General features: G+C 41.4%; 4 protein-coding genes across 4 annotated transcripts; all 4 read right to left on the bottom strand.

Moving 5' to 3' along the window:
• Positions 1-50,703: 50,703 nt before the first annotated feature.
• Positions 50,704-52,245, bottom strand: TTC32 (tetratricopeptide repeat domain 32; the record flags this gene model as incomplete). Its single annotated transcript, XM_081998001.1, has 2 exons — positions 50,704-50,934; positions 51,855-52,245. The coding sequence occupies 2 exons, from the start codon at positions 52,243-52,245 to the stop codon at positions 50,807-50,809; spliced, it is 519 nt and encodes a 172-aa protein (XP_081854127.1). The 3' UTR covers positions 50,704-50,806.
• A 1,327-nt stretch (positions 52,246-53,572) lies between these two features.
• Positions 53,573-99,477, bottom strand: WDR35 (WD repeat domain 35; the record flags this gene model as incomplete). The annotated part of the gene is made up of 28 exons (XM_081998660.1): positions 53,573-53,720; positions 54,797-55,037; positions 55,690-55,846; positions 56,670-56,810; positions 57,804-57,968; positions 59,076-59,186; positions 60,142-60,274; positions 61,478-61,624; positions 63,519-63,722; positions 66,348-66,484; positions 66,625-66,705; positions 67,292-67,502; positions 69,077-69,186; positions 70,010-70,063; positions 70,812-70,881; positions 72,129-72,273; positions 81,450-81,510; positions 83,649-83,681; positions 84,271-84,456; positions 87,682-87,807; positions 89,867-90,012; positions 90,129-90,294; positions 91,701-91,834; positions 92,050-92,178; positions 94,778-94,870; positions 97,873-97,944; positions 98,709-98,826; positions 99,454-99,477. 28 exons carry the CDS (start codon positions 99,475-99,477, stop codon positions 53,573-53,575), a joined length of 3,543 nt encoding a protein of 1,180 aa, XP_081854786.1.
• Positions 99,478-104,405: 4,928 nt separating this feature from the next.
• On the bottom strand, positions 104,406-121,933 carry MATN3 (matrilin 3; the record flags this gene model as incomplete). The annotated part of the gene is made up of 8 exons (XM_081997405.1): positions 104,406-104,458; positions 106,307-106,417; positions 110,910-111,032; positions 113,275-113,397; positions 114,612-114,734; positions 115,153-115,275; positions 118,892-119,461; positions 121,789-121,933. 8 exons carry the CDS (start codon positions 121,931-121,933, stop codon positions 104,406-104,408), a joined length of 1,371 nt encoding a protein of 456 aa, XP_081853531.1.
• A 2,803-nt stretch (positions 121,934-124,736) lies between these two features.
• On the bottom strand, positions 124,737-137,596 carry LAPTM4A (lysosomal protein transmembrane 4 alpha; the record flags this gene model as incomplete). The annotated part of the gene is made up of 7 exons (XM_081997445.1): positions 124,737-124,811; positions 125,324-125,422; positions 126,780-126,875; positions 128,035-128,157; positions 128,266-128,342; positions 130,411-130,531; positions 137,498-137,596. 7 exons carry the CDS (start codon positions 137,594-137,596, stop codon positions 124,737-124,739), a joined length of 690 nt encoding a protein of 229 aa, XP_081853571.1.
• Positions 137,597-144,179: the final 6,583 nt, after the last annotated feature.

The following is a 144,179-nucleotide window of genomic DNA, read 5'->3' as shown; positions in this document are numbered from 1 at the left end:
CAAACCACCAGAGACATATTATCAAACAAACCCTTAGACAGCATGGAGACTACCATGGCAGGATCAGATAGGAAAGACAGATCAGTGTATTATGTTTTTGTGTAACCAAAGAGTAGTACGAAGTAGCAGCAAATCATCTGTGTTATTCCTCCACCCTCCTCAGGGAATGCATGGTCTGATGAATCCAAATCCACTTCTCCTGCAGATCTTTCAAACAGTCAGAGAAAAACCTGCTTCTCTCTTGCTCTGTCGCCAGTGACATAACCTGACACCAAAGCACCCACTCCCCCAGCATCCTGCGGTCACGGCAGTAGATAAGAAACAGGAACAGGATGCAGGTATCTGTCATATTAAGCTTGTCCTATACCAATACTGCTTGATAACCTATGTGATGTGCCTGTGAAGTGTATACAGATCCTAGTGTCGACAAAAAATCAGTACTGTGTTTACAACTTCTGCTGTCACTGTCAAACAAATGACATGGGACCAAAGACCAAACCGCAGTAGCCACCATTAAAAATCCATTATATTTTTTCATTAAATGCTCTCTTACAACTGAGAACAGACAGAAGAGTAGATAATGAGCCGCAGTCCCTTACGCTAAATAACATTATACTGGCAAACACAGGAAAATACTGGCATGGAAAGAAGCTCATGCTACCACTGCTCCTTTATTGCACTTGTTCTGTGTGTTTTTTAGAGCTTATGGCACACAGGATGCTTGTTCTAGCATACCTCACTAGCATAAGTTCACGCAAAAGAACACTATCAGTTACAGTCATACCAGAAGACAAACGAGCAAATTAATTGCGTAATAAGGAAGCTTGTTATGAAAGGACTGAAGACGATGCTCTAGAACTTCTCAAGGGCATGCGATTTGTAGCAATGAGCTGAAACAGCCCCAGAAAATTCTGTTGTTTGGAAATGTGGGTAGAGCTCCTTGTTTGTCTCCCACTTTACTGAATCCCTCCATTTACTCACTCTCTCTGCTTTCGGTCCCACGTGTAGCCGCTGAGTTCTGGCACTCTGTCCAAGTCTCCCCATCCTGGGAATACCAACCCAATTGGTTCTGGAATCAGAATGACCACACGGCACTTATAACATTTCCAGACAGACATAAATACACAGATTAGTCTTTTCTGCATTTTTCCTCATAAAAACAACAGCAGCTTCGAAGTGCATTGGCACAAGCACTGAGATTAAGTATTGCAACCTGCTATTGTTGGCAGGGTTGCTCTGGCTTCTTCTGCTTTCCCCACCTCCTTGTAATCCTCTCTTCTCTTGGAGAGTGGTTAAATGCTATGTCCATTCATGTCACCACGGAGTAGTCTTGGCAGATGCATGCCCCAAGGCTGGGATGTTTTTACGAGAACCGTTTTCATATTTCACTGTTTGCCTGGCTGATCCTTTATCTGTTCTAGCAGTTATACAACTAAACATACTGAACCCTCTGTCAGATGATTACATATTCCATGCTGAATTGCAGGATATGGAAATACTGCCAAACGCAGTCCTGGTCTAACTCTGTCAACTTCAGTGCAGAGCTCAGAATTAATTCAGCCCTTAAACTCCTTCACATTGGTCTTTGAGAATAAATAGAAGCAAATCATCAGTAGTATGTCTTGCATTTGGTGCATCCATGCCTTTCTAGACCCCAAGGCTCCTGTGGATACCCTCGAGGTCTGAGGGACAGGCTTGTATATACTACCCCTCTGCATTTTTAGGATGTTAGAATCCCCCAATTTAAAGCTGAAAGCGTTTGAACCTAGAAGCAATGGTTGTCAGGCTCCTGATGAAAAAGGAAAGGTGACAGTGGATGGAGACCTTCCCTTCGCTCTCCACTGTTGACTGGGCAGAGCCAGGAGGGAGGTGGAGGTGAGGGAGCAGAAGCAGAGAGGAGCTCCTTTCCCTTCTCCACTTGACAGCAGCCTCCCTGCTCCCAGCTACACAGTGAGCCCTCCGTCCCGGCGGCAGCTGCCTGCAAACAGTCATCTGCTTTTTGTAGAAAAATGCAGGGGATTTTTCAGGTTGCTTTTAAACATCCCCAAGCCCAAGGAAAACATGGGGTGGTGATTTCTGCAGTTTTCATTACTTTTTAAACTCATGATTCCCTAGAGAACTGTTTCAGGAGAAAAATATTAGTCTGATCTATTCCCGTATCATTCAGCTATTGCTACTGTACCAAACCATTAATACAGCTTGAGGGTCTGGTTTGCAGATGATCAGAAGTGAATCAGAAGACAGATGATTACAGCAAGAGTTCAGGAAGGGATTTTCTCCACAGGAGAATCCTAAGAGAGAACGGACATGTGGAAAGAAGGAAAAGCAAAAGTACTGTTCATGTTTCAAAAATAGTTATCAAAATGTTCTGTACCTTGGATTTCAAGATGTTTTCAAAGAGTCTCTGAGTCCTCCTACCAACATTGCTACCTGGACATCTCCCAGCCATTTTAGCCAGTTTTATCGTGTGTTTACCTGCTGTTTTCAGTGCTGTTACTCTGATCGCAGCTGCCACATGCAACAGCATTCTTTTGTATTAAATGCCTGCAAGGTTTAAATAAACCTTTATTCATGTGTTTTGACACAAGTGGCAGACCCATCTCCTACCAGTGAACAAAACAATGTAAAAGAGGCTTAAGCAAGGGAAAACATGATCATAAAAATGTGGGAAGGAAAGTTTTCAGCAGGAGAGCACTTCAAAAGTATCACAGAGAGTGGCTGCATAACTGTCCTTAGCATCCCTGGGTGACTCACAAATTGAACTGCTAAAAAAAAAAAAAAGACAGGTCCTGCTAACATCAGTGTTTCAGTTCCTCAGTCCCCAAAGATGGGGGACCACACAATGGTTCCTCTCCTCAAATAATTTTTCCCCTGCATGACTTCTGTCCAGCCCCTCACTATCCTGGCTTCTCTGGACCCTAACGATAATTTCTGTGCACAGCAGATTTAATGAGGACTGCATGTTGCTGGCTATTTAGTTTGCTGTAGCTATAATTAGACAGCTGACAAAGACTGGCTTGTTGTGTGCTCTTTTTTTCTGTGATTACATATCATATTTGGTCTATGTGCAAGACGAAAGATGATTTTTCTTCTTTGTCACTCTCCAAACTCCTCAAGGGAGTTGATAACTATATTGGCTGCTTTCTGCCACTTACCTCACTACTAGTAATAAGATATTGTCATCATTACTAAGCTGATAAGTGTGTTGAAGTGACATGTCGAGGAATTCAGTCAGCCTCCTACCTATGCCAGTGTTTTTCCCCCTTTTTGCAAAAGTGTTCCCTTTTTGGGGAAAAAAACTGATAAACAAATATTTTAATTTTGGAATGTTACGCTGCTTGTTTCATGGTAATAGCTGGTGGGACTGCATCTCCCAGTGCACCGTGATGTCCTCCCGTGGCAAAGGCAAGCAGTGCGAGGTGGGAACCCTGTGGCTATAGCAAGACGCAGAGATGGGTGTCAGGCCCATATGAGAAATTGAGGACATGAAGATGGCCTGAAATGGTACTTTCTAATGATGTTTTTCACCTACAATATTTCCTGTTTTTACTCAAATCTTTGCATTTTTCATACAGAAGACTCAATCTTCCCATGAAATTAGAGCCTTTTAAGGAAAAAGTCAATGAAAATGTCTTCAAACAGAACACGCTAGCAGAACGTTTGTTAGTTCACTAAAATCGACATATTATCTTCAGTAATCACTGGCAGTAATAGCTTAGACTAAAAAACAACCCAGAGCAGATATTTGGAGTCAGAAAACACCATTTCCAAGACAGTTACTTTTCTAACCATAGTTCAGCACCATACCAACAACAACAGGCTTTGAAAACTATCTGCAGAAGTACATAAAGCCATTCTTCATCTTCAGTTCACTGAGAAGAGCTAACAGAGTATTATTATGAAGATAAATGAGTAAAACAAATTCCTGAAAAATAAAGCTCAATTAAAAAAAAAAAAAAGGGGCAAGAAAAGACTTTTGATCCCTAGTCTGTGAAATCTCCCAGTGAAGGCAATGGAAATTATACTCATATTAGGACAAGGTTTCTATCCTACCAAAAAAGGCCATAAATACAGAGAAAGGTCAGGTGACAGATACTCATGTTCCTCACAACCTGGTGTTGCTGCAGATCACACCACACCTCTCCAGCCAGAACCTGCCCAGAAAAAGGTGGGCTTTTCCTCCCAGGAGAAGCAGAAATCTTCTATAAGCTTCTCACCTAGACATGTGGACTGAAAAGGTAACATCCGTGTGGACACTAGCCAGAAGTGATGTCGTTAACACTAGGCTTTGTTTCATGGCATCAGAAAGGCAGCGCAGGAATGGAAGTGAAGCCTATGAGGAGACACTTTTCAGAGAAGAGGTGCATTGTAATTCCACCATGACCCACCTAACTTCAACTGCTACACATACACTATCAGGCTGCTGCTGGCAAGGCAGCAACAAAAAGTAACTCGTTCATTTTAGCAGCTGCCAACCAGTTTCTACCTTTCTTCCTTTTTCAAGAATGCCCTGGCTATTGCTTAGATAGCACACGAAAAGCTTTCCCACCATCTCTCCTGCTTCCTTACCCTCTTCCATAATTCCGTACAGCCCAAGCACCTTGTAATGCTCAGAAATGATACCCCAGGGTATAATTCATAGCACCTTCCCAGTCCCCCCAACCGGCTGCCCCCACTTGCCTTCTGGGCAGACCTCCTTGCAAGTCAAGCGGGTTGGTAAAAATAGTTCTCCCTGTCTGCCCCACTTCTGATTCATGGTCCACTTAGGTAACGTCTCTTTCAGTTACACGGAATGGCTGGGGCCTCCTGGACCCCAGGGACATTACATCTTCATAAATAAGGAGATTTATTTACAGATATAAATCAAGACACAACGTTTAGAACATGCTACAGGGAAACAGTAAAATGCAAGGAGAAGGAAAAAAGAATAATCAAAAGTCGAGGATTCCGGCCAAATTCTTCTTAAAATAGCTCTTCCAAGACATAGTGAACATTGTATCAAACTCACACAGGGTCTCTAGCCAGCATCTTGGCTTCTTTCATGACTCATTTCACTCAGGCTGGGGAGTAACAATTTCCTCCCTAGCCACCAACTAACATGGCGAAGGCTAGGTAGGTAGAGCTCAACCCGTCGTGATTGATCAGGTCTCTCTCTAGGGGAAACGACGCGTTTCATCAAACGCTACTGTACATCAAAATGTCAGCATCAAGAAAATCATCCTCTTTCACACGCCCACACGCATACGTGCACGCCCAGCCCGGCGGTCAGATCATCACCTGCTAGTGTTAACAGGCACGCAAGCAATTACAGAGCAGACATCTGTACAGGATGTTGCTCATTGGATTAGTATCTTCGCACTGCAATGTCTGCAAGTCTTTGAAGCATTTATATTCTAGCTCTGTGCTGTCTACTGCTGCAGGATGGTTTGTCTGTGAACGTTCCTCGTGCTGGTGCAGCATTCGTTACCATGAATTACTCTGGTTCAGCACTAAAGCAACGGTGCTGATAGGGGAAAGCCAGCCTCGTGCAGACAGACAAGATGAAGTCCACTTCTTTCAGTTATTGATAAGTGGGGAATTAGTCCTACGTGGGTCCCCTGCATGGGAGAAGGTTTTGCAGATTTTCCTATAAACAATAAATAAACAGTGTGTGTATGTACCATGTTCTGTTTGGCAAGATGGTCACCATTTCAGAGAAATCAAATAATGATTTGGAAATTAAAAAAAAAAAACCCACAACTCAGTTGCAGGGTCTCATCTAAATTATACTAAAGTTTAAAAATGTTCCTCAGAATGAATGCCAAAGCAAAGTTTGAGTTTTCACCGTGATTTCTGAATACAGGCTGACGCAACTCCCTCTGAGGGCAACGGTAATATCTTGAGATTGGCCTCGGAGATAATTAAAAATTAAACTGGACAGTGACTGCCAAGAGGTGGTAAATGCCCTGGCCAAGTCCCTGGTCCTCTGTCCCCAACATTGGTAGCACAGGAACAAAGGCCTGGACAGGACACTGCAGAGGTCATGACATCCAGACTCCTGCGACTGCACATGATCACACTCACAAATGCCCATTCTTCCTGTGCCCATCATTTTGAAAAAAAAGAAAAAATACATTTGCAATACATGTAAGCTAGATACCTTATCCCGGACTTCACCATGCCAGATCTCAGGGAGCCATGAATAACCCATGGGCATCCCAGCATCTTCATGTGTTCACCATAATGGCCTCATCTCACATGGGCTGAGAGCCAGGAAGACTTGTGTGATTTTCAGCATTGAATCATAGAATAATTTGGGTTGGAAGGGTCCTTTAAAGGTCATCTAGTCCAACCCCCTCCCAGTGAGCAGGGACATCTTCAATTAGACCAGGTTGCTCAGAGCCCCGTCCAACCTGACCTGGAATGTTTCCAGGGATGGGGCATCTACCACCTCTCTGGGTAACCTGGGCCAGCGTTTCACCACCCTCATTGGGAAAAATGTTTACCTTCTATATAGTCTAAATCTACCATCTTTTTGTTTAAAACCGTTCCCCCTTGTCCTATTGCAACAGGCCCTGCTAAAAAGTCTGTCTCCATCTTTCTTATAAGCCGCCTTTAAGTACAGGAAGGCTGCAATAAGGTCTCCCCGGAGCCTTCTCTTCTCCAGGCTGAACAACACCAACTGTCTCAGCCTGTCCTCAGAGGAGAGGTGTTCCATCCCTCTGATCATTGTTGTGGCCTCCTCTGGCCCTGCTCCAACAGGTCCATGTCTTTCCTGTGCTGAGGGCTCCAGAGCTGGACACAGGACTCCAGGCGGGGTCTCACCAGCATGGAGTAGAGGGGCAGAATCCCCTCCCTCGACCTGCTGGCCACGCTGCTTTGGATGCAGCCCAGGGTATGGTTGACCTTCTGGGCTGTGAGCACACATTGCTGGCTCATGTCCAGCTTTTCATCCACCAGTACCCCCAAGTCCTTCTCAGCAGGGCTGCTCTCAACCCCTTCATCCCCCAGCCTGTACTGATACCGGGGCTTGCCCCGACCCAGGTGCAGGACCCTGCACTTGGCCTTGTTGACTATAGTCTATATATAGTCTACATATAGTCTATGCTACATGCTGAACTTGGACCCCTTCTCCATGCCACTGGCACTGCACTGTCTAGGTACCTTTGGGGATGTCCCCCTGGGTGCACAGAAGATATTGCAAAAAAAGGAGACAGATTGGGGAGAAAAGAAAGAAAAAAGGAAGGAAGGAAGGAAGGAAGGAAGGAAGGAAGGAAGGAAGGAAGGAAGGAAGGAAGGAAGGAAGGAAGGAAGGAAGGAAGGAAGGAAGGAAGGAAGGAAGGAAGGAAGGAAGGAAGGAAGGAAGGAAGGAAGGAAGGAAGGAAGGAAGGAAGGAAGGAGAGAAGGAAGGAAGGAGGGGAGGAAGGAGGGGAGGAAGGAAGGAAGGAAGGAAGGAAGGAAGGAAGGAAGGAAGGAAGGAAGGAAGGAAGGAAGGAAGGAAGGAAGGAAGGAAGGAAGGAAGGAAGGAAGGAAGGAAGGAAGGAAGGAAGGAAGGAAGGAAGGAAGGAAGGAAGGAAGGAAGGAAGGAAGGAAGGAAGGAAGGAAGGAAGGAAGGAAGGAAGGAAGGAAGGAAGGAAGGAAGGAAGGAAGGAAGGAAGGAAGGAAGGCGGCACAGCCGGCAGTGGTTCATGTGCCAGGCAGGGTGGGCACTGCCTCGCCCAGCCGGCTGGCACGGGACCCACAGGAGGACCCACATGTCCCCAGGCAGGGGAAAGGCTGTTTCTTGGAGCCATTGAGCCAACGGCAGAGCTTTTCCCACGCGTGGGAGGCCACACACCGGGGCATGCAATTAGCACCTGCGCTTACTCCACATTGAAATGGAGGCACGGCCTGCAGCCAGTGCGAGGGCAGCCGAACCAGCCGCCGCAGAGCGCCCAGGCGCTCTCTCGCGTTTATTGCCCATGCTGCGTTTTTATCCTGAGCAGATATTTCATGCCTCCCAGCCACAGCCATCGTGCTGTGGTGGCTGCGGTTTGCGGCTCGTGGGGCTGCCGTGGAGCGGGGAGCGCGGCTGGAGGAGGGAGGGATGGCCGACACTTCATTCAGCGATTGCAGGCCTCCTCCAAGGCTCAGACTTTGAAACAAGACATTGGCAGGCCTGTTCAGAAAAATGATTTCATCTATGTATGAATTAAGCCAAAGAACACAGTACTTGTCCCTTTGGTGTTTATTTTAAAATAATTATTACATGTTCCCTTTTCTTTCAGGAACATTAAACACAATGCTGCACATGATTTTGTTCGGGAGGGTTGCAGATGGCTGCGCTGAGGGAAAGTCAGTGGCAAATACTGACATATGCACTATGGCAAGTACTCAAAAATGAACTCCTCATTCCCTTCAGCCCAAGGAATGCTGAAGTCTGATACCATTTGGGGGGAAACTAAGATCAATAACAGCTAGTTGATTTATTTGGTTGTTGATTTTTGTAGTGCTGGGCCACCAGTTCTGTTGTATTTCTACTCTTTAAATCGAGTGCAGACCTTTACAATGAAGTGCCAGCATTTGGTAGCAAGAGAGGCTTCCCTCGAGCAGCTGTCCTCTGAAAAGCATGCAGTGGTTTGAAAATGTGGTTGCAAAATGTGGACAATGTGCACAGGAGTTATTAATGTTCACAAGAAAATGTGCTGCTTCATCTCCATTACAGTCATTAACCACAGCTGTGGTTTTGCAAGCGAGGAAATCTACTCTCATTCTTAGAGCTCAGATTTGGATGTTTGCAAGCAGAGACACAGGTAGTTCCTAGAATTCCCTTCCCAGCTACAAGGAGAACATACACAGACACTGGAAAAAGACTTTCCTTTATCTTAATAGACCCAGCACAGAGACTGCAGAAGGAATTTGAAACAAGGCTTTAATGTCAGATGTTTCATATGGACCACATTTCTCACAGTGAAAAGGGAATAAAATATATATATTTTAAAAAAAATTAAAGACAATATACTGTCCAGGAAAACAAAGCAAGCCAGCCAGCTCTACAACCATTTGACTAGGAGACAGCTCCAGTTGTTCCAGTACTGGCAGTACAGCTAAGCCAGGGTTCTCCTATAAGCCAGATGACACAGTTGGAAAAATATATTCCAGAGCTTGTTATCCCTCCCCTGGACCTGCCAAATTTGCCCATGTGGGACCACAGGTGTTGGCTCAACCCAAGGAGGAAAAGGATGGAAAAAGGCAGCAAGATGAAGAATACCAGGAACTGGAGCAAGTATCAAGCCAGTGCTGAAGTTGCTACAGGTGCCAATTTCTGATGAAAGGACTGTGATCTCCACAAAGTCCAGTCCAGGTGGGAGGGTGCTTACAGATACATGCATGGGTGGATATATACAAACCCAACATTGTAACCTGCAAATGCAGCCCGGGATGCTCCATTTTTGCACATATATGAACACAGCAGTTGTCAAACCTTTGCAGGTACAGAGTGCTAGAAAGCACAGCCTTCAGCTTCAGGCACAACAAGCCTCTGTTTGCCAGGTTACCATGAAGAAGCAATTCCCCGAGCACTTTTAACATACGTCTACTTATAGTGGTGTGGACAGGCCAACGCGCTCTACCCCAAATTCCAAGCTGGCCAGATGCAACCCAGCTTCCGTCTCGAAGTCGTATAGCTGTATTAGCGTAACAGAGTGCCCAAACTACCATGCTGAAAAGCAGGATATATTAACCTGAGCGCATTGCAGTGGTGACACGGCTGTGTAGCTTCTGGAGCTGAGACCAAAGGAGCTGAGGTCTCTCTGAACCACGCAGATGTAACCAGGGAAGAATTTGCTTAGCACCTGCACAGGTCTGATCTTTCTTCCAGGCGAACGAACTAAAGCAGAGTTGTCCTTGACTAAGTAAAACACACCTGGATTTCAGTTCTACAGGCTGGCCCAAGGCTACTGGCGGCAGATGAGACAAATCCCGAGCAGCGCACGGATCAGCACTCTATTTGTCATTGTGAATCAAGCATGGGAATTTTAGCATCAAAAGTACAAAAGTGCAGCTCTTGAACAGGAACAGCATCTCTTACATTGCCAGCTTGAGCCATCCAAAAGTTACAGACAGGTTCCCATACTCATGAACTTGTTTTTAAATAAAAATCACACCACAAAATATGATTTTAATAACACATTTGGGGTTGATCGCATTTACTTTCTAGGGTTTTAACCACTGGGGTCCACTTCCAAACACTTTCACAACAGGAAGGCTCAGAATATGTTATTTTATGTTATTTTTTAAATGAAAGCTGAGGTTCTTATGCATTCAACTTAACTCCAGGAGCTGTGTTTTTTAAGGCACACACCAAATGTCAAGAGACTCACAATAAAATCACAAGAATTGGCAAGACTGCCTTCATTGGCTTTGGGGAATGAGCAGGTTGTTATTGGAGCCACACATTAGAGGGAGACATACTCGCATATTCTTAACCAGTGAATTATGCACAGAGGTATAATGGCAATCTGCCCAGCACTGACATACAGCAACAAGAACAGGATGCACAAAATTCCCAGGCCTCTTAAGCTAATGGAGAAGCTTTGTTAGTTTTCCTATCAAGGGAACCAATGACATAACCTGTCATAAACATGCTGGGACCATTATATACACAGACATGAGATATATTTAAACTATAAAAATGCATTTAATAACCAAAAAGCTGCATAATCTGCACATTACACTCACAAAAAAGGAAATAATAGTAAAATGAACTGGAACATGTGTGTCTGGAGTGAGAGAGGCCTGAAGACCTCTCAGAGAAATTCTAGGACCTGCTTCAGCAGGAAAGGACTCCTATCCTCCATTCTCTATGGTGCTCTGTAGAAGCCATATTTTTACAGCTTTTTCTTTTTTAAATGGATTGGCTTATACACTAACAATGGGACAATTTTCAAGTAAGGGGAGGAAGCTGGGAGCAGGACTTCATCTTTTCCATTGACAGGGAAATCCGACACGTATGCATCTGTGTGTCCAAACTAGCTAAGTACCATCACCTGGTATTGAGACAAAGTCCAATGAAGCCAGTGAACTTGTCCTTATTTTTCCTGCATTGAAGTGCAACCAGTGAAGTGTCGGGCACAATACGGTAGAAAAGAGGGATCTGTTCTCTTCTTCTTCTTCTGTCTCTGCCTTTGGTCTTAAAAGCATTGTAGGTTTATGTGCAACAGGCTCAAACCTATTTATCTAGGGCTATGCTTACAATGTGTTTGGGGAGGGGGTATTATGGGCTATGGAGGTTTTTATAAAGCATATCACTTATGTTTTGCCATCTCTATGGAGGACACATTTAGCTGCATAATAACTCACTGAGGTTTTGTCAGGATCAATTTACATTTGTCAGATGCTCTGCAGTCTTCAAACAAAAGCCATAAATAATGGCACTGCACCAGTATTCCATCTTTTTAGATGTTATGATTTATAGCCCATAGAATGGGAAGAAGAGGCAGTGATGTGCTTCTCTCCCAAATGCAAGTGCTGATCTTCTCAAGAGAGGAACCAATGTACAAAACTCAACAACATCTACCCCTAATACCGAAATAGAGATTGAAAAACCCCTCCGAGGTGCCTAAAAGTCTGTATGTAATTTATGGGTAATTTACAATGGAAATAGACTATATAAAAATGTATACAAATTTGTAGCCTTGCACATCAGGGCAGATAGATAGTTTAACTACAAAATAATGAACATGAAGTGTCTCTTGTGAGCTGCCAGGTAGACATTTTGATTGCCCAGTTTTCATTAAACTCAAACCAGAGAGAGCTTGAAGTCTTCCAAACATTCTTTAACTCTATCTATCAAGTGTGTCGATGCTCTACAGCCGATGACAATATATTTCACCAGAGTTGCCAAAAAATTGTTTAATTTTAAGCGATGCCTGTATTGCATTACTCTTTACAAGTTGAGCCAGCATGTAGGGCATGATCAACTCTGGAGAAGAATGAGCCCATTGCCAGTGTTTTCTTTGCATCCGAAAAACCAATTTCACAGAGTCATTCCTTAAAACAAGAAGACAACAAAAGCAACAATAAAACTCCTGTTGTGTCCTTCTCTCCTCTAGCCCTCAAGCCAGCTTTGCTTCTCCCAGCTTTGCCAATCAGACTCAAGCGAGTGAAGAGTTACAGAGAACGTCTATGCTGCCAAGAGCTATTTCCAGTGGACTTTGATCAAATGATGCTGTAATCCCTAATGGGAAGCATACTTCATTTGTAAGGTATTCTTTGGTGTCATTCCCAAGGAGCAGGCATACGAGTTTTTGAGCAACAAAGCTCTTTCTCTACAGAAAGTGCTACATTTGTGAGATGGTAGCATTACCATGTTCAACGCGGGTGAACAGGCCTGTCTAGAAAAGTGGGCTTTCGGCGTTAGTCATTGCTGCAGTCAGAAAAGGCAGAGGTGGTCAGAGGTTAAGTCTTAGCGCTAAAATTTCTTCAGCCACAGCCCTTTACCCAACAGCAATGACTAACACACAACAGTGCTTTTTGGTTTTATCATTTCCAGCGAGGAACACAACAGCAGGCTGTTCCGACATTTGCACTTTGCTGCAGCTTTGTTGAACTTTATAGACTTGGGTTATTCAGAACAGTATTTTATTTGCCCTGAAGTTTTATTCCAAGACCAAGGACAATTATCTCACATTTTAACAAGGAAGCAATTAAAAAGCATGACGTTCATAAAAATGATTTATTGTGCTATTAAATTAGGATGAAAATCATCAAAGTTCATAATAGCCAAAGAAAAACAAATATAAATTATCCTTATACTCAGTTTGTACCCCGATGCTTATCAGCCTGAAACGCGTGTATTTATTCTCCAGTGCTGCTGTGCAATTTCTGTCATTGTATCTCACTGCTTGGAAAACTCATAATTTTCATTCTGTGCTGAATAGCAACCCTTTAAACTGAAAAGGTTTAAATAGCCCTTATCTGCTCAAAACTTCCTCCAAAAATAGGCTAAGCTTCCAGAGTAAAGGTGTTTTGTGCACCCCCAGGCAAACTTGCTGGAGCCAGGTGTCCCACTGGACACAAGGAGAGCCTCTTGCCCCGCAAAACTCTCTGCGTCTTCCATTTGTCTACTTGTGTACGCATTTATGAAAATGTCTGCTCTCAGAATATTTTCCTTCTGCCTTCACTTATTTCATTAACCTTTCCACTCTTTTTACATGCAAACCAAAAAGATTAAGAAGTTCTTTCTGAAATCACAGTTTCAGACCAACACACTCTGCTCTCATGTTCTTCCTTAGTATATTTTAAAATATAATAAGTATCTATTTATTAGAAGATATAAATATGTTAATAACTCCACCAGAAAAGATGAAGCAATGAGAACATGTCCCAGCGGTAGCACTATAGAACCAGAGACCAGGATTCTTTCTACCACTGGCTGCCTCTGTGATACTAGGAAAAAAAAGGTTTCTGTGCCTTCGTTTTGTTATTGAGGTAACAACACACTAACTCCTTCATAGGACTCTTGTCTGCAAAACATTGGGGCACTTTCTGTAAAGAATTATGTCCTTTTAGTCAGTCAAGGTTTACCAAACAGTCAGGGTTTTCCTTTCGTACCAATATAGAGAAGTCCCTTTTAGCAGCCTTCTGCTCTTCACTAGCATCTTTCATAAAAATTCTTCCTGCATCTCACTGCCAGCCCCTCAGATTTTGACTGCAGAGCAGCCTTCAAAGTCTGGCAAAGCACCCCTGCAAAAGGACCAGTTTTCATGAAGTTTAGGGATCCTGCCATGCTATCAGAGGTTGCAAACCTGCTAGCCCTTCCTGATGTCACAAGGTGATGAGACCATCCACCTGACTGAGAATTGCAAATAAGGCCTCCCGAGCAGTAAAAACATCAGGAAAAATCTATCCCTGAAGTTAATAGGAAAGAGCCAGCTCAGATAACCTGAGCCCCTATCCAGGACCTAAATTTGAAGCATGTGGGAAAGCAGGTCTCTGAAAGCGTGTGTCTTATTTATTAATCGTTGGAAAGATTCCTGGTTAAATGTCTGAGCTTCATTGCAGCAACGGAGCTCATTGTACATTTAATTTAAGTGAATTGTTCATCTACTTAACTACATGTTAAATTGATTTGCTGAATCGGGGTCTGTGTTTTAAAGTCATAATAAAACTCTCATTTTCTGGATACTTTCTCTTACTATAGCTTGGTAAACATATATTTGTTAAAAATTTGAACTTTACAATTTACAAGTATTTTTTTATAGATTCCTTGAAAGGCTCATTCATAACTTGGAAAGCATCATGCATTATCACATCAATGCAAAGAAAGCTAGTAAGACTTTAAGTACATCTGTTTTCTAGAAAATAAAATTATAAAAAAAAAAAGTGTTTCAATTTCCCATTTCCTTAGTAAATGATCCTTACTTATTTGAAAAAGGAAAGCATTAAATGCTCTGCCTCTATGATGAGTTTTAAATAGATATTTTCAATGAATTATCCTGATTGAGCTGCCTGTCAAGATAATGGTATAAATTGCTCCTTCAATCTACATTTACAAACTGATTTGAACAGCTTCAGTAAAGACTCAGACAAAAGTCAAAGGAATTTGATGTAAATCAACAATGAGATTAGTGTTCAGATCTCCTTTAGCTGACAGGCTGTGCCGCAGCTGAACAGACTCATATTTCAGGTTTTTTTCTGTTTTGCTTTAATTTCCCTATTTCAACTCTGTTTAAATTTTAAAAGTATGAGTGACAGTCTAAAAAGAGTGCTCCAAAATAGATAATGAAATATTTCCAGAACCTCAGGTATTGCGTATCAAGAACTTGTATTCACCAAATGAAGAACTGAACTCTACATGCAGAAAATATGATCAAATGTTGAAATGCCCCAAAAAATCAGGATTTAAAAAAATAGGGATTTTAAAATACTTTACATGTGATATGGACTTAAAAGGCAAAAGTATTACTGACCTTATTAACGAATCCAATCTCGTATAGAAGATGTTGTTATTTTTAGCTTTTTACTTCCCTGTAATAAAAAAATATTTTTACTTCCCTTTTATAAAAAATATTTTTCTTGCTGTGTTTAGTTTAGTTTTTAAATCACTTGATTACTAGAATGATCTCCATTTTATTTTGCTTGTAGTTAAGAGGATTTAGGTGTTCTAGTACCTTTTAACAGCATGTTCCAATACTGTTTTACCTTTTCAATTACTTTGCAGCCATTTTTAGAAGACAAAGGAACAATGATAATTGGATATAAATTTGCAGTATTCATGTTCTGAAAAATGATTAGGAGCCTTGAAAAATGTTGACTTACCTCACTATTCTGTTTTGCTCTGTTTTAAATATCGGTGCATTTATTAAAGCTGGCTGGAAAATTTAATCATATATAATATTTTTGTTTTTCATCAGATTTGAATTTGTTCCAGGTTTTTCAGGACTCTCATTTTTCTACACGTCTCAGAAAATCTGTATTAAATGAGGTACAATTTATTCCAAGTTACCCAGTGCATATCTTCAAAGGAGTATGTTATGTATATATCTTTTACAGTAACTTATTATGTAAATAGTTATTAATACAGAATAGCTGGGAAAAGTTTACTTTAAAAATTGTTAATGATGTCTTTTAAAATGCTGCATGAGAGAGATTTCAATGAACGCAGTGTATATCTTGGGTTCTTGCAGTATTTTGTACTCATCAGATTTAACTCTTGAGGTTATTTTCTACTTTTTTGTTTTGGATACATGTTATCTGTTATTTTCCATTGCCAGAAATTAATTCCTGAAGGGCAAGATTTTTGCCTTTTTAACTTGCTGCGTGATACATGATTCTTCACTGAAAATAATCTGGTTCGTACGTGTAGTGCAAAATCATCCGCGTGGAGAATGTGGATGCTCAGACTCTGATCTCACAGCTCTGGGCACAGAGGACAGACGGCTGCAGTCACCCAGAGCCCCGCTCGAGCCCGTGGCTCTAGTTCAGGACCCACGCAAGGAGCTGCAGCAGAAGGAGGACCGGTCCAGCAACCTTGAACAACCAGCTCAGGTTCAGGGGGAGCTGAGGTGCAAGGGCTTTAGTAACAACATTATAGGTGGTTCTTAGACATTAAGAACTGAGGGCACTCCCTTCTGCCCCCAGCTTCAAGCCTTAATCAAGGCTAGTTTGGGAGCCCAGCCACTGTATGTTCCCAGTATGGTCCCAGAAGAAAGACAGGCTTCGTCTCTGCTTGCAGAGCAGAGCTGAGCTAAGATCGGATGCGATGGCTGGAGGAGCTGACCTCTCTCTGTTGACTGCTATGGGTGTGCGACCTGAGGAGGTCCTTACTTAGGCGCTTCAAGAAATTTCCTACAGCTTGGCAGGATGGACCCAGGAATAGAAGTACTGCAAGAAAAGTGGCACAGCTGGGTCATGGATTTTGCCAAAGATGCTTATTATAAGAGTGTTTATATGATTTAAGCTTGGAATTAAATCCTGCTAGACTTATGCTGCTTGTTTTTTTTTAGTACCCTCTGAACAGATTCCCCATCAATCTCTGTAGTGGTAACGCAAGGTAAAGCCCGGCCAAGCACTGCATGTAAACACACGTGAGTTGAAGCACACGAGCAGTCCTTCTGGAGTCCGAGAGTCCTTCTGGAGTCAGTGGGCTTGGCTTGTTAAAGCGGGATTATTTGGCATGCGTGTAATGAGCAGAACTTCAAAATGCCGATGCCCAAGCAAAGGCCAAAAGCTTTGAAGGGACAAAGGCAGGAGGCAGTAGCAGTTCGGTTCCTCTATGTGAGAGGAGTGAGAAATGGTTGTAATTACTGCTTGAAACTGTTCTTTATAACCGTGGCACTGCTAACTACCTGTAATTGCCTGAAGCTGCCCAAATCCCAGAGATATGGGGGGACCATGGTAATTATAGTGATTTCTCCCTTGCCAAGGGAACTGAGCTGCTGCAGCTTCATGTGAGCTCACTCCAGCAGAGAGAATATTCTTAAACTTCTCAAAAAATTGCTCTGAAATGTTTTTTATGCTTGTTTTAGGCAGGGGGGAAAGGGCAAATTGTGCAAGAGCGAAGAAAAACAACCTCAAACAACAAAAGGCCAACTCCAGAGGTGCAAAGAAAGAAACAATGATTATCAAGGTCTCAAAGTCTGGCCAACACAGCTGAAACAGTTTTGATGCAGATCTTGGATTCAGTATGATACTAAGTGCAAGTAAGGGCAACATTGACTGAGCTAGTGTTAATTCCAGCTTTAGGCATGGTTCCTTCCAAACCCATTTTCCCCAGGCTATGCCGCAGCACCAATCTCTAGGATGGGTTATCCCTGAGCATAGACTAAGCTCTCCCTAGTAAAGCTTGCTCCCTTTATTTTCCTGCATTTTACTACTTAGATTACAGTATACTGAATATTCTCCTTGACCTCTACTTATTGGTCTCCTTTCTTCATATATGTCACTTTTGGCCTTTCAGCAGCAGAACTGTCTGGGCCACAACAACAACAGGAAAAACGCTGCTGACAGATCGCTGTTCATCTGTGATTTAACATCAGTCCTGCCCAGGCTCTGAACTGTTCCACATTGCTCAGGAGCCTAAATCAACTCACTAGGCAATCCCGCCTCGCTCAGCAGCAGGCATCCGCCTTGCTTGGGGCAACAGGAGAACGTGCTTAAGCACACTGAGGGGAATAGATTTAAGGACATACTGAAGTGTTTCTCTGATTTGCAGCCCGAGGAAAATAGCTTTACTGTAGCAACACAGATCTGCCTACTACTTTGGTGAGTCTGAATTCAGTGGTGAAAATGAAGGCAAGATGAGGTCAGACACCACAGAAGCCATGAGTGTGTTAAGAGACAAAGCAAGGTCATGACTGAAGAGTACAAGGAAAGCCTATAAGTCAAAGACATGATCTAAGCCACATCCAGGAAAAAGAACGGGGCAAAGTCGGGGATTGGAGGGAAAATGGGATTAACGCAGAATGCACAGGGCAAAGACACGCAGCGGGATGGGATAAGGCGGAGCTGAAACAGGCAGGTGAGAAGGCAGAGGTCAAGGAAGACGTGATCAAAGTTGAGGATGCAGACTAAAACATAGGGACGAGTAGGGCTAGGATCCAAGCACAGAAATGCATTTACACTAGTAAAACTAGAACTTAAGCTCTCTCTGGTGCTCTTAGATGTCACTAAGATCTCTTACCTGCCTGTGCTAACCTTCAGACCGTATCTGGGAAATTTGAAGAGCACAAATTTGTCCATAGCAGAAGTGTGCAAGCTACCTGTGCCCTGGCACAGTTTACAATACCAATACAGATGTGCCCAGAGACTCTTCACCCAAACACCCATTAACTAATCATTTGTTGTATTACTGGATTGATCTAGTGCAGGGTCCATTCCCGTGTACACAGGACCCAATGCCGGTTAAGCATATCCTCATTCATACTAATGAGAGAATAGAGGAGTTGTTACATCATTGTGAGAGTTTCACTTTGTAGCCTTAATTTTCTTCTAATACAAAAGGTTTCATGCCATATAGAAATTACCTTGTCAATACACTTTTCTAGCAGCAGGGAAGATACATTTGTCACTTGTCTGCAGTATCTTGGTACTGGAACATGACTAAGGGCCATGGGCGAGGAAGGCCATCAAGGGACAGACCCCATCTCAAGGCTACCACCACCTTTCTGCAGCAACTACATTTTCCTAAACCCACCTTCCTCAAGCCTGAGGAAGGAAACTCAGCTTGACAAGTATGTTTCTCATCAGGCCATCAGAGTGTTTGTTAAGTGACAAAACCAAACAATCCTTTTTCATGGAGGATTGTGTTGAAAAGTGACTTTCCTTTTATAAACTGGCCCGAGTCTCTCTCAGTCATGTCTGTTTTCTATGTGTGATCATTGCAGGGGAGGGAGGAGAGTCAAAGTGATTCAGCGCTTGGAGCCTCATCCAAGACTCTGCACAGCTTGGATCACTGTCATGTTGAGAAGCGGGAGGATGACAGGATACTCTGCTAGCAGAATGCCTCAGATTGTTTGTCCATGCACTTAATCCACTTTATGCTTCCTCTCATGCCAACACTAGCAGCAACCAGCAGCTTTGAGACACTGGAGTTTTTGTGTAGCTCTTGCACATTATTTTGCTTCAATTTTTCCTCTTAGTGTTGGACTTTTTTTCTCTTTTGTGATATATGTGGTGGTTATGAAAGGTGTGCCTGTGAAAACAATACTGACAAAGGATTCAGTTCAGTTCGCTGGGGAATACAGCAGGAATTATACTGAAGATATCCAGCCATTGTGGAGTCATGGAATAAATTAGGTTGGAAGGGACCTCTGGAAGTCATCTGGTCAAAACTTGTGCTCAGAGCTTCAAAGTTAGATTGGGTTGTTCAGGGCTTTGTTCAGTCATGTTTTGAAAATCTTCAGGGATGGAGTTTGCACAGCCTCTCTGGGCAATTATGCCAGTGGTTAACCACTGATTGTGAATTTTTCTTCTTTATATACAGTCAGGATATTCCTTGCTGTAGATTGTGACTATTGCCTCCTGTTCTTTTGCTATGAACATCTGAGAAGAGTCCAGTTCTATCTTCTCTGCCACCATCCTTTAGGCAGCTGGACACAACAGTGAGATATCCCCTCCACCTCTGTTCCGCAGTCTGAGCAAAGACAGATCTCTCAGCCTCTCCTCCTGCCATGTGTGTTCCAGCCCTCAACCAGCTCAGTGGCCTTGGCTGAACTCATTTGAGTTTGTTTGTGCCATGTAGCAAGGGGCCAGTACTCCAGCAAGTGACAAACAGAAAAGAATAATCATCTCCCTGAACCTGCTGATACACTTTGGCTGATACAATCTAGTGCACAGTAGTCTCACTGCCACAGTGGCACACTGTGGACTTCTGTCCCATTTGGTGTCCATCAGGACCCCTAGGTCCTTTTCTGCAAAGCTGCTTCCTAGCAGTCGGTCCCCAGCCAGTACTAGTGTATGGGGTTACTCCATCCCAGATGCAGGACTTTGCATTCCTTTTTGTTGAGCTTCCTGAGGTTCCCATAGGTCCACTCCTTCAGCCTGTCATGTCCCTCTGAATAGCAGTCAAATCTCCAGCACACTCAATCCTCCCCTCAGCTTGGCATCATCCATTGAGGTGCCTGCCATCCCATCGCCTGGGCACTGATGAAGGTGTCGGACGCTCTCCATCCCAGTACCGACAGCTGAGGAACGACGCTCAGCACTGACCACCAGCCAGACTTCAGCTCATCAACCACCCACCTCCAAACACAGCAGTCCAGCCAGCTTTTCAGTCACCTTGTGTTCCACACCTCCCCAGCCTGGCTACAGCTATGTTATTTCTCTTGCCTGGGGACATTAATGTTTCTCTGTGGTGAGGAAGTAATTGCAAACGTTTGAGCACAGAGATCAGAGGCAGGAGAACTGGGCTGTTTCCCAGTCTCTGCTGTGTGACCTCTGGTAAGCCACTCAAGCCACAGAGACCAGATGCTACATGTTGTTTAAATAAGTCAACCTATCCCAAAGATATGCAGCTGTATCTGGGGCAAAACCTTGCTCATGTGGCAGCTGAACTAACAGCACTGCCAACAACAGGAGCCCATGCCCAGAAGTAATAAATAAATAAAAATAAAAATAAAATTTTATAAATACTTCTGTAAAGATGTCCTACTCCAGCACCTAAATCTTGGGATAGAGTCTTAGGTTCTCCTCTCTACAAAATGGTGACAAGATGCCCTAAATTTGTTTGCTGCAGGAGTGCCAGTGTTGCCTCTTCAGCGCTGCATGTGAATTAAGAATAAAATAATGCAATGAGCTATAAAACTTTTAGTGCCATATAAAGTCCCATGCAAGGTCATTTGCAGATGAGGAGCAAGCCATGGCAGCAACTGGATGACCTCTGTGAATGATGCAGCATGCAGGGTGCTACATTGTTATTGCCTTGACAACCTGCTATATTTTGAGCACCAATTAATATCAAAACCACAGAAACTTGTGTCCAGTGTCAAGATGCACAGAACTTGAATAATTTTAGACAGCTCCATGGGATGTCACAGGGGCTACGCAGGGACCCAAACTGATCAGAGCAGAGGTAGGGTCAGAAATCAGCTGCAGAAGGAGAGGCAAAAGCCTTACAGCCATCCCATTGCTGAAAGGGCCTTTTTCTCCCCACCTAAAGGCCCAGGAATATCATTGCCATCATTTCACATCAGGATTCGGGGAGGGGGGCAGGCACCTTTGTGCATAGCTTGCTATCAAACATCCTTCTTTGCATGTGTTTTTGTCATGCATCTGTAACGCAGGGGAACGTCCTAGGTCCCAAACAGGGATAGTATATAGTGCCTGCGACAAAGCAACAGTCCTTCTCTAAACCCTTCTTCTTCCATGTTACTGGTTTGCGTTCCTGCTACCGGGAAATCTGGGCTTAGCCTGAAACAGCATCGAGGTGGGTTTGACGGAGCTGCAAAGTAAGTTGTATGGATACCCAGCGGTTTCCCACTGCCTGCAAACGCAGCCGCCTCCTCGGGCAGGGATGCTCACTGCACCGAACCACGAAGAGCCCCGGGGACCGCGCTGCAGCAGCCTGGGAGGCGGGAGAAGGGGCACGCTCCATCCGGCACAGCCCGGCGCGCCGCTGGGCACCCCAGCCCCGAGCAGCGCGCGAGGGGCGGTCCCCGCCGGAGCACGCTCGTTCGTAAGGCGGCAAAGGGAGACACCTAATGGGGACAGGCGCGAAAAGCACCCGCGGCGCACGTGCACGGGGGACGGGAAGGCAGGGGCGACAACCCGCAGCCTTGCCTGTGGTGGCCCAGGGAGGGCTGAGGGCGTTTGGGGAGGGGTTGGAGGGCAGCCTCTGACGCCAGCAGCCCCGCGCCCACGCTGGCCCTTGCAGCCGCGCTGGGGGCCGGCCGCGGGCAGCGTGGGTGCCGCTTCTGCGGCGAAGCTGCCCCTCGCCTGCTGCGCTCATGGAGCTCACGCCCGTGTGCGGGCTCTCCCGCGCCCGGCTCCCTGGCGAGCAGCCCAGGGCACGCGGGCAGGGGCTTGCGGGCCCACGCCACGGGCGGCCGCCCCGGCCAGCTGAGGGGCTGCGCTGCTGCTGCGGCACTGCCCCTCACCGCACCGTGGCTGCGCTGCCAAGAGAGCAACGAGGGGCAAAGGACCCTCAGAGCTGCGGGCAGCTATTGCTCCCAACGCTACTCTTTGAAATACGGCCAGCCGAGGCAGCTGGCGTCCTACCCCTGCGCCAAAAATGTCATGGCTGCGGGTGACAGCAGTGCCGCGCGTAAGATCGACCTGGATAACGGGACAATCGCCATCAAAGTTGTTTCTGACAGCAGCCAAACTGGCGAGGGAACAAAAGAAGGGAACAAAAGAGGACACCACAGGCAGCTTCGTGCCTTGCTCTCCCTCTTGCTGTGGACCACAAGGGCCAGGTCCCACTGAGAGGAAGGGAAGTCTGACAGGTCCCATGAAACACAGGCAAAGACCAAATTCCTCTAGTGCAGCACCAATTTATTTCACCAATTTCTGCCCATAGAAAGGCCACACAGGCTGCCAGCAATTCGAGACAGTGAATCCACGGACCATCTTCCCAAACAGACCCCTGCTCAGAGGGAGACCAAGCCTGGTGAATTATAGTCCCTCTTGAGTCACCCTGCAAGCAGTCGCTGCTAATCCCTTGTAACCATCCCGGGGAGGAAGCGCTGGTCCCATTTTACAGACGAAAGAAGTGCAGTTGTCCCTGCGCCTGCCGCCAGCCGAGGGGTGTGGGGGGCTGCGGCTCATCAGGCTGATGGGAACAGCACGTGCCCCCCAACAGTGAAACAACAAGAACAGTTAGCCCGTGAGGCCAAGCGGTAGGTCACCTCTGCAGCCAAATAGGAAAGCGCAGAGATCTCACCAGAGAAGACAGCAGCCGTGCAAACCACCGAGTGAAATTGGGAAGAAACCTCACAGATCACTGTTAATGACAGCTGCTCAGCAAGGAACAAAGTGCTTCACACTGGTCATGGGCCGAAGCCCACGGTTGTCCACGCTGGCCGTCATCTTAGACAGATGTACAGCATTAGCCTGCCAGGGATTTCAAGCTTTTGTAGTCCTAACCCGTGTTGCAGTAACCCGAGATAGGAAATAAAAAGTGACTTCTTGCCAGCATTCCTGGATGCGCTTCAGGGTGAGAGCTGTCTGCTCCTCTCCGGCCAAGCCGTGCCTATAACTGCGCGACTCTCGGGAAGCACATGAGCGTTTTTGTGGTGAAAATGTGACTCAGCAAGTTCTGCACTCAGCTGGATCTTGGAGGCTGCCGTTGGTGTCTGAAACGGAGGCGAAATACCACCAACCGGCTGATGATAGCTGGTCTCCATGGGAGGCAGCCGCCCGCCCGCCCGGTGCAGGTACCTGTTGGGATCAGGATGGGGGGACACCGCGTTACAAAGGAGAGAGCGAGCGGAGATGCTGTGGGAAGAGATGGAGATGAATAATAGGAGTGTTAGGGATAGTCAGGGAAAAGGGTATGGGAAAGCAAGGAGCACAGGACTCCTCTGCAAGAGAGCAGGAGAGGGGAAGGACACGTTAGGATGGGGTATCACAAGAGGGAGCAGGGAAGTTGCGCTGATAATAGGTCAGTATCTGTTGTGGCACTGACTGCAATAAGCTTATCAAGAGAATATCTAATTCTCCAACACAGCCAAGCTTTTTTCCTTGGTTCTTGCCAGTGAAAGGCTGGGCAACCTTGGCAGAGGACACCAGAGGTGACACAAACAGGAGAAGCAGGTCTGGGCTCTGCATGCCCAAGGTCTAGAAAGGGTTTCCTTGTGTTTAAATCTTACTGAAACAAATGAGATTTAAGCAAAGGCTTAACTGCTGCACTCAGTAGAGATGCTTTCTTGAATCTGGCCCTTCATCAAAAGGTGTTAATTAGATGTATTTCCTTCGCAATATGTCTGCCTGTGAGGATAATTTCATCATCTCTGAGGTGCTCAAGTGTGTTAATGAGAAGGCTACATAGCCACCTGGGCCGGGAGAGCGCTGAACCTCTCAGACCCCAGTTCTGCCACCGGTGCTCATGACACATAGTGTGTTTATTTCTCTGAAATAGCCTCCAACTACTTCAGGAAGACTGCTGCTGAATGCAGGACTGCTCCTCACGAGAAAGATGACAGAATCCTGTGTTGGGCTGCCAGCTCCTTCACACCAGGACTTTACAGACAGCTCTGAAGACCACCATCATGCCGGCATCGCAGAAAGGCGCAGTGGATGCCACCTTCTCCACCTGCACGGAGAAAAAAAAGTCACGTGCCTTTGGTGGAAAATAAACCCATGCAGTCAAATACCAGAGCGAGGTGGGGGAAAAGTCAGACAACTTAAATAGATGGATGGGATTCCAGCACGCCCCGAAGGTGTTCTCCATGCAGGAAGGTGGGAGCAGCGTTGCTCCTCCAGGGAGGGTGCCAAGCTACCAGTGTCTTGTCGATTAATCCTGGGGAGCAGGAGGCAGTGGAGAACACCCTGCCAATTGTAAATGTGGTGATGGGGCATTGGGGGCATATATACGCATCATTAGTCATCCGCAAGAATTTTGTTTTTGTAACCTCTGCATTTTTATCTGTCACTTCGAGCAATAAATACGCACTCCCGCCAGTGATTTGACATTACACTTGCTTTGGATGGTTGCCTTTCCCAAATATTAATAGTAACTCATTGTGGACACAGCATTGGTATTTAGTTAGATCAGACCAGCTTCTTTTAAAAAACAACTTTTCGTATAAAGAGAACAGATGTTTTTAATTTACACAAAGAACAAAAACAAAGTTCTATTGTTCAGTTACAGTGAACACAAACATTACAGGCACACAGAAATTAACACCAATAGCACGTTAAAAAAAAATTAAAAGCCCATAATTATACGGGTCTGCTTATTCGCATTTTTTCTACAACTTTAACGATTTAGTGGCATGCAATGACAGCAAGTGTAGCTTTTTTGGAATTCATATGAATTTGAGTGTGGATATTTTAAAGATAAAAATGACATAAACACAAGGACATTTTCTAAACACACATTATACAGATGATGCTGATGCTGATGCTGATGCTGATGCTAATAATAATAATAATAATAATAATAATGGTTTTATAATAACAAACGAGGAATGTAAACCCTCACAGTCCAGGGCATAAGCCAACTACTAGCTCATGGGGATAGGAAGAAATTGCCTCTTTCAGCTGATTATTCTACAGTTGTTCCTTACAGGGCGTATTTTCTTCTGCACAATCTGCACGCAACAGTAAGGCCTCAGCCCTCTGAAACACAATGTGTGTATATGAAAACGGGCAGAGAATTTTAATTGCGTCAGTGAGCTTATCTTGTGGCATGGTATGAACTGACACCAGAACTACCCTTATATGCTATTTTTCCCGGGGCATTTAAAAGCCCATTGAATGCACTGACAAGCTCCTGGCACATGCAGGTGGGAGTGGAGCTCATGCACACGTCCATGCCAAAGTGATCAAGCCCTTTCCAGAACACGAGTGCTACCCTGCAGGTGGAGGTTGCTTGCACCTCTCTGTGTCTCACAGACACACACCCTGAGAAAACATTTCCCAGAGATAAACCTTAGCATCATTCCCATCTCTCACCTGCTGGACCCACAACCCGGATATCTACTTCTCAGCTTACTCCAAGGCATAGCTCTTCCCATGGAGAGGCATCTCCTTGAAGATTTCCTAGTGGCTCTCTCTAGTTTGTTGTCACATCTTAGGTGACCTTCTTGGGCAGCTATTTCTAGGTTTACAAATACTGACATACCAATATTTCTACCTCTATTTCAGATTTGCCAATCCTGCAGCTGCAAAAGGACAAGGAGAGCAGGGATCCCGTACCTTGGCTTCTCCAAACTCTGTATAAGCAAAGATTCTGCTTTTGGTACATTAAAACCAGACTTCATCCCGTTTCCTTTTCCATTGTTCACTAGTTATTTTTTTGTCCAGTAATGGGTGCCATTTTACTCTATCCCACACTCAGATTAAGCGTCAAACTATGAGGCTTACTTAAGATCATCACATGGGACCCAGTGGAAAAAAAACAACAACCCACCTTACTTTTTAACCAGTCAGAAAAATAGTTATAATTAAAAGACCTGGGTCAGAAAAATGAAAAAAGCCTTTTTCTGCAGCATTCAGGTAACCTGGGGATTTCAGTGCCACAGAGCAACAGAAAGACAAACACCATTACTCAAAGGGCTGGAGCCTTCTTCCACCACTAAAAGCAAGCCTTACTGGGAGAGCTGCTATATGCATGTTGCTCCACGTGGCCAGTTTTACAATTTCAGTCATATTGTATAATACAAAACCCAGTTCCAGAACCATGCAGGAAAAAAAGAGAAACCAAAACATTACAATCATACGGTACCTTTCAGCTCGAAAGAACCCAGGCCATGAATCATCTTATCCACCACAGAATGCCATCACCTTAACGTCGAAACACAGCAGCTGTTTATTACCCTACAAGAATATTAAGATGGGTGCTCTTATGCAGCCAAAACAGCAAGGAAAACTGAGTAGGCAAATATAATAACCTGGAATGCAGAAGCTTATCCTCCCTACCTTTATAATGCGTACCAGAGGGGCTTTAGGGACCACAAGCAGCCGATGCTTCCAGCTGCCCAATGCTAACGATGCTTTCCGCAGCACTCAAGCAATCCTTGGAAGCCAAAAGCATTTGACCTGGACTTGCTTTGCTTTGCTTTGCTTGGTTGACAGCAAGGCCAAGAGCTGGCTATTGCACGCTGACCACAACTGCTATGTCACATCCAAAATCATTTCTGCCACATTTAGAACCACGATTAATGCCAGAAACAGAGTAATCGCGATGCTCTGAGTTGTCCAAAGATCTGGAAATTCATCTCCTCACTGCTTGTGCAAAGGCAGCAGCTAATTGCAGTGGTGTACCTGTCCTGATGGTTGGCTGTTCATTAATAAATTGCAATCACGCTCATTCAAATATGGCTCCCCCAGACCTTGACTCTCAGTATCTCGGAGAGATGCTACATGGCTCTTGGAAGTGGCTTATCAAAACTGGAACCGTTTGCTATCCAAATAGACTGAAGTTTTCACTCAAAATTCAAAATCTCATTGTTACACCACACTCATCACTGTGGTATCTGAGTACCGCCATTTCCAGCCGAATTCCAGCCCCAGCTGGATTCAATGAAGAGTCACTCTGAGCCTGGGGACGCAGCGTTAACACAGGCCAGGATCACGCGGCAGGTCCTGCGTGGGCTCATGAGAAGTTTGCTGCAGAAGTGGACTTCGGCTCCCGCTGACTGAGAAAGTGCCTTGCGGCCAAAGGACGTTCATGAGGAGATTGCTAAAGCCCCGGGGCTCGGCTCCAGAGCAAGCGTGCCACCGGCTGCCCGCCGCGCAACCCGCCTGTGTCCGGCAGGGCGGCGGTGCGGGGTCTGCGGCTGCTGCAGGGGTCCTCTGAGAGAGAGGGGGCACGGAGGAGGAAATTACGCTGGTGGCACTCGGCCCGCGAGCGGATGTGCCCGCTGGCTTCTGTTTGCCCCGAAGCAGTGGGAAGTATACTGTAAAAGCAATCTCATTTCTACAGCGCAGCTCTGCTCATGCCTGTGAGCCAAAGTAAGGTAAGAATGGTTGGGTAGTGCCCCAAAATGGGGACCAAAAGGAGGTTGAGCCCTGGGTTTCAACGGCTACAATGTCAGTCTAAATGGCCTGTACTTCTCACCCCACCGTGGCTCATCCACGCCACGCAAGCTGTATTTTTCCCTCACCGAACCTCTCAGCCTTTCTGCTTCCCAGGGCGCTTGCAGTCCCGGAGCCACATCTCCTACCGGGCGCAATGACGTGCTCTTCCCAGGCATTTGGCCATTTACAGATCCCGATCCGATATCTCTGATCCACAGATATCAAAGCACTTCTAAAAACAAGATGTTTTCACCAGAACACTCTCTGATAATCAAACAAATCAAAGGGCGACCTAACTGGATCCACACAAAACGTGTAGCTGCCAAAGCACTGCTGTTATCTCTGGCATGGCTGGGTCACTGGGACATTTCACAGAAACGAAAATGTATTTCCTGTGTAGACCCAATTAAAATACCTCCGGGGAAATGTTTGTTGTGCTCTTAAGACCTGAAGCCAAAGCTACCCAACTGGCTTGTAAGGAATGAGATTACTTCCCGGGGGTTGATAGAAAGCATCAAGCACCCTCTGCTGCACTCATTAAAATCAGGCTCAGCAGCAGCATCTGACCTTGCAAACACCGGGCAGAAGGGTGCTCTGCCCTTCCAGCGAGAGGGAGGCTGCCTCCCACTGCCAGGACTTCAGATAACGTTGGAGGGCACTGCAGGACTCAGCCCAGGCGTCCCTTCTCAGCAGAATCCACCGGCCTCTCCTGATTCTCACACAAGGTTTGGAGAAGACAGCACAACCTCTGTTGTAAAAGGTCAGCTATACCTTTCCTGCTGGGTCTGATCAAGTTCTCTCTCCACACCTGGGTCAGCTTTACTTCAAAGGGAGGAGGACTTTGCTGCCCATGCACAGGTCTCTCGGGACAGATGGAGGCTGTGGGTTACTCGCTGTGCAGGTAATGAGACTATGGTTGCTGCATCATTTTCCATCTTGATTTTTTTTTTCTCTGTTCACCCCGTCATTTGTTCATGTACTTATACTGCAGGACCTGGATGCTTTTCTTGCTGATCTGCCTGGGACAAGGGAGGCAGATGGCTCCCTCAGGTTGGTGAAACATGATAAAAGGATAGTGGGGAGAGGCACGGATGAGAACGCGGTTATTTTCCTTGTAATAAGTTGTGCCTCTTCTCTGCCCTCTAGTCCCACTGGTTCATCTGCTCTATATGTGCTCCCACCAGGTTTTGTACAGAGCAGTTGCCACTCCAGGATTTTCTGGATGAAACTGAATAAATTCTTGCTCCAGGGAAAGTTCTTCCAGCTGGAAATCAATGGTGAGTCACAAGTGGCTGCCCTGAGTACCATGAAGGCTGGGGAATCACCTAAGTGATCACAGTGTCTGTGATCTGCATGCTGCTGAATTCTACATGATAATTGGTAACTGACCCCAAAGAACTTGCAGAACATCCTTGCCATGCTTGCCTCTCGCACCTCAATTTGGCCAACATCCCTACAGATGAGTAAAGCATGTATCTACAGCCACAGTCCCCTTTTGCCCCTTACAACTAACATGCTGGGGGAACGATGGTCTGAGGAGGAAGGACTGACATTTGGCTGTCATTCTTTCCTCTGCTGAGTCCTTACACATGTCTAGCGAGGAAAACAAAGATGACATTGCAGCCTGGATATGTCCTGGACAGTACAAATAACAACAGCAGTGTAGGCTGAGTAACACCCAGAAAACACACTCTCAATGAACACTGAGTGCTGCAGCAATTAAAGGATTTTTTTTTTATTTTCCTTTTTATTTAACACCACAGTGGCAGTTAAATACCCTATTTCAGATTGAACAAAGGGTTTCCATTTTGCTGAGGAAAACAAAAATCTACTTAACCAAAATGAAAACCAGAAAATGTTCACATCACATTGAAAAAAGTATGTGATTTCACCCCAAACCAAATTTCTTTGTGTTGAGATCAGTCCACTTTTTTCTGGGTTTTGGGTTTATTCAATTGATTTGGAGGCAGAACTGAAAAAGTCAAGTACAGCAAGGGTGTGGGGAGAAGTGATAGCATTTATGAGAGCAACTGATATCACTGGAAAAAACAGACCAGCCTTCAGGCAGAAAAAGGTTGTTTGTTTCTTCCAGCTCTATCAGTTGGTCTTATAAAAGCTACTCCCCCTTCTTCCAAAATTCTTCTTACTTATCTCCTTAGTCTATCCTGGCTGCAAGAATACATCTACCGAAACAGCAGTTATTAGTACTGTTTGACATATGAAGATGACAGACAAATCTAGAAATTACAATGGCAGCTAGTTAAACCCTATCTATTTGTACAGATTCTTGTATCTAACCCAAGACTGAAATATTACTTTAATCAGAGGGCAGATAATTAACAAAATATGATGTTATTAACTCTACCAGATCAAGAGCTGAGTGCAGCCAGCTCCCATCGTGGCTGTTACTTGGCTCCCCCATAGGTTTAACAGCACGCAGCACCGTGCCAAGCAGAGATGAGCAGCAAACCTGACCGATTTGTAGAAGGACCCATCCAAAATAGGTCCGTGACTGCATCCTTTGACCAGAGTGAGCAACAGATTATCACGGCTTGAGGATTTCTAGAAATAGATGGGCTTAATAGCCCATAACTCTTTTCTAGATAGTAAAATCGGGGAGGGAGAAATGTATGTGATGCCTCAGAGAACTCTCCATAATAGTGCTTCAAGGTGGCTGTGGCACAAGCTTCTGGACACAAAGAAGTTCATTAAAGCAAAACTAATGTGGGTGAGCTTGAAACACGCCAGACTGTCTCATGCACTCTAACACATACCAGCACAGCTTTGCCAGCTCCTTAGCAGCACACGTCGCTGGAGAGCACCCAACCCAGTTGGACTTCTTCTCAGAGGAGAGCTGCGTGAGGGGGCCTCAGCACCACCCTGTCCCGTGACTTGCTCTGAGCTTGCCATCCCATACGTCATTCCCTTTTTATGTAGATCCCTATGCTGGCCCCGTTCTGCTGGATGAGAAACTAGCATCTCGCTGTGGCTACGTCCTTTCAGAAGATGTGTGGGGCAACCCCATCTTCCGTGCGTCCGTGCTTGGCTGTCATGTGGTCAACGAGGTAAGAACCAGAGACGAGCTTGAAAACAACTAAGACAGTACATCCTTTCCAAAAAGACAAGATTGAGATATTATATGGCATCCTAAAGGCATGTTTTGAGAACTCAAGAAATAGTGAACTCAAGGAGTTCGCGTTGATGGTGTGTAGAAATGAACAGGCAATGGCTCTCCAGTGTGAGGTTTGTTCAGTGTGACTGACATGGGATTTCCTCTCTCCCTGAAATGACACTTAGCCTAACGCTGCTGACTAGCTGCCAGTTCTCAAGCATATCCTTGTAGCTGCTGATTTGCCAGAGAGTTTCTTGAAAGCCTCTCTGGAAAGAAGTAGGCATCTGCTTGAAAAAGCAGCATTTGCAGTGTGATTCTGGCAGATCATTTCCTGGCTTAATTTGTGTGGTAATGTGCCTGTTAACACATGCCTAGGAACGTAGATCACACACATCTATTAGACCCAGATTTGTATCACGTAACTTTAGCCATCTAAAAGATAATGTCTAGTCTAAACTAGTTGTTTACGCTTCCACAATAGTCAATGGAGAGAAACAGGCATCTCCGGAAGGTGATTCACCCCTTCCTAAAATATGTGTAGCCTGGATTTCTAATTTCTAAATGTTAGTTGAGATGAAATGCACTTAGAAACAGAACATATCAGAGTAGAAACTTCATTGCTTGTCCGTGTTTAGTCTGGTTGGTCCTGGAAGTCCCACAGAAAAAATAAGGTAGAACTTTATGGGCAGAGGTTACGCTAACAAGAACAGGGGCTGTACAGTGTGCTCTGCAACGACCAGGATTTCCAGACTGGAAATTTCTCTGGAAAAGTTTTTCCTTTTTCTGTAGAAAAATACACATCCATGTCAGATAGAAGCACAATCCATGGCTTGGTGTGTGGCTTCTGGAGAGCTGAAGGACCAAAAGGAACTCTTATTGAAGCATATCAAGATAGACACTAAACAGCATTTGTAAGACAGGTCTACCTACTAAAAGCTCCAGTACTTTCTCCCCATGAGGAGGCACATAGCAGTCATGAATGGGCGGTACGTGAACCACATGGTGAGGCAGGTCTGGTCTTCCCCTGACTAGCTGCTCCTTAATACCGTGGCAAGAATAGTGCCGAGAGGTGATCTGAGGCAAAGGCTGTAAGTACTGAGGCAATGTCTCTGGCTCAGAAAGCCCCCGCACACAAACCTCTTAAGACAGGGTGGTATGTTGGAGGAACTGTCACTACAGCTTTCAACCTGTTCTCATCATTATAAAACACTCTCCACAACAGGACACTGGGCTGGACGGTCCAATGCAGCTGTTCCTGGGACCTTCCACACTACCTGCTGAATTGCCTGTTTTTCTTCCCAGGCAGATGAGCTGTTTTCACTGACTGTGAACATCAAGGTCTCCTCATTTTCAAGCATGAGGGCAGCTATGACTTACACCTACCCTATGTACTGCTCTTACTCTTCCTGGGCTTCAAGAGAAATTGTGTGTGAAGAAAACTACATGGAGGTAAAAGCTTTCCCACTCAAGGCGAAGCTACATCCAAACTCCCTGCCAGGCACAACCACCTCCACAAATTCCCATCAGAAGTTGATTTTACACTACATACCAGGCGTAATAGCGACCTGCTGATATTCAGCAGAGGGTGTAACTATAGATGCTTATTCGTAACAGATTTACGTGTCACAGGTGTTTTGAATGCAGTGAAATTCAGTTAACTGTACAGATGAGGTAAGTCAAGCCACCACAAGCAAGTCAGCAGCCAGGCAGGCCAACCTGTTGAGCTCATGAGAGCACCTTTACGTTATAAAGCGCGGCAGCATCTGCAAGAATGTCATACTTCTATTTGAAATCATAAAACCTAGAGTCTGCAGAGCTGCACCCCTGCTGCGTCACACAACTCACAGGACATCATTGTGAGACAGGACCTGCCTCCCGCTGGGTGGTACGATTTGGCTGTCCAGCCTGCTACCCGCATCTACGCACCAATGTAGAAACAAGGCGCTGAGCAAAACAAACTTCACTGCCTTTGTTTGCACCGACTGCAGGCAGGACGAAGAAAGCCTATTTCTCCTGTTAGGACTTGAGGCTGTGCAGTCACATCGGGGTGTTGCAGCACACTTAGACCACGGTACAGAAGTCTGGGGCAAACACTGGCTCCAAACAGAACTCACCAGAACTCGCCTCGCTCTGCAGCACAATGCTGGCGAGATTTACACCACAGCATCTACCTTGGGTACTGGGGATCCTGCATTTTCAGGTGTTCAGCCTGCATGAGAAGAGGGAACCAGCCCTGTTAAAGCCAACAGCCTGCTTCCCTACACTTCCAGTGGAGAGACCCAGACACCCCTGAAGTCTCCAGAGTGGGATCTAGTTTGCAACTTACCAGATACGAAACGGGACTTGTGATTTACCTGGTTATACACAAAGTATTCCCTCTGCTGCACATGCACCACCATAACTGCCATGGCTTTAACTTTCATTTTAAGGTCACAGAAATTACAGCTGTCAAGAATCTCTTTGGAAACACTTTAATTACCTCCAGTGAATGTAAATTGCTAAGTCCCAACAGACACTGGAGAAGAAATCTGAAAGCCCTCTCTCTGCTCCCCATGCCTGTAACGATGCTGAAGATTTGTTTGCTCCCAGAGAATCTCCTCTGTGTCCCCAGGTGTCAGTGAAGACCGATGTCCCTGCAGTTTCAAATGACTACACCGTAGCGTGGATGTCAGCATTGCCAGAGGTATGAAGGGAGTCTTTCCTAACAGTTCCTAGCCTGCCTCTTCTCACTAGTCTTATGAGTCATTCTTGGGGCATAGCTCCATCTCTGTCAAAAAAAGGGAGATGGCAAAGATGCCATCAAGTACTGAAAAATCTCTCAAGTTTTCTTAGCACTCTAGACTGCAAAAAGACATTTAGGTAGGAGAACAGAGCCATATGCTTGTTACATTAGTGGAAACTGAGTTCAAGACAAACAAAGGTAGGTGGTTCTTCACACAATGGGTAGTGAATCTGTCAAACTCCTTGCCAGAAGATGTTGTGGCTGCTAAAAGCTTGCTTGATCTCAAGGAGAGTCTGGAAAAGTTGACTGAAGAGAAATCCAATAAGACTTACAAAATACAAAGAAGCTACAGATAGCTCAGGAGTCCCTGAGCTGAAAATTATTTGAGGCTGGAAAGCATTAGGGGGAAATATATAAGCTTGTCCTATTTTTCTCATGTCTTACTTGCTCCTTATGTCCATTTTTCCTTTTGACTACCCTCCCATATGGTTATCATTTCAGGACACTCCATTCTAGACCAGTACAGACATTCTTCTCTTCTTATCTTTGACACAGTATGGCTACGTACTATAAAAAGTAGTCTGTCATTTGGCCTCGGACTGCTCCAGCAATCGACAGGCATGATGGCAATCATTTTATTAACAGCACAGGCATTTTGTCCAAGGGGATTTGTTCAATGCCGCCTTTTCTTCCAGGGCTGCTAGGGACTACCCCTAAAGGTGCCTTGAAGACCTATAGAATTCCTTATCTTTATATGTATCAAGGGTATTTATTGCCTGGGGTGAACTAGTAGTGTGCAGTGTCACTCCAGTTACTCCAGCTTCTAACAGGAAAATAGGTGCTACAATATCATAGTTTTTAAAGAGACTTTGGTAAACTTAGATCTGATGCAGCTCATCTCTCTCTTGCAGACTCAAAATGTTGCATACCAGCTGTGGCAACTGATGTTTGTTTCTCCATCAGGGAGAAAGAGAATAACGGTAAGCGATGCAGCAAAACTGGGCTACAGCTTCAATAACACGCTGTCCCGAGTGTACCTCCGTGCACCCTATCACAGCAACGAGTCTGACGTCAGCATGGTGAGTTGTTGCTCTCAATCAGACACAAAACCGTGCTGTTTCCACTGCCCCTCCAGAACACCAGTGCTCTTTTACTGCCTGCATCCAACAGGTCAGTGGTGTAAATATGAACATGGTCACTTCCACTTCCATGTACAGGCAGCGGTGGCTGCTTTTGCTGATTGACACAACCGTCTCCTGTCCTGTTGGTAAGGATTCTTTTCCTTGTTCACCAAAAATAACCACCTAAGGAGCTAGTAGAAAAAACGGGCTCCCCACTTCCCTGTGACCTACTCTGTAAGAGAAGAGGTTTACAAGCTGCCCTTGGAGCAACATGAGCTAAGAGTCCATGGCTATAGTCCCAGACAAACACGTTCCCTGCTGTGACGCTACATTACTTGTGTTCCCAGTGCACTGTCGTGCCTTGTCTCTGGTTTCTCCTACCCCCACGTTAGATGCAGGGAACTGGAGGCAAGTAAAACTGCTGCAGAGGGCCAGGGAGCCTCCCCTGGACTAATCCCCCAGCCTTGGCTCTTCCCTGTCATATAACTCCATGCAGGGGATGCAGCTCTGCATCCTTGGGACTTACCTAGTTCTTTTCTCTGGAAAGGCAGAAATAGCCTGGCTTTTTGCAGAACAGTGGTGGCTGCATCTTCTGTCTCTCATGGAACAGTACTGACGTGAACAATTGATGAGAAAGCGGGAGGTTTTAAGTTGTCATGGTCTTGAAGCTAATATTTCAAGGACAAGGTCCAAATAGGTGGCTCTGTGCCCCATTCCTTCTTCCAGTAAGGCAAAACTCCTAGGACCGTAAGGACAACAGAGCAGGTAGCTGGGAACATGACTGTCCATTCTTCTGAATAAATTAATTAGTCACCTGAAACTGGTGATTCAAATCCACTTCGAGCGCCAGGGCTTCTGTGACAAAATAACCGTCGGTTGGCTAATATCCTACAAGGTGTTTCATTAGTGAAAGCTGTGAAGGTACCCCGGTGAAAAGGAATGAGGGAAAGACAGCCATTACAGCGTGAAGACTGACTTGGTAACTCCAATTACCCGGTCTTCTGGGACTGTCTATCTAACTCAACAGATGGCATCAGTTTCACTGATACTACGCTAACATGGACTGTGCCAAGTGTTATTCCCACATTAGTGGTTCAAGAATCCACCTTTCTGTCTAAAGACATTTTAATGGGAGTTGATGATCAAGTCATAGTAAACCCAGAGGTGAAGAACTACTTACTGGAGCACAACAAGACACACATCAGAATAACTATCCCTATTGGAGCAGAAGGAGGCAAGTTAAAGGTTAGTACAAACCTGTCACACACTAACACACTTGAGGTCCTGCACCATGGAAGAGGTTTCTAAATCACGATCATTCCAAATCATTCCAAATAGTGATTGATTGCTGCTTAAAATTCTTAGATATAAGAAATATTTGGAAGACCTAGATGCTCCTTCTCTGTGCTTTGAAAGCACTTACTCAGAAACTAAGAAATTATGATTACAAAACATGATAGAAGCAAGAGACTGTGTTTTGTTAATAATCTTTAAGATATGCTAATAAATTAAGAGTGAAGGGATTCTTGGGCACTGCAGTTCAATTGTCTATGTTGTTACATTATGCAACTAGTCCTGGTAAACTTCTGGTCTGGGTCAAGGAGTAATTTCCCAGACAATTTCCATGCAGACAGCACAAGTTAGCACGGGACAGGTTCCCAGCATGTAGTTTGGGTGCAGCCACCTGCTTTGGACATAGTATATTCCTTGTCAATCTATAATTTACAGATACAGAGGCAAAAGAAATGTTCAGTAGAACAGAATAGAATGGCTTGGGTTGGAAGGCATCTTTAAAGCAGCAACATCTTTCAGTAGATCAGATTACTCAAAACTCCATCCAACCTGACCTTGAACACTTAGAAAGGAGCTGGCAATATTCTCACAAGGATCTTTACCAGTTCCATTTGTGAAGACGATATTGGTGTGATTTTGACTTATTCCCTTCAGAAGTTCACTTTTTTGTGTAGCAGTGGACACTTACTTACATCACTATGTGTATTGTAACACCAGACAGGCTTGGTCTGAAGAACTGTTGGAAGCACTGACAAACTTTCAGTGAACTGTGACAGAATGAGAGACGTGACTGGTAATCCAGGGATTGTAAAAAACTAAATGCAAATATGGTTACCTACTAAACTTAATGAGGACGTCCCCCAAACCTGATACTTCCTTATTGAGAATCTCAGCATTACCTGACCCAAACATGGACCAGGCAAATGGGCCAATCAAACAAACAAACAAGCTCCCCTAGCAAAATCCATCCCAAACTTACTAGAATACCATTTTCTCTTTCTAGTGTAAGAATTTTAACCACATTCAGTCATTTCTCTACTGAGCTATTGAGAATTAAGACTTAATCACAAATTTTACCTCCTAGAGCTCCATATCTGGTGGTGTGTATGGAGTCATTTACAGTATTAACTTGTTTTTGGAGCACACGTGGACAGATACAGATTGGCAAACCACGAAGTATACTGTCATCAAATCCATCACCACACCTTTCATGCCACAAATACCAACTGTTATCAACAGTAAGTCATTCCTCTCATTGACTTTTACCAATCTTTTGCTTTTTCTGTGTTACACATTGCTCCGTTTGACCTCTGCCACACATCTACATTCACCAGAATGTTCTCAACTCCCACTTCCAATTTGCTAGCCAAAGTCAAGATTCAAAGTATTATAAAAAAAAGAAAATCTTTAGCCCTAATGGATGTACCACCTATCACCTGTCATTATGGGATGAAATGATAATTATAAGTTGCTGATAAGAATGTAAACATTTCTTTCACAATAGCATCCAGATTTTTCCAGCGCGCACTGGGACCCTAGAATAAAGATGTCACATTGTGCAATTATCACACTGGGGAGAAGAACTGTCTGAGGACAGCATTCGTTGATAGCATTTTCTCCCCCAAACTGCCTGCATTTGTTATCTTGGGAGCATACTGAAATAATTGTGCCACCCGGTGGTGCAGTAATGTTTTTTAAATTATATTTTCCAATGCATTAAGACACTAAACATCTTTGGAGCTGTCTGGGTAACTGATATAGAAAGAGAAAGGAGCCTCTTAGCATACATTATGATAGTTTTTCCATATTTTATGTGACTGAACTAGATTCTAGATTTCTTTATAAGAAAGTCATTGCATATCTTCGTGCACGTCTAGAAAGTCCCTGAACCCACTTTCTAGAAAGTTGTATGTATTTGTTGTTAATCTCCTGCAGCTTGAAGCAATTCTCATGTACTCAGAGTATTTCAGATCTCACTAGAACACAAACACTCATTAATCAGAGCCATTAAAGAGATGGCTGTTGGCTAAATTTCCTGGAACTTGAACGGGAGGCCACCCCCAACCGTCTTCGTTACTTGATCCACATCAGCAGTAATTTGATGTTCTCTCCCTACAGATACTCTGCCAGAGGAAAGGCTATTTAATGTTGCATTTGGACACTTTCTTCCCGATGTCTCTCTGGTGGCAATCACAATAGGAAATGTGCCATTTGCCCTGAGGGAAGCACAGCATCACGGGTTTAAGATTTATGAAACTCCTTTTTCTAATAGAACAAAAGGATTTATCCTGGAAGTCTCTTTTGATGATCCATTTGTTCTAAAGGAGGTAAGATACAGCAGGTCACTTCAGCAGCTGACTGGAGTAGGTAGGGCACTGCCTCTTCAGAGCGTAGTCTGGCTTTTATTAACCAACAACTGTTCCTCGATCATAAAGGTGTCAACGAATCTAAGCTCATCTGAATTAAGATTAGAGGCTTGTATGTCCCCACCTCGCTCTCCCTGGGTCTCTGGGAGACATACAGCATCAAGTGCAATTAGATGGTATGAAACATGACTTCCTTTATGTCTGTCAGCATGGCTAATGTCCACGTGCACGCCCAGCAGAAAGAGGTTTGTCAAACCTCTATTAAACGCTCTCCCTTGAAACAGAAGTGCTTTGGAAAAATAAATCAATTATTGCAATCCTGCAAACACCAGTAATCCTGAACCTGAATTACCAACATCCAGTAATTCCTGAACCTAATGTTTATGCAGAGCCATTTGACCGCTGGCACAGGCCATGCACCATGCGAGCATGTACAGGCAGGCTCAGGGTATTCTAAATGTAATTTTGTTAAGCTTCAGACCATTTGTAATCTAAATATTTGTAAAAAGTATAAACTCACAGAGGGAATTCAGCCTCTCATTTCAGTGGGAGGATGCATAACTGCAAGTCCTCTACTACTGTTTCAACCAAATCACACAGAGCTGCGATGCTATTTTCGGTTTCAAGGAGCAACATTGCGAACACACAGGATCAGGACTTGCACAAATAGTTTTCAGGCTGCAGTCAAACCACAGTTAAATTACATTAAGGATCAAGTCAAGCCAAAAAATTTCAGAAGTATTTCTTTCAGGTTGAACAGCAGGTTTGCTTTGGGAGCACTTTTAGCGAAGTAAATGAGGATATTGAGGGGGATCTCTCATAGCATCTCTTCATACCTTCTGTTTAACCAATTACTTACTCTCCTGGGTTCAGCCCACACTCTGAGTAAAGAAGAATAAGGATTTGGACCCAGATCTCCCTCTATGAGCTCTTTCACCAGTGGGCTACAGAGGAAACACCACTGTGTCCACTTCTGCCTCCATTTTCTGAACAGGCACTACACTCTCCACATTTATGTTTGTCTGAAAGAGCTGTTGAATCCAGCCCAGATTTCTGAATAGTTCTAGGCCAACTGAAGCAATGTTTTTGGAGACTGAGCTATTTGCAGGGGAGAGGAGGGTGTTGGAATAATTACTTAGTGCTGCTCAGGATATACATTCCTGTCTGTGCTGGAAGCCATTGCTACCGCAGTCTTATACTTCTCTCTTTTTCAGTATGTGAATAGAAATGAAACAAAATACACCCTCCTCGTCAACTACACGATAAGCGTGGGTCCAGAGATGACACTCTATCATCATCCTGCAGAGGTGGAGTGTGTGATTGCTGATATCGGTAAGCTTTCCCCTGATATTAACTGCTTTGCATCAACAGCACGGATCGGATTTTCATTGAATTTGGTGAGAACGGCTTTAGGCTGAGGATGAGAGCTTTTGGGAAAACCCCACCCTTCAATAGCTCATTATTGGTAACGTAGCCAACTTGCTGCTTTTCTGATGGCAGCTTTTCTGCATACTGGCAAGACAGTCTGCCCTCGAGACACTGAGAGCAATAAAAACTAGTGTGTAAAAGAAGTTGGCTTGCAAACTCAGCGAACAAGATGCCTCATAACTTGAACATACATCTACTGGCAAAACTTTCAGACATTGCTACGAGTTTCAGTTTGTCCTCAAATGCAATTCTGCCTCTGCGTCCAGGGCAGAACTCAACTGACTCAAATAAATTGCTGTGAACTCCAAAGACAGCATTTCTGTAAGGAGACAGTCATCCACTAAGAGCTGTACTTCACAGGTTATTGAAGCAGTCAGGAGGTCTGATGGGTATTTTCTCAAACTTCTTAGATTTTGGATGCCACAAAGCTGACTCAAAGTCTCCTCATTGTCCTATTTTATCTCTGAAACAGCTCTGGGTTCAACCCAAAGAAGGCTGACCACAAAAATATATTTACCTACATAGCTCAGCTTGCCTTACTAAAACAAGGAGTAGTCCTGGAAGCAAGTTGGCAGGCCACCACTAGAGCATGAGGATTCCTCATCCCACCGATTGCGAGCTGCTACATCCACAACACAGCCAAAGCCCTGCAGACGATGCCAGTATGCACGTAACAGTGCTGCTGCAGTGCCAGTGCCAAATTTAACCATGATTGATTGATAGAAATCCTTGCCTGGGCCAAACATCATCACTCAAACCCTCCTTCATTGCTAAGTCTTCATCCACCCTTCTTCCTATAGCACTACCAGAAGCAGTTGGTTACTGTGATGAAGAAAACCTGTATCTAGCCATCCCTACTTTCGGTTTGCACCAGTACTGGAACCTGTATCTTGGTAACAAGCTCCTGAACCGGCATGTTGCGCTTACCAATGGGTATCTTGCAGCTACCAATTCTACACACCTGACCTTGCAAATACCTCTGTTTGCTGTGGGAGTTATCTATGAGGTACATTAACTGTATAGCGATGCCACCTTTAAAGCATGTAGGACTGTTTGCGCATACAGCCACAGTCCCACAGTCACTGTTTGTAGTGCTGTAGTGTTAAACTACATTTGGAAATTGGAAAACCTCCAGAGGGAAGGACTCTAAGCCAGTGCAAGTAAGACAAGAGGTTTCGGACACGGACCCTTCGGGTAATGCCATGTATTATGTAATCTGCAGTGCTAAGCTGTCTCTAAAAGATATGCACCAAGTCTTCAAAAACAAACTTCTCAGTATTTTTAGTAAGATGAGGCAAAATGTCCCATCTGCATTGAGCCAGAAACAATATTTCAATATAGTTTTTATGAAAGAAGTTCTTTTAAAAGAACATTTTGTAGAAATGTTAAGACATGGCAGGGGAAAACTGATGCTGTCATAAACATCTGAACTATTCTACAATAATCAGTCAAAAATTATCTCTGTGACAGTGACCAATTAATTTATACCAGAAAACTTCTGCCCCCATGTTTCATCAGGCTCATGTCTTCACACTGACTTAACTCTTGTGACTTGTTAGTATTCAAGTGGCACAAGCTAAAGAGCAGAACTTTGCACATACAGATCACATGCCTTAACAGGACACCTCTTCCATCACCTCCTTCACAGGAAGTGTCCTTTCAGAAAATTAAAGCAAGGTTTGATGTTGCCCTACGGAAAGTGAGAACTATGGAGACCTTACAGATGTTCTCCGTTAGCTGCAGTTTTAATTCTTCAGCATTTATAAGTAAGTTATACAACTGATCAATCAATAAAAAGATCTGTGATTCTTTCCTTGAGTTTATAATCCACTCTCTAATTTTCTCAGTATGCCACCCAGATGGTACTATAATGATATCTGCCCAAATGAAGACAGTTCCTGCCATTGATATGAGTAAAACCAAACTGAGGGATAGTTCTTGCAAGCCTAAAGAGTATAATGAAGGACATGCCTTCTTCAAGTTCCATGTCACTACCTGTGGTACTTCAGTAAGGGTAAGTCCATGGCCAAAGCAGATACATCTGCTGGAAGTCTCTGTCTTTCCTGCATTTTCTCTTTTCTTCCCCTGCCCCAGCTCCTGAGAAGATTAAATTTTTAATGAACTTCCCATATGCACAGTTTGAAGGTGATCACATTATTTATGAAAATGAAATCTCTTATGAGAAAGAGACTCTTCCAGGACACAGCATACCGATAATCACAAGAGATCCAGACTACAGGTAGGAGCTACTGCTCACTGACACTGCTCACTTTGGTACAGCTGCTGGAAAGTAAAAGTGAACTCAAAAATTACTTTTTCTCCTATTATAGACTAACAGTCTTGTGCTACTATCGAGCAAAAGAGACCCTAGTGCTAAGTGCCTTTGCTAGTGATTCATCCACATCATCTCCCTTTGGCTCCGGTACAATGGTACCAAGATCAAATATTGCAGGTAGGCAATTCTCTTCCACCATTTTTAAACTTCTGTGACTCTTTCAGTTGTAAGTTCCCTTGTTAAGACATGCCCTGCTTCCTACTAAAGAACCTCCCTAACATTTCCCTTTCTGCAGTGTACAGAAGGATAAGACAAGCCCTCAATGTAGTTTCAAGAGTGTCCAAGGGTAAGTCTCCTCCTAAGAAAAACAGAAAATTTCCAAACATGTTTTAATTTAAATAAAATTAAACAACAAAATCCCCTGATGTTTTCTCGAGATGAATCTTTCATGGAATTCTACGAGACCAACGTGGCAATACTCAAGCGACCTGTGGACCCTGTCTTTGTCGAGGTGGAGCTGAAAGACAAGAGCCCTGACATTGAGCTGTACCTGGAAAACTGCTGGGTAACCAGGTCTTTAGATTTCAACAGCACCCCAAGATGGAATATCACTGTGGATGGGCAAGTAGTTATTGAATGACCGATGCGTTCATCGGAGAAGCCCTGATTTCTTCTAGATCTGTTATCTGTTCTCTCAAATAGGTGCGAGATTAACGGCAGTGAGTATGTTGCAGAGTTCTGTCCAGTAGCTGTTAGCCCCAGGGTGAGACACCCTTCTCATTTTAAAAGGCTAGCAGTAAGGACCCTGACACATCGACTGGAACAGGTAAGATTAAATCAAAGAGTCACCTCCCATTAACGGACCCTACCCTGTGAAATTCTTAACACCACTTAAAAAATAACTAATTTAAACACCTCACAGACTTAAGACCTAGCCAGAATTCAACCCAAGTAGCCTGACTGGTGTGCAGCTTTAATTTGGTTCCCTTCTCAAATCTGCTGTGCAACAGTTTTGAGATTGGACTGGCTGGAGTAAACAAAAGAGTTTGGTATGTATATATGATTTTTATATGCTGTTTCTGACTTTTTATAGGGTCAGATTCATAGCACTTCAGCTCAAAATGTCTTGAACAGAAAAGTCAACTTACACGCCATAACATCCACACAAAGTTCAGCTCTGTTGTCTCCCGTCTCTCCCAGCCAGTCAACCATGTCCTTAGATGCCAGCCCAATGGGCAGGGAAGCAGAGGCATGTGGGTTTCGTCTTACACTTTGGAGGTTCTGTCCTCCTCTAAGTCTAAAAACAGCAAAGAGAACCCAGGACAGTCAGCTGAGAGTGCTTTGCTCCCACTCCACCCAGTTGAGTGGACTCTAGCACATGTACTGATATGAGCCATGGCAGGACCCCTGCCTCGGCAGCTTGAGTAACCACATCATTTTTTGACATGGCTTTTCATACGCAGTTCAACTCATGAACTTGCTAGAAATGAACATGATGCAATTCTGGCTTGTGCTGCTTCCTAAGTGCACAGCTGCATCTAGCACTAGATTGAGTTTCTGTCTAGCTTTGACACATAGCCTCCCTGCAGCTGGTGAGGTTTTAACTTCTCCCGTCTCAGCCTCTCAGTTACCAAACTGCCTGAGGGCTTCTTTGACACCAAATTTGAAATTCAAGGCAGGTTCAGCTAGAAGGTGCCGCATGCAAGTGTTCAGACAAGCCTAAGTCTCATCAGCTGTAACTTCTGTAGAAGGAGGACAAAAGACAATGCTCTGTGAAGAGGGATTTGATGTGGACCAAATGGTACTTTTTCTTCTTGTCAGGTGTATGTGCACTGCTTGGTGGCAGCCTGCTCTCCTGCCGACACACCACTCGGCAGCCCCTGCAGAGGATGGTGCAGCTCAAGCAGGGAGAGCAAGGGTAGGTGTTCAGGAGAAAAAGAGCCATTGCAAAGCACTCCTGACCTGATGTTTTTAAGGGATTCAGGACTTCTGGTTTTGGCATCTGGAATACCTATAACATTACTTTTATCTCATACTTTAATACATTAGCACTTAATGTACAGCATGTATGTATTCCTGAAAAACTACACAAACACACTGTGTATCGTTCTCAGCCTTTCCAGGTCACCATTCAGCCAGTCTCCAGGGCTACATACTCGCTGGACCAGTCTGGATTGTTGATCCAGATCTAAGATGACCAAGTAAACTGAGTTCGGTAAGAATACCAGGCCCTGTGTACTCACCTGTAGAGGTGACCGTGCTCTGCGGCACAAGCAGTGCATAGCCTGTCCTTCAAGACCTTAGAACAGTAAGTTCTGGGACAAGAACTGGGGAACAGGCAGGGTTTGCAGCCTCCTGGTCTAAGCTTGAGCCTGTAAGAGAGGGATGAAGGAAAGCTACCTGCCAAGACAAACACAGGTGGCATGGCTCTGGAGAAGATGCCAGCAGTAGTGCAGGGCATGTTGGAGTTGGGATGTAGCAGGCACTTTTGAAACCAGATGTTATTCCAACAGGTTTTCAACCGGACTGCCCCCAGCAGTCATCATCGTTCAGCTGAAAGAAAATGGATCCAAAATTTTAAAAAACAAACGCTCAGGCACAAATCACTGCCATATTCCAAATGCTTTGTAAGGGTCCAAATCCCCCAAATCGTTAGGGTTTATCCTACAGCTTCATCTGCCTTTAGAGAACCAGAGCTACTCAGCTGTGTGCTCCAGCCTCGCTCCTCACTTCACCGTGCGTGTGTCTCCAACAGCACCTGAAGGCTCTGCTGTGCTGGCTGCTTTCTAAATGGCACAACTAGGCACAGGAGCTACCTTTTTCAGTGACCACCAGAATTACCTTGCCTGAAGCGAAAAGACCAGACTGTGGGACTCAGGACAGCACTACAGCACTGGAAAATGCTCGGGTCTGCTAAGAGGATTAGTAAATGTTGTAACCTCCTGCCTCTCTGAAGTGGCTACAAAAGAAAACTTAACAGAAAATAACCCAAGGCTGCAAAATAAGACTTGTTTCTTCCAGCTGTTGAAATATGGACTTGCAGATCACTAAAATTATTCCAGCCCTGATTATGGCTGCTTCTTGTAATATTCCATAAAGTGACTGCCAATCCTCCCATGTGAATGTAAAGTGCAAATCTGAAAAGTCAAATAAAAATACATTAAAAATAATGTAAGTGCAGATCATCTCCTTGCTAATGTGCAACAGCAACCATCTGGTATACCAACACTGGCTTCAAAGAGCCAAGCAATCTGCTACTTAGGGCCTCTTCCACATGCAAGATAACAGTGCACTTTTTTTTCCCCATCAATGCAGATTTTTGCCTATAACACTACATTGACCTGAGCTTCTTGGAAATCTATTAGCTCCTCACTTTCCTCTCACCTGCCAAGGTATGGAAAAGGCTAATTCTACAAAATGGGAGAAGATGGATGCTCTAACATGAGTAAAAAGGACAACTCACCTGGTATTTTTTTTTCTGTGGCCACATAAAACATTTTTTAAAGAGAATAAAAATTAGAAGGGTTATTCCTACAGATCAAGGGTGAACCAGGCGCATGACCACCTGTAACCACTTGGGATGTGCCTACACTGGAACTGAAGGTGTACCCGCAGCACGAGTGGGTGCTCAACAGCAATGAAGAAGGGGCAGTTGCACCGATGCCGGCTAATAACGCGCCGGAGTGCAGTCTCCGGTGGGTTTGCACAGTTCGTACAGCTTGTGTCTTCACAGGCTGGCTCGGTTACGTACGCTGATTAGTGCATATACGTGGCACGCTTCCCAAAAGCTGCAGTCATGCCTGTGGTGATTGCTGAATAAATGTAGTCTTAAAGCTGCATCTACGGAAGGACTAAGTTTTGTAAAAAGGAACAGGAGGGTACTGGGATCTCAAGACCTCCTTCAGCAGCAGCCTGGGAGATGCCTTCCTCTCCGCCGTATGAGCAGTGCACTCTACTGTCCGGAGCTAACACTGCAGAGTCAAGCGAGCCTACTGCTCCCACACATTTTTCAAGAAAGCCCATTCCCCATTTTTAATATTAACAGTAACAAACTCATCAGTTTAGGTGAACTTTCTGTTAATCGAAAAAGCAGTCGAGGTTAAATCACTAAATGCTAGCTTTTCTTTTCGCAGCGCTCACGGGAACTAGCGCTTAGTTCTACACAGATGAGCATCAGGTCTGGTGTTGCGTCACTAAGGTTCACTCGCTTTGCAGTCTTGCAGAGTAGATTCAGGTACACTTGTCTGCAGCAAGTGGGATATCCCAGGTCTTTCCCTTTTGCCCTGGAAAGCCAGGAAGGGATCCAGCATCCACTCACCACCCGGCAGATGGGGAGACCTTTCTCTTCCAGATACATTGGGAGGGAAAGGGAGAAGGTCAGACAGACCTGCATTCCCATTTCAACAGGCATTTCAGGTTTCCACATCCTCACAGATCAGCGGAATTCCACATCTTTGGTTTCCCCCTCCTACCTTGATTGCTGTTCATGGCAGATGATGTTTTTTACACTGAATCACACAAGCGTGCTAGGGTTAGCATTCATTGTTTAGCTTGGAGGGTGTCTTTGCCAAGCTATGATTCAGCCATGCTATTGCACGGTGTATTGCTCTGCATTTAGGCTCTCCTGGGATTACTCCCTCCTCTCAGGTGTTGCAGATGGAACTTCAGCACTTAACTCATGTCCTAGATTACAGTTTTCAGGCCTCCTTAAATTCTTTCTTGCATTAGGCTTTCAGGAACCACTCTGGTCATACCACTACAGCTGAACAAGCCTTCGTTATTCAGCCAATGTGGAGAAAAGGAAGGTGCGAGAGAGATGTTAAATGCACAGACACAGGCACACAGGAGTCCCCCCATACAAGCCTGCAAAGCACTGAACTTTGGATCAGCCTTTTCCACAGTAATAGGAGTTAGGCTGAAACGTACTGTTGTGATGTCTATGACAGGGTTGGACCAGCTGTTCTTGTTGGGAGATGAAGATATCCTCAGGTCCATTTCACATGCTTATTGTACAATACAGACATGAATGGTGAAAAACCTGATCATCATGGGCTGTAGGAAGCGATGCTGTGGACTGCATCCAATCCCTCCCTGATCACGGACTAAAGGGATCCTAGAAGGAAAACCTTGGAAACAGTTAATCTTCAGAAACAGACTAGAGTCCAACTCAAATGATCACAACATGCTGCAAGGTGAGCCTCCACCTTGACCAGATCTCAAAAAAGAGATTAAAAAAATAAAAAGCAACCAGCCCTTCCATCATGCCTGAAAGCCACAGTCTGAGGTTGAATCTGTTCTACTGATACAGCCTCTGCCTCTATTAAAAGGATCAGGCAGACCAACAATCATCTGCTAACACAAAAAAAATATAGAATATTATCCTTCTACTAGCAATCTTCAGTTTTGAACATTGTTTTTTCCTCTTTCTGAACCCTTCCCTTTCTGATAGTCAGGGGAGAACACGACCTGCATAACTGAGCTTTATTGATACAAAGGCATTCATCTGGCACAAAATTTGAATAGTGCACCTTTCACTACTAATTTACTTTTTACCAGGGTTACCTACCAAACGGGATGGTGCACAGTGCAATCCTCAGTTGTAACAGCCAAAGTTTTTCAGGTTTTTAACACTGACTTACCTCTGCTGTCCACTCGGAGGGAAAGCACGTGGAAGAGGAACATATTCTGGCCACTTGGTGACCTAGCCCGTTCCCCTCCACGTGACGCAGTTTTCCCTTCAGAATGGCTCTCCTTGTTCCCCAGGCTGCATCTCACACTAAATGTATATGAAACACTTCTCATACTGCTCCATGCCCTGCTAACCTGGGATTTTGTCATCTTTTCCTACCTTTCTACAAAAGCAAGGAAGAGGCCTTGCAACACTGCTGAGGGTGTGACAACTCCTCCTCCTGTGGTTCAGTAGAAGGACAAACAGGGTGCTAGGGAAAAGCATCGAGTGATGATGTTATTCTTTGCCTTGTTCTCTGAACAGGTAAGATCTTAGAGACTGTTATTCCAGATACTGAAGAAAAAACCCAACATTCTCTAATGTATTGAGAAAACCACATATTTTTTGTAAGTTTAGAGGTAAATCACCAGGTGAGAACACTGTTACTCATTGCCACATTAATCCCAGCTATGAGGAACCAACTAAATGACAGGGCTGCCAGTGAAGGAAAGAGTCAAGGGCTTTTGGAGAGTAGGTTTATAGGTAGGAAACCTTGGGAAAGCAGCTGTGAATTATTCACGTCTGAAACATTTCTGGCCAGAGTAAAGAACCAGTCGATGTATGCTAGCAGCAACCACCTGTTGGACTCGCCGGTACAGCGCCAGGACTTTGACTAGCCAATGTTTCACGAGGGCGATGGAGCGGGCAGACAGGATTGACCCAGACGCTCTACAGAGGTTTATAACGTTCAAGCAGAGACAACCCCTAAAGCCCGGTGAAGGTGTAAAGCCACACTACCTCTGCACAGCAAAGCATCCAAAGCACACAACCCCTGCTCCTTTTACAAGTTGAGAGGTTGTCTGAATTTCATGTGGAAACACTACATAAAAAGAATTTTACTGCTCTCCATTAGACTTTTAATTCTTACACGCAGGAATACTTGCAGGGCAATAGGAGTTACTAAACACATTCTCCTCTTCAGGTTGTTTTTTTTCATTGATAACGGTGGTTTATACCCTTTTGACAGGCCTGAGTGAAAGAACACCACACAATACTATTATTTCAGACTGAAAACCCCAATTAGTCTTGTGATGCAAAGCCAGAGAACTGACTCGTGCACATAAAGGGGAATATGTGTGCGAGAATCTTACTGGCCAAAATTATTGGCTTGCAATAATTCCAAATTATGCCAAAATGCACCATGGCAGTGCATCTTTTCACAGGAGAGAGAAGGAAATACTGTGGAGAATCGTGCTAAATTTGCTCCCAGTCCAGTGAGATATTTCTGTGCCAACATTGAATGCATTAGAAGTAATTGAGCAACATTCACAAACCAACACAAGCTGGGAGGTAGGAGGGGTATTACTAGCACCTTTATTTTCTAAAATACTAATTTGCTGTTAATCTTTTGATTTTTATCTGCATCCTGTCATTTAAAGTGTTCTGTGCAGAACCACATCTGTGATATCTCCTTTCAAAGCAAAACTTCATAGGTTATATTCAACTGTTCATACAATCTCGTGTAATTTTCTTGGCATGGTAAATCAGGAACAAGCTTAGTTCTAGCCCACCTTCTCACCATCAACCAGGAGTTGGCAAGATTTCTCAATTTTTGAGACTCAGGAAACATGCCAAGTCATTAAATTATCAGGTTTTTTTGGAGATGAACACTAAGATATAAAAATTGAAGCAAAGCATGTGCTTAATACACCCAGGAAAGTCCAAAATTAAACTTTTGGAAAAAAATGGCCATTGTTATGACATCACAGCCTGCTTTCCAAACTGTAAAAGGTTACATCCCGCGATCATGCATCATATTTATGTAACTTCAAACTTGCTGCTGTCAAGTGTCATGGAGCATGACAGGTAAACGCAGAATTTTCTCAGACCCATGCTCCAAATCTGCTCATTGTGGCTGTTGCAGAGTTTCATCCCAAAGCTCAAGGCAATCTCTGTAAGGTTGCTGGGGTAGATGTTCAGAGGCCCAAGTCTCTTCTCATGACTTACCCCAAAGGGTCCCATCATCTTCAGTAAGCCCTGCACTTGTGCAGGCTCCAGGACCACCCATGGAGGAACTCGCCGTAAGAAGCAGAACTGCCATTAGCATAATTTATTAAAAAAGAAAAATCCTCATGCTCACGTGGGCAATGAAAGAATATTTCTTTTACTAGAACTTGTATTGCTAAGAATATGCAAGGGTGTTTCTGTGGATGATTTACAGATTTCAGCAATGGTCCCTCCTATCATGTAAGAAATGAAGTTGCCTGGGTATTCACAGCCAGTTCAGTCAGACAGATTTCAGATCCTATTTTTCAAGCAATTGGCCTTTTCAATAAGAAGGAGAAAGCCACAGTTCCTACTGTGAATAGCCCAACTACATCCGCTACCATAAGCTCTTGACAGACGACGACAAGATAAAAAGTACATGTTCATTTTTATTCATTCAATTATTAATCCGTTCAATACTTACAATGGGATTACAAAAAATAAGTATGCTCTGCTCCTACCTGTTTACATAATGTAAAACTACCTCTGGGAGTGAATGAACTTAAGACGGACCAAATGCTTATACGACATTCCTCCTGCAAGGTACAGATGGTGTTACCTAAAAAGATGTTACTGGTTTTGTTAAGTGCTTCTTAATACAGAAACACTCTGATGTGAAAAGAGAATCAGCTATCACAGCATCTCAAAGATACCACCTTGTAATTAACAACTGCACTTTTAGCTTAAATCAAATTTACATTTAAATGTGGACAAACACTACCATTATTAAATCACTGTACTTCTCATAGGCTTCAATCTTAAATGTTTTATATGGTGTGATTTTTCTTCCCCGTGAAAGATTGTTTAAAACAATCTGTGGAAGAGTACAGACACAGTTTTAAGAAGAGAACTACAGACTTCAGTTGCTATTACTGAGCTTCCAACACCTTTATGAAGTACTTCTGTACAAATCTGTACAAGTATCTCACATAGAACACTCTGCTTTTCCTCAACACTAACAATATACAAAAATAGCTTATTCTTCAATCATGATCCATTTTTAACTTATTTATCCAAGAATAAGGTTTCTTCAGTAGGGCATAACAGATATAAATGATTTTGTGTTTCATCCATCAATGACAAAAATTACACCAGTGTTTACCAAAAACGTTTTCACACCACTAGCTGCGTTTTCAATAACCCCGTTTTCGTTTTTCTTCTTTATCAAGAATAGCCTGTTTTAGACTCAGTGCAGCATCTTCAAACTGGGGGTTTAACTCTAATACTTTCCTGAAATCTTTCATGGCCTCATCAAAGCACCCTGTCCCAAGAAAAAAGAAAGAATGAATTAATTCTCTCTCTGTAACTGCTCAAACTCACAAACCACAACTGAAGAATGACACCTATGCTTTCACTAACAAAAGTAGCAGCTGTGTTTACTGCACCCACTACATTTGGATTCTCCAGGGGTCCAAATGGGAGCCAAAAGTCTTCAGAGCAAGAACCCGAGTGCCTATTTTTGAACCTAAAACGGGCTTAAGGCCCAATTCTGCCAGCTTACTCCAAGAGAAGGAGCCAACAGGCCTTCTCTTGGCTTCAACAGTGCCCAACACTCAAGCACCGAGGTAATAGCCAGGGGTGCCTTAAACCTGGAACGCAGGCATACTGCTTCCCAGCTGATGCCCGTTCTCCCAGTGCTCTCTCTGGTCCCTCAGCTTCTGCGTCTTGACTTTGCAATGGCCAAGCTCCAACGAAAGGAACAGGGGTGTCATTTTCTTACAGCATGTTCAACACTTGGGCCTCAAATTCCCCAGAAGTGGCTGACAGCCCACTGCAAGCTCAGGATGCTGTGCTCACTGTGGCTGCACCTGCTGAAGAGACGCTCTCTCTTAGGTTTAATGGCAATGTTTGGATTCCACTCCATCTCACCCCTAATGCAAATTTTTCCTCAACTGAAACTGCAACTTTCCCCGTTTCTCCCGGAACAGGATCATTTCAAACGACACAGCAGCACATCTGCAAACACGGATCGTCGGGCCGGCTCGTGCCTGCAACGTCCTGCGATTCCTTGAGAAAACCGGGCTCCCCCCGCTGCCGGTCCCTCCGCCTGTCAGACGGCGGCAACTGCCTCGTGAGCGCGCCGCGCCGCGCAGGGCTGCCCCGGGTCGCCCGGGGAAAGGGCTCCGGGCCAGCCGGCGCTGCCGTGACCGGCGAGGCGGCGACACGCGGCGCGGCCCGTACCCAGCCTGTAGAGCACCAGGCCCCGGTTGTAGTAGGGCACCTCGAAGCCGGGCTGGCACTCGATGGCGGCCGTGTAGTCCTCCATGGCGGCGGCGAACTCCACCCGAAGGTACTTGATCTGGCCCCGGTTGTTGAGGGCCGTGGCGAGGTCGCGGCCGGCGCTGCGCGGGGACAGAGCGAGAGCAACCGTTACAGCGGGCCCCGCGCCTCCCCCTCCCCCCTGCCCACCTCCCGGCACGTACCCTGCGGGGGCGGGGCCTGCGGCGGGCCCCGCGCACCGGGCGATGAAGCGGCTGTAGAGCTCCTCCGCCGCCTCCAGCCGCCGCGCCGCCAGCTGCGCCTGCGCGGCCGCCAGCAGCGGCGCCCCGCCGCCCGCCGCCTCCCGCTCCATGGCAGCGCCGCCGCGGAGTGACGCCACGCGGGGCGGGCGCGGCCGTACGTCACCGGGAAGGCAGCGGCCGGAAGGGAATCCGAGGGCCTGCGGGAGCCGTGGACCGGGCTGACAAAGGGCTCTGCCCCTTGTACCCGCCCCTTCCGCCCCCCGCCGCGGATGCTGCTGGTGGAGCGCGGAATGACATGAGTGGCACAGTCCTCTAATACACATTTCTACGAAGGAAAAAGAAGTTCGAAAACGAGGACAGAAAAAAAGTAATACTTTAGTACTATTTAATATCTCGGACACAAAACGGGTTCATTCTTGCCTAACCCAGGTGTAACCGAAAGGCACTATTTGCCCTGGGAGAGGGCGCAGAAGCGGCGTCACGCTTGCCTCTTGGAAAGGAGCATGCAACGCGAACGTCAAGGGTCATGGCTGCTGCCAGGCACTGGCTGGCCTAGTGGAAAGCTCGTAGCGTGGAGAAAGGACCTGCAGCATTTCCAGAGCAGAGGCTCAAACCCAGCAGTAAAAGAGAGCAGCTACGTAAAGTAGCGTTCCTTAAACCTTGGTGTATGACAAGAACGACAGTTCGTCTCTTGAAATCTGTTCAACATGTAAGCTGCTCTCTTCAAGCTACTTAAAAAAAATAGCTCGCTACCAGATGGCAGTTTGAAGGTTGATAGAGGTTTCCTTAACTGGTTGAAGACAGCACCCAAGCTGAAGAACCCAGATGCAGGCTTAGGGCACGGACTGCTAAATGTTTGCAAGCGCTTTATTGCTACAGTGGGCGTAAATACACTTTGGCAGAAGAAAACAGCACAACTTATACCTAAGCTGGTACTATCGCTCCAGTAAAACAGCAGTGGAAAAACACATAAAATGTTATTATCACAAATACTGTGGCATTATTTCAACTCTGGAATTACTTCCTTCAAAAAATGTGAGTTTTGAAAAAAACAGTAATTTCCTATGGAAATTAAAAAAACAAATAAATGGAGCTTGCGCAGAGTAAAACACATTAAGATGAACCTACATTCAATTTGCATCATTTTGAAACTAGGCTCAATTTACAGTTAGAAAAGAATGCTTTTACCGTAAAACTTTGAAGTAACAACAACGACGAAGCATCTAACACAGTCTTTTCTTCACATAAATGGAACCAGTAAACGTTTCTCTTGGGGGTTTTCTGGGGTTTTTTAAAAAGTGTTTCTCTAATAGTGGCAATATCTGTTACAATACAGTACCTGAGTTGTATTTTAAAATAATAGTACATCAGTAACATTTTAGAGGATATTTCCAGGAGACATAACAGGTATGAGGATGAACAGTCCTTTATCCCCTGCTATGCTGTACTGTGGCACAGAGGACAGAAGTTACAATTGCTTGCTTCTTTCGCTTTCATACAGTGCTTACATACACTGCACATCCAGAATCGATACTCCAGGATAGGGTCTCCTGTTGCAACACATACAAGAAGTTTCCCATCTCCACTACTTAAAAAAAAGAAGAGAAGAGTAAATAGAGCTGAAAGAGCAAAAACATAGTTTTAAAATAGCAGTGAAGACCTGTTTTGTAGAAATTTGCAAAACAGCATAAATACCTCAGTGTATGCCTACAGCTTGTTACAAAACTGGTGATGCTGATGTGTAAAATACTGCTTCTCTATTCAGATGTGCACCACTTTTTGATTAGAAATTAAATCATGTAACATTTCACTGTTAACGTAGCCAAGTATGTAAATCTTCACATAACAAAATGCACACCCCCAGAACCATATAGTCAACAAATCAGGACCAGCGGATGTAAAAGATTAAGTGAAAAGAAGCAGTGAAGGCCATACAAAGGTAAGGTCCAATTAGACACTAGCACTACTATTACATTTATTCCTCTGAAGAGTCAAAATGAAAACCACTAGTGAGATTCAGTACATCTGCACAGGAAAATCAAGGAAGACTGGTAAAAATCCTATTCATTAAAAAGAAAATTGATTCGCAATCAACTTCTGTACTCGCAAATTCCATGCTGTTAGCAGGAAACATGCGTCAAAGGCACCATTGTGGGTACAGCCACTCCAAGGACTTAGCCCCTGAGCATGCCCTTCATGTTCTAACTCACTTGACATACTCATCTTCTCACACCATGTAGATTTAGGTAATTCACAGGACACTGGAGACTTACTGTTTAATAATGGTTAAACATTCACTTCTTGACATTTGCATCACACCACAAAAATTTTACCGATGCAAACAGCAAACAGTAACATTATTACTTTAATGGCACATGACACCTTATCAAAGCCACTAAAAGTCTTGTGCTCTGTCCACATGCATTTCAAATTAAGATGAAGTTACATCTTTATGCCCAGCTCAAATACAGTCAGTGTCTATTCTCCCAAATAAGAGTGTTGTATTACCCTTTCTGCAAACTGGCTAACACCTGCATCATTCTTGCCCAATGATTTAAGCAGCAAAGCACTTAATTAACTTGGTCACACAAAACCCAAAATAGATACAATAGCAGAAAAAAGTGCTACTGTTATTACAGTATCATATAAGTATAAACCCACCTCTCAAGAACATCATCCAGATCAGATTTTTTGTTGTACTTTGGACAATGTCTCGTGAATATCTCTAGAGCAAGGTCTTCATACTGTTGTCTCTGTTCTGGCCTAAGGGTTTCCAAGGACTCTAGTTTAACAAAGGCTTTTGAACAAATATCAAATGCTCTATTTGCACATGCACAGAGTGCCAAAAGGGAATAGATTTCAACTGCAGGGATAATGTCTTCATAATCTCGCAAATGAAGAGCTAAGAAATGAAAACAAACAAACAAAAAAACACCAAGGAAATTACTACGTCATCTGAGAAGTGTAAGCATCTGTATGAAATACTTGCTGATAGTAGACAGTATTAATCTTACAAATTGGACACAATGAACCAAAGTCTTTTCATTGACATGACTGAAGAATGCATGGTTTAACACTTTTTTAAAATAAATAAAAATAAGGAGATTTGATTGGGAAATTGAAGTTTCTTTTTAAGACCTTTGGGGTTTTTTTAAACATGTTAGAAGTATGTGAAATGGACCAGCATTACTTGGACAAAGTATAGGGTACTATTTGCTTCTCTAACTCCCACAAATTTTTTATGAAGCTCTACAAGGAGGTCTGATGTGAATTCCGGCATGCCTTATAACTTAAAGAAAGAAACAAAACAGTCAACAGATCATCTACAGAGATTGTGCAATTTAACCAGGTAATATTTGGTAAGTTAGATTTGCATTGTCTCCAACAAGATACTTTCCAGGTATCTTGACTGCAGCCATATTCAGTTCATTTCGTTTTAAATTCCATGGATCTAGCAAGAATAGAAAAATGTGCCAACTATAAATGAAATTACATGCTGTGCAGGCCTCTAAAATTAGAACCGTTTCTTTACAGAGTTAAAAATGAAGTCCTACCTGTTTTAAGTGCTGCATCTACAGAACCTTTATAGAGCTGTCTTTGTGCAAGTATGAAAAAATGGTAAGCCTCAGCTCCTCGCCAAGCATTGTCTGCAAAGCGATTAGTTGAAGAAAGAACATCATCTTCTAGCAAACCAGCCAAAGCTGAAGCAGTCTGAAAACAAAGCAGTATCACAAGTAATTTTTATACAAAACAGATACAGCAGGAAATTGGGATATATGAAAAGAATCTTTCTGTACTTGGTGATTACAGCACTGTCTGTGTTAACTAGGGAAAATATAAATACATGGACCTAAAGTGAACATTGTTAGGTATTTTATACAGTGCATAGCAGAACATATGGTGCAGATTTTCAAATATAAATATCATATACATGTGTACAAATATATTCTGTGCACATCTGTGGACTGGTTCGTAGTTTGGCTTAATACTGCATTTCAACACCAGATCTCTTAAAACTTTGCTTAAACCATTTCATTTGTGCATATGAAGATTAAAGTGTGAGCAGAAAAAAAAAATTCTTCCACTTGCTTCCCCCATACCTGGAGCCATCTCCCTGCTAAATTGTAGCCAACATAGCTTAATCTAATCACAGATATCTCTTTGGGATTGATACTTAACTCCTCAATGACAGGAAAGTGAGAGTCTTGCAGGAAAAAAAAAAAAATCTGGAGTTTCCGAGTATGATTTTCATTGATATAGTGAAAATGTTAAGAAAAGTACATTAAACTTAGGAAGAAAAATATCTATTAATACATATGATGTAGATGTTTTAAAATAATACTTTAAACAATAGGTTTTCATGGAAAACTTGCTTAACTGTTCTTAACTTGCTTTTCCTGTTCCCAGCAGGAAAAAAGTGTTATTAAAAAAACATAATAGCCTCACTTGAAGATAGCTTGCTTTATTCTGTCTAGGTAGCACATACCAGAATTCAGAAAGAAAAAAAGAGAGAAAAAAAAAATAGACACTCTACCTCTGAACCTTTTCCTTTAACTTTTCCCCTTTGTGCATTTTGCATTTGTTCATGGCACTGTTCTATAAGTAGGGCTGATAATACATAAAGCTTTTTAACTCGCAAAGGCTTTGTCCTTTTCTTTGCCTCTTCATCCGCAATCTTAAAAAACAAAACCAATTAAATTAATGTAGATTTAAAAAAAAAAAATATTAGAAGAGTCGCTTCATTCTGTTGGACAATTGCATACTTGTACAAACGTTGGAAATCATGCCAAAAAACTATTCTGCATTTGAATGTAGTAATTTAGACTGCAAACAGAACAATAAATGAAAATGTCAAAGTGAAGAATGCACATTATTCTATATTTATTTAGCTAACAAGTATATAAAGCCAGATTTTTGGGAAGGATAAACCAGTGTAACCATGTATAAGTCTATTGACTTGATATAAAAACAAACTAAAAAATAGTGATTTTTAAACACTGGAGTTACATAGCTTTCAATAAGGCTGGTGGTTTTCCTGGAAAAGAAGAATGGCTTTGGAAAGTAACACACATTTATGTTTGGCTTTTTTTTTTTTTACTATAAATATTTGCTGTAGAAATTATGCATCACTCTCACAGACTTTACAAGCTATGTACAGAAATCTCTGCAGCCAAACAAAATCTAAGCAACATCTGTATCTTAAAAGCACACCACAGCAGTTTCTAATTGAAGGTACCAATCTAAATGAAGTTAATGACATTTCAATTTTTAAAAATAAAGGAGATGATAAAACTAATCCACACAACATGCAAAATAATGTGGATGTTGCACCCAGGCCAGTCTGCTATACTCCTTTAATAGTCAATGCAGGGCAACATGACCTTTTCTGAGGTGCAGTTCGAATCACTCTGAAGTGAAAGTCTCAAAATAAATCTGATGTCTTGTGTCCTGGAAGCCTCCTGTCCACTGGCTACAGAGGACATTCAGGGTAACTGTTTCAGAGAGAGATACGTGAACTGAGGAGTTGGATTCATCTTTGTGGTATCTGCTTATTGCCTGGTCATTGTTAATGCTAAAATAACCACAAGAAAATAAAGAGTAGCATGGAAATAATAAGAGCGAGTCCCAAAAACCCAGTTATTTGACATAAAAATAAAACCTGCAATACCTTGAACATGAGCTTAGCAGCTTCAAAGAAATAATTGGCTTTACGATAGAGTTCTATAGCATCAAGGATTTTATTCTTTTCCAGTAAATGACTTGCATATCTCGCTAACAAGGATCCAATCTCTTTCATATTGTGATTTTTAGCCAGCTCCACAGCTTTATTCCACTAGAAATGAAAGCAGACAATTACCAACCTCATTTTTTTAAATATATTCTCAGAACAAGCTGGTTATCCATGAATAGTCTGCAACGTTTGTGTGCAATACTTCATCACCATTTAGAACTGGGCTACTATAAAATTAAAGTAAAAAGCAAGAGAATACAAATGCTAACATCATTGCCAATCATGTGATACAGGAGGCCTGTGAAACAAATGCTGGACCTCTGTCCAAAACCACATACAAAGCAGTTGCTTCTGCTTTGGTAAAAGCTTTGCGAAATCACTTCATTGCTGCTCATAGCTGTACACATGGGTTTCAACACTTCTGATATTACTAAAACTCAAACTCTCAAAAGCATGCCTAAAAGAGGACTTCAGCCCATGAGCTTAAGGCACAGACAATAACACCCTTCTATACACCTCATTTTGGCTGTGAATTTTCCTGATCCTCAACAGTCTGGCTACTGTATTTGCCACAGACCAAGTTTGGGAGGACTGAGAAACTTAACTGAATCTCATACCTAATAGCCCTTCAGATCTATAAACTAGGAAATTGTTCACGTAAAGACAGCACTAGCCAGTCCTGCTATTCCCATACATCAAGTTCCTCATAGCCGTCCTCAGTTTCTCTCTTTGTGTTGACACAAATGCTTGCACAGGTAAGTCAGAAGGGGCAACGGCTCTAGCTCTAAACCTACAGATTATTCTTCAGATCAGTTCTTTTCCTGCTACATCCTAACGCTGCCACTAATACGTTTGCATCTGTCCAAGGAAGGAGGGGGAATGTGGAAAATGAGCAGCCAGCAGCTCTCTAGTTTTCCTGCCATTCCATCAGGAGACAGCAGAGCCTGGCTCTACAAAGGCCACCAATGTCTGTATGCTGAGCATGCTTACGACACACATGCAGAAGCAGCACTGCCACATGTAGCTCTGTCCCTCCAATGATCTAATCCTAATTTCAGATAACTGGCTTTAGCACTGAAGTATGAATTTTAGAGAAATCATGACGCATCATCAGACACTTAACAAGGTCTTGTATTTAATTGGGCATTAGCACAGAAAACTCACTGTTAAGTTGGTATCGGTAAAGCAGATTATCTACTGCTATTTTACCTGGTTGAGATGTACACAGGTATCTACCGCATCCTTTGGTCGATTACATTTCAGAAAGGCTGACACAGCTTGTTCACACATCCCCACTCTTACAAACATATAAGCTATATCCTGTAAAAAGCATCAGCACCATGTTAAATTCACTTTCAGATTTTTAGTATGTTGTGTAGCAACTGCAATACTATTATATTCTTGTTTAATTTAGTTCCAAGAAGTTGAGGGAAACGTGTTGTTTGCTTCATGGATTATGTGAAGACAACACGCACTGCTATAACTCTTTAGAACAGTGTGCTACTTTCACACACTGCTTCTAAATTAAAAAAAGAAAGCTATTTACAAAATTTTCTTTCAAATCATACCAGAAGGACTGTGCTCTTACTATTTAGAGTATTTAATGAAACCTCACTAAAGAGGTTAAAAAGAAACTGCTATGTCTCACTTTGTTCAAACAACTGCAAATGGCATTAAATGAGCATGTTTTGCATTTTTCAAGCATTTTGGATTAATCAATTATATCGTAGTTTTAAATTAGCTATTACTTAGTAGGTCACTTCAGACTACACCACCTACTTTCCCTCCTTTCAGCAGAGTATCTTCAATTTTCATTGTACATTAGTGCTCCCACCAGAGCTACCACGTAAGAAGTTAAACCAGGGAGAGTAACCAGGAAGAATTTGGGGCAAAAAAATGCCAGTGCAGACTAGACGACAAAATGAAAGCTAAAGTAAGTGTCCAGCCATGAGGAGTGACTTCTCAGTGAAGCATAGCTATTTTAGAGAGAAATGCCACAATCTGGGGAGGGAAGCAGTGAATTATGACTTAGCCATGTGGCCATCAAGCGTGATGAATAATCGTGTCTTTCTGGGGAACCTGGACAATCAGGGCAAGGAAGAATGATGGGGTATGAAAACAACAGTAACATTTGAGATCAATACCAAAGTAACACTATTATGCTTAAGTGAGTAGGTCATACTTTCTCTCTCTCTTTCTTAACCTTCGCAAGATGGGAAATTTTAAATAAATAGTTGAGCATAGGACAATGAAAATAAAGGAACTTTTTGCTTACAGGGAGCAATTTATTATTCTCTGGAAGTGAGTTAGCTAGATTCTCCAGTCCTTGGTAGTCCTCTAGCATGTAGTAACATTCAGCCAAACGTTCCTGGTTTCGTCCTTGTACATAATACTGTACAGCATTTAACCTAATAAGAAAAAAAAAATGGTGGCTACTGATATATAAACACAAGTGAAGCTTCTTATTGTGTAAGCCTTTTGCATTTGTAAATTTAAAATGACATTACTTTAAATAGGTAAGTTTGCTTGAGAGTGCTTTTGTAGCTAGAATTTCATTGTTTTTCTAAAATGTACTAAAAGTTTTAGTTTTCAGAGGTCGTTATATTGAAGTAGTAGCAAGATTGAGTCTCTGACTAGCATAAGGTTAGGAAGTCAAGGAATATTAAAACTGTATTCCCACATCTGCACAGATCATGGCTGATAATGGACAACAACTTAAAACTAAACTTTCAGAAAAGGGCTTTACTGTTGTGCCTCCATATTTTAAAATGCAAGCACTAAGATCTCCAAGACCATTCTCCAAAAGTTACCTAAAGCAGCTAAAAATCAACTTTCAAAATCTCATCACAAGTTTTCAACTGCTTTGGGACCTAAATTCTGTGATAATACAGTTTAGGTAATTGTAATACATAGTGGAGCTGTGGAACTCTATGAGACAGAGTGTTTTGGATGCTACAAGTTTACATGGGCTTAGAAGGCAACAAGAAAAGTTCATGAAAGAAAATGTCTCTGCAAGTTACTAACTATGAAGATGTCACTTCCGTCTCAGCAAATACCTGACTGCAAAACACATTCTGGAGAAATACTATAACATGCATGCACTGTTGTTAAAATCTTCCTTGGGTGCCCAGTTTGGGCAATAGCTTGAGACAGATCCGGGTCAGAGAGAACTCTGGATATTTTCAAATATTTGTGGGTTTAAGCATTCTTGAATTTGTGGGTAGTTTTGAAATTCACTGATGTTTAATAATTCTCTCATTTTTTTTTTTAACTGATTTTTTTTTTCTTTAATACTTTCTATACCCAGCCTAATAACAACTGTATAGGTATTTCTCTCCCCGTCCCCCTCCTTTGAAGCAAACAGACATCTGGCAAAACTGAGATTTTTAGCACCTTCATTCTTAAGATAGCTGATCAACAGCTCTCTGTTTAAAGGTACATGCAGTGATAGAACCATAAAGGTCTGAGGTAAATCTCATCATTCCACAATTATCCCATGTATTGCATCGTGACTTTCCTGACATCTGTCCCTCCTCATAAATTAAGTCTTGTCATCAGTTTTATCATTTTCTTTGTAATTTTCTTCTTACTAGGTCCTCTGCAGAACATACCATTTCTGGCGATCTGCAAAATAATCTCCAATAGCATTGTGTGCTTGTTCAAGAAGGGCGTCATCTGAGTCACCTGAGCCAGTTTTCAAGAGCTGCAATACTCGAAACCAATCTCCCAGTTTTATCCGTAGTCCAATGGCAAGATCTCTAATATAAACAGAAAACAGCAGGAAAAAGTCAAAGAACAATAAAATAGCTAATAAAAATCTTGAGAAAAGCATCCAAAAGTACTTTCATGATCATAACCCACATCGCAGTTATCACAATGATCCTGGATAGCTCATTTACAATTTAAACCGTATTCCATAAAAGCAAATGGTCAGATAGCTCACAGGTTACGTCATACATATGTACTTCCCTATTAGCCATACTCCTGTGTGAGGAGTTAAATGAGCAGCTGGCGAGAAGTTGGGCTGATGCTATTTCAGGTTTCCTCTTATTCTTCATACCACTCCTATCTTTCACTGTTGACCGCTACAATAGATGGCGGCAGCTGCAGAAGGGAGATGAGGGCAAAGGCCAAGGAGCAAAGAATATGAATAATGAAGGCTAAAGCTGAGATGTAATAAAATGGATTTCAGAGACTTATCCTCCAGATTCCAGATGACTTTGGATGAAGGAAAAAGGACTCAGTAGTAGTCTTTCCTTTTTATTATTCATGCATACATATGACCAACCGTGCGTCTGTTTGGCACGTTTTTTCCACCATATAGAATAATTCTATATTACATCATGCAGAAATAATTCTGCAGGTGCATAATAAATAACTGGGAGACATATATCTACACGTCTTTTAAAAATGCCGTAAACTTACAAGTCAGTTAAGGAAGGCAACAGCGAGTCAGCGCAGTCAGCTAAATAAGAGCATCTATCTAAAAAAAATAAAATTGTACTTGAAAAATAGATTTATTTCAGCCTGATTTCTGGTAGGTCCTTATTGAGATTTTTCTACCAGTGAGGAGACACATAATGTCAATACAGAATTCCCATATTCTTGTAGCTGGAGAATAAGATGCTCTGCTGTTGAAGAAACCAGTAAAAAAAGTAAGTCTTTGACTTCTGCAATCCTATAATCACCAAATTTCTCTTCAGCCACGTGGAAGGGAATATGCCGTATCTAATAATCGGTGTTGCAGTGCAACTGAAGTGCTTATGAGGTAGTCCCTGTCTCCAAACCAGCATACTTCCATGGGCTAATTAATTGTGTACAAGAAAGTTTTTCCATTACCAGGCTCTAACATGCATCTCTCCCCAGCTCCTGCCTCCCCACCCCCATCTTACTGGCAAAGAGGAGGGTTTCTCATTCTTACAGCATGAAAGAAGAAATAATTTTTTCTCCATCATTCCCTTCTTTTTTTCATGGCTCCATTAATCAAAGCTTAAAAATTTCACATGTGCATAAGTGATTCATGCTTCTCCATGTTTGAGCACCACCTACAGGCTACATTGTACAACTGCTGCTTATTATTTCTTATTATCCTTTTACAGTAAAGGCCGTGCTCTAGCTAATCACTTAGCATTAATTTATATTTCCAAGTAATATTGTAATTTTGCTTTGTTTGTTTTCATTCCTGAGCAAAAATTCTATTGATTGGTCCACAATTTCATCCAGAGTCCTTTCTGTCTCTCCAGAGATTACAGTTCATTAAAAACTGTTGTTTGTGTATGTAATTGGAAAGAATGTGTGCTTGGCTACTAGCTAAGAGCAACAGTACATAAATTAAACATTAGTTAAGATTGTTTGTTTGTATTTTTGGAATCTCAGTTGAAATACTGACAAAATACTTGCAAAAACACCTATGAAACACAGCACTACGTAGGGCAGCTGAGGTTTTGCAAACAGTTTGGAATGCGCTGATTTACATACAGCATTGGTTATTTATGGATACAACAAAATTCTCGCCATCTGATCCTCTTCTGTCTTTCCAAAAACCAGTAAAGAGTCTTCAGTGCTAAAACAGCCATTCCTTATTAAGGCAAACAATTTTTTTTCTCCATACTTTTTTCTTTATTTGCTGCTAAGATGACTATATGCAATTACCTTCTGTCCATATCCAGATACATTCTTTCAGCTTCTTCAAACTTGCTAAAATAGGCTGCCACTTCTGCTTGCTTCATCGACTCACTCTGCAGGTTGCCTAGACGTTTCACAAATTTAATACCTTGATAATCTTTGCAACGTACAAAAGCTTGTTCAGCAGTCTGCAGATCCAGCTTCTGAAGAGCAGCTTCAGCCAGGAGACGCCTGTGTGAAAAACAAACATGACAAATGGCAAAGCAGCTATAAACTAAATTAAATGAAGATCAGTTTAACTAGTCATTTTTTAAAGAACATATACAAGTTACTGCAATTGTATAGTTTACTAACTAATCTCAATTCAGTTGTATGTTTGTCACAGGACATTCTGTGATCTACCCAGTACTTGTGGAGGGAAAGATGTTCAAATAACTGCTAATATTCTTTTGTTCAGCTGTTCAGATGGACACTGGCTTGGAAGGAATGGGCAGGGTTTGAGTATTACAGTTGTCCTATGTGAAATATGTCGCTGGTCTCAATGCAGTTATCTCATAGAATCATGGAATGGTTTGGGTTGGAAGGGACCTTAAAGATCATCTAGTTCCACCTCTATGCCACGGGCAGGGACACCTTCCACTAGACCAGGTTGCTCAAAGCCCCATCCAACCTGATAATATAAATTTGCCATCAGGAATAAGTTATCCTTCTAATCTATCTGGATGTTACTTGTCCAGTTAGGACAGCAGTGTGGGAGAACAGGGCAGATTGGGAAACCTTGTACTGGTACTGCCCCATTGGTTAGTTCTGCAAATAGAGAATTTCTACTTTCAGGCCAACCTACGTCCATCAGGTGCTTGAATGAGCTCCAGTATTTTCTGCAAAAATAAGGCTATGTAAATTTTGACTGGCTTATTGACATCATGAAACAAAGTCAGTGCAGCAGGGCACTGACAAAATGAATAATATTATTGCTGTATTCAGTGACCTAAGCCATGCTTAGGCAGTATCTACTCAGTATTTTTGAATCAATTTGAGAAGGTTAGTATCACTTCAACACAAGTACTCATCACTGACATTAATGAAACCAGGAGAAAAACAGTATGGCAAATTTAATCAATCTGCAAGACATATCATCCCGTTAATTGCATTCTAGCAGTAAGGGCACAGTCCTTAAAAAACTAATAGTCATTTTATTTTGAATAAATAGATCATACTAAAAAAAGGCATGAACGACTTCAAAACTCCAAGAATCTTCAGCTAGTTCAAGCCAGTAGTAAAATAAAGACTTGCAAACCTAACTTTTACCCTACATACTCAAACTAATAAAATTACAGTGCTATTACAGAAACTTTCAACATGTAGCCATAAAATACTGTTTTTCAGAATCTACATTCTAGAGATGAAAGCACAACTGGATAGGAAAGAATGCTTTTTGGGACAAACTTTCAAAGCAAGTTGTCTTGGCCAGTCTTTCAGCAATTCTAAATTCCCATCTGAACTGTCAGAATCAACAGAGAACTCTCAACCCCCCTTGATGAAAGCCAAACATCCAATACTGCAAGAAATCAGTTAGCTTCAAAACAGAGCCAAAATTATGAAAGATAGGCAGAGATAGAGAAACAATCTCCAGAGAGTTAAAGAGAATTGGCATCATTCAACAAGTTACTTGTCAATGAAGTTTTAGTTTCTGCTACCAACTTTTCATTAAGTTATCTACTGAGGCATTTACTCTTCCAGCCCTTACAACATGGGATATTAAATTTCCAGAACTCCTGTTTTCACAGGTTTACTCTTACATGTTCACTGTGCAGGCTTTTCAAGTTTAGTTTAACACCCAAGTCCATGTTTAGTTTAATCATGCCAACCTCTTTTCTTAGATTACTTCTTAGAGGCTGCATCATAACGTGATTAACGTACCCACCCCTTCTCATTTTGTCCTTTATGGCCTGTCCAAAATGCTACAATGGTAGTCAACTGCTCTTATCTTGTTATCATTCTAATGTGTTCCCTCTACTGGGTTTTAAGCTCTTTTTCATCAAGGTTCACTATAAAATAAATTAATTAATTAATACCTTCTCAACTTATGACCAGTTTGAATTTTAATGTAACCAATTTAAAGTCAGCCTTCTGTCAGCTTTTTCATTTCCTTTAGATTCGCCCCTAAAAGCAGGGAGCACTACATTTGGGGCTTATACAGCATAGAGCAAAAAGGTTTCCTGAGCCTGTACCCTATACCCACTACCGTGACACACACAGCATGCCTTCCATTCTAGGTACTACAACATTAATAAAATCACAGAGTTCCAATTCAACAACAGTCCACTTTTTTGGCTTCAAGAACTAGGAGCCCGGGGAAGCAGTGGCCCCAAGTTCTTTTTTACGATGGCTGCTGAGGGGTCTTGAACACTTGTTCAGCATCTCCTGAAACACAAATTCTCTAATGCCTAGGAACAAAAAACCTCACTTTCTTACATTCTGGGAAATCATGAACACCACACAGCTTGAAACTGCCCAAACACACCAATTGCAAAAGAGGTGGGGAGCCAGTCTAGCAGGGGACTGCGAGGCTCTCTTTGGGCCTTCCCTCAATGCTATAATACTCCTTTGGAGATGATTCAGCCCAATGAAGAGATGTTCTCAATTAGAATAGCAGCCCTTCAGATCGCAGCTGAGCACTGTTTGCTTTTTCCCTCCCCTCCCGCCTTTTTTTCTGAAGCAATTCTGTTTAAAGTGTATACTGCTTTGGCTAGTTTTGATTTGAGGTTTTGTACTTTAATACTAGATCTGTCTGAACAGGAAAAGAATACAAAAGAACACAAATTTCAACAAAATTGGCTTATAAAGAGATTTTACCAAAGTCTGGGATGTGGATTGTCTTCTATGAATTGGGAAGATTCCTCAATGCCAACTTTTTCAATCAATGCTCGACTGTCTCGTAATGACCGAATCTCGAAATTGATGATGTAATCTTTGTTGGGATGTTCAGGATTCTAACATAATGGATAAAGAAACATAATTTTATTCCATGTCACCATAGGTACCCACTGGTACCTATGTATACCATAGGTATCTACTGTTTAAGTTATTCAGACACCAACTTTTCCTACAAAATAAAATTAATTATACTTACCTTTAATATTTCATCCAGAAGAACAGATTTGATTTCTAAATCTTCGAAGTTGCAAATATATCCAGAAGTTTGTACAGGTTCCTTAAAGTTAAATAAGTTACAAAGGAATCAAGTTGTATTCTGTCTGATTGAACCCTAACCAGATCTGTTAGGTATACATAAAGAGACTTTCTTCTTTACCAAACAAGGATTTAATTGCATTTCCAACAGGAAACAAATACTAAAATCATTAACATTATTGATAATTCCATATACACAGACATAATTAAAAATCCTCATGTTTTCTATAACTAAATTATGAGAAAGAGATAAAGGAACACCTGCCAATATTTAGATTCAACTGAACTGTGTTTTACAAATATCTTTACTAAAATTGTGTTTATATTTTCCAAAGCATATAAAAAATGTGCTCCTGAAAATATCTTGTACATTTAAGAAAAATATGACAGCATTTTTATCTTTCCAGGACTGATAGTTCATTTTACTTATTTGTTCCTAAACACTCCTACATTAGAGCTGACAAGATTTTGAGATTTCCAGAAGCAAGTTTATTTATATAAACACTTGCCTAGTTAAATGGTAAGCACAAGAACAATACTATTCAACATAGAGCATTAACTTACAAGCCAACTTGCAAAATGAGTACTTTACATATATTAATATTTACCTCCGGATCCAAGTTTCTGAAAACATACATTCTTGTTTTCTCCATCATTGCAAACAAATCTGGGTTATCTTTGGCCCATTTCATATCCCAGACATCTTTGCGTTCCAGTTTCAGCTGCTCGCCTATCACTTGCTGTCCTGTACTGTCTACTACTCGTGTATCCAATTCAAAGAAAGTCAAAATACCTGAAAGGTCTATGATAGCAACACGACTACAGAAAAACAAAGGAAGAAAAAAAAAAAGACAGCTAAATAACACCGTTCAAAGTTGTAAATCTGAAATAGTTCCCTAAACTGGCATACTCAGGCCAAATTTCCCTTCTAATCTAACACCAGTATAATTCCATAGATTCAGTGGGATGCATGTGATTTTCATTTACCTGTACAGCAGAGGCCAGAGGCACAGAAAGAAGTTTTTCATCTGCTCCTACAGGATCTGGCCCTGCAAAGGTTCTGAAATATGCCCGGTTTTCATCCAGCATTTTTAAGATCCTTAGTACTTCAGATATCAAGTTGAGTAAATTGTAGGTTTTGCCCCTCACAAAACTTTTCTTGACAGAGCCTAAAATTAACAACTGAGCAGAACTGTTTTTCATTATTTACTAGAAGGCAATGAAGCAGATTCTTAAATTAAGAAGACACTGCAGTGATGCAGACTGTTAATCTTGAAAACAGGATTTCTTATATTTCTACAAAGGGTATTCTTTAGTTTTTTTCCAGACAATATGAATTATAATTCAGTTAATCTTTGAAGTATATGGGAAAAATACAATTTCTAAAGGGTTACATTTGAATATTTCTAGTTACATAGGTCTTCAGTGAATCATAGTAGCCTGTATTTACTACAGTGCCATTTTAAAAGCATTTCTAAATATTGAAAGATATTTAGACACCCTTCATCTCTATTAAGATTTCATAAGCAATTTAGAAAATTAACTTCAAAACGCTTATGGATCTGAGCCTTTTTCACTAGCACAAAGTTGTTTAGGAAGGAAACAGCTTGGGTTCAAAACAAAATCAATGCAGCTCTGACTAGATCACATTGCCTTTTAAATAAAGCAATGATTTTTTGTCTATACCTAAAAAGGTTAGCAATCTACACACGCATCTATTTTGAAGTGATTAAAATTGTCTTACAAATTCTCTTTAGTCAGTATATTTTTGCCTTTTCTGCCAAGACTCCTGTGCTCTCTCTTGCAAAAAAAGCATCTGTTAAGTGGAAAGCAACTTGAGTATTGGCACAGCTGAAGCTTAGGAAAACGAGTCTTGCTAGAAGCATTGCCACCAGCTACAGCTTGTAGCAATGGAAAATTAACATGGAATGAACAAAGTTTCCAGGCATTAGAAGGACATAGAAATAGAAAGAAGCCTTAGGGATATAAAATTCCAGGTTATGACATAATTTTGTCAATTCCTGTCATCATCACAGGAAGCTTATGTTTGGTTCACCTAATGAAACAGGTATTTTCATGTATATGTTTCCTTAAACTTCCCACACACACCCTAAAGAGTTTAAAATATGAGAGTGCTTTATTAACACAGTCTCTCAGAGAAATCTGATGACTGGCCAAATGTAATTAATTAATAATTAATAAATGGCTAAGCAAATATTAATAACAACTACAATTAATAGTTTATATTAAAATATAATTACTTTAATCTATAAAGTAAAAATTAGTATATAATTATAATAGAATCATGGAATTCATAGAATTAGTATTTTCACAAACTGTAGTGGTTTATTTTAAAATCGGATACCTGCGTTAGAAGCAGGTCTGTAACTTACCTGGAGTTGCAATTCAAAGACAGCTGATACGCGCGACAGTTCAGGGTATACTTCTGTACCATAACAACACTAGGAAGACTGTATCTCTGAATAGTGCCAGATTCTCTTCCCTAGAGAAAAACAATGCTTGCTTATTGAGAGATCTTTTTCTATCAATAAACTCTTTCAAAAGGTTTTATTTATATGCTGTTCTAGACAAAAGAGGTTTTGGATAAGTGACAGAGCAGAAGTGGAGAGTGGGAATCTCATCATCCTGAAAGTTCCAAATTTTGCTGTTTAAACAAGATACTTTCTTAAAATGTGAAAATTTGCAGGTCTGCTTAAATCAGAAATGTTAAAATGAACAGCTGTAGTCCACACACAGCACACCGAACAGTTTCAGGAGCCCAGCAATTCCCCGTGAACCTTCAGACATGGTCTACATAACAAAAAACAGTGAAAAGATCCCTGTCCCATGCTGGTAAAACCACTCAAACAGTGCCATATGACAGTACCAGCTCGGTTCTGAAAGCATTATAGCTGTGCTCAGGTAGTGCTGTCTGCATGCTAACAAGTGTCACCAATTACTTCAAGACTTGAGCTAGCTTTAAAAGTAAATCCTGTAAAATATACTGGTTATTCAAAGGCTTGACTAACAGTAAACAAATATAAGTATCAATGTGGTTTATATTTATTTTGCCGAATGACACACCCAAGCCCTGCGTCAAGACACTATCAGAACTTAGTGAATTAGCCCTCCTAAAGAAAGAGTCCTGGTTAACAGAAGAACCTGTTAAATTTATCATTGAGGATGCCTAGAAAGAGATTTTATCTGTGTACGTTCTAAATTTAGAAATGCTTTGGAATTATGACTGCTTATGAACATATTGCAGAAGAATCTCCTGACTACAAGCACAAGAGGCAATTAGGTGTTATTTTAATAACGTAGCTTACCACAAGTAGTATCTTATCAGACGCTGTTATTGCACAAATTGGATCTCTTGTTCCCTGAAAGTATACAGGCAATATCAATATCAGTTTTAATGCAACGGTAAGAATGCACTGCTAAAGAAAGAAGTTTTATTTAAATATACAAGAATGTTGCCAAGTATTCACATCAAAAGGGGCTATCAAACCTTGTCAGTATACAGTAAATGGATGGTTTATGATATTAGTAGCCTTTGTTATGGGAATCATGACAATAATAATAATAACAGCTTCCTTTCTTCTCCTGCCCCTCATCCAGAAAAATAAGAAACCCAAAACCTTACAGGTGTTTAACAGAAAACACAAAGTGGCAACTATCCCTGACTTGTGAGGCCTGTAATTCATTTCAGGTATATTGGTAAGTACAAAAGTGAACACACGCACATATAAAGTGAAAAAGGCCAAAAGTACTAGAAAAGGTTACAAGGGTTATTAAGTTTCAACAAGTTTATGCTTTGTTGAAGTAAGGGGAACTGCTTCTCACCAACACGACAGCAGGTAGCAGGTGTCTACACACTGAACCCCAGAATATGCTTTTTCTATGTACCCTAGAATTTGCTGTGTATTTCCAGCAGTACACAATGACACAGTAACAACACACTAACCACAGCGAAGAAAAATAACTTATGTACAAAAGGTAGAAGTAAAAGAAAGTTTAAGTATGACCTCTTTTACTAATGAAGATCTGTGAAAATAAATAAAGCAATGCTAACTACTTCTTTCAAGCTACCAGTGACACCACAATAAAGTAGTTAAAAACAACACTCACTTCAATAGCTCTGCTGTAATAGAGGTGTCCATCTGCAGATCCTGAAGGAGTATCATCAATATGATAAATCCTGTAGAAAAGGAAAGTTACAAGAAAAAATGAGTCCAAAGAAATTATCATTTCTGAGAGCATATAGGTATCTTAAATACTTGGAGAAGAAACCATTGCAATTGGAAAAGAGAATAAAAGCTATGTCTGTTCTTATGTTCTAGTACCATCCCCTTTGATAACCCTGCTTTGTACTGATATAAAGATATGGTACTTGCTTTCACTTTCACAGCCCCTGCTGGTCTATTCCTATGTGATCTATAAACTTTCATTCTGCAACAAGTTCCTGCAAACCACTGAGCACCCAACTGTCTCTTTTCAAAACTGCACTTCCATATTTCCTCAGGCTCTTCTCCATACTTATGAAGAGCTTCATAAGTATATAATATTCACAAAACTTACATGTCACTGTATTCAATAACATCATAACTTCTCTTTTGCCTTAAAAAGTATCGTTAGGAAAGATTTTAGAATGCTAAAATCACAGTTTATGCTGAATTACAACTATTTACTTTTTCAGTATTTCTATCAAATTTACAATCTTGCCCAAGCCTAGGACATTCAGGTACTGGAACAATGTAAATTATTACACCATGTATGAATAATTACTCATGATTATGGCTATATGGTGACAGGAGATGGTAGACTTATAGAAAGATGCTATAGCGCCTCTATGGAAGAAAACATAAACTAACACAAAATCATGAAAAAGTTGCAAGCTTGTGGAGGTGACAGAAAAGTTAACGCCACTAACGAGCACAATATTTTGAAGGCAAGATGATGTTGACTTTGGCTTGTTTAGTTTGAGAGGATAAAAGTCAATACAGGATTAGACGTTAAAGATATAATCAGACACAACTATATTTAGAGAAGAGCTAGCTGGATAGACCATGTCCTTACAGCCATTGACACACAAAAAGTAGTTAAAGTTATCAAAGGGAATCTAGCTCCCTAGAAAATACGAGTATGGAGGAGAAAAAGGGAAGGGGGGAAAAAAGCATCAAGACACAGCTCTGTAAAGGAAGCATGCAACAAGCAAATGGAGACAATGAGCAGGAACTAATCCAAAAAAGTCTAAGAGATTTGGATAACAAGTACACAATTGTTATGAAAAACTACTCTTCAGTATTTAATCTTGCAAGCCTGCAAGTCAACAAATCTGAGTAGAAAAATGAGAAGACAGGAGTTCATATTTTAGGCATGGGAGAATCCACCTTTATCAATGATAGCAATGCAAAGGAAGAAAAATGACAAAGCCTGAAGACAAACCTTTCCCTGCCTTCTTTTCTGGTCCGTGCTACCTGATTAATTTCCATTGCTGTGAGCTTCTTGGCCACACGATACTGCCAGATGTAAAATGCTTCTTTTGAAGCTGCTATCACATGCGTTTTGGTCATTGTGACAAACAACGGCCCTGTTATGAAACCCAAATGGTTGTAAAATTAGTGCGTCAATTATTGGACTAGATGCTAATTTGTAAACTTTTTTCCCACATGGATGAAACCACGTCTCCACAGGTTAAAAGCAAAAAATAAAAACCATACCACACAAAACACAGCAAGAGTTTTCATTAATTGCTAAGGGGCCTTGTGGACTTGTTCATAAGAACAGAGAAATTCTTTACAAGTTCCGATTTTAAAATTAACACTTTTCTCCCTATTATTTCAGCAAATTTCCATGCACTAATACAGAAGACATCAAATACATATAAACAAATTGTCAGGTTAATGACCAGGTCAGGAATATCTCAAATCTCTAACAAGATCTATAACATACACCTCCATTTCTGACATATTTGTAATTATTCAAATATAAATAAAATGAAGACTACTCAAAAACTGACAATCTAGAAGAGATTCTATGATTAGCACCACTTAAAAACAGTTAACAAATTTTGAGTTCAACGAGACCTAGAAATGCTGTATCTAGTTAATATCTAAGCCAAATAACAGTTCTTTATCTGCATGGCAGCAAATTAAATATTTAGCAAAGCATGTGCTTAGTCTTACTTTATTGCATCCAAAGATCGCAGTGTAGGAAGGCAGGGCATTTTCTTTACTTTAGCCCTAAGCCCATTTAGAGTGTGTAGATAAATTGAGTATCTCATTGCTGCTGTCAGTGTTCGATGAACAAAGAAGAAAAAAAAAAAAAAAAGCACTAAAACCATTGCATTATTCTTTATAATACACTGTCTTGACTGTATTGTGGCCCTTTTTATTTTCTTTTACAGTCCTTTGTTTCATCTTTCTGAAAACCAGTAAATGCACATAAGAAGGCATAGAAAAATGTAGAAAGCTGTTAACTAAATCCCCCGATGTCTTCAAATTCTACAAGCAAATCAGCATGCTGCCAGACAAAACAGGCAAATTCAGAAGAATTGTGTAGCCCAGCCTGTTAGTGAAACACTGAGTCACACAGATAACATGCTGTGACCAGAAAATCTGATCCTTCTACAGTGAATCTCATTTTTTCTGTATTTTAGCACAGAACAGAACTCTGGAGGGAGCTGTAAGCCTGCCATAAAGAGTAGCAGTGCTACAAGAGACAGATGGGGGAGGACTGGTTGAACAGATTTTATTTCTTTGAAACCAAGAGGATTATATAAGCTACCTGATGGCTCTAGAATACTTTTTAGTGCAAATGTAAACACTGAATAAGAAGGCTTAGTGATGATGCTTAACATGTGAGCAGGACAGTTGTTTACATTATATGCAACTCAGTGTATTTCATATAACACATCCATTTTAATAATTAGTCACATACAACTGAAGGATACAGTCTCTTCTGTTTCATTAACAGCATTAATAAATACTATGTATTTGGTCTCTTGTTTTATTACCTTGCAGCTGTACATGCCATAACAATCAATGCTTTTATCCTTTGTAAATGAAACATAAGAGTCTCCTGACCTGTGAGGGAATAAGGTTTCCTCTTACTCACATCACTCATATTTGGACTCAACTTAGGCAACTTTTAAACACTTTACTCCAAGATAATGCTAGACCAAGCCCATATCTGAAAGCCATGGACATTCCTCAGACTCATCAGGTCTCCATTTGACCTACAGCTTCCAGGGAGCCTAAACTTACTCATTCATGCACACCTTGAAGTACCCCAGTCTGGGAAAAAGGGATGTTCACAGAAGCTCTGTTGTGATCCAGAAACAAGATGGCAACACATCTATGCTTTATCCAGAGAAACAGAATCAATTAGGCATTTTATGAACTTGCCTAAGACTTAAACTGATTGTTGCTGTCAAAAAAACCCCACACACCAACCCCTGACACATTTCTCTGCCACTTCTTTTATATCAGCTCCAGCAGTAGCCTGACCACAGAGTAAGTTGGATCAGTTCATTCATCTAACTGACCTCAAAATTAAATAACTAAAAGATTAGTTTAAATTGGATTAAAGAGAAAAACCACAAATGTTGGAGTGGGCAGGAATGAGCAGCCAGCATGGAGGGCAGGGCCTTCCCTTCTTTGCAACAGCAGGCTAAACGACGGTTGGATTTAAGCCAAATGTGAAATCTCAGGGAGAGGGATACACAGCACACAGACACAATCATCAGGACCAGATCCATTCAAAACCACATCTGGAAGAGCAGTATCCATATGTGGGAACTGATACTTGTAAAAAATTGCCTATATAGCTTGAACAATTGCATAAAAGTAGGACATATGGTATTTTTTTCTAGAATTGCTTTAGCATTTTATACTGGACAGTCATTAAAGCAGCAAACACCCAAAAAATACAAACAGAAAAAAATATGGAATAAGAAAGTAAAATCCAAATCTACATGAGAAGGTGGTCAAACACCAGAACAGGTTTCCTAAAGAGGTGGTTGATGCCCCATGCCTGTCAGTGTTTAAGAGGCATTTGGACAGTGCCCTTAATAACACGCCTTAACTTTTGGTCAGCCCTGAATTGGTCAGGCAGTTGGATTAGACGATCATTGTAGGTCTCTTCCAACTGAACTATTCCATTATATTCTATTCCCCCTTCTCACCTCACAGCCTTAATCACTGGGCTATGTTATGCTCCTAAAATACCTTCTTGGTTGTGTAACAGCATAGCTTCAACACAAGGAAAGGATGCCCCAGCCACTCCAAGTTTGAGCTGTTGCTGGGGCAGAGAAGGAAGGGATTTGTCCTTTCCTGGGAAAGGAAAGATGCTCATTTCAAACCCTTCAGGCTGAGAAGATCTTGAATCTCTTTCTAGGCAGCTATTTAACTACTTAGTTTCCTTTAGTATAGGGAAGTAGTATCATCTTACACAATGGCCTTGATTTTAGCAGCAAGTGCTGCTCACTTGGACATCAGCGCCCTTCAAAGAATTTGTGCTCTGACTATTAACAGACAGAAAAGCAAGCACCTTAAGTCAGAAGAAGGCAAGAGATTCAGACACTCCTCTGCTCAGCATTTCCACTGCATAGCAGTTCTCCATGCTAAACGTGGACTTCTTAGACTGTCTAGCTCTTCCCACTGATTTTGCAGATAGCTAACTTCAGTATTAATGTCTTAATACTTAATTTTCAGACCTTAAAAATATGTATGGAAAACATTTAAACAGGTGCCTTACTTTTCAGTAATCAAACACTGAAAACAATTAAACACGCTGTCCCATCAAAACAATGCCAACATGTGAAACAACTGCCCTTCAAGTTTCTTCTGGCCCTTCTTTCTCTTCTCACCTCATTTCTCTTCACTATTCCTCCTCCTCCCTGAAGGAGAGAAACTTAAATCTTAGATATCCAGGAATCTTGAATAACCTTCTGTGATGTCTGTATTTCACCCACACTCACTCCATGTCACTTCAAAACAGTTAGAAAACACCTGCTTTCGTGTCTAATCTTCTTTAAAAATAGTAGATGGAAAACAAACTTAATGCATGACTGTATTATTCTGCTGCATGAAAAAGCTGAGACACTTTCTAGTATATTAAATAGGATATACAAACACAAGAGAGACAAGTAATCCCACCTAAATCTCATGGAAAGGAAGCAATCTGACAGGCACAAAACTAAGCCATTGTTTTCATACATGCCTGTTACAGGCTGTTCCTGAGAAACCGGGATGAACTTAGTCTGATCAATAACATCTACCTCATTTTAGGGCTTGTTTCAACTGTCTCTAGAAGTGTTTGCTCATAAATAGAAGAAAACATCACGACAGCAGCAGGAACAATGAACTGCACGTAGGAAATCTCATGAATGTCCAGTTTAAAGAGTATGAAGAAATACTAAAAATCAGTTTTACTTTAAAATGATCAACTTTAAATAACAGCAATTCAAGTGCCATTTCACATGTAGTTCAGTCACTCTTGCTAAGGCATCCAGGAGAGAGGCAAGACACCTAGGCATGACTCCAGCACTCTGCCTTTAATCCACCTGTATGTTGATCAGGCTGTTGCATTCATTTCACTGGGCGCTAACATTTGAAAAGATACATGTGAAAACAAGAGACACATGTGAAAGCTAACTCAACACCTCACTATGTCAGTGCTCCTAAGCGCATGTAAGAAGATGATATAATCCAGCCTGAGTGACATTTTCTTAGCAGATACCATCTGTTGTGTTTCCATTAAAAAGATATTATATAACAAGATATTTAACCTTCTGTAGCTTATATTTAGTTATTCATGAAAGGACTTTGACAGAAAGCCTGTGAAACAAGCACAAAAGAAACTGTTTTGGTTAATTTTTGTACCTTAGTAGGATGGAACATAATAATGCTAGACAATGGAGAAAAGATTAATTTATGGGCTAGCAAACAACAGCTATTGTGAAGGACCCTAAAAACAATGCACACGAAGCACAGGAAGAAAAATTCCCTTGGACAAAATAAAGAGCAACATGAGAAAGAGCTTTAGGGTCTAACTATCCATCAACGTCTAAAGAAAGTTGAAGTAACGGCCTTTGACCAGATAATGACCGATTAAACCTTTTTTACCATCATTAGCAAAGGTAAGTATTATAAACCTAATGATACAATTAAAAATTCAACAGAATAAAGGGTATAAGCACTTTTTTTTCTGACCCCTTCTTGAACGATTGGCTTAGAGCACAACAACGTAAGATTTGCATCTCCTGGAGGTAAATCAAACATTGTGCTCTGTTACAATTACTTTGTCATTAGGAGATTAATAGCACTTTGTTGAAACAATTTTATAAAATGTTATAAACTGACAATTTGTACAACTTGTGCCTTAACACACATTTTCGGATGCGTTATTCAAATGCTGTGTCTGCTACTTTGCATCCCTAGATTAGCAATCTTTTTTTCTCCACTATCAATTTCCTATGAGGTAAAAACACAAGAGACCTGCAGGTCACCAAAGTCTCAAGGAGGAATAAAATCTTTATGCTCAGTAGAGCGCCAGGTGATTGCTATTCCAACAAGGGTCAGTGCAGTAAAAAGCAAAGATACTGTGTGTTCAACTTGCAGTAATTACAGCCAGTCAAAAAATATAGTTTAGAGTCATGGCAGACAAGAGCGCTTAAGAATAGGCAGGAGTACACAGATACCGAGTGGTCTGTTGAGGAACATCCTACTATATGAGAAGGCATTTTTCATAAGCATTTATGAAAATCAAATAAAGTAACAACGTAAGTGTTTTTAAGCCACTCTGAAAGATGGCACTTGGAAGTCTGAAACAAGAACAGGAGTTCAAAAATTACCTAAGCAACTTATTTTCTGGACAGAAAATGCAACAATTTATCACTTTACTGTAAGAAAATAGCCTGAAAAACTGTTTTGGTAGAAAGAAGAGAAAGTAAAAGAACTTCACAGACAGATAATATATTTTTCTTAAGTCAGTAACACCCCTCCAATTATTTGGAGTAAGAGATATGTTAATTTTACTTTTGTACTGCTTATATTTTAAACTATTGTGGCTACTGTCACTTGGTAATTGATTTAAAGCTGAGTTTTTTCATTTATAAACAAGGCAAAGGATAATGATTTTGTTAGAAATGATGCACCAACTGGAATCTTAAAAGAACTTACAGAAAGGTCTTCTGCCTTTAAGGTTTTACAAGGTCTTCTCTCTCTGTTGACCTCAGCAAGTCCAGCCAGCTGCTTAAGTTCAGCACCCTGTCAAACTGGAACAATTATACTTTCTACTGCCAAGAAGCTCCGTGATAAACAGCATGATATACTGCATACTAAGACCTTGACTGTGTACAAGTGCCTACACCTCACACAAACTGTCCTTACATTATAAATATTTCAAGTTTTTCTATAAAGTTGTATCCTCAAAGGTTGCAAAAAAGGAAAGCAACTACGATAAAACCAGTGCAATGTGTTCCAAAAGTGCCGCACTTATAGGTGATTGCTTTTCACTTTCACCTTCAATACCGTTGGTAAGTTTGGTGGGCTAGCTTTCAAAGGAATCTTTCAGGATGCATATCTTTAAAAAAAAAAAAAGTTGAATCTTTGTCTGTTTACTATACAGCAATGAAAGACTTGCTTATTATGTTTGAACTATTGAGACCACAGAAATTTTTCAGGACTCAAAAATGCAAATATTCCTAACTTCAAGTGTCTGCCCGTCTCTGGGGTTGAAGGCTATAATGCCCAGCATTTTCACAAATGAACTCACTCTAGGAAAGAGCATTGTAAATCTATGCACTAAACTGATCCTCTGACAGTGGCGGGAATAGAAGCGGACTGCTGAAAGCTTAGTTAAGCTACAGGAAGAGAAGTTTTTTCCAGATTGTTTAATGTCTTCAGCACAATTCAAATACAGTTGGAATAGCAGCAGCATTTTTCAATTAAATAGCATTTCTCTTTAACTGTTTTCAGTCACTGGAGAAGATTCTTTTCGTGTGTACAGAGAGCTGTAGGAGACAGGTCATAACAGGGGAATCGTAAAGAAACTGATACCTTTGTTTATAATGTAAATAAATAAAACTATCACAGATAGATTTAGAAAGCTCACATAACAGAACACCAGAAAAATGCAAAGAAAAGATTTTAAATGCAGTTAGAGGCTTACATGCCAAGCTAATTTTGACCATTTGAGTGGGATTCATCTCACCTAATTTTAGACATCTCTGACAGAGATGAGCTGGTTGCCCTGGGCTTCTTTGTACCCAAGAGAGAGCAAAAAGACCCCTTTCAGGAATGAATCACTGAACTTATTTTAGATTTAAACTGTAGAAATGAGTTTAACTACTCCCTATAAACCCCTAAATCCTCCTCCTACCGCCCCAATCCCACCTGTCAAGTAAGTCTAGGAGACTAGTAGGCAGATACAGTGTAGACATCTGATCAGGAGCGGGGATGGGACAGGGGGGACACAACAGACACCCCACGCACACCACTACCACCCAGTGGTGTTTTGGTTTTTTGGGTTTTTTTCCCTCCTCCATCCATTGTAAAATTCTTGGTATGGAATTTCCTGGGCACTTTATTCCTTAAGATTATGATGTGCCACCCCTATTGTAAAAGGGGTGACAAATTGACATGAACAGAAATTACAAGACTAAAAAGTACCACAATATTTGATACACATTACACGGGACATTTACAGAAGTCAAAGTCATTCATCAGAGCCAGATACTCTTCATTTTAACTATCATCTACAATATTGGGTATGAATTTCACAAATATATATATTTGACTCACAGCTGATTTCCTCCTGCTATCACTGAAAAACTGAACAATGTTAGAAAATGACATTTACAAACTTATTTAATATATGATAAAAATGTTTAGTAGCATACTATCTCAACTGTTTCTATTCTTTGGTTAATTTTTTTTCCTACCTATATTCTTCTGTGAATTGTTGTTACTTCCTTGTCTTACAGTTCTTCACCTTACTTTCCTCATCATTTCTATCTTATCAAAACTTTGCTAGACACTTTTCCCATCTATTTTATCAGACAGAATGGCTGTTTGTTTACCATTTAATACTAACACCAAATATTAGTACTATGGCTTGGAACTAACTTCTCAAATGAGATTAAATTAGACAGAAGAGTTACTTTTTGCAGAGAGGATGAAACAATGGTTCTAGGAGGCAATTTACATCAAAAAAGTTCCTGAGGTTTCTTGTCATAATAGCTACATCTCTTTCTGGCACAGGTAGGGAAAAGATTTTGGTTTGGTTTAAAATAAGCGGGGAGGAATTCTCCCAGGTTTACAATAAGCAACTTGTTCTTATCCATACCTGTTCCAATATGACTATGCTCCTCTGCTGTATCAACTATGCACAGAAATTTTTTTTCCTAAGTATGTTAGTGTGCTCAGAAAGTGCTATACCACTGAGCACAGCAGTGGTATAGCACATCCCACCTTTCTAACATAGTGGTGTCAAACACACCTTCTACTTACCATCATTTTAGCTAAGAGGTTCTAAAAATAAGTATGTCCTTTTCATTTAAATAACTACACTCTCTCATTCAAAAGCAAATAAATATTTTTGCTAAAACTTCATTACAAATGATTTAGCCTTTCAACAAAACAGAAGTTAATGAAAGAATCAAGCTTCAAAAAGAAAACTTCAAATGGTGTTCACAGTGTCTATTCTGAATCCAAATTCAGATCCATTTAGATAACAAGCCAAAATAAAGCAAAAACCAGAACAAACAGAAGTGGATTATTTAATCAAAAACCTGATTAATTTGTCAGTTTGTCTGCACTTCCCTCACCTGTTTGAAGGGAAAAATCAATGATCTTTATTCTCTAGCATAACTTGCAGAAAACAGTGGTTTGCAATTACTTGTCAATGTTCTGTACCACACCTGCAGCAAACAAGCAGTAGGAAAAGCCTGGAATGCAGGTCTATTTAGGATTCAGGGGTATTTTTGTACTTTGGTTATAATCCACTGATTTTTTTTTATTTTATTTTTAATTTATAATCTGAAACTATTTAGATAAAACAGTTGTGAGGGAGATAAGGAGAAGATATTATCACCACTGAAATATGAGAAATTGATCTTTAAGATATTTGGGAAACAGCAACATGTTATTTTAAAAAGAAAGTCCAGATCAAACTATTTCAATTGCTCTGAGAAACAGGACCCCCTTCCAAAAAGTACATTTTCTTGAAAAGGAGTTGCATTACCACTGTTGTGAAGGAATCACATGAATCACCAAGACTATTCATTAAAAAAAAAGTAACATTTTTTTTTACATTTCTATTTTAAAAAGTTTGTATTAACTGTTTAAATTTAAATCCGTTTAAATTTAGCCACATTTTACAAGGACTAGGACCGGTTTTAAAAGCCGTTTAAATTTAAATCCGTTTAAATTTAGCCACATTTTACAAGGACTAGGACCGGTTTTAAAAGCCGCTATTTTTATTAACAGACTAATTAATAGGTCATTCACAACATGGGAACCCCTGATTACATGTTTATTACATTTAGGGAGAGTCCAAGTAGAAGTGAGAAGCCAATATAAAATCATAGTTACAACCACGTATAGAATGGAAGGTCACAACATCTGGATGCAAGGGGTATTACTGCACAGTGATTTTTTCATCGAACAACAGACTTGCATAAGAAAAGATATATAAAGATATATATATCTTTATAAAGACTAGAAAAAAAGCAACAGAATAAGACTATTGCAAGTTGCTTACCAATATCAATGTATTTTGGGTCCAAGGGAGTGCCAATAGAGTTGCAGAGAACCAGCACATACTGTATGGAAATAAAAACAAGTCTCATTACTACCACATTTTTTGTGAATTAGTAAGCTGTACAAGGTCTTCTGTAAAGGTGTATCTCATAACTCACATTTTACACAATCTAATGCTGATCAGCAACAGAAAACAGAGGGACCATGACTGCAGTAAACAGAAAGCAGCATAAGCATGAGAGTAATGAGGTATTTGCCAATTAGTACTATAAACAAAGCCAAGCACAAAACAGGAAAGTGACCAGCTGTTTTAAGTGAAGGAGCAAATCTACCAGACAAGCTACAATATGTGGGATATACCACCATCAGGGTCCACAGATAACGTGTGGGCAAGACAGCCAGCATCTCACCCCCTGCTCTGTGGGGCACACACTGTGTGGCAATTATTTACTAGCATGATACAGCAGCAATTTCTCAGTGACTCAACTCTCACCTGGCTGTTCATGCAAAGGATGATCTAATAAGCCGGATCAGAGCCCCTCGCTAGCTCCAGAAGTTAGGACCCTTGTTCTATCCTTTGCAAACCTTGATCTCCTTGAACCTCTAAGAGGGCTACAGTGTGGGGAGAATTGTGAATCAGGCTATCCCTCCACCCTGCAGTATCGCAGATACTACAAAACTGATGAGTTCTGTCAGTTTTGCCCTTCTTGTAATCCTGCTTGGGAAGTCTTTGATAGCACAGATAACTCAGATTGGTCTGTTAAACTCAGGAAGATGCAACTAATTAAAAATTGGCCTAGACACCAATGCTTCATTGTTGATGCTGATGTATTTATTTTTCCAGATCTAAATCAAGGATTAATATCTTTATGATGATTGCACAGGGAAATAAAAATGTTTTGAAGGAGAAGTGTGATAATTAAGTAGCAACTTTTACTGTAAAGTATTTAGATTAAAAAAAACCAACCAAACAACAACAACAAAAAAAAAACAACAGGGCTGCCAAAACTTGTATCAGCTAAAGGCTGTTATCCTGACTCCCCAGGAAAAGCAAGATAATTAGTTCTTCATAGCTCTTTCACTCCTGAACAATTCAGACTACAGCAGCTGCACAGTTTAGCCCTTTAAACTGACAGATTGATAGCTCATTAATCATGTGAGAATGGCAGAATTTAGTTTTTCAGCTACTGTATGAACTTCATTCTTTCAAAGAAAAAGATCTGAACACGGATTTCTTTTCATTAAATAATTTATTTTTCTGGTTCTGCCACCAATAAACACATCTTAAAAATAGTATTTTTATTTATTTGTTCGTGAGTTAAACTTTCCAGCAGCATTCTCAAATTTCTCTTTTCCAAAAAATATGCTGAGCCTCCACCTCTGTAGGAAACCACACCTGGCTTTTTAAGCTATTTATTGTTTGTTTCTGTTATGTTTATATTAATTCTCCTCTGGTAAATTATCCCAACATCCACTCTTTAATCAATTTCTCTTTTATGCCCTTTTTACTTATTTCTGAGACTCTAAGTCAGTAGATCAGACTGCCAAGGGGTGATGGAACAACAGTCTCCAAGACAGAGGCTGCCCGAGCTACACAGGATGGTGCCAGCACAAGGGAGTCTGCGTTGTCTGATTTGATCAAAGCAGAAAGCTCAAGCCTTGCTATGGGTATCAACATTAAGTTCTTCGTAACTTACCGACACTTACATCCACTTGCAATATCTCTAAACAGTTCCTGCTGAAATTAGTCTTCTTTTGCCCCATCAGCTATTGCTGTACATTTTGCCATCTTGAAATCACAATTCAAATGACCAAAATCTATTGCAACACAAATCTGTTTTTCAGAAAGCAACTCTAATGAACTGCTACCTAAAGGATAAGCTTGTTCACTTCATTTCCTAAAAGCTGACTTCCCAGAGTGTTAATAATTACACTGGAGCCATTTAGCAAGAATTGAAAGATGATTATTGTATGTAATTTTCAGATGCTAAAATTAAATCTCCTATTTATGCTCAAGAAAGTTACACTAAGTCCCTCCACTGTTTGCTTCCTATTTTAAAAACACAACACAGAAAAATCTAATTTTATTGCACTCAATCTCACCAAATGGTTCTGGTCATGTATACCATATTTTCAATCTGTATGACAGTACACCATTTATTGCATAATCAAGCAAAGCAGCACTAAAGCGTTTGTTTACCGTTGCACCAACTGACTCTGTCTCATGCTCCTCCTTTGTAAGCAATATACAAGTGACATAGAAAATAATTCAGAAGTCAAAGCAGTAAGAGAAAACGTGTAACAGTTAGCATCATGCTAACTGAACATACATGAACCAAAGGATACATTTATCATACCATTTGTCAATACATTTAAAATAAATAAATACACAAACACAGCAGTTTGTAGTAGCATGTGATTCACATCACCTAAAAAATTCCCTGGTTTTTTTTCCACTTCTGACTGATTAAATATTCCTTACCATTCTGATGCTCTCCTGCTTTTAGCTTTTCTTTGAAGAACTGTTCTAACTATTTCTAAAGAAACATTAATCTTGAAGGCTGCAGTTTTCATTGAGTTACTAATGGCTACAAGGAGTTTAAATATAGAGGCAGTTAATCGGTCCTGCACATTTTTGCTGTTACTTTGTTGTTTGTTGGGGTTTTGTTTTTAAACACTGAACCCATTCAAGTGCCATTCTGTCAAACAACAACTGAATGACACACTCTGAGACAGATTCAGAATTTTACATTTCATCTTATTCTGGCTGTAAAGCACTGATATGTGGAACAGTGTTTCAAGTGAAAATTAAAGGACTTTACCTGAGGTTGACTTTCATCTGCTTTAGTTGCTAAAACACAGAAGTCTCCATAAGTTGTTATGGAAATCAAGCTCTTGACATACTTCACATACTTCTCATTGTTTTTTGTGTCCCAAAAGACTACACAGTATTCTGGACGATCAGGTCGGGTATACGCATAAACAACCGTATTGGAGCAGTAACCCCACTGCCAAGAGAGACAATTTTGATAGAATCTATCAGAAATAAGAATTCAATAATAAATTCTTCACAGCTATGAATAGTGTTTATTTCCTATACACAATCAGTATGCGATATTCTTTGCTTGTCAAGTGATGAACCGATTTATTAAAAGTATGTGAACACAGATCCAGTAATAAGTTATTTGCATAATATTAAACTGGCAAAAGAAGCCTTCCCATCACGCAGAATAACCTATCACAATCAGAACTGGAGGATTAACCTCAAAACGTGACAAGATCTCACTTCCCCTTGTTTCTTCCCTGTTCAGCAGCTACACAGAAACACCCACTGTAATGATGGTTTTTGCCATGGAAATGCTTGCTCTATGAATGTTGATTTGGAAACCCAAAGTTCATTTCTCAAGGAAAATATAATGAACACCTTAGTGCAATTCCTGAAGCAGACAAAAATAAGTCATTATATTAGAACAGTAGAATAACTCACATCACTTCTTCCATATTAGTAACACGAGAAAAACCCTCCCTTCCACCCAGAAGAATAAAAATATTCATGTAACAAGTAGGAGAAAGGGCAAAAAGGCAGAAATGGAGTATCTAACACTGTAAAAACTATGAAAATGTATTTTATTGCATTCAACTTTTTAAAATTATGGAAATCAATAACGAAAACCCTTTCTAACACCGCAGAATCAGAAAATATCTCAGAAAGGACGTGAAGCTGACAAACAAATGAGATACAAAGAAAACCACTTAAAGAGGATGATGCAATTGTGGAAGAACTAACAGAATTTTCTGCATCAGCATTTACTAAAGAGAGAGAGGAGAAAGCCTGTTACAAAGCTAGCCAGAAGGGTTCCCACACTCTACAGGGAATGAAGCCAAGGCGATAAAGTATCACAAAAGAAGTTTTAGAATACATGTGTAAGAAGAATGGTAATAAATTGTCAGAACCCAATGGTTTTCACTCAGACTTCTACGCAAATTCAAACACAATGCTGTGGTGTATAGCCAGATGAACAGGAGTGGGCAGAAGTAGAAAGAATTGTCATGCTGGGAATCACAAATCAGTAAATCCAGCTGTCACATAAGGTAGAGTAATATATTAAAACAAAAAAGTTATTAGATGGACATGGATAAATACAACACACTGGACAGTCATTGTGTTTTTAACCCTGCAAGTTGTACCTCATTCTCTTATTATTACAATTCATTATTATCGTTTATTATTATTTATTATCTTTCAGAGAGGCAAGAGGCATGTGAATGAAGATGACCCAATTGCTATGACTTATTTGGATTTTCAAGAAAATAAAGCTCATTTTGGATACAGGAAATAAAATCAAAGGATTGGAATAAAAGTAGTTTTTGACAACTGTGGGTACTGCCCACAAGATCCTTCCCAGAGATGCAGACTGGAACTTATACTATTCTGAATATTCAAAACTGATGTGAAAGGAGTAAGTTATGAGGTACCAAGTCAGTAAACTGTAAATCATGTTTGTCAAATCTAAAACTGATTTCAAGAAGTGGCAAAGGACCCCAGAATGCTGGATGATGAGGATATAAAGTGAAATCCAACATAGATTTGAAAAAGGTAATATACACCAAAAGAAATGCAACTAGAGCTATAGACTCTAAATTAGTATTACAACTCCAAAAAGATACCATGTAAACTACGAATAGTTTAAAAAAAGATCAGCTCAATTCATAGTTTTTACTGTCATACTAATTTAGAACTCCCTTTCTACTACCTTTATTATGGTAATACTTTTAAAATACAGGAAACCAGATCGATCTGTAGATTGGTAATGGGATACTAACACTTCATCTCCAGCTCATTAATTCCAATCCAGCCTAAGTTAACGACAGCTTTGAATCACTACCATTTAATGACTGACACTTTTTAGACTACTTGGTTCCTAAAAGGGAGTTAATTATATAATCAGAAAGAACACAGCAGTAGTAATGCGTATTATTTATTGAAGGACAACACATATCATTCACCGTCAAAATATTTAGCATTGGAACTGAGTAAACTATCAACAGGTTAAGAGTTTATTTGCCACAGAAATAAATTAATTTGAGCACATCCTTTTCCACTTTAAATATACAAAGGAAAAAAATAATCAAAGAGCTTACACATGCAGTTTCTAAAACTAAGCTTTCAAAATATTACTCATCTGCAAACTGTGCCAGATCTGGAAATATATGTGGTCATAGATCCTGATGAGTTTAAGTAAAAGCAACAGGCCTGTGTTCCAGCTGTTACACATTTCCCAGAATAAACATTAGGTAGCATTTCCTCCAAGACTAATTTCCAGCTCAAATTTCCAAAGTCTTTTCCAGCAGACTTACAACAAACTATTTGAGATTGCTTCCTAGCAGATTTGTGTTTATAACTCCCTGACCAATGATTTTTCACAACCGAGTGGAACAATACATTTCAATACAGCTGCAGTATGTTCCTGACACTACACTCTCTCTCGCTCTCTTTAATCACAGTGGTTACACACTGACGATTAAAGAACACATCCTGTGCTGGGGGGAAAAAGTATACAACACTGTATACCGGACAGTAATCACTATTTTTTTAAAACTGTAAGTTTAACTGAAATAGTCCTAACTTGTTAAAAACAAACAAACAAAAAAAACCCCATATGGTAGACAAGATAAAAACATTATTTAGAATTAGCTGAATACACACTTGTAAAAAGTATATTGGGAATTGAAATACAAGTAGGAAGTACAGCTGTCAGGTTGCATTCATTTCTACCGTTCCGGCTTCTACACAACTTTCCTGGTTCAAACTAGTAATTCACCACCAAAAAAGAAAAAAAAAATCACAGTAAAAGTCAGGCTCAAACAATTCCTATTGCGTCACTAAGTCCACTCAGTTTAACCAAACAGCAATGAAAGTAATGGAGCCTTACCTACATGACAGCCTCAATTACTACCAAATTTAGAATCATGTCCAATTCTGCTAATATTAACAAAGCATACATTTCCTTATTATGAAAATAAAATCACAGATTCATTACAAAAGCAATGGCTAATTCATTCCAAGACAGACACATTCCACTAAAACTTCAAGTCAGTAGTATTGATCAAACAGTAATCATAAGTCCAGCATTGATTTATATGTTCAAGAAAGCTACTTTTACACCCCGTTGAGAAAGAGAATAAATAACAGGAAACTTATTAATACAGTTAAGTGCCACATTACTACATACCTTGTAATCTGGCCGAATGTTTGCAAAATATATGTAAGAATCAACAGCTAGCGCAATTTTCAGTCCACTTCCTTCCCAAGACAAGGCTGACACCTGTTTGCCAGGAACTTTCAGTGTGCGCAAATGCTTGTTTAAAACAAGGGAAGAAAAAAAGTCTGAATTTATCATAGGAAAACCAGTCTAAAATACATAAACAAGAGTTTTTGAAAACCAAACATAGATCTTCTTTACAGTAGCCTATAATGACTCCAAAATTACAATACACACACAACCAAAGGAGGAAGATATTTACCACACAATAGTGTAAATTGTTCTTTAGCCTCAACTCTTTTTTTTCCAGAGAGAAATAAAACAGGACTTAGTGATAGTTCAAACTTACAAAAATAAGTAATAGATGGAGAATGACAGTATAAACACTTTTTCCTTTGGTTGGTAATTTGAATTACCTTTATAATTTCAGTCACTACTAAAATAAACACAGTAGTACTGACATTGGACATGCCTCAGAAGTTTCATTTATGCTTAAAGTGTATTAGTCAGTTGATGTACAACACCCTTAACTACAGCTGATAGTTTAAACAAATAAAAACATATAGCTGTCCTAAGTCAAGAGTATACAATGAATCAGCTGCAGAGCTACACAAGTTGCAGCGAGACAACAGACATTTTCCTCTTCTCTATTCCCTTTCAAAAAAAGTTTAAGGCAGTTAGACATCCACGTACAATTTCAGAACTAGCAAAGAAATACACTTTCCATCCTTTTTTTAGATATTTATTTTGCTGTGAAATTTGAAGTTCAGTGAAGGAAACAATTGAAAAAACACTGTTTTCAAAAACTGTAACCTCAGTCCCATAGAGCACTTGTTTGTGGGAAGCTTTTTGTTTGCAAATAATATAGATATATGTAATAAAGGATATATTAATGTAGTATTTACTGTAAGATTTTTAATAACCTTAGGCTTTAAAAAATGCAACTTTTTACTGAGCAGAACACTGATACTTATGCTTAGATCTAACTTTGCTTTTCAGGGCATAACTTTGTGCCTAAACTGTTATCAATGAACTTACACCATGTAAGTACCTATTTCATACCTTTGGTCAGATGCAAATACTGGCCACACATTACTCACGGAAGAGACCACCCTCCAAAAAGCTAAGTCAGTACCTGAATATCAGAAATAGTACAAAACAATTCTAACATCTAAAGAATTTACTTCTAAACACTAGATACAAAATCTGGAACACCATTTTCAGTTAAATCTGGAGGACATTAGCAACCAGAGATGTAACATTATTGCCAAAACCTTTGGTTCCATTTAATACTTTCAGCTAAGGAAACCCCTGCAGATGACATTGGATCTTAACCCCTTTCATAGCACAGCTCACAGCTCTGTCCTTACCACAGCTACCATCAGGGCTGATGAGTACTTCCTCTGTACAAGGGACAAACTTCCTCACACTGATACATAATACTAACTTACCAATTTCCAGATATACTACTAGGAGGGAAAGTGAAATTACTTTGTAAGGCAAGAGTAGGACCATAAACAAAAATAGGTAGGGAAGTTGCCTCTCAGCTGTTGAGCATTTGACATCTTCTAAAAAAGACAGGAAGTATGAAAGACATTTACAAAATTATATCCCCAACACACAGAAGATCAGAAACAGTTTACCTTTTCCGAGGTTTCTGAGCCATTGCTTTTATTGATACCAGATGCCATTTTCTGTTTTACTGACTCCATAAAAATAGAGGGGGGCATTCACTGTCTTATTTTAAACTCCTAACCTAGAGATGGCTATGTCTCTTACACAGCCAGAGAAGAAAGACAAGTACTTCCAGATTTGATACACAGATGTTAAATTAGCATCTTAACTGCTGCCTTAGCGTTCCAAACTACTTATTGACTACAGTCTGAACTCAAGTGTCTGAGTCAGGTGTTCACAGTTAGACGCTATACAGATCCCATCATTTGGTGGTTTATGAGATGCCCTAGGATTTTCGTGCTGGCCACTAGCTTGCTGTTCTAAAAGGGTACCTGGTCCTGTACCATCTTTCCAGATCCAGCTGGATATCCTAGATACCTTAGAGCATGTTAAACACACTACACACCTATATACATACATATATATATGTATATATACACACATACACTACAATATACATAAGTATATTAAATATTTTTACCTCGCCAAATGGTGTATAAAACTGCACAATGTTTACATCTTTATCTTGAGAACTTGCTTTTAGGGAGCCTGCCACCGCCAATACGCTTCCACAGTGGTTCCACTGAATACATACTACATTCATACCAGTGTCAATCAAAATAGGATCTAGTTTTTAAGAAATAAACATTAAGAACATAAATACAAGTAGACATTTTGGGTCAAGAGAGGCTTGTAGGTCAGTAGCTTGACCAAGTAGTTAGCACCCCACATTTTGTACCTACTGTGGTCATTCTCATCTCTCATTATCTGGCATCTTCCATTGTCATAACAGACAGCAAGACAAGGACAATCTGGTTCAATGTAGCCTTCTGTACCATGATACCAATGTATTCCAGCAATACTGAATGCTCCAGTTAAGTTCACCAAACAACTCAGTTTCATTTGCACCTAGACAAAAATGGTTAATTATTTAAAGTCATATACAACATGCTATTTTTAACAATTTAGATCTCTACTGATACTTTGCAAAAGACCAGATGTCTATACAAAATTTTTTTCCTGTCCCAAGAAAAAATTTCACATTTTCAAAATTTTAAGTTTGAAAAGCTTTCTTATTCAAAGCCAGATCAGACATATGAAAACATATATTTTAACTACAAAGTAGTACTTTAGTATTATCATTTTCATTCTTTGAAAAGTAATTTAAAAACAAATGAAATAAACAAATAAAAAAATCCCACCACACACACACAAGCACACACACCCAAGGAACACTGGAACTTTGGGGGGGGGTGGTGGGAGGGGAGGCACAGAATGTCAAACCATTCCTGGCCACAAGAGTTTTTTTTAAAAAGAAACCTTTTTTCAGCTTTTTCTTGATACAAGTCTCTTGAATAATAGATAAAAATAATTGGAAAAAATGTGTCCAAATCAGAACACCAATTAAGATAAGTTTACTTTTGTAATAATTAGCCCTGTACATCTGGTAACACAGGTAAGGGTTTTTTCTGAAAGATAAGAATGCATCTGGATCACTTTGAGAGGGCTACCACGTAACTTATGGAAGGGAGGGAGAGGGAGGGAAAGAGAGAGCTCACAACCACACGTATGGTTGATAAAAGGTCCGGGGAGGGTAGGAGAAGTGACAACAACTCTTTTAAAGAATTTCAGTAATTTGCAGCACATACTAGAAACACCGTGACTCACACAATGGGAAGAAAGATACAGTGGAGGGTTAAAGAAAAGAAAATGGAATGGAAAGGGAAGGAGGAGAAAATTCACCTTAATAGACATCTAAAAGTCAAGAACATAGTTCCAAACACATTGCTGTTTTCAAAGTCAGTTTAGCATTTTGTCACAGTTGTATTCAATATTCCAAATAAGTAGATAAAAATAAATAAGTAAACCAAAGGTGTAGATATGCAGAAATATTATAGTTATTTCCTTTCATTTTTCCATTTATTATCAGGCATTCTCTGAAGCATGTACCATTCCTTATGTAATAAAGAATGACAGGAGCAACAGGAAAATAAACTAGTGCTATATTCTAAAAGCACACTAGTACTTTCAACATGAGTTTCATTTAATTTCATTAGTATCACCATAAATATTTTTACATTTTCATTAGGTAATGCAAGGCCAAAAGGCATTAGTTGATGTGATATTCATTTAGCTGCCAAGAAAGGAAAGCTGCAGCTGCATTAATCTTGAATAAAAACTTTGTGCCCAAGACCTTGTCCAGTTCTCAGTACTGAAGTCCCCCAATTAAACAAATGAACATGAAATAAATTAAGAGGAAGTAAGATTTTATGCCTGTTGAAGTTAATAACTTTATTATACCACCATGAACTTACAATAAAATTCCCCTGATTGTCATAAATGTGAATCTCTCCATTTGCCATTCCAAAGAGTAAAACTTTGCTATCGGAGGACCAAGCCACGTGGCACAGGTGAGTACCTTTCAAGTCTTTTCCCCAAATGCGATTGCCTGTAACAGAACATTGATTACACCTAATAAACATACCACAAAATTAAAAATAGGATGCAAGTTACCAATGTAAAAATGGAAACAGCTGAAGAAAGTCAAAGCAACAGTTAGGAAGTATTAATTGTATTTATCTAGAGAAACACAGCCACTATGTACATAATTCTGAAAACAAAAGCTATGTAATAGCACAACAATTAGTAGAGCTTAAATTTTACCATCCACTGATCCAACAATCACAGCTCCATCTTCATATACAATACAAATCTTTTGTCCATCAGCATTCCAGCTCATACTTCGAACAACAGATTTATTTCTATTGTTAATCATCTCTTCATACCAAGCACCTATTAGTAGTGAATGGAAAACAGAGTTATACTTCTGATTTGATAATCCTCTACTGAATTCAAGGTACACACTAATCACTGAATTCAAAATTACTCTCAATTAAAAAGATATGCAAATAGGATGATGACATTTCTTAGCCATATGAATTCCTGAGTTGTTAAAAAACACACAAATAAAACATAATACAGACACACAAAAATTTTATAAGTTACCAAGCAATCAAATTACGTGTTCAGTGAAATGGAGAAATCTGAGAATGGTCTGCTTATGAGTAAACATGAGACAGTAGGTTACATCTGACTCTGCAATATAATATGCTACAGAAGCAGTAAATTTTGGAAAGGAATTAGAAACAAAGTTGTTCTCCCCTTTCAGTAAAACTCTAGCAAGGCTATGCTATAGTGTCCCCCAGACTGCACAGACATAATTATTGTGAAACCCAGTGTTCAGGTGTGAGCTACTTATTTCCAAAAGGAACCTGACAAATGAGGGATCGGAGAGGGGAACCAAAGTCCGAGAGGAGCCTTACAGGAAGAGATCTGTGCTTATGTAATTTCAGAACTGACAAGAATACACTAGGAAACATAAATGGAGGGAACAACTGTCTGTGATAGGAATATGTATTAAGTAATTTACTGGTCTTTTCCAAAACTAAGAGATGATTTATGTGGCAGTAGCCACCACATATCAGGTGGAAAGACTAATCAAGTGATACTTTTTATTCCTGAAATGAGAAGCTGAGCTGAGATTTTATTTGTTTCCATTTTTCATTAAACAAAACAAAACCCTTTATTTTCTTTTTCTTTCCCACATGTGTTGGAAGTGGTTAATTTGATTGAGAGGTTTTCTGGCTTTCAAATGAATTTAAGTGTACCAAAGAAGTACATGTATTTGTGAAAAGGTCATGAACGATAAAAGCAAATTACAGCAATATACTGGTTAGTTATATTAGTTCAGTCCCTTAATTAAACATTTCTATAGATTGTTTTTATGAAAGTATTTAATTGATGTTCTAAGCAGGGTTGCTAAGTTCTTGTAGTTCTACCAATATGTCTGTGCTTGATGCACTTTGCAGAACTAGTTAAATATTACAATGATACCCAGAACAGAACCTACACAAAGAAGCACTGCTACTTTTTGTTGTTCAATATACTATTTTCCTCTAAGGGAATAAAGTAATAGAGTGTCGTGGTTTAGCCCCAGCCAGCAACTAAGCACCACGCAGCTGCTCACTCACTCCCCCTCTCGCAGTGGGACGGGGGAGAGAATTAGAAAAAAACCTCGTGGGTTGAGATAAACACGGTTTAATAGGACAGAAAGAGAGAAGGAAACAACAATGATAATACCAACAAAGGAATGTACAAGAACAAGTGATGCCCAATACAGCGATTGCTCACCACCCAGCGATCGACAGCCTGCCCCGAGCAGCGATTTCCACCCCCGGCCAACTCCAGTTTATGTACTGGGCATGCCATCGTATGGTATGGAATATCTCTTTGGCCAGTCTGGGTCAGCTGTCCTGGCTGTGTCCCCTCCCAGATCCCCGTGCACCCCCAGCCTTCTTGCTAGCAGGCCAGCACAAGAAGCTGGACTGTCCGTGGCCAGCAGGAGTAGGGAAGTGACCGTGCCCCTGTACTCAGCACTGGTAAGGCCGCACCTTGAATACTGTGTTCAGTTTTGGGCCCCTCACTACAAGAAGGATGCTGAGGTGCTGGAGCCTGTCCAGAGAAGGGCAACGAAGATGGTGAGGGGTCTGGAGCACAAGTCTTATGAGGAGCGGCTGAGGGAACTGGGGTTGTTTAGTCTGGAGAAGAGGAGGCTGAGAGGAGACCTTATCGCTCTCTACAACTACCTGAAAGGGGGTTGTGGCAACGAGGGTGTTGGCCTCTTCTCCCAAGTAACTAGTGATAGGACAAGAGGAAATGGCCTCAAGTTGCGCCAGGGGAGGTTTAGACTGGATATTAGGAAAAATTTCTTCACTGAGAGAGTGGTCAGGCATTGGAACAGGCTGCCCAGGGAGGTGGTGGAGTCGCCATCTCTGGAAGTGTTCAAAAAACGTGTGGATGTGGCGCTTCAGGACATGGTTTAGGGGACATGGTGGCGCTGGATTAATGGTTGGACTTGATGATCTTAAAGGTCCTTTCCAACCTAGTGATTCTGTGACTGCTTAGCAACAACCCAAAACATCAGCACATTATCAACAGTTTCTCATCCTAAATCCAAAACATAGTCTCACACTAGCTTCTGTGAAGAAAACCAGCTCTATCCCGGCTGAAACCAGCACATAGAGATAAGAAAATAAGAAATTTAGAGCAGTTTACCAAGCATATGGCTAAGAATTGATACCTTTTCCTAAGGTAGTTCTGCAGGACAAATGTTTTTTTATATGCAACTACACTATGAAAAATGTAGACAAATATAAAAAAAATAGTAATAAAAACTTGGAAAATGTTTTAAATCTATTTTGAGCTTTACAGTCTGCAAAATAAAATGTCTGAAAAAGAATTGTCAAAATTGCTGGAGAAAAAATGAAAAAAGAAAAGAAGATTTCTCACAACATGGAATATTATCCCATCTCAAACTTGTTCTGTAGCATACCTTTATACAGCATCCACACAATGATGAGTCCATTTTGATCACTGGTAGTCAGTTTTTGATACTGTTCATTCCATGTCACCACTTGCACAGAACCTAGAAAATTATACAATTTCTTTTACTTACACCATTTAAATAAGTTAATAAATACCACCACATCCAACTTCATCAACCTGGAGCTTTTCAGAAATTTGCACTGCTGACTTTGATTGAGTTTTAGGAATTCATTCTATATCACTCATTTCCTGTTTCAAAAATCTGCTAAACAGCTCCTTTTGCTTCTGTATTCACCCACTTCAGTAACATCCTCTCCGAATTCTGCTCGGAATATTGCTTCAATATGCAAAACCCAAATCATAGTTTTGTGGTTTCTGACTGCCTCTGACACTAGTCTGAGAAGCTGACAAAACTTTATTATCGTAAGGAGTTTTTTTTTTTTCCTCTTAATAGTTTGAGCACTCTACTCACAATTCCTTCAGACCCTCAAGTCTCACAGGGGATCCTACTCAAATATTTGACTTAACTTGAAACATCTTCGAACCGTTTCTAAGCAGCATCTTATCTCATCAGTTCAATACTGGATATGAACTTGGCCATTTCAAGCATCACTCGCTTTCACGCCTTCACCACTAGTCATCTGTTTGCTCTGTATCCTTTCCATTTTTCAGCATTTCAGTCATAACCTTTATCAAAAGATGCAATCAAAGATATTCTGAATGTCAGGAATTTTTGAAGGTAACAGTAACCTATTTCAGGATTTAAGACATCCATTCAAAATATCCACTAAATCAGTTCCTCACAATTCATTGTTTTTGATCATATTTAACCAGGCCCCTAAAATAACATTGGTAAGTTTCAACTGGAAGTCCTCCTAAAAAGACCATTTCTTCAAATAATGTAAGGATTTTAGCATTCTCTTCATATCCAGTTGTCCACGGATGGTGACCATTTAACATTTATCACACGAGAGTTTAATTCCTCCCCGTCTAATTTCCCTGCATTCACACACTAGCCTTCTCTAGCCTGTTTCCTAACCTCTCTAAACTTTGTCTGTATACTATACAGCAGTCTACGTACATACACATTCTGTAATTTCACATAATCACAGAATCACTAGGTTGGAAAGGACCTTCAAGATTATCAAGTCTAACCATTAATCCAGCGCCACCATGTCCCCTAAACCATGTCCTGAAGCGCCATATCCACACGTTTTTTGAACACTTCCAGAGATGGCGACTCCACCACCTCCCTGGGCAGCCTGTTCCAATGCCTGACTATCCTCTCAGTGAAGAAATGTTTCCTAACGTCCAATCTGAACCTCCCCTGGCGCAACATGAGGCCACTTCCTCTTGTCCTATCACTAGTTACTTGGGAGAAGAGACCAACACCCTCGTCCCCACAACCCCCTTTCAGGTAGTTGTAGAGCGCGATAAGGTCTCCTCTCAGCCTCCTCTTCTCCAGACTGAACAACCCCAGGTCCCTCAGCCGCTCCCCATAAGACTTGTGCTCCAGACCCCTCACCAGCTTCGTTGTCCTTCTCTGGACACACTCCAGCACCTCAGCATCCTTCTTGTAGTGAGGGGCCCAAAACTGAACACAGGATTCAAGCTGCGGCCTCACCAGTGCCGAGTACAGGGGCACAATCACTTCCCTACTCCTGCTGGCCACACTATTCCTGATACAGGCCAGGACGCTGTTGGCCTTCTTGGCCACCTGGGCACACTGCTGGCTCATATTCAGCCGGCTGTCAACCAGCAGCCCCAGGTCTCTTTCCGCTGGGCTGCTCTCTAGCCACTCCTCCCCAAGCCTGTAGCGTTGCATGGGGTTGTTGTGGCCAAAGTGCAGGACCCTGCACTTGGCCTTATTAAACCTCATACAGTTGGCCTCTGCCCATCAATCCAGCCTGTCCAGATCCCTCTGCAGAGCCCTCCTACCCTCCAGCAGATCAACACTCCCACCCAGCTTGGTGTCATCTGCAAACTTACTGAGGGAGCACTCAATTCCCTCATCCAGATCATCAATAAAGATATTGAACAATAATTTGTCAACAAAGGGAATATGAAGATATATTTAAGATAGAAATCAGGTTTACTGAACTAACTTTGATTTCTTCAGAAAATGTAAAGCTATGTAACACATAAGCAAATCTCATAGACACTGAAAAAAACAGGCTTATCCACATATGCACCACTAGAAAAAATGTTTAAGAAGGCTTTTAGTCTCATTTCTGATTTTAGCCTACTATACAGAGTTTAAAACTTTATGTATACAGTGTAAGAGAAAATTGTTCTCTTTTTAAAAAAAAAGAAAACAACCACAGTAGAGCACCATTGTTTCTTTAAGTCAGCAATTCCAGCACCAACTGCCCGTCAGTTTAGCTTTTCTCTTCTGCTAGAAAGCATTCATCTGTCATCTACCAAGGCAGTATATGAACAAATGTATGAGAGCAAATATATCATGATCTTTTCTGTAAATACTTAAAAATATATTCCAGTCCCATACAAATGATTAGCACTTCCAGATTAACCATGCTGAAGTCAGAGTCAACAAGTACAAGTTGACTATACCAGCAGCACTACACAATTAAAAAAAAAGTCCCTCTGTCATTTAACACATACAATAGCATCATCTACCTAGATAGAAACCAATACTTCCTTCTCAGTGTAATGAATGGGAACCAAAAAGTAAAACCTGAGGTAATATAAAACACAAGTTAGGCTGTAACATCAAAGTTCACAGATTTAACCTTGCAAAAACTATAAGCAAACTTTACATCATAACAGGCAGAGCTTGGTTCGTGCAGCTTGCATCCTAAATCACACAAACCGTATCAACTAGGAGAACTGAGGTAAGGCTAGATCACTTTGATTCTCAACCCAGAAATTCACCCACGTATCATAAAAGACTGACTGTAGGTCTTTCATCAGATAACTTAGTAAAAATAGATCGCAAAGCTGTTACATACCTGAGTTGAATACTGATAATCTTTGTTTCAGGCTTGTAGTAAAAAGTTATATGAAAATTACTCTATCAACTTCACAAAATCTTGTATTTTTTTATTCTAATCAAAAGAACATTAAATGCCAAAAGACACTTACCACTATGACCTTCAAGAGTTTGATTCACAGAAAGATTGCTAGGAGCTGCAAGTCCCTTTATTTTTGCTTCATCTAAAAATAACAAAAATAGCTATAAAATAAACCTAATAAAGCATACCTATTACTGTGTCTCAATCACTACTGCAGCTCTAATCACCATGTACATAGATAAAATTATTCACCTAAAAGTATGTAAATTGTAACTGCAGGATGAATTTTCCACCCCTCAGTTCAACGCATCTGCTATTCACATCATCCAGATTCATATACTCATTATGGTCTAGCAGTTTTTCAGGAAAAAAAAAAAAACACAACAAAACAAACAAAAAGGCCCACCACAACAACAACTATGACTATCACCTTTCATTACACACAGAAAAAGGTTTAAAAGAATTTGAAAATATATTAGATTTTACTTTTCTTGGAACATGTTTATTTAAAAAAAATACACAGCTTTCTTTCTAAAATAATGAAGACAGTAGAGAACATTCAAACAAAATCAAGAAATAACAAAATAAGTTCCAAAATAAACTTGAAGCCTATACAAAAAGAACAAGAATGAAACGTATGCCCTAAAAAAAAGCAGCACTGAAGAAAACTTCAGTAGATACAACAGGTAGACAAACTACACGTGTGCCATGTAAAGACAAGCTGGAGTAAAAAAGTGTTCAAAAGAAAGTAACAGCACATTTATGGTTTATGCAAATATATAGCTATCTATGTACAGATTTAAAACATATGCAATATTATCAAGGAACGTGGAAGGAGTTAGGTTTTTAGAATTCTGAAGTGCGGTGGATTTTGCTGTTAAAAAAACCACAAAAAGTCTCATTTACCTGTCTGTGTTTCTAGTTTTAAAACTTTTAGTAGCCCATCCTCTCCACCACAGGCTATGAAACCTTGATCCTTATTCCAGGAAATACATCTTAATCGAACATTACCGGGAATTGCAATCTGAAACCACATAGTTGCAAGAATCATATTTTATTTTAAAATACTCTATTTGAACACGTCAAAGACATCTATGATAGCACACAAGATAAACATTTCTATCAACAGATCAGTACATGCAAGAAGAGACAGAAGACAAATAGAATTACAAGCTCTAGTCAAACTGTGCGACACAACACTTGAGAAGAGTGAAATCTAACATATGCAGTAAACAGTAGTAACAGGACATCTTCAAAGGTGTGCAGAGGTGCCATGAGCAGCAAAACAGCTGAGGGGGATCACACAGTGCACAGGGCTTTGCCAGGAGCTGGTCTCTCCCCTGGTCTCCTGGGGGAGCAGCTGCTTAGGACACAGCTGAGGACCGAAGAAACGCCAAGCCCCAAACCCAGGCCGAAAGGAAGCAGGCAGGACAGAGCAGGGCAGCAATCTGGGCAGGGACCGAGCCCGCGGCCGCACCACCAGCGCCAGCAGAGCCGCAGGCAGCGGGAAGGGAGCCCCGAGGGTCCCCTCAGCGCCCCGAGGCCTCTGCGCTCCCAGTCCCGGGGAGTGGGGGTGGGAACGGGAACTCCGCATGCCCCGAGAGCTGCCTGCCTCCCGCCGCCCCGACTTTCCTCCGTGCCCCAGGAGCACCTTCTTGCACAGGTAGATGAACATCCTGGAGGAGCGGACGGCGGGCGGGGGGTGCCGACCCCACACCGCTCTTCACGGCGGCGCGGCAGGCCCGGCGCAGCCTCCCTGGCAACCGCGTCACCCTGGCAACCGCCGCCGGAAGTGCGACCCGGGCGCGCGCTCCTCTCCTTCCGGCAGCGGAAGAAGAAAGACACGATTCGTTTGCTGCCGCCCACCCTCTGGCGACAGGCCCAAGCGCTCCCACCCCTTTGGGGCGGAACCAATATTTGACCCCGCCCCCCAGAGGGGCCGATTGAGACCGTGGGAGCTGTGAGGTACCGCCGCGGCCTGCGGAGACGGCCGCCTGCTGGCGGCAGCGCCGGCGGATGGGCCCCAGAGCGGGGGGCGGGGGGGGGGCTTCGCCCGCCCCAGCACAGCGGCGGGCAACAAGTTAACGGTTGTACTCGGCTTGGGTGGAAAGTACTGGTAATTCATGAATAAAAGCTTATTCAAGAATAAACTCTGCCTGTACATGAAGGGAAATCTGAAAGCTTGCAGATCCCAGAGTGTCTGCTCTGAGCGGTTTTAGTATGCCTTACGTCAATACATCGTCAGAGTTACCCCAGCCTCAGGGCTGCCCGGGTGCTGCTGTGCGCAGAGGTACCTGGCGGCTGCGGCCGAGGCCACTGGCGTTGGGCACCATTCCCGCTCCCTCAGAAGGTGCTGCCGGCACCCACAGCCAGGTCTGGCCAGTCGGTTACCCACATGCACAGGTGAATCACGCCTGGATTCAGCGGGTTAGGGTAAGCAAGCCCCATGGCTACTCTTCTAAAGCTCTGGGACACTGAGCCAGGCAGGGGGGAAGGATGAAGCCTGGATTTGTGCCCGCACGAGGGGTGCAGGGGGCTTCGGGAGCAGCCTGGCTCTGCAGCAGTGACACCAAGCTAGAGTGGGCCCAGCTGCAAAATAAGTATCTTCCATACCGAAAGCTGTTTTGTAGCTGACGGACAGAAAAGGGGAACACGGGAGACCTACAGAAGACAGCCTGACCTCTGTACCGGGGAAGATTATGGAGCGGTTGGTCTTGAGAGTGCTCACAGGGCATCTGCAGGACAACCAAGGGATCAGGCCCAGCCAGCATGGGTTAATGAAAGGCAGGTCCTGCTTGACCAACTTGATTTCCTTCTATGATCAGGTGACCCACCTAGTGGATGAGGGAAAGACTGTGGACGTTGTCTACCTGGACTTTAGTAAAGCCTTTGACAGCGTCTCCCACAGCATTCTCCTGGAGAAACTGGCGGCTCGTGGCTTGGACGGGTTTACTCTTCGCTGGGTGAGGAACTGGCTGGATGGCCGAGCCCAGAGAGTTGTGGTGAACGGTGTTAAATCCGGCTGGCGGCCGGTCACAAGCGGTGTTCCCCAGGGCTCGGTTCTGGGGCTGGTCTTGTTTAATATCTTTATCGATGATCTGGATGAGGGAATTGAGTGCTCCCTCAGTAAGTTTGCAGATGACACCAAGCTGGGTGGGAGTGTTGATCTGCTGGAGGGTAGGAGGGCTCTGCAGAGGGATCTGGACAGGCTGGATCGATGGGCAGAGGCCAACTGTATGAGGTTTAATAAGGCCAAGTGCAGGGTCCTGCACTTCGGCCACAACAACCCCATGCAACGCTACAGGCTTGGGGAGGAGTGGCTGGAGAGCAGCCCAGCGGAAAGAGACCTGGGGGTGCTGGTTGACAGCCGGCTGAATATGAGCCAGCAGTGTGCCCAGGTGGCCAAGAAGGCCAACAGCGTCCTGGCCTGTATCAGGAATAGTGGGGCCAGCAGGAGTAGGGAAGTGATTGTGCCCCTGTACTTGGCACCGGTAAGGCCGCAGCTTGAATCCTGTGTTCAGTTTTGGGCCCCTCACTACAAGAAGGATGCTGAGGTGCTGGAGCGTGTCTAGAGAAGGGCAATGAAGATGGTGAGGGGTCTGGAGCACAAGTCTTATGAGGAGCGGCTGAGGGAACTGGGGTTGTTTAGTCTGGAGAAGAGGAGGCTGAGAGGAGACCTTATCGCTCTCTACAACTACCTGAAAGGGGGTTGTGGCGACGAGGGTGTTGGCCTCTTCTCCCAAGTAACTAGTGATAGGACAAGAGGAAATGGCCTCAAGTTGCGCCAGGGGAGGTTTAGATTGGATATTAGGAAAAATTTCTTCACTGAGAGGATGGTCAGGCATTGGAACAGGCTGCCCAGGGAGGTGGTGGAGTCGCCATCTCTGGAAGTGTTCAAAAAACGTGTGGATGTGGCACTTCAGGACATGGTTTAGGGAACATGGTGGCGCTGGATTAATGGTTAGACTTGATGATCTTGAAGGTCTTTTCCAACCTTAGTGATTCTGTGATTCTGTCCCGTGTCTTCTGCATCCTGCTCTAAAAACTCGCCTGCTTGACATGGGAGGAATGGAAGTGCCATGTCTCCCTGGGCATCCCCCTTGCTTTCGTAGTGGCTAACTACTCCGCAGTGCAATTATCCACACCACAAACACAGAAAGGTAAGCAATTTGTTCAATGTCAAAGGAGGATCACGATGAAGCCAAGTTCTCATACCTCTGTCTCGTCAAGTTTAGTGCTGTTCCCCTCCTCTCAGAGAGGCTATCTGGAACTGTAGAGAAATAGAACCAGCCACCAGTTACCGTCACATCATTTTATTGACATTACATGAACATGCAACAGTGAGGAGCACTAGGCATCCAGCTTTTTGACTGATGCCAATGTAGAAGCACATACATAAGGTAGAACTATAAAGCAAAGCCGGCTGAACCCCTGGTAAGCATCTTAGAGCTGAATTAGATAGCTAAAGGTAATTTAGAAAATGCCTGTGCTTAGGCAACTGGGCTAAGTGATCCCTGTAGGTCACTTCCAATTGAAATATTCTATTCTATTCTATTCTAAGCAGAGTAAAAATAATTTTAAAATGCCATCCAAAAGATTAAATGTAGTTCTTTTCGTAACAGTTCTCTGCATTAAAGTTCTACTGCCCAATAATTAAAACAGTATATAATTACTCATTCCATATCAACAAGTACATCCATATTTAAAATAAAAATGTTCAGTCAATAGGGCATGCTGGTATGTCCTATTTTAAAAAAAATCACTTTTATCACCTTGGAATTTTACCTGGTGCTCACAAAGTGAGACAAGACAATTGCTCAGAGGAGTTGAATGTAAATCCTATCATTTGTAATGTAAAATGGAGTTATGAAAACTAATGCATAAAACAAAGCCTGCCCAGCTGACAGTTTGCAAGACACATCTGGCCTCCAGGACAATTTTCCACTATCGTATAAAATTATACATCTCATCTGTCAACTGGCCTTAGTGTAAATGGGACTGATGTCATCCACTCCCAATTGCCAAGAAGTTGAAAAGTCTTGCATTAGATTTACAACTTGTTTATTCTTACCAATTACGGAGGCGAAGACATACTTCTGGCTCTATAAATCGTTATATAATACCCATGTCAAAGCAGAGGACATGAAAGTAAGCAAAGTGCTGGATATAAAATTCAATGACTTACAGAAAAAATATGCATAGGAAGCACTTTGTGGAAGCAAGTGTAGCATAGCTAGGTTGTCCCACGCTAACTTGAATTGAACTACAGCCAATTAGTATCAGTGGGGACATATCACAAAATATCAACCACAGACCCATCCAGCAGTCTTGGAGAGATTGTAGTCTCATTTTTAGCCCTTGCTGAAGCTGTGTCCCATGTTCACACTGCTATTTAGTATTATACTCTAACTTAACATTACTGTATCTACATACCTGGAGTCTCACTCACATGTGCAGTGAACACGATAACTGAGCTTCTGCCCACCGATTTTCCTGGCAATTGCTTGCATCTGTTATGTGTGGGGTATGAAGCAAGCACCGATGCCTTTATAATAAATCCTTAGCATACCAGCTACTGATACAGTATTTTGTGTAATTACATTGCAAAGCTCTGCAAAATATGTTGGATTTTTCAATTCTAAAAAAAGAATAATAATCACAGTTCTGACTCCATCTTCAAATTTATTCAGTTTCTAAAGCATTTGGATGATTACAAATGCCAAGTGTGCAAAATGAGTGGATTCCTTTAAAATTACATTTTTAACTTGTTAGCTTGTGTGTTTTACCCTACAAGCCCAACTGACACAAGTAGTTCCAGTAAAGTCTGTGGTATGACAACAGCAATGACTGACTAATAACAAAAGTAAATCTTGCAGGATAAAAACCTTAAAGTGGAGGACGTCTTTCATCCTTCTAAGTGTTAAACATTATTAATACTTGAAATTACTATTAAACCTTAAATTTGTAGGTTTTAAAATCAAATGGTTCTTTTTCCAACTATCTGACTCGAGGATAGTATCCTCTTTAATTATGTGGATTTCTTCCATTTATGCCTCCTTTGAGTTTTTTGTCTCCTTGTTTTTGTTAAACATTTTATTTCATAACGCATCAAGTTGTTTGCAAAAAAGCTTCCAACATCAGCGTGCTGATCATACTTTATTTTATTAAAATAAGTTACAAGACCCCAAATTACTTTCCCATTTAATGGACAAGTGACATGGGCACATTTTTTACTCTGCCTTGCCATTTCACAGTTTTATATAATGTGATATACTGTATCCATTCTTTTTTTTCTGTATTTACTTTTAAGTAAAAGAATAAAAACATAGTTACTGCTGAAAAGCAGTACCTGCTGTACTACTTGTAGTACAAACGGAAGCACAGCAGGTATAGGTAGCTTTATGGTTATAAAGTGACTATACATTAATATCCTTGGGGTCACTCTATTTTCAAGATTGTTGTCTTCCTGAAGTCTTCTTGACATTTGTCAATAGTAATAAACAAACTGCTGATTAGTAAGCTGTGCAACAAAATAAAGCTTGCTGAACACAATAAAAAAGATTGCTTCGGAAAGATTATTTTCGAATTAAGTAGAATGATAGCTCAGACAACCTGCTCTCTGCCTTGATATGCCTGCAGCTTCTCAGACACTTCATCTAGTGATCAGTTGTTAAGGGCAATATAATAGATGGCTATAAAGTTTGTTTTATTTATAACCTTTCTCATTGATCCATCTTCAACAAACAGTCTGTTTTCTAAATGAGGTCAATATATGCTTGAACCAGAGATTTCCAAACATTTTAGAGATCTGTCCAAGTCTGGCCACTTTCCAAATGATCTCAACAACCATAATTTCTTAGAAGGAGTTGGACCAAGTGACATTCAGGGCTGAGGAGCAGCAGGTGGGTGTCTGCTGCTTTTTCCAGGTTGTCTTGAAAGGATACTAGGGATACAAATTGCCCACCAAAGAATAACTTTGAAAGAAAGCCTCAGTTCTTTGTAATAAAGTATAGTGCTAACTTGAAACTGCCGCATTTTCTTGCTTAACATTAGGTCTTTGGGGCAGTGAGACTGTTCTCTGAAGGACGTGCTACTATCGAGATGACATTACAGCTTTAATTACCTTGGTGTTCAGTTTCAACTACTTAGGTTCCCTGGAATTATACCTTATAATCCAAGGAGAATCAGAGTCTTCCGTTCACTTTTCCCAGGCAGATAAACTGAACTCCAAGCACACTGCCAGAAGAGGGATTTGCAATTAGATCTTATAAAAATAACTTTGAATTTATTGAAGAAATGGGAAAGCCTTGTGTCCTTGGCAGAAGTTTTCATTTGGCTTTCAGAAACTTTGGTGAACTGAAAATTTCACTTATCTGTATAAATGATGTGTTCACATATAAAACTTATTAGTTTGTCCTCCTTTGATTAATCCTAAATACCCCACTCTTTCTTGATTTTGAAGCCCCAGGGATCAGGATGACAACCACAGTCATGGTGCTCCTCTAAATCAATTCCTATTTGAAGAAAAGCACCTTTTACAGAAGAAAGCATGCAGTCTCAAAAATTTCCAGCGATGAAAATCTTAGTAAATTGTCACAGCGATCAACCATTCTCACTTCTAAAAATTGTGCCTTATGTTCAATCACAGCTTGCTCAACTTTAACTTCCAGTTATTAGTTCCTGACACGCCATCTGAGGGCATTTATTCCAACATTCAGGTTTGCTGTGGTACCACAGAGTACACCGCTTTCTTTTTTTGTTTGTTTTTTTCTCTCCCACATGTTTGTGAAATGTCTAATCCGGGGGCCAACCACATTTCTCTTCACTGCCGCAGGCGCCGCACTGCAGCAAACGAAGCCGGCAAATTCCAGCGCAGCAGAGCTGGCACCAGCCAGCCTGGGCCACGGATGTCCCACAGACCCGGGGCTTGCCCAGTGCCTCCACACTCAGCACCCTGCCTCGCAGCTCTCCCATTCTCATATATCGCAACAGCTGGATATTAATAGGCTAGCACATTTTCACAGAGAAGAAGAAGAAGATGGATGAAAATTGCTTGGGAGAGTGCCTGTCTGCAGACTTGGGGTGCAGAGGAATACTGCAGCAACAGGTAGACTGTTGTCGCTCTGCCTGTGAAGGAGTCTTGAAAATTTTGGGACATACATGCACTACTAATAGGAGGGCTCAAAACTGAGCGTTTACTGTAACAGTAAAAGTCATCCAGAAGAATTACAAACAGAACAATAGTTGATGTTTAACAGAGCATATATAATCTAGGGGATGTGGGCATGTGCATTTTATTTTTATCTTGATACTAAAGCCCTTCAATGAAATGTGAAAACATAATGGTATTTGCAACAACCAAGATTTTTCTCCATAGCATTTCTAAAATCACCATGAAAATACTTTCTGTTTTGAGGGGTGTTCCTTCCCTGGCTTATAACAGAACAGCTACTTCTAAAATACCAGTAAAGAGCTGAATGCAGAAGATCATGTAAGAAAAAGGATATATTTTATGGACAGAGCTTCAAGGCGTGAGGTGACTGAGTCCTGCAGGGCAGCTATGGCTTCGCACTTACAGGACTCTTCAGTTGTTATGAGGCTGCTTGTTATGGCTCCTAAGGGAGAAGACAGCATTTAGAATATTTATGCAATTATCGAGCATTTAAATCCCAAGAAAACGCTTGATTCTGCAATGGGAGTTGAACTCACGCTGACTACAGCAAGCACTGCAACCCAGTCAGGAAGGAGGGACAGCAATGAATGGGGCCGGTGCGCAGACAGAGATACAAGTGTCATAATCCAGAAACAGGACAGGCAGGAGAGAGCTCAACTCTAGAGGAGCAGGCGAGCAAGGAGTTCCTAGCCTGCCTACCTAAATCCTCTGCACTCTTTAAATTAGACCATTATTGAGCAAAATATAAAAAGATGCCTGGGTGCAGGGACCAACCAGCCTCCCCCATCAACTCTAATAGCTAGGTGAGAGTGAATCTTCCCTTTGCCTGTTATCTCTCCCTCTCATCCAGAATATCCCCCACCACAAAAGGTAGGGCACCCTGGGAAGTAGAATGTGTGCGTTTAAATGCTGCACACTGAGAAAAACCTGCAGTCTAGGTCTCCATCTTGTAAATAGTCCTTTGACCATCAAACTATCCATACAGGACAGCCACTGGCATCACTGTGAACAGAATCTATTCACTTGGCTGTATTTAAGGCCATGACTAGCTTGTTGGGCTTCTCTTCAGAAGAACCGTAGAATCATAGAGTGGTTTGGGTTGGAAGGGACCTTTAAAGATCATCTAGTCCACCCCCGCTGCGATGGGCAGGGACATCTTTCTATATCAGGTTGCTCAGAGCCCCATCCAACCTGACCTTGAGCAATTCCAGGGATGAGGCATCCACAACCTCTGAGCAACCTGTTCCAGTGCCTCATCACCTGCACAGTAAAGGATTTCTTCTTCATATCTAAATAGATCTATCTATCTATGTAAAATCAATATTGCTGCCCTGTCCAAGCTGGAATGTAACAGTATGTGGAGTATCTATCACTCCCAAACAGAGCACTTCTGAGAATGCGTTAAAAGTCCAAAGTTAAGCCTCCAGGGGCTCTTGCAAGCCAAGCTGGAAGGCACCTGGTGATTTCAGGCACATAAAGAGTTGGTCAATATCAGAAATCATTCAGTTTGGATCAGCTTCTGAGATGTGAATGGAATTTAGAAACCTAAGTCTCAGGTTGTGAAGGAATTAAAAAAATTGAATTTACCACTTACACAAAAGTATAGGCGTATTATTATAATTATTAAATATTATAAATAAAACAAAAAAATAAAGCAGGAACACATGTATTAATTCTAAATAGTAAGCAATAGAGGTTCAACTAAATCATCAATGTTCATCACCCCACAAGTTTTCTTGGTTTGTAACACTGGCAATGTGCATGCATAGGGAGTATCATTTTTGATTCATCAAGAAGTGTGAATCCAAGTCTATTCCAATGTCACATTAATATGTATGGAGCGAACAACAATGTTCAAATGGGCCCAACTGAATTTAAAATCTAGTAGAACAGCACAGCAATGTTAATGGAGGAGCCAGTTATTATGACGCAGAAGTAATCAGTCTCTTAGGAAAGAGAAAACAAGCATCCTATACTCTGCAGGGATTCCACTGAATCTGTTCTTAGGTCTTGCCCTCAGCCTTCCAGACTTACCACGGACCAGCCTCAGCTGTTCTCAAGAACTCTTTTTTCTCCATAATCCATCACAAAACCAGGAATGATCACAAAGGGCTCTGAGAGATGATCGTTCCATTGCGGTATAGTAACATGTCAGGCATCAGCTGATGGCTGTGAGTCCTTAGCTACATGAAAGGCAATTTAACCTCACCTACTCCATAAAGAAAATAGGCATTAAGGCAAGCTGCACCACTTGCTGCAGGCTAAGAACAAACATCAACAGCTACTGAAGCACAGCTACTGCAGCGAGATTACCGTCTACATCCGAGACCTGAATAATAAGCACAATAAGCACAGCCTCCTTAAAAGGGTCTACAATTATGAAATACTCTTTCAACAAGTTATCAAGAAGAATTACTTGTATGTAATACCTGTCTCTTTATATGTGTGTTTTTATGTTGCTTGCAAGGGCAACGACAGCAGATTATTCAATATTTTTTCTGTAGATATATTAATGCATAGCTGATCAATGCCAAACAAATTATGTGAGCATTATAACAGTAAAACAGTAGAAATATTACACCTAAATACAAATTTCACTTGTCTGAATTGTTTTGGTTTCTCTTTTTGCTTATCAATCACGCCATGGATATTTCCATTTTGCAAGGAAACTGATGTCTGCTTGAATTATTGAAAAATGACTGAAATATATCAATTTCAGAAGGTTGTTCATTCAGTGTTTCACTGAAAAAAATCTATGAACAGATTCATTTCTAGCAGTGCAGAAATTAATTTGTCTTAGAGCCAGTGTTGAAACTGGTGTCTCCTTGAGTCCACTGAACCTGTATTTGTCCAGCTCCCTTTTCTGGAACATTACACGAGCTTTATGGTTGATGTACAAAGAAGAGCTGTTCAAGATTCAGCTGGAGGAAGTCCAGTTCAAAATACCACACCAACATGGTTGGTTTCCAACGAACTGCCAGCTAAGTTCTCATGTTTGCATTTCAATTCTCCAGTGACAGATGGAGATCCTCCTTGGATTATGTCTGTTTTAACAAAATTACTTTTTCAACTAACTTTGGTAACTGCCCTGAAGGACTGTAGAAACAGTCCTCCTGCGAAATTTAGTGTCTTCCAGTATTTGATATTCAAAATCTTGGGCACTCCCATTGCCACTGGGATGCACAATAAGTCATACAAAACACGCTAGAGTTGTGGTTTTTTAAGTCCAGACCTACAAAAATTACTATTTTTGCAGATGGTATTTGCCTATTTCCACCTATTTTGTAACTTTGCTCTTACACAGAGTCCTTACCCACTTGATGGAATGGCAAGTTATTCCTACTCTGAACCAGAGATTGGACTAGATACTTCTTGAGGTCCCTTCCAACCCAACTTTACTTATGATCTACATCAAATGGTGCAGGAGTTCTGCCAACAGTTTATGCCATTATTATCCATGTGAAGGGAAAGCAGCTGGTGAGTTCACGTCTGCCCCACTCATGTTGGAGGAGTGGACAAGAACATATGGTTTAGCATTGCAGTAGTTCTTCTGGCACCAGTTCTGTTCCCCTCTGGCCCCCACCATCCTCTGAATGCTGGTACACAATGGAGTCCCATGCCCCAGAGGCAGATGCCCCAGAACCCTGCTTTGCTAATCCCCCCAATTATTCCCATTTCATAAGGAAATGCAGATTATAACAGATTATTTTTTTTAAATATGGTAAAGTCTTTAAATGTGTGGTGATAGGTAAGAGTCAACTGTAGTTTTAAATACAATAACCGCTATAACTAAACAAGAAGGATCAAACTAGCTCAAAACATTAGTGGACACAGGCAGAAAATAATGAAAAGAGGTTATACTTTCAGGGAGTTTGTGAGTCAATAGAACGTTTCTCAAACAGATTAAAAGGATTTAACACATTGAAGGGAGGTACTTCAATAAATATATTAAAAAAAAAAACACATTAAATTATTACTTGAGCATGTTTTCTCATCTGAATTTAAGGCAAAGCCTTCATAGCAGTCACAGCAATACAATCCACCATTACTCATACAGACCTGCTCGCAGTCATGGGTTCCTAGTGCACATACATCAGTTCCTACAGAGCACATTTTGGAGAAACAGTTATCCAAAAACAAGATAGCATTTTTTAATGCTTCCCAATGGCAATGCTTTTGCATGCTGGGACCCTAACCTACACGAATCTTACCAGGAACTACTAAGATGTGTAACTGATCTTGCCTTGGAGCAGCAAGATGAACTAATTGCCTTGCTGGGGTCTCCCTCAGTCCTTACTTTGTACAGTCTATGCTCACTCTGACCACAGCTGACTAACCTCACCAGATGTGAAGTGCCAGATCACCTCCAAAGGTATGCTCCGAAGTTTCCAGTACACAATAACTTTACAATAAGGAGACCAGGAAAGAAACACTTCTAAAATTATTACTTTTTGACTATAACACAAAATCACCGAGAAGCTGAAGAAACAAACAGCAATGTGAAATTCAACCTGCAGGGGAGACCACCACCTCGAGCTGCCTCCTGCATGATGGAACATAGTTACCCCAGTACTGCAAAGTGTGTGACTGTGTGACTAACTCCAGCTCTTCTCTCTTCAATTATTCCTCAGTTCTAGGGTTGCTGAATATCGCATAATTTTTTTTAAATCCAGTGAAGGCCTTAGTTATAAGATAATAAAGAAAGACCGAATGGTAAGCAGACACTAGCATTGTTGCATATAAAGTGCTTTATATCTCTGAATGTGGCTTGAAGTGGAAAAGGCAGAGTGACATAGAACTGTCTTAGAACACCTGAAAGCATGTGAAAGCTTCTCAAACAGATCCAAACACATTAACCTGCTAATGAGAGTTATTTCAATACATGTACTTAGCTGGGGAGGGTATGGGGGCATAGGGAACAGAAATCTGCTTACTTGAGCAAGTCTTCTTGTCTGGATTTAGGGTGTAGCCTTGGTAGCAGTCACAGGTATAAAACAGATCATCTCTCACGCAGACCTGCTCACAGTCATGCCTTCCAGGTGCACACATGTCGACAGCTGAGGAAGCCATTTGGGACGAGAATATTAATCAGCACCCAAACTTCAGCCTATTTAGTCAGTGTTAGTAATTCCCATTTGCAAACATATCTTTATTTGGATTCAAACCAGGACATTTTTATTCCATGTCAGCACGCTATTAGCCATAGTAGGGTATATAGAGCGTGTTTGTATCTGGCTATCAACATCACAAAATTAATATGATTTTTTTAATGCTGGCAACACTTTTTTGCAGTTGTAACAGATTGCGAAAGGAACCGAACTAGCAGTGACCCAGTTACAAAATAATTACCCAGAGAAATTTCAGAGAACAAGTATCTGGATTTTAAGAGACTATTTGGCATTATTTCAGCTCTAATTGAGTTGGATAAGACGCTGGTTTTTAGAGTGAAAAGACCATAAACAGAAGACTATACATGGCTGTGAAAAAAAAGAGAGAAGTGGCACCCGCTGCCAGTTACAAAGTGGGTACTTGATGTGTGAGGCTGATGTTTTCTGCCAAATGTAATGCGTCAACTCTGAAAGGGCAAGCTGGGAAGGAGTTCCTATATTTGGGTATCTTCACAGTAAGGAGGTTCAGTAAGGCACAAGCAAAGAAGGAGGGGAGGGGAAGGGAAGGGAAGGGAAGGGAAGGGAAGGGAAGGGAAGGGAAGGGAAGGGAAGGGAAGGGAAGGGAAGGGAAGGGAAGGGAAGGGAAGGGAAGGGAAGGGAAGGGAAGGGAAGGGAAGGGAAGGGAAGGGAAGGGAAGGGAAGGGAAGGGAAGGGAAGGGAAGGGAAGGGAAGGGAAGGGAAGGGAAGGGAAGGGAAGGGAAGGGAAGGGAAGGGAAGGGAAGGGAAGGGAAGGGAAGGGAAGGGAAGGGAAGGGAAGGGAAGGGAAGGGAAGGGAAGGGAAGGGAAGGGAGGGGAAGGGAGGGGAAGGGGAAGGGGAAGGGAAGGGGAAGGGAAGGGAAGGGGAAGGGAAGGGGAAGGGAAGGGGAAGGGAAGGGAAGGGGAAGGGAAGGGGAAGGGAAGGGGAAGGGGAAGGGAAGGGGAAGGGGAAGGGAAGGGGAAGGGAAGGGGAAGGGAAGGGGAAGGGAAGGGGAAGGGAAGACCCCCCCTCTTGGACCTAGACTATTTTTATTATATCATGAAGACCTGGATGGCTGAGAAATCATTAGCAGCCTATTGCAAAATGAGATTCAAAAGAGGAAAAAAGCAAGCATGTTAGGGAAACAACCTGAAATTTGACTGTGCAGGGGGACAATCAGTGCTATGAAAGGAGGTTGAGGATTGAAATCACAAAGGGGATGCCTAACTGAATTCATATTGCTTCACAGGTGTTTATTGCCTCTGTATAATGCCAGCTGAGAGTTAACCTTAGGAACTATATTTACAAAATCAGCTCCTACAGTATGCAGGAAAAAATACTGAGGACCTCTGGCTTCATCTCCTTGAGATTTGAGACCTGTGACTTAATTGGAGAGATTTGCCTGGAATTGGAAGCCTAAGTTCAGCACTTTGTCACACAAAATGTAGTAAGGAAAGGTAGTATAATGCAAGTGGAAAAAAGGATTTTGCGTAAATAAATCGTCAGAGAGACATAAAAAGAAATGGTGAAGTTCAAAACCTAATTAAGTGAAAATCATAGATAATACATATTAATTTGTAGGTACTATAGATTTTTATATATATCCTTAAGTACCAGCTACGTCTATGCTCCTATGCTCCTCTCCACAAGAGACCAGAACCGAGAAAGAACATTTCCCTCCATCCTCTAGAGCTCTAAGGCTGGAGTATTTTTTCAGGTCCAAACACGTCCACCAGAAAGAGTGATCGCACTCGTGATGATATATACTGTAATCTCTCTCACAGCAGAGTCCTTGCTCTTCTTCATCTCATTCCCTTGTGCTGCTTTGATGAAGAGTTTTCTGACGTAAGTAGTTCACATCACATATTCCCACCAAATACATTATCCTTCTCCTCTCTCAGGTGGATATGGCAATTCGTGCTCCATTGGTGTGAAAATACTGTGAAGTCCTCACGGCAATGCCAAATGGCATTTTAATTATACCAAGTACAAGCTTCACACAACTGTGGAAGAGTCATGGGTCTCAAATTATTACTGGACACATGAAGAAATGAAGTTGCGCTGTGTTTTCAGGAGTTGTACAGAAACTCTTGGATAATTTATCAGAAAAATAACATAAATTAACCTGATTTTTAAAAGTTAGCTAAACACAGTATTTCCTTGATCAGGTCTTACCTGAGCAAGTCTTCTTATCTGGATTCAGAGTGTATCCATCATAGCAGTCACAGCTGTAGGATCCATCGTTACTCAGACAGATTTGTGCACAATCATGCCTTCCAGGTGCACAGATGTCTATGGCTATGGTGAACCATGTTTTAGAAAAGAAATCTATTACTCCCTCATAGACACTCAAGCGTTTTAAATACTTTAATATTTATAAATACGATTTAATTAGGATTCAAATTAGGATTCAACCAGTGCCCTACTACATTATTATATTATGCTGCAGACAACTGAATTCAGTTACTAATTATTTAATGAAGGAGGCAGATACTGGGACTGCTATACCACATCTCATACAATTCTGATTTTCATCAGCAATTCGAACATCCCTGAATATACCCAGTACAGATGAAGTTGAAACACCATACTGAGATGAGCAATAACCTGTCACATGTCAAGGCAGAAGAAGCTGCTTCTTGCAATATTAGGTAGTAACTGTGGTGAATCCAAATTTAACTTCATACTTTCATCCATGAGCTGAAGGGAGGCACAAAAAGCCAGGCATGATATGTAGAAATGCTATTAAATGGCAAAGAGATATAAAGCCTAGTGAGAACAAAAGCAAGCAAACAAACAAACAAACAGGAGCACTAGAAGATTATGTTCTCTCTTCAGAAATAAGAACAGTACAAACTTCAGTGAGAAGAATGCTTATGTGCTCTCAAAGAAAGGAATGCGCTTACCAGTTATAAAATAGCTACCCTAAGGCTGGTGCTGCTCAAAACTTCTGGATTTAAAGAAACAACTCCAGGGAAGTATTTGTGGAAAAAAAAATGTATAATAGGCTAACTTTTTGAGGTGACAATTCAAGGAGTAGGAAAGGAAGAAGCTGCTGGTGGTGTAAGACTGGGGTTGCTATATCGCAGATCTCTGCTCAGCTTGCAAGCAGAAGCAGCAAGCTGTAAAAAAAATGAGTTTTGACAGGAGAGATGGAGGGGACATGAGAACATCATTAACACTGTGGACCAGTGGCACTCATTCTCCAGTGGAGACACAGTGCTGGTGGGCGTCTCTGGAATAGGTTCATCCTCTCCCAGGGACTAAAGTGATGTTTATGAAGTACTGTGAAGACCATAAAATAGTAGATAAGTGCCAAATTGCATTTTTGTAATCAATGCGTTTAAAGGAAAATGCAATTCTACTGCTACTGGAACCAAGGGGAAAGGCTCCAGGTGAATGCTCATTTTACAAGCTGATGTCTGTAAGCACTTTTTCAATTACAAACAATGAAGGTAAGTCACAGAAAACATGTCCGTGTTTCAGATATTAAAGTAGCCGTTAATTCTTACCTGAGCAAGTTTTCTTATCTGGATCCAGAGTGTAGCCTTCATAGCACTCACAGACATAGGAGCCGTTGTTACTCACACAGATCTGATCACACTCGTGCCTTCCAGGTGCACACATATCCACAGCTGCAAGACACACGTTGGAGAAGCAATTCATTGTTAATAAAAAGTAGTTTGGGGTGGAGTGCATATTCACATTTTTAATGTATTTCTATTTGGAATCAGCTCAGAAATAGCAACAGCAATTGAAGGAATTTGAGTAAGTGGCAGGAGAAAGTATCTATACAGTGTCTACACCTCATAACTATGTTTTGGCATCTAGCCCTAATGAATGGTTCTCTAGGCATAATAAAAAGGATGGTGATGGAATCAAACTACTCCTCATCATTACTCACAGCAGACTTATTTATTTATTATTAGATTTATTATTATTGAAGGAGATACGGATGTTCACTGTTCCAACAGTAGCTTCTCAAACCCAATTACGGTGTTAAAAAGCAATTTATTTTTTTCTAGTTGAACACATCTACTGAAGGAGTAATACCTGAGCAGGTTCTCTTATCTGGATTGAGAGTGTAGCCTTCATAGCACTCACAAAGGTAGGATCCGCCGTTACTCACACAGACCTGCTCACAGTCATGGGTCCCAAGTGCACACACATTCGCAGCTAGAAAGGGCATTTACAGAAAAGGCATTTCAGTCATCCCAAAGGAAAGAAAGAGTCATTAGTAACTTACGCTTACAAAAGTACATCTTGCACTCTTTGCTGGATTAGTAGAAGTAAATGTCAGCGCTATGTCACCGTCACAAAAAACTACAGGCATCTTTTGCATCATTCTGTAGCCAGAAGCAAGAGGTCATAAACGTCCCTGGAACAACTGCATTGAAATAACTCACCACCTGAGGTGGCAGAAAGATAAGATTAATCTGAAAACAGTGCAACAGGGAGAGACAGATTTTAAGCATTTTGTAACACTGCACTGGAAATGAGAGCTTGGCAATGAAAAGGACCTTCTGCCTTACTGTATCCAGTCCCTTTCTATTACAACCAACCAGGTTAAGTAATCCCAAAATATATCAGTCACTTCTGGCAGCATATTAACTTCTGCTCACTGGCATACAACCTCATTTATGCATTCTTCTGCACTGTAAAAAAACCCTATGTAAACTGAAATGCAACAGAAAGCAAAATAAAAAATAAATTAAAATAAAACAAAACAAAACACAAGTGCAACAGAAAAAGCATCAAAACAGGTGGAAGAGAAAAATGACTCAAAGGCAGTTGGATAACACACTGTCTTCTCAGGGATGAAAAGAGTATCTGCATAATGATCATCCGGATCTATCAGCCAGTGCAGGACGGGTGTGCGAGGGCTGCAGCTGCCTTGGCCCATCAGATTTAAAAAGCCAAGACCAAAAGAGGATGTGGAGGAAAGTTTCTACAGTAAGGTAGCTTTACAGGCACGTGAAACTCCTAACTGAAGGCCAGTAGAGAAATAACATCCAAACATCAGAGAACTGAGAAGCTGAAGCTGCAAACTACAAAGTAAGAGTCAGTTTTCGGGGACCAGCCAATTCCCCAGCAAACAGTAAGTCTATCTCATCAGACTGAGAAAACAGAAAACAGTGACATGAAAAGCAGCGTGATGGATGGCAGCTGGGAGAAGCCCGTTGTGGTGACAGGGCAGACGAAATGCCTGTTGTACCGCTGGGCTATCTCTGCAACGTACTATGTGCGCTGACAGTCTTTTCCTTCACAGATGCTCTAACTACATCACTGATTAACTCCTGACCAACTTTTCTCAAGTGTATTTAGCTTTGGATCTGCTGCTTCTTTAGTCACCTCAACACGCCTCTCTCTCTCCACAGACTGTACAGAAAACCTCACTTAAACACACTTAAACTTATATGATTGTTAGATTACTAAATTTAGATGAGATGGAAAAGGGAAGGGGAGAGGGAAAGGGGGAGGAAAAAAAGTTAGAGAAAAAAAGTGGGAAGGGGGAAAGAAAGGAAATAAAGAAGGAGGAAACAAAAAGGAAAAGGAGAAAAATGGGAAGACAAGTCTGTTACTGCCCGAGATTTTACTTAGATGAGTGCCTGAGATTTTACTTAGATGAGCAGTTACAATGTGGATATTGACTACTGGTAAAATCAAGCTCCAAAGCAATAGTGGTAAGCAATAGGGATAAGAAACAAGAAGCAAGAGTGCTTGAATCTCCTCATGTATTTCTAAATGCAAGGCAACATTGCCCATTTTCTAAAACATGGAAGATTTAGCTATCCCCTAATAAGGCTGATAGAAAGTGTGTCTTGTCTTTCCATTGGTAAAAACAAATCTCAAACCAAGACAGCATCTTTTCACTCTGCTACACCCTTGGGAATAAGAGAATTCATCTCCATGACTTAGGAACAAAATCTGTGGGTAATATTTTCAAGCATAACTGAGAAGCTCAGACTCAAATGGTCAGATTTTTGTGGTAGGAAAGTCAAGCTTCCACTGACTTGGACACCAACTCAAGGCTAAGATTTTCCATCTCCAGTATGGTGTCATGTGGAATGATGCTCTCAACGCATCAAGAACTTGATCTTTGCCAACTACTTTGCCCCTGAACATTAGTCTTCCTGTTTTCAGTTCACCCTACAAACAAATTTATTTGCCTTGGCCAAAGCAAAGAAAAACCTAATTGTCACTGGTGAGTCTAGATTTCTGACCAAAAAGCAGCCTGGAGCTGGAAAAGACCCAGTTTACCTACACTGTCTTACAAGACCCTCTTAGATTCATTTGGTTTGTAGGAACCTTTTTAAAAACTATTCCTTTTACCCCATTTTTGTCCACAAATCCCACAGAATCTGGCTAATTGCATGCAGGCAATCAGAGTTTCACTGGAAGTATGTATGTGTAAGCTCTCTTTGGTTTACCCTCCAACTTAGTGGGGGTGTCATTCCTATGCTTTGGCACAATAAACAGTAAGTTTACTCTTACGAACAAGAGATTTTTCTTTGGTGCTATGAAAGGACTTGCTTTGGCGAGAACATAGGTGGAAAATTGGTGCTATGTTCACAGCACACATACCTGTCCAGCTAGGTGGGCACTTGTACCCACCTCCACCTACCAGAGAGAGCAACATCAGCAACACAACGTGTTGTCAAGCCAAACCTCAAGGCATTTCCTATGTTAATTATTGGGCGAAGTGTCCTGTCTACAGGTGGTCCTACGCATTTATTTCATATGTAGAAAGGGAGGTCTATTCACTCTAAACTTAGTCAAAAGGTACGGTGGTCATTTTTAGTAAGGCTCTGAAATAACAACGTAAAGTAACACACTGCCAACCCAGGTCACAGGGCAATGGCTGTTATTTTAATTCTCTTACAATGTTCTTTACACCTGATTTTACCCATTATTTGCTGGAGACTTATTTTACAGGCAATTTCCTTAGAAAATTACTAGAAAAATCTACTTCATACGGGTTTTTTAATTGTCAAAAAGTCATCATTTGATTTTTGCAGGTAGGGCTGTGGCATAGCTATCTATAAGCAGTTCTAAATACTCCAGATACATGATTCCTGTGAATGACAATATCAACCCACACTGGTTAGTGGCATTCTAGCACAAATCAAATATATCTCCAGCATTTTTCCAAGACCAGCCCTGAAAGAGTGAAGCTAATTCAACCCATCACACAGTTCCCTGTCTAAATCAAGTTGCAGAGAAACAGAGAAAAGTGCGAGTCTGGCACACTGAAAGCCCAGCAATGCCTGCAGAGTGAAAGCCCATCCCAAGATGACCTGCTGTTGTGTTCAGACACTTCACCCTGCATCAAATTTGTCAAGCTAGCACACTGATTCTCCTACTCTGAATCTACAAGGAGCCCTTCAGCACCACACTTCCACCCTCCTCGCTTCCCAGCCAGATAGGAAAAGAAATGAGTAGACTGCACAGCTCCGGTGTGTGCTCTCACTAAGTCAGTAAATATACGTAGCCAAATCCCAGTCAGATTGCCGTGCTTTCTCTTGCACTAAATTGTACCAACTGCACATGGAGGCCCACTGAAATCAGACCTGTTACTTGCATGGTAAGGTCACTGTTCAAAATGCAAGGTCATTACTTGGCCTCCACTGAATAAAAGTGTTGACTTGTTTGCCCAACAGATGGCAAAGGAAATACTTCAATGTGATACATAACACTTCTGAAAAAGAAAAACTTCTTTCTTAGGGAGTGGAACCACAGTATGAGCCAAAAGCAGTCAAATTACACTACACTCTTTGACTGACCGCCTTACCACAGAAAGTCTCTCTGAATTTGGATGTCAGCTTTTCAATCACACCATAGGTCTCCACATAGAAGACGTGTTCATCCAGTGGTTCGCTGGCCATTATCCTCAAGGACTGCATGTCTGCCTGGTCTACCCCAACTGCATAGATCTCAATGCCAGCTGTCTGGGCGCTTGCTGCCACATCTTGAACCCGGTCTTGTGGTCGTCCATCTGTCACAACAATGACCACCTTGGGGATATTGAAGATTGCTGGCCGGGTGCCCATTTCCTCAGTGAAGACTTCATCCATGGCAGTTTGGATGGCAAGGCCAGTCATCGTGCCAGCAGACAAGGGCTCAATGTGAGATATAGCCTCCTTCATAGATGCTTTATCAAAGTAGGTCCGGAGCGGAAACTCTACTTTGACTGTGCTAGCATAATTCATGACCGCCACACGGGTTGTTCTTTCACCAACGTCCAGAGTATCAATCATTTTTGACAAAAAGATTTTCACTTTCTCAAACTCTTCAGGTCGGACACTACGGGAACTGTCTATGATGAAGACGAGATCTAGGGGCCGGTTCTTGCAGGCAGTGTCTGTCAAGAAGGAAGGAAAATGCTTCAGTCATCTCCTACACAGGACCGAAGCTCTCACCGTAGGGCAGTGAGAGCTGTCATGGAAAACTACTCCTACCAGGTGAATGCTGGCACTCTTGATTCTTTAGGAAGAGGCTTAAAAATATAGTGAGCAACACATTAGAAATTCTTAAATATTAATTTTGACAAGTAACAAATAATTGCACTTTTCTAAGCTTTTACAGATAGGTCCACATTTGAGCTCACAAAATGTCTAACTGTCCTTGAAACAAAGGGTTGTAGTTCGCATGTAACAACCAACACAGAAATGTAGCAATGATATATAAATATACTTACTTTTAATTTTTATAAAGATAAATGCTGAATTCCATTTTTAGAAGCTACAGAAATAAAATGGAAAACAACTGGCTACATTATATAGAGAACAGATACTAACAACATTTTTAGGAGAGTAACAAGATAGATTGCCAATTAGGAATTATTTCTTATTTGCAGTTCACGATCCAAAGTACACAACAAGAAGAAATAAAGGCCGACAGAAAAAGATACAAATGACACTGTGATAAAGGCTTCTTCAGAAGTTGTTACTGTTTTAAGGCTTTTAGAGCAGAGAAAAAAAGTGAGACTATTTATGAAGTAATTTTACATGTAAAAACAAACATTTACACACGTTTCTAGCTTCCAAAAATTCCTCACTGACATATAAATCTAGACAGAAATAGAAAAGCCACAGTTCAGATCAGAGACAAGCATCACTTCTAGGAAGACAAAAAATAATGAAGATGGCGACAGCAGGCAACCTAAGCTTACACTCCCTGTCCTGATATCCTGACCTGATATGGACAGTAACATGTACTTACTTCATACCATCAAGGTATGGATTTGTGCAGCTGGTTTATGAAAAACAGACAACCCAAAAGCAGAATATTTCATTAAAAGAGACATTCTGGCTCAACAGTGCATTAAAATTGCAGAACGTGAGGTGTTCAGTTTGAATATGGTCCCTGCGAACTCTTTTGGGAACCCTGCTACTATCAAGCTCACTTTTAGTATTCCATTCCAGTGGAAATAAAAAATAAAAAAAACCTTCAACAGTCTGTTAAAAGTAGAGGTGAAAATGGTACTCTTTTTTTCAGTGCATTAAAAACCTTTTTTTCTCTTGTGCAAGTGAAAAAGGAGGGGAAAAAATCAAACTGCATAGATAGATCTTAAATTTCCATCAGGAAACACAGTAGCAGAGTTGATTTTGCCTTTGGACAGAGTAACGAACTGGACGAGTCTAGGAATCCATCCAGGTCTATCACATATAATTCTACGTGCACCCCAGAACTCAGGTTTTGCATAAGGATTTGCAAGAACGGCTTTGTACCCTTTGGGAAGCTGAGAAAACATGAAATGTTTGTGCATGTCTGCGTAGCTTAAGACATGAAAGAAAAAGACACAATGTTTGTCCTGCAAAATAAAGAGACCAATTCCAAGATTTGTAGGCAGAAGAATAATTTTAGATTAAGAAAAAAACCCCAACTTTTCAGCAGCCTGATCCTTCTGTGAGTTTGAAATAGAGATATTTACAGCAATGAACAGAGGTAGAGAACAGTTAAGTAGGTTTTAGAGATTAGTAAGGCCAGCCTTGCATAAACAAAGGTAGTTGGTGCTTCTGCCTGCAAGCGAATGGTCCACAGAATCACAGAATCATTAAGGCTGGAAAAAACCTTTAAGATCATCAAGTCCAACCATCAACCCAACACCATCATGCCCACTAAACCATGTGCTGAAGTGCCACATCTGCATGTTTTTTGAACACTTCCAGGGATGGTGACTCCACCACCTCCCTGGGCAGCCTGTTCCAATGCCTGACCACTCTCTCTGTAAAGAAATTTTTCCTAATATCCAATCTAAACCTCCCCTGGCACAACCTGAGGCCATTTTCTCTCGTCCTATCACTAGTTACTTGGGAGCAGAGACCAACATCCACCTCACCACAACCCCCTTTCAGGTAGTTGTAGAGAGCGATAAGGTCTCCTCTCAGCCTCCTCTTCTCCAGACTAAACAAGCCCAGTTCCCTCAGCCGCTCCTCATAACACTTGTGCTCCGGACCCCGCACCACTGCAGCTACACCCAGGTGCTCCCGGGGCGTAACCCTCCTGCAGCCGTTTGTGAAACCAAGCACGCAAGGAGACGCCGCAAGAGAAGCAATGGCAGGCGGTACCCGCAGCGGCTGGGCATCGGCGAGCAACGCGCGCCGCGAGCGGGCGGGCGCGCAGCGCCTCTGGGCCGGGCCGGCCGCGGGGAGTCGGCAGCCCCCGCCGCCCCGCGGAGTACGGTACCTGCCGCGCCGTGGCTCCCGCCGAGGCCGCCGCCCGGCCGCGGCTGCCGGCGCAGGCGGTGCGGGGAGCCGCGCGCCGCGGGCGGCAGCAGTAGCAGCAGCAGCAGCGCCAGGCCGCAGCAGACGGTGCCGAGCGCGCGCCGCATGGTGCCACCGCCCGCCCCGCGCCCCGCCGCCTTTAAACCCGCCGGCCGCGATGGCGGCGGGGGGGGATCGAGGGGGCCTCGGCTCCCGCCGCCGCCGCCTCCTCCTCCACGGGGCGGGCCGGCGGCCGGCAAGGCGCGGCCCGCGCTCCCCCGCCCCGACGGAGCGTTCAGCCTGGGGGAGAGGGACGGGCGGCGGGGAGCGGAGCGAAACTTTGGGAACTTGCTGCGCGCTGAGGGAAGGGATCGCGCCTCTGGGCCGGGGAAGCGGAGATAGAAACTCACCCTTTCTGCCGGCACGGGCATTGTTCGACTCGGGTCTGCTAACCCGCACTTCCAGCCCCAAGGCTCGATTCCCAGGACAGTGTTTGCAAAGAAGGGGAGAAAAAGCTCACGGCGTGAGCTCCGGGGCACGAGAAACTGCCCTCCCCGTTGTCACGTCTAACCTCGGACCTTCTGCCTAGTCTTAGCGCTGCACGTCCTGCCAGCTCCCGCGGGAAGCTGCAGCAAGCCGCAACGGAAAGTGCAGTGTCAGGCTGCAGGACCACCTTTTCTCCTTTCACTTCTCTAAGGGGAACAGAAAGCGCCGATTTAGAACCAGAACCATCACACTCTCACGACCCACCAGCAGCATGGTCTCAGGCAGATACTGACTGACTTCAGCAAGTACTACCGCACCTGCACAGTAGAAGAGACCACCATCACGTTCAGAAAACCTGCAGATGGAATCGGGGGAGAGGGAACACCGCTCTACCCGCAGAGGAACGCCACATAGCTTCAGCAGAGTACAACGTCTTTCATCTAGAGGGGGCTGCAGCTCTGAGCAGCAACACGTACACACACAACACGGAGTTCAAGCAGTGCCTGCTGCTGCCATATGAGCACCCACTTGCCTTTTGGGAAGTCTCAGCAACCGCTCCTTGTCCAGAGCTCTGTTCCCATACCCAACGCTTTCAAGTTCCTTTGGTGCCCACTCATGGTCAGAGCTAATGAAGGAGCAGGTTTTTGGCTTCATTCTGCAACACACCAAATCTCCCTCAGTGCAGGTGGATCCAGGCCAGAGTGTGTTGCTCTGGGATCAGCCCCCGTAGTTTCAGCTGTGTCTTTCTTAGACAGCTTTAGCTTCATCCAGTCTTCCAGCTCCCCTCCAGAAGGCCCATTTAAGCAGTCTTTGCCAGCATCTAAAGATTCCCTGGTTTTGGAGCCTCTTTGGGAATCCAAATCAAATGCCATTCCTTAGAACTTGGAAGCCGAGTGCAGTTGCAAAGACACCCGGGTGCAGAGGGGAAGTGGAAGGGCAGGGCACTGCCAGAACAGCAGCACAAGATGTTCTCAGACCACCGCAGTATCTTTGGTGAAGAGGAAACTAAGGAACCAGTTACTGACAGTGTGATCATGACAGAGTATTTTTAAACTTGTCAGGGGCAGGAAAGAGGTTCATACTTGAATAGACTAGAATAGCCAAGAACCTGTATGCTGTAGCCGTTTGAATCCTTTGCCCCAGAGTTTAATTCCAGATCCCTTTCATCATCTTTCATCTCTTCATCATCCAATCAGAAAGCCATTTTTTCTTCAGATATATTAGCAGATCACTAAATTATCTCTTATCTATTACTACACAGAGGAACAGCAGAAAGTTGTTTGAAGTTGTTGTTTGGTTGGTGTTTGGCTTTATTTTAGAAGAAAACATTTCTTAAGTTATGGCATATGTCCAACAACTTTGGACATTTTCCAATGTAAATAACATTGTTGTCCTAGTGGCTGCCTGTCCTGCTCTTAATGCCTGAGCTCATCAGACATCAAATTTGCCCTGAGGGCTAGAAGCCTCCAGTACAGTTCCCTTTTTCCAGCTTATACATAAGTAACAACTAGATAAGTAGAAGACAACATCATACTTTAACTATGAAGGCTGCAGTACAAGTTTATGCATTAGTGGGAATCCATGTTCTCCACCCATAGGAGGGCTTTTGCTGCAGAACACAGATCAACCACTAAACAACCTGCAGGAAGCCACTGGTCACCAAGCTGCATGTCTGTGGGACAATCTGCAGTACACTGAACCACTTAAAAAAACCCAACAATATCAACCAAGGCAACAGGTAAACATTTCGTAAAAGATTTATTTAAGTATCATTTATCACAAAGAGAAAAATACATATAAGATTAGAAGCATGCAACCATCTTCCACATTTGTATTTATTTTTCTCACATTTGCGGCACATTGCAATACAAGTCCTGTGCCACCCTTGCTTCTTCCTGAAAAACAGGATGTTTCAAGACATAGGATAACCAAAAAAACACAATAAAGGGTAAGATAACATATGAGAAAAGTGCAAAGTAAAAAAAGTCATGTATATACCACATTCAGACCCCCTCCTCCTCCAAAAAATGGGTAAAGGCAAACTGTCATTTTGCTGCACGATCAGATTGTCTTTATGAACTACTTTACAAAAAATTAATATAAATTAAGGGCACGATCCTGCAGACACTTATAATTGTAGCTAACTTTAATCATAGATTGGCTCGATTGGTATTATTAAAAGCCACAAGTTAGTCACGTGCATAAGGTCTTGCAGTATAAGGCCCTAAGGCAATAAAATGTTTAAGAGCATTAAGGAGAACAAAAATTAAAGCAAACAAAATCACTCCCAGATGTGTTTTGCTTAGTAAGTTCGTATCAAACATTTTAAACAGAACAGTTTGCTCCTAAAGCCCTGAATATTTCTATTACTTAAGCAGTTTTGCAAGATTAAAAGACAAAACCCCCAGGAAGCTGGTACAGATGTTAATTAACATAAAAATTGCTTCAGGCAGGTATGTAGGGAGGTGGAGGTTCCTTCTCAGGCATCTTCACTGCCATTTCATAGGTTGGCAGAACATACTAAAAAGAAGACATTTTGAAGAGATTAATGTAGAAGGTTTAGGTAATGAAAAAATAAAACAGAACTAAGACATACATGCCCCATCAGCAACTTAATCCTCAGTTGCATGCAAAAGCCTCTAAGAAGAACTTACTGCTGTTTCTAGTAAGCTAGTGAGGAAGTGAAAGCAAGTGCAACAGGGGTTTACTGCTCTGCTAAACCTAACCCTAGGTCATTCATTCCACCCACTATCTCTTGATTTTGCAAAGCAGCAAGGACGGTTTTGACTGGTGCGATCAGAAAGCTTCACTCTACTACAAGAAAAACATTCCAAGACTTCTCTCTACAAAACCTCCTATTTTATGCACTCTAAGAACGTAACTAAGAATAACTCACCATAACATTAGCCGCTTTAACTATTTTAATCTTTCCATTATTTGCTTAGAAAGCTTGTAAACATATATGGCTATGGTGGTTTTCTACTTTAAAATTAAACGATGCTGGTTCCTTTTATCTCAAAAGGTGGTTTTACCTGTGGAGGAGCTTCAAAAGCAGGGTACACAGCTATCTCAGGCAAATTTCTGTTGCTGATATATTTATAGCAGTTCCATACACAGTTAATTAGATATGCCTGAAAGAAGAGAGATTTCTCTTTTTAAAAGACCTCATATTCATTAGCTGATTCAGAAATCAGATGCTGGATTACACTCATATGACAAAAAGAAGCATAAATCAACTTAGTCGATACATATCTGAGGAATAGTTGCTATTTTACAGACTTAGCCACATATTTATATTGTTCCCCATTTAGCTTTGCTACCATAGTGACTCAGAGAGTATGAACCACACAGGTTTTAGCAAAAGAATTCAGAGATCCATTCAACTAATCTCTCTATCTGCCTCAGCAGTGCTCATCAAATTAATCCCCAACTGGCTTATGCTTCTGTGGATCTCAGTCCAAACTTGCCAGGAGGAGGAGGACAGGCCAACAGCACGATCCCATTAACCCCCAGGTTAGCATTACCACTTGTCCAACTACCAGTGTGAAGGAGAGGGCACTAACACACAACTGGGGTGGCAAAGAGAAGACGGTAGGGCAAAGTAGCCTGGACTTTAAGTCAACACTGACTGCTGTAGAAAGACATACTATCATGGTCTGATGAGGACTAGATTTATTATTACTGTCTCCATTTTTCATTGGCAAGTTAGCACATGATTGTATCAAATTTCCCAATCAGTACAAAAATATTATCTACTGTATTAGGCTTCCACTCCCCCAGTCAGGCATTCCTCTCAGAAAAAGTATAGAAAATAGGTAAAGTACATTTTCAGTACTTCATTTTTCCTTAAATTCAATCTGAATGCAATAAAGGAATATTGTCATGGCCAATGTATATTACCAACTCATTTCTCTAATAAGTTTTGTCTGCACAAGTTTTTGTAGTTCAAATGAATGCCTCTGTATTTAGATGATCAAAAAGAAAATAACCAGTAATATCAACCTTCAGTGGGAAGAAAGATGCAGCTCTGAATTAACCTATGCATTTCTTCTTTCCATCATCTTCCCTCCAAAACATGCACCCTGGTTTGTTAGGCACAGGGAGAGATTTTAGAAGTTTTGTTTAAAAACCTTGTATGTGGTAATTCAATACTGTTCCATTACAAGCTTAATTACAAATATTAAATTTATCTCCACATATGCAAAAAGACAGTATTTTAAGTCTCTGTTGCATTCGTACTCAGGAAAGGCAGAGCTGCATAAACATGACCCACTGCATACAAACAAGTTAGTTGAAGACACCAGTACACAAAATATAAGACTTAATCTTACCGTAACTGAACATCCTAACAATTCTGCTCAAAGAAGTTCTTAACTCAGCATTAAGAAGTCAGCAGAGTTCTTCATTCAGCATTGAGAATTAACTCAGACAAGTAACATCTTAATATAGTAACTCATGGTATAGACTCATGCTTAAGTTTTAACTTACCTTTAAAATGATAAATAAAGCAAAGAACACCAGAACAATAAACAAGAGACAGCTGGAGTCCAAGGCAAGGAGATCATCCTTGTAAGGGAAATCCGGCTAGTTAAAAAAAAAAAATTGGTAAGAGAGAAAGGGAGGAGGTAAGCACCAACACTACATAGTCACAAATACGACAGGACATCCAAGCTTCACACCAAATGAAACAAACTCTTGCATAAACTACTCCCCCAGAAACAACAGAAAGTTCTGTTTCTCACTAGTTTCTTCTTTATCCTCTCACAAAGCACAGGATTTATCCTGCCTTTGTCCTGCAAGAATAGGTCACTGCAGAAGAGGGCTACCTATACAGAAGCCTTGTACTGTCTATATCCCTAGTTACTTCCTTCAGTCTCATGTTAATACGAATTTTGTACTTATACAGCATTTGTACTTATGGTCCTCTACTTGATAACCCTTTAATGACTTAGTTACCTGCTGTCAGCCCAACCAGTAATGTACATGTATGCGGAGCAGAAAGGAAAAAAGTTGCCCCCAAATTTCAAAAGAGCAAAACAAACAGCTTCTGCAAATTTCAGACTTTTTTTTTCTGTTTTAAAAGAATTTTTTTTTTTTTAACAACTACTTGAACAGATCTAAACACCAGCCAGAAAGAGTTTGTGATCCCCATCAACTGACAGGGTATTGTACCCACTGAGTCTTCTTGCAGTTAAAACACAGGTAGTATTAATGACAACTCCATTACTGTTTCCTTAGAAGGTATTGTTGCAGAATAAGAAGAGCCATATAGGATGGAAAAAGGAACCCTCTGAATCTCAGATTCCATCCCATAAGGCTGTAGGATCCTACATCATACAAATCCTTACCTATATCCTTCTGCCCGCCCACCTACCAAATAAGGGTCAACACATTTTTCATCTGCAGTAGCAAACCTGCCACAGACCATATCACTTAGAGGGTTAAGAACATCTTTGTTTGGAGTGCAAATGTAGCAGAGGCAGCTTAAACCAAGAACTCCCATCACAATTCTTTCTTTACTCTCCCTGCCTTTCCTTTTAGGGAGCAACACCACCTTTGGCCCTTCAACCTCTGATAAGCTCTCATTCTCATAACCACCCTAGTAATCATCCCCTAAGGCTCCTGCAGGCTGAATTCCTCTTTCGTATGCACAAGAAGGTAACTATAGCTCAGTCACTTATCCGATTAAACCAAAGTTTAATTTCAAGTGTAAAATACCAACTTGAGCTCAACAAACACTTACCAACTGATCCAGGTAATCCTTGATTCTGGGCAAGTAGGTTAGAGAACTGATGGCAACCAGACAACTGAGCACAAAGTCAAAGAGTTGGTAACAGAAAAACGGGATCAGCCAGCCTACACGATGCTAAGAAGAAAAAAAAAAAGAAAAAAAGGAAAAAAGCAGCAGCCTGTAAGGTATTTCATTAAAAATTGAAGTAGCAAGTTTAAAACCATGTACTATAAATATACTTACAGCAATTGCACCATACACCATCATTGCACTGATTGTGAACATGAGTAGGGAGATAGCAAATAGAACACAGGCATTTTCTGCATTAAAGGAAAAACAATAAGCATCAGTCATTTCCTGAAGTTATCACACTGCAGCCGACAGGTACGCAAGCTCTATCCATTACTGTGATCTGTTCTCACTCAACTGTTGCATCTGTGCAGCAGCGTAATTGAGCAACTCAGACCTCTCCTAAAGGAAGAGAGATCTGGTTCAAGAAAATCAGCAGGTGTTTGGAAAAATCCCTCTGCCTTAATCAAAAGCCTGAATAAAGCTCAGACACACCCATTAGAAGCCTGACATAGTTTGATAGTAATGAAACATAATGATGCTGATTATTGCAGTGTATGTCAGTGCTAAAAGTATGTGAGTGATTAACTTTACAACTGGAAAGAATTTTAAGTGAAGCTAGCACAGTATCAACCCTTACACTTTAAAATGGCTTGATTATGCAATTCGGTCATTGGCAGTGGGAGCAGCACTGCTCCTTCAGTAACGCTGAGGAAACCAGGAAATCACTGTGTGGAAGGTATCCCGTTATTTTCAAGGAAAGGCAGCTGAACAGAAGCCAAACAGCAGCAGAATCCAGGACATTCATGGAAACTGAATGATAAAGATTCTCCTTGCACATCACAGTTACTGATGACAGAAGCACAGCTGCTTTCCATAAGTTAGATTACACTCCTTCTCCTACAGCAAGCACAGTCTACATTTTTAAATACAGAGAAAGAAACCAGTCTGAGAGTCTATATATGTGGTAAGCTCATGTTTTTAGCAATACTGAAGCCAGACTGTTGTGGTTCTCATGCTTGAAACAGATGATCTAAGAATCATATCTTTCTAGGCTGCAACTGATTTGAAAAGATACACTGTAGAAGCACCTACCTACCCAATTCACTACAAGACAGTAAGATCTACATACACTGATGGCATCAAGAAGGTCCTCGCACATCTGAAACGCATTATGTTGATCAGAGAGCCCTAAGTACTCAGCAATAACCAGTGTGGTTTTCTTCTGAGGATTTGTTATAATATCCACATGCACAATCAAAATTGTAATATCCCTTCATGCACACAAAATCCTCTAGCCCATATTCCAACATGGGAAACAAGAATCTTTAAGTCAAAAGCATGCAATAGCCATTTTACACTAAACAGCAGAGAAAACACCTTCAGAAACATCTCCTGGTCATATAAGTAAGCTTATATAAGGCTACCAAGTACACCAATATTTGTTACAAGACATACAACATTTTAAAGCTATCTCCTCTAATTTAACTTAAATATCTTGGCTTTATGAAGTATTTGGTCCTTGTTCCTACTCTCATTACTAACAAGTGTGAGTTACAGTCACAGATCAGAACTGACAGATCCTCAAGTGAGGTCATGAACAACTATTATGAAGACTGTAAACATTAACTCTCAAAACTCAGATTTCTGCTGTACTATTACTCTCTGGATGCAATGATCCAACCAATTCCTTATCCATCCAACAGTCCATCCATCAAATCCATATCTCTCCAGTTTAAAGAGAAGGCTGTTTTCTCATGATGCTTTCTCTTCTGTTTCTTCTCCATACCAAACTTTTTAGATAAATACTTGAGTGAAACCAAAGTAGTTGGTATCCCATTTTTTCCACCAGTCTTAGAAAAATGGTACAATTTTCCTCTTAAAAACTCCTACAAAATAGCTGTAAGCTCTTTCCTTAAGTTCATGAGGATCACCAAAAATTAAAAAAAACCCAACCTTTAAAAAACCCCACTTTTCTGCTTTTGGTTTTACTGACACAGCAGGGATAGTAAATGTTTATGGAAAAAGTCAATTAGAGATGTTCCACACATACTTTAATACTCAGAGCATTAAAAGGCCAAGAAATCTTTCAAAATCTTATAGTTTCAGATGCTTAGACGTAATATGAAATAAAAATAATATTCCATATAAGTTTTTTTATTCCTGTAGAAGACCTCAATCCCAGAATAATTAGAAATTCAGAAAACAAGATAACCATATTTAAAAGCTGTATGCATATATTATGCACTAGTGTATGGCAAATACACCATGATACTGCATGCTTTATTTTCTGATCAAACAGCAGAGTTATACACTTACCAGCCATTCTCTCAGAAGCATAGTAATTTCCAATGACTTCATACTGGATATCAACAGTTGGCACTATATTTGGATGAGTCACTTCTACTGTCAACAAGATGCCCATGAGCAAGTTCACCACCTGAGAAAGACCACAGTTATCTAAAGGTTATTTACACTGCAACAGCTATGATCTTTAAGGACATACTAATAAATCTTTTATTTCAGTTAGAAATAAACTCTTTGTTTGCCAATATGTGGAAGAAGAAAAAAACCAAACCCAACTTATGATTAAATTTCAAGCTGATTTAGTTAAACCACTACCAAAAAAAACCCCAAAAAACAGAAGAGCACTAGACACTTGCCAGTTTTAACAAATCACAACTAAAATCTGCAGTTTAAAAGGATGGATAGGGTTTGTAAAGATTCAAGTGACATAGTTAAACTGATGCTGCATGATGAATGCAGAGATTTGAACCAAAAAACTAGAAACACTTAAAAGAGGCAAGGAAGGAAAAGGTACAACAATGAACACAATGAGGAACATCTGCAAAGAGTTTCTGCTTTCTACAAACTGAAAAGCAGAGTTAATTTAATGCACAAATAAGGTACTGCACCTACTCTTTCAAACAGTGCTGCAAGGCAAGCAGTACAAGGGGATGGGCAAGCATCACACCGTAAATATTGAGTAGGATGGAGAACTTCCACTACAGCTCTAATCCTCAAACGTAGCCTGCTTCTTGGTTTCTCCCGTGTTGCAGTTTTAATAAAAGCAGGGAAGAACTGACACTCTCCCCTTCCTTGATCATTTATTGAAACCTCATCAGTCCTTATCAGAAAGGCTACACAGATAAAGCTAAGAAATCACATACAAAGACTGAACCCCAAAATCTGTAAACATTCAGCACTAGCTACGTGCTTACCAGTCCTCACTTAGCCATTGAAGACTACTTCTGTTTCCCCATTTGGTACATACCAGAAATTATTTCAGTAACAGTAAGAGCTCAAAGAGTCAAAAGTGGCTTAAGCCTCTGCAAAATTGCCTTCACAGCATTTATAACCTGTTCAAGATTTACAGGGGCATAGTTTCTGTTACTAATGTCTGGAGAGACATGCCAAAGAAAAACACTGCATAACGAAAAAAAAAATCATCATGATGGTGTTTTCAAGCTGCAGTCATTTTCAATTGGTGTTCAGTACCGTCACCACCACCAGCAGGATTTTTTTTATAATTAACCTCAAAAGAAGAAACCAAACTGGTTTTCAGTTTCTCACAACTTATGAATATTTGCCAGATATTTCTTCTTTTACTGGCCTGATTCCAGAAGTCAATGATAGTAATAGTGGCAAGTCTATGCAGTTACTGAAGTATGCAAAAAGGAAAAAAAAGCTTTTGAACATTGAAAAAGAGTTTTAGCTTTTAAGACTCACAGTTCCCACAAGCGCTTTTCTTTTTTTAAAGGGTTTTGATATTTTGTTTTAGTTTTTGGGGGTTGGTTTTTTTTGTTTTGTTTGTTTTTTTGGGGGGGTTTAGAGATACCATGGTGATAAGCTTGCTTACACTTTCTGCTAAAAAGAACCCTTTAGTGAAATTAAAGCAAATTTTTTTGTAGAAATGCCATCGTGTATTATACAAACTTATTAGAAATTCCTGCTACTTTCAGCCACTTGCATCCTCCATTTTATGCCTTGGAATGTAAAATACAATAACTAGTACAGCTGGCAGTAAAGAACTAAGTTTAGCCACCAATATCTTTAGCCTTGAAATGAGCACATTTTCCCCCCTTGCAAGACACTTCCTACAGGGCAAACTGTCAGGTCGCTCGTCTGCCATTTGTCTAAACCTTTTATTTTCTTCACCATTGTTCAAATGTATGCAATACTATTATTCTCTCACCACTCTGGTTTTATCCTTCTCTGCTCTGGCTTTCTGTTGTCAATGTGTTTAAGCCTTCTATTTCCTCCTCTCTGTGAGCAAGCCAGGGGTATCAGCCTATACTTTGGAAAATAACTTCCTGCTCTGTACTTGTTTTAAAAAGCCTATGTCAAAGTTCAGATCTCTGGCCATTGAAACATTGATTTCTACTTCATAAAACATAAAGAAACATATTCAATTATAGCTAAATCATTTATTGTTTATACACAGTCATAGTGATAAAGTTCAGGACAAAAGACAGTATTACTTCAATGCTGAATTTAACTGCCATGATAGGCTATCTGCCTCAAGATAAAGAGCAAGCAGCACTTGAATTAATATAGAAGTACTCAAGAACTTGAATGCCTTGGAATTGTGAGACTGTGATCCTATGTATGTCACTTTTTATTTTCACTTTATTTATTTTTATTTCAGTTCTTAATAATTTTACTAGTTGCTGAGCACAGCTCAAAATATTAAAGCTTTATTTTCTTAACCTGAAATGGTGTGGAGGAAAACAGGAAATTGAACAGTCATTCAAAATCCAACCTATTAGGATCAGTGAGACAATAATAAAAATACTAACTTAAAAAAAAACAAACAGCAAGCCCAAACCTCTGCCAATTAACACCTCAGGGTTTCCAGTACTCCATTACTGCTATTTGTGAACCATATCACAGCACTGAGCAATTAATCATATTCAACATACAGATTTCAACTGAGAGTTACCAGCAACTCCAAATTAGCCCTTTTGAGCACAAAGCCAGAGCCTGAATTTTAACTACTACCATTCTTTTGCAGAAGCTTGGTAACAGCAAGACCACAACGTTTGTTTCAACTCGATAATCAATGTGACTGGCAGCAAGGGTACGGTTTGGATTGTAAGGCATCATCAGAGCTTGAAAGAATATACTCACTGCAAATAAATATATGTTGACAAATGTTCTACATGGAGAAGTTATCAGAAAAAAACATAGCACAGGTAAGCCTGTGTAGTCCGAAGATTAAAACCACCACCAGCCCCTCACAAAAAAGAAATAAAAATACAGCAATCCTGACAAGCCAGCACTCGTGCATAGGGCACCATTCTGAGGTAACACCTCAGAAATCCCAGCAGTCCCCATCCTAGTCTTTTCTGTTAGGAAGTCAAAGAACAATAAGAAAATAAATAAATTACAAAATGCATGCTCAGTTTCCTATTCAAAAGGTGCTTCCGTTAACATGAAAAAATTAATTTAGTTTTGTACGTGTTTAAGAATCATATTTTATAATTGGTATAACTGAGCTTAACACAATTTTGATGTAGCTTATATAAAAATTTAACAAATGCAATAGCTGGTATTAAAGTAGAAAGTCAGCATTTATTACAAACTGATAACAGAAACATTAGCTCCCTATATAATTAGAACTCAAAAGACTGTGGGACCATAGCAAGCATTAGCTTTTCAATTAGTGCGTTTTTTTCTCCATGGTATACATTTAATGCCTAATCATGTGAGTGCTGGAGGCCTGAACATGAAGTCTCGGTTTCCCCAAGCACTCTGAGTAACTTGGACATAAGAGTCTTAGACATCAGCAAGAATTCCTACTTATCATTTGCTTATTTCCTTTTATAAGTGGAAAAGAAGCACGAAATTGCCTTGCATTACTACACTCTCTCATCCTCCTCAGTACTTTTCCTTATACATGTTCCTGAAGAAACAAACCAAGATGGGGCTTTTGTTTTGTTTTTTAATTATACTGAAATAATAAAAACTGAAAAAAAAATTTTAAATAGGGTACTTCAGAGCTTCTAGCACTGTCAATATTAGATTGAGATCAGTCACATTCCTTTCATTCTCGAAATGTTGTTCAGTGAACAAACTACTTCCAGAGATCATCCTCACCCTCCTGCTAACCAGTAGCAATTGCATTTTGACTCCATTGCTGAAGTTTGCTGCCAGAATGAAATAGCCACTCCCTTCAAAACAATCCTCTTACTTTTAGACTGTTTATTGAACTCTGATCTGATTTTTGCCAGTGCAGTGTTCACGCTTCCAGTTTCTGGAAAGCACTGTGCCCAATAAGAAAGTTTACAGGAAGAAACAAACTTCAAAGCCACACATTTACAATTATGGAGCTAGGAATAGGAGGTTTCTTTTTCCTTCCTACACACAACAGTAGTGGGTGTTGCAGAGTAAACCAAACTATATCCGTCCTGGAACTCAAGTACAAGTCTGCTAGAAGTTTTCTTAACTCATCTTTTTGCAAATACAGTGTTATCTATTTATCAGAAACAGTAGCAGCATATGGACTGAAGCATGCTTAAAAGACGCAGTTTGATCACACAGCATCAACAGCAGACATTTTAGAAGATAATGTCCTTTTTCTCTGTAGGCTCACAGAATTACACAATGACAGTGCTGTAAGTGTGCTAGTGAGGAGGCAAGTTAAATACATGCAAGATTTAAGAGTATACAAATAGGCAAGGAATAGGAAAATACCTAAAGAAATGGTTACATAAGAATAACACACATGTATTAAATAGCCAAAACTCTTATCTTACTAAAACATCTGGAGTAGGTTGCTAGAGACTCCATTTTATGTTTCGTATCAAATTCCTTCAGGACTGCGCAGCAGGAGAACGCAGTCTATCCAGTAAATACAGGCTGACCAAGATTTTCAGTAACACAAAGCTATTGTTGAACCAAGCATTCTCCCCCACTAAAAAGCTACCTCCCTTGCAAAAAAACAAAACCAAAACAACAAAAAAACCCCCACCCCACCAAGAAAGTTATTACTATTTGTCTCACTGTAACTTACAAGCAGAGATTAAAGTGATTTAGAAATACTTACCACAAGCTAGTGTCTGAAAGACTGAAGTTAGCGGTATATTTAAGTGGTACATTAATTAACAACATGTCTAAACAATGTGACATACCCTAGGCCATTTAATTTATTTAAGTTTGTCAGCAGAAAGATAAGTTTAATTCTCTCTGTCCAAATTGTACTTTACCTTCAGAAAGATATGAATTACAGTTGAAATTTTGATTTAAAGCATTAGGCAAGACTGCCTAAGACTTCATGGTATGACCTTATTTCAGCTCAAACACGTAACAGTTGTCAGACTTAAAGAGAGTTATCACTTTTTCCTCGGCTGACAGCTGGGAAGAACTGGATAAAAAAAAATCTTCAATGCATATAACGAGCGTTTGATACAGTTTATAGAAAAATGCAGCTGTGAAATACTTCATGTGTACCCTGCTGCCCTGAATTCAACTACACTTTTCCCTCTAGCAGCTGGAATCTGTTGCAGTTCCACGAGATCAAAGGGACACTATGCCTCAGACACCACTCCACCTCTGAAGCCATCAGCCTCATCAGCACCCGACATACTTTTCACCGTCCAGAAGCACTACATATATTTGCACAGATTCAGAAAGGAGGAAGAGACGCTGCATCAGTGCAACAAGATGAAAGAGAAGCACGGCAAGAGAGGTAGAAGCTGAAGTGCTACCAGGTCTGTGGTCAGGGAAAGCACATCCCTGCCCACACCCCCAAGTTCCTCGGTTTCTTGATACTCCTGCGAATGGGAAACGAAAGTGAGGAAGGCAGTAAGATGCATTCACTTTATGACCAGGATGAGTGTCTCCTTACTGTTAACAATTTATGCTTTTACTGGAGGTACCAGAAGCATATTCTTGATCTTCCATCAGCATAGGGTAAACTTCTGGAAGTTTTGCAGGTTTCCAAAACAAGTCCGATATTCAATACTGCAATTGACTTTATTTTTCTATTTCACATGAATAGTAGAACTTGAAATCAACACCAAGATATTTTTTCCAATTTCTTAAAAAAAAAAACAAACAACCTCTTAGAGTTTTGTTAAACTTCCCATCTCCCTACCTTGCTTTTTCTTCCATTCCTCTCTCCCGCCACTTTATTGTTTGTCTGTACTTTTTTTTTGTCAATGGATGGACTGAGCTAAGAAAAAAAAAAAAAAAAGGATCTCCCCATACTTGCTGAAGATAAACCATAAGCTCTCCAAACTTAAATGCCCATGCCTGTAAAAGCAGTTTCTGCGCATGGCTCCTTACACATCAAGGCATAAAAATTCACCATTCTCTATTTTCACAATCTGGGGAAGGGTGAAGGAAAATACAGGCTTTGGTTACAGCTTCAGGAAAAGAGAAGAAGCTATGATGCAACATTTTTAAACTATCTTCACATTTTTACTGCCCGCGAGAGTAAGAGGAAAGAAAGAAAAGGAAATTACTTCAATCAAGAGTAACTCGGTTCCCCTTTAGAGGGACTAAGGGAAGGCCTTAACTTGCTGGTACTGTTTTCACATTTCTACTTTACTCTAGTTCAAAACTATCTTTAATATTTCTGCTTCACCACCACAGCTCCCTCTCAGAGAAAAAGACACCCACCAGTCAGAAAACCAGAAGTGTTTTGGCAACTAAACCTGCTTTCATCGCTCCTCAGCCACTGTGTTAAGAACAGAGAGTACTGATAACCGGGAACTTCCCTTTCCGCAGAACTGTTCAATAAGCAGAAGCCATGGTCATTTTGAAGACCCACATCTTCCTCCTAGAGGTTACAGGCTACTCAGGGGAGCATCATCTCATCATCCTATTCTCAACACACCCCAAATTCCAGTCTCCCCAAATGTCAGTATCTCCCATCTTAACAAGGACACATTCAGTACTGTTTGAAACATGAAAGACCCTACACCTCCAGTCTAAGAAAAGGAATGGCAATAGTAACAGAATCCCTCGGAAAACCAGGTTAAAATGCCCTGAACTTTCCTGTCATTTTATTTTCTAACCACAGCAAGGGAAGCAAGCCTGAAGTGGACCCCGGGAAGGAAGAGGGACTCGAACCACAACGGGTAACTGCAGAGAACTCATGCAGCTTCCCCCACACGGAGCGGCACAGGGGACAATCGCGACGACAACTGGTACGACGACAGCTGACTCCCGAAGGGGAGCAGCCCCGCAGGCGAGGCGAGGGGGTGCCCAGCCGTACCCGCCACCACGGCCGCCCTCAGAGCCCCCTCCCGGGCCCACCCGCGGCGCATGCGCGCTGCCCACTCCGCGCCCACCGCTCCCAGGCCGGGCAACGGCCGAGCATCCCACGCATGCGCGCTGCGCGCAAGGCAAATCACCGCCCCCTCAGCGGTACCGGCTGCCCCCCGCGCCAGTCTCTCACCATGTACCAGGTGCCCAGGATAATGGTGCCAGTCCGCACATGGCAGCAGCCGCAACAGCGAGTACTGTAGAAGCGGTCCCGGCCCCGTTTGAACGTCATGGTGGCAGCAGCGACACCGACCTCCCACCTCCAGGCCCGCCGCTCGCCCTCTCCAGCCACTTCTCCTCCAGCTGAGGGCCGTAAAACCCCCGCCAGCACGTCACCACCGCTCTGGCCAATCAGACACCGACAGCGGGGGCGTGGGCGTGTGCCTGAGGGAGGGCATACGCGTTGCCGCGGCAACAGGCGATTGGCGGCGCCACTGACCAATCGCAACACCGCTGGGCGCAACGCCCTGTCGTTCACCTGTGGCGGCGGGGTGGCGGGGCGGGGTTTACCTGAGGCGAGGTCCAGTGCCCGCCGGCCTTGTGGTGGGCGTCGTCCCGTCTGTCCGCCATGTTGGAACCAGCCTGTGCCTGCCGCCACAGCCACCTTAGGGCTGGTACTGCTCCGCATGGTGGATGCTGGAGGGGCAATCCCCTGGCCATGCTCGTCTGGCGTCTGGGGCACAGCTTGCGGTGGTTCCCCACGCAGTGTCGGTGCAGGTTGACAGGGCGAAGAGCCAGTGCTCGGCCTCCAAGCAGGCATCCAAAACCTTACAGGGAAAATGGCATTGTCCAGCGACAACCCTTTCTTTCAAGAAAAACTGGAGTAGGTGTCTCTTTAGTAGAGCCTCAAGTGGCTTGCTGTAAAACATCCCATGGCTTGCACTGAAATTCAGCCAGTAGTGTAGAGGGTTTAATTCACTTACACCCTTTTGCATTAATTCCTTGGATTAAATTATTAATGTTGTGTGTTACGTGCTCAGAAGATACGTGATAAGACAGTAAACAGAAGTTGTGAGTTTTAGTCCACAATGATTTACTTTTTTGTGAGATAAAGTCCCAGTTTGTGAGTGGATAATAATAATCAGTCACACTGAAAATTGCAGGGGCTGATGGATACATGTGTTAATTAGTAATAATGCATATAAATCTAAGTGCTGCCTTCGTATATGTCTGTGATAAGAGGTTGCTCCACCACTTGAGATCTTCTGCTCCTGTATGGAACAGGACCTATAAACTTCCTCTAACCCAACGGCAGTTGGTGGTTTTTGCAGACCTGAGCTGTTGATACAGATACGAACACAGTTTATTTTAACCCTGATGCAGCTGCAAGTATTTCCTTCTTGGCCACGTACAACCAATCTGAGACACTTGTAGAACCATAAATACCAAGCTGTATGTCATGTGTCAGTATTCATGCTGAGTTTTTTCACTCTGAACAATGAAAAGGTAATGAAGGTGACTATACTCATCATTTTGATACATTCCAGATCCTACAATTAACACATTTTACTGTTTTAGCGACTTAGTCTATTTTTAAACACGAGCTGTTGCTGAGTTGTTTGAAATTATTTACTTAAAAGGCTTTAAGGCTGACCTTTTTATTTTAAACCCCCTGTGTTCCATAATTGTTGTTTTTCTTCCTTAGGGCATATTTCATTTTTGAATAAACATGTTGTAAGTGCTGCTAAGACTGCTCTAATGATCCTATTATAAACTATTGTTTGTTTCTTTAGTGCTCCTAATGTGCACAGATGCTTAATTATCAACACTCTGATTTAATGTAGCAAAACCAGACTAATTTTAATCAATATACATGCATGCATGTAAATAAACAGAAAAGGAATGTGCATTTTGCTGTAATCAGTCATTTAAAAAATCAGTTTTCTCACAGATGGCGTGTTGGGAAGCCTAAACCAACTGCTTCTGCAGCATGCATGCCGGAATTGATTACATTGTTCCTGCAGAGTTGAGAGGGGCTCTCCCTCCTGTTGGTCTGTCCCAGTATGAAACAGGCATTCACAGGACTCGAGTGAGTCAGAAGAGAAAGCAGAAGCCTCTCACTCCAGTTAGGGCATCTGATTGGAAACACCTAGATTCCATTCTCACTTCAAATGGTTTGTGAGGGCAAGTGTTTCAACTAAGATCTTGCAGTTGGACGCTTTTGCCTTCACTAGTGTCACTGGCAGCTCTCATGTCAGGCTTAGATCTTCAGGGCTATTTTCATGATTTGAAAGAGATCTTAATTAAGCATTCATATCTTTGTCAGCCAGGCTCAGAATAAAAATTGATGCGATTCCCTTGAGCTTCGCTGCTTCTAATACCCTGCAGACAACAAAGATACTGGGAAGAATAATGTGAATGTCATTTAACATCACAAAGCAGCTTTCCACAGCAGGATAGACTGATGTGGAGCTAGTGAGTAAGCATAGGAAACCTCTCCACTTTCTCCACCCCTCAAAAAAAACCCCAAAAACCATGAAAAGAGTGTTTTGAGAATGATTGCATTGTTTCCTGTACTTGGGGGAAGAGAAGATAGGTTAATGATTTTCATCCTACCCTCTCTGAAAAGATTCCGGTTCTTCCATGCCATAAGCAGCCCAGATGACCTCAGGCAAGACAATTCATTTTCTCTGAGCCTTAAATCTCCCCTTTTTTCTAGTTCAGAGAGGATTTTGTGAGGCTAAATATATGAACAATTCTGAAGCAGTCAGCTTACAGTCATGGCAGCCAGAGCAAAATCTCAGAGAGACAGAGAGTACTGGTGATAAATTTTTCTTCCCAAATAGCAAAAAGACCTTGACATTGCAGAAGCAAATCGTCCACTTCCACAACAGTAAGAGCAAAAATCCCTACGTATCTCTGCAAGTCAGAAGCAGCTGCAAAAGAGTGATTCTGATTTCTTTACTAGTGTGACACTTAACTCCTTCCCTCTCAGCTGGTAGGGAGGGAAGGAGTTTTGGTATCATGGTGTCCTCATTAGCCTGACTAATTAGGTCTTTCAAAATCTATGTCTAGACAGGAGATTTGAACTTCTGTCTTGAGAGGGCATGGTGATGTTTTAGCAAACACAAATTATTATTTTTGAATAATATTGGAAAATAATATAAAAGCATGTGAGAGCAGAACAGCTGGGATCATGTAAACGATAGGCCAAGTTGCATTCTTCTTCAGCTTCTTCAAAAAATTAAGTTCAACACCTGCAAGTTATCACAATAATACAGCACCAAGTCTGTTTTATGCTGATCTTTGTAATTCCACAGTCTCTCCCTTTTGTGCTATTCTTCAGTCTATCCTTGGCTAAAAGACATTGGTTGGTTTAGAGTTATGCTGTAATCATTACTTCTCCTCTGTATGCGCTGAACTATTGCCAGACTGTTTAAGAAAGATGAAGTGCTGTTCTGCTGCAGCATTTGCTCTGTGTGTGTGAGGGGAAACCTATAAGACCATGAGCTGATAATCATACCTAACCCTCACGCGCAGAGCTCATATCACTTTATAATGAAAATACTGTCCTGTTTGGTGTTGGGGAAACTGAGGCATGGTGAGATGAACTGATTTGACCAGGACCACAAAGGCTAGTGAAAGCAATAGAAACATCAAGCAAGCCTCCTGTCCAGTGGCTTCTGTGCCAGGGAATAAAAGGTGCAGTGCAGCAGTGCAGGACTGTTGTAGCTCTTCCATCCCAAATGGAAGGTGCTTGACTATGAGGACAGTAACAAGCTACTTCTAGAACTTTTTTCTATAACTTCACTCCATGCCTGTGTCTGGTACTCTACGTTATAAAATAAAACAGAGGAAAGGTGACTTTGCTTCTCAGACTTGGCTATTTTCCACACTGAACAACCATTTTAAGATTAAAAACAAAACAAGTTTTTTTAACATCCTAGGGAAACTAATGCCTTTACATAGATACTCTAGTATATAACACCAGATCCCTTCAACAGTTAGCAAAATCAGTAGAACTGGTGCAGAAGATGTGAAAAATATCTGTGCTGAGAGCATGGATTGGCTTTTTGCTTCCTTAAAAAAGATAAGAATCTACTGGAGTAAAAGCAAATCATTAACATATCAACGAGGGGAAAAAAAACCTAAAATAAATTAGTCAGGAAGGAAATTTTCCTGTTGGTGACTCACACAGTGAAAGCCTAGATATCCTGAAGTCAGCATTAATGAATTTTACCAACCTTTTTGTCCAAGATAGATTCTGCTAGAAGAAAACAAGCTAATCCTGAGATTCAGTGGTTTCTTGTAAAAGAGATAAGAAAGTAATAAGAAAGTATCACAATGAGTGAATTGTGGTTATTGGATTTTACTTTTGTTTATTGAATTAATCAACATCACTTTGAGATTCCTAATGTAATGTTCCAAGCTTCTGTACTTTTTGTTCTAGTTGATTGCTGTTAACAATATGAGTTATCTTTTACCATCAAGAGTCAATTTAACTCCATTCCAAACCTTTTAACTTGTAACAGATGGATCAGAAAGTCAGGGTTAGAAAAGCAGCTAAAATATGACAGCATGACGTAAAACTTTTTTATTAGCACAACACTGTGTTTCTGCGTTACTTGCTGTATGCACAGGTTTTCTGAATATGAAACGCTGAATAAAAATCCTTGTATTCATTTACAGAATCAAAATCTGTTAAAGACTAAAAGAGCCATGGTTCATTTATGTCAGCTTTCATACATCTGAGGAACTGTAAAAACATCTAAAAATAATGTACTGCATTTTTCCTCCATCTGAAAGGGTACTTGCAAGTTCAGATATCGCAGTACTTTCACATGACTAAAAGTGGGTGCTGGAAACAGGAAATGTGCTGTACTTACAGGCAGCCTCCCCCTTCCAGCCCTCAGCCTGGACTTGCCTCTCCATCAGTCTTGGCAGGGAGAACAGGAGGAGCCCGAGGACCTGAACGCTACCCACTCAGGGAAGTAGGAAGAGTTACCTTCTGGTAACTTATTTCTTTACACACTGGCTCTTTGAACGGGTGTGCAGCTTGGAATGTCAGCAAAGATTTCCAGGAGGAACACAGTGGCAGACAGCTGATGCTGCCAAAAGTGCTTGAATAAGTAATCTATCATGTGTCTCTGTCTCTTACTCAGAACTGCCACCAAAGGAAGTGGTACCATAGTGTATCCATAGTACATGGATACAGAAATCAAAGTTTGATGTGAACTAAAGTTTACCAAGCTTCTAGTAGGGTTTTGATGGGATGGAACAAGGGTCAGTTATTGTTACAATGGCTTTTTCCCCAAGAAGGCACAGGGACCTTGTTTCTGAGACTAATACATGACAGTGTCCTTTCAGTACAGAAGGACTCTTCCTTTGCAGATGACAATATCTGCGGAGATGAATATCAGGGATGGCACGTACTGGAAAATTCAATTTGCCTTGAAAAGGCCCCTGGGTCTGGTTCAGTACAGTCACAGAAGGAGGACAAGATGTACTGTATATGATCTTGGTAGCCCATGACTTCAACACCCTCTCTCCACACAAGGAGCCAGCTACCCTTAGAGCATTTTCAGTATAATGGAGCAGGCCTGTGTTGTTAGCATAGTAAATTATTTTCTGCCAAGCAATTAGCATGTCTACCTGGTACTCAGTTCATGCAGATAATGTTAGCTGTGCCACAGATCTGCAAATTGGGTGGAACCTTGATAATTATAGATAATTAAAATGATCAATTACAGATAATTACAGAACAGAAGGCCAAATTCCTCTCTGCAGTTGCCCCACTTAACCCTGGCGGTGTTACACCATGCTTTGAGCGTGAAGCAAAGCTTCAGTCTCTGCATCTGCATACTGCAGGCTGCTGGTGAGTAAACACAGCTTTGTAGGTCAGGAGTTCATCAATTACAGCATCAACCACATCTTAATCCCTGAGATGCTCACAGACCCATTGCTTACGGATGTGGCCCTATTATTAGGGATATAGTCAATCTTCCACCTTCAAATGCTTCCCACAAGAAAGAGCATCATTACAAAAATAGACCAGGCTGAGTTTAAGAGAAAGTTGAAACTTAAAGCAATGTATTTCATCATTTGCAGCTGCTGTTGCAGCAATTAATTGCTTGCTTCTAACCAGATTATAGATGTTTTCCCAGCCACACTTCATCCCACCTCCCACGCCGCGGCTGCACCAGAGGTTTGATTTCCAGCCACTGGGCCACGTGCAGGTGCAAGGAGAACTTTTGTCTGTTCCTGAGGCATCTGCCACTCGAGCAACTAATAAATTGCTCAGGGAAAAGGCAGGAGCCAGCTGGATCTGGCCCACGAACTGGCAATTAGACTACACTGGGTTGATGAATGACCAAAGAAAGGCTACTCTAGGTTTGCCCTTCTAAGGGATAAGTTATACACAGAACAAAAACATTCAGCTATAGCACAAGAAATGCTACAATCTGTTGGAGAGATGTTGATTCTCCCACCTGAGGACTTACACAACTCTCCAGCTAGTACAGATTAGAGGCTAAGGAGAATGAGCGTATCAAGCGCACTCATTTAACACTCCCGGTGCCAGAAGCAGGATAGCAGGCTGATGATATGCACAGAACCGTTAATTCTCCCAGAAGAGAAGGGGAGACATGTCTTAAAAGCATAGAGACCAGGGAGTAGCCTGAACATGCAGTGATGAAAGGAAGGGGAATTTCCTAAGGGGCTAAAAATCTGCTTTTCAAAGGTGCTGGCCATCTGAAAAGACCATTTGTTAAGCTGAGCCATAGTTTTTCAGCCTCTGAGGACTAGGAAGTGAAAGAATGGAAGTTAACAGCAGCTGCTGAGTGCTTTGTGTTTTGGTTTGGTTGTTTTTTTAAACT

The sequence above is a fragment of the Phaethon aethereus genome (assembly GCF_964289735.1).
Source record: "Phaethon aethereus genome assembly, chromosome: 3".
Lineage (NCBI taxonomy): Eukaryota > Metazoa > Chordata > Aves > Phaethontiformes > Phaethontidae > Phaethon > Phaethon aethereus.
The sequence above is the reverse complement of the archived record's forward strand: the minus strand, read 5'-3'. Positions and strand labels throughout refer to the sequence as shown.